Genomic DNA, 130,137 nt, shown 5'->3' on the forward strand with positions numbered 1-130,137 from the left:
AGCTTATGATTTGGTGTACCTAACTAAGAGGCTAAGCCTCCCTTTTATAGGCCATGGGGCCTCCTTCTCTTTTTTCTCCCACCGATGTGGGATTCACAAAGGAGCAAACCCATCAATCTCCACCTTGCGACTTTGGCTGATCCCACAGCCACGCTCCACCGCAATGAAGATCTTCATAGCTTCTGCTATCATGCTCCACCATAAAAGCATACACACTCAGAATAAACCAATTCCAAGCATTTCAATTTCGGCACATGTCGAAAATAACCTTGCTGAAAAATTATGGTGCAACTTCCACGTTTGGCTTTTCTGGAAGTTCATCAGCCATCGACATAAATTTCCACCACACACCCTACATTAATGCCAAACCAATGCTTGTGTGCAAATTTGTGGACCAGCTAACATTAACACATCCTCTATCATGACAACTTTGGGAATTAATGGCATGCCATGAGGATGTACATGTCCCTTTAACAGACATCGTCTTTCATGGAGAGGGACACAACGTTAGTTTCATTATCAGTATCTCCATTTACTGACTTGGAGCCACTTGCCGAACCTGCTCCACCTCTTGGACAATTTTTCTTGACGTGCCCAGATTGTCCACACCCCCAGCAGACTACTTTCATCTTCATGGAGTTCTTCTTCTTCCCATTACCAGCTACTACCACTGCTAAGTTCACAGGTGGACCATTTCTTCCACCACCTAGTCTTCTCTCTTCAGAAAAGAGTTTACTGGTAACCTCTGAAAAAATTATTTTCTCCTTCCCATGTATCAAAATAGGCTTCATATGTTCATAGGAAGATGGAAGAGACCAGATGAGTCTCAAGGCTTGATCCTCATCATCAATTTTAACTCCAATAGATTCTAGCTCAGAGACAATACCATTGAGAACACTTAAATGATCTGAAATAGTCGTACCTTCACTCATATGCAGTGTATGAAACTGCTCCTTTAGGTACACCCGATTTGAGACGCCTTTTGTCTGATACAACTCTTCTAGCTTTTCCCAGAGTTTCTTTGCCGTAGATATACCATGTATATTTGCAAGAACATTCTTGGCCAAGCACAGACGTATCGCACTTGCTGCTCTCAAATCCAGATCTTCCCAATCTTCATCGCTCATTACAGATCTGCTCTTTGTTTGATCAGTCACGCTAGTATCACTGCTGACTTCAGGGGTTGGTCTGCCTTTCAATGCCTTGTGTAATCCTGATTGAATCAAAACATCCTTGACTTGAACTTGCCACAAGCCAAAATTGATTCTCCCATCAAATTTCTCCACCTCATATCTGATAGAATTTGAAATCTTACTTCCTGACATTGCCTCGATGAATTTTACCGTAGAAATGAATAGTACTCACTAAGTAAGTTCCCAGGAAAGATTATAATCTTTCCTAGACAGAACTTCAAGGTTCCCAGGAAAGATTGGAGGGTCACACTGGACCACTTAAATACCAATCTCCTAGACAGAACCTCCTTAGACTGTACGTATCCACACTACCACACCAAAGCTCCACCCACCAAAAAAGAACCTAGTGGCTCTGATACCACTTGTTGGGAATTTAGACCTCCTAAATTCACCCCCTAGGATCCACCCTTTGGTGAAATATGAAGAAAAATAGAGAAATAATAACAACACAAGAATTTACGTGGAAACTCCCAAAATAGGAGAAAAAACCACCAGACCCAGAGAAGAAAATACACTATGTGAAAAATTATTACAATCACACAATTTTTCTCCTCACTCCAAATGACACCCACAAAGCTTCCCCACTAGTAAAACTTTAACTCTCACCTCTTTCCTTTTTACAAGAAAAATTAAAAGAGGAATTTTACTAGAGTCACAAGTTACTAAATAAGCTTATGATTTGGTGTACCTAACTAAGAGGCTAAGCCTCCCTTTTATAGGCCATGGGGCCTCCTTCTCTTTTTTCTCCCACCGATGTGGGATTCACAAAGGAGCAAACCCATCACTTTTGTCTTCCAAATACTCTTCCATAGGAATGAATTTGCATTATGCATACCCATGACTTGGTAGAATGAGCTCACAATGATCTTCCGTCTTAGAGCAGTGCCAATTTTCTTCAACTCCCCTCGCCCTTACAATTATAGTACACTAGATCATAGAACTTTGAAAAAGCATCAACTTCCCCAATATTGAGCATTTCTAAAGAATGTAACATTCCATTAGGGATTACCAATGGATCGAACTAAGAGGTCCACGATCGAGGGTTTTTTCATTCTTGCTATACCATAAAATTATGGATAAGCTTCTTAGAGTGCCTTATCGCCACACCATATGTCATGCCAAAATTTGATTTTAGATCCATTTACCCACCTCAAAGCGGGTATTCTAATATATCACATCCTCTTTTTATGTACTTTAAAAGCCCCACCTCATATGGCCACTCACCTCATTCGAACACTATCCTCCATGATTCACCATGCTTTGCTTCTATGACAATTCTCCATAAGGCTATCCATTCTTAGTGGTATCTGCAAAGCCTTTTACCCAACAAAGCATTGTTAAAAATATGTAAATTTCAAACCAATCCTCTTTATGAAATAGGGGAGCATAACATAGCCCATTTTACCAAGTAAAACTTTAACTCATCATTCATCCCCTCATAGGAAATTTGGTTGAAGTTTCTCCATGTGATGAGCCTTCGGGAGTCAGAATACTGATAGAAAGTAGGTCGGGACGTTTGAGAGGGTAATTTTAATTAAATTGGCCCTACCACCTTTGGATAAGTATATCCTATTCCAACTAGCCGATTTTCGCTCTATGTTTTCTAGCACATCATTCCAAATTGATTTCGATTTGAATGGAGCACCCTGATTGAAGGCCAAGATATTTCATTGGCAAGCGAGATGTATTGTGTCCCAAAATGGAAGCCATATTCTCCACGTGAGGAATCTCCACTAGAATTACTTCTAATTTGGCCAAAAGTTCACCCTCAATCTTGAAGCAGCTTCAAAGCATAAAAGAAGAACCTTCAAAGCTTGAATATGATCGTGTTTGGCCCCACAAAAGATTAGAGTGTCATCAGTGAATAAGAGGTGAAATATGTTGAGTGAGCCAATATTTGCCTCTCCCGTTGAGAATCCAGATAGGAAACCACCCTCAACAATACCTAATATCATCTTGCTAAAAGGTTTCATTACAAGAATAAATAGTAGTGGAGATAGATGATCACCTTGTTTCAAGCCTCACGAGCTTTTAAATAAGCCCAATGGTGCGTTATCATCCATGATAGAGATACAATAATTGATCCCTGAATACCATTCAATACCAAATCCACATATCTCTAGCATGTAATGCAAAAGTCTCCCATTGAATTGATCATAGGCCTTTTACGTATCAAGTTTACACAAAAGTCTTGACTCTCCTGACTTGAGTCTACTACTCAAGCAGTCATTGGAGATAAGCATCGAGTCAAGAACTTACCAACCTCTAACAAAGACATTTTTAAGCTTTGATATTAGCTATACCACCACGATCAATCTATGCACTAAAACTTTCGAGGGGATCTTGTACATCCCGCTCACTAAGATAATCGGTCGATAGTCTTTTACTTCTACCTTGCCAGATGGTTTTGAAATTAGAGCAATAAAGGTTGCAATGAGGCTTTTTTCAAACCTTCCAATTTCATGGAAAAGCCCCATTATATTGTCTTTGATCACTTCCCAACAAATTAAAAATAAAAAACTACAGAGAAGCTATCTAGACTTGAAGCTCTGTCACGCTCCATACTTTTGAACACTTTCCAGATCTTCATCCCTTTGAAAGACCTTTGGAGTTGTCCTAATCTAGTGAATTGAGATCATCAAAAGTAAGTCCATTGCAATTTGGTCTCTAAGAGAATTTTTTCAAAAGCAAATTCTCATGGTAGTTAACAATGTGATCCGTAATCTCATGTTAGTTTGTGGTAGCCACCCCATCCACCCTCAACGTCTCTATGACATTGTTTCTCCTATACGAATTAGCTACCCTGTAGAAGAACTTGGTGTGTTTATCACCCACCTTCAATCATAAGGCTCTTGATATTTTTTTTTCCAAGATATTTCCTCCAACAAAGAGACCTTTTCAAATTTGACGAAAACTTGAGTTTTACAAGTCCTCTTTGCTTCAGATAATTCGTTCTCTTACTCCACACCCTCCAATCCTTGAGTTCTTCAAAGAGTATTCTATTTGTCTTCCACATTCCCAAACATTGCTCATTCTTAGGGGTGTAAATTCAAACTGAAAAATCGAAAAACGGGTCCAGACTGGACCGGTTTTGAACCGGTTCGGTCCGAGACTGGTTCTTAGAATGTGAAAACCAGCCGGTTCCAGTCCGGTTCCGATTTTAAGATTCTTCAAACCAGACCGGTTGATAAAAAATATATATAAAAAATAATATTTGTATTATTGTATATATAAGTTTTATATAAAATATTTTATATATATATATATATTAATATATATATATAAGTTTATATATTATGTAATGCCCTAGGTCTCGAAGGTTCGGAGAGTTAGCTCTTAATACTTAATATCAACTTCAATAACACAACTATAAAATCCAGAAAACTTTATAAAATGTTAATCCATTTAATCAACCCAAATATCTATGTTCCTTCATGGGGACAACAAAGAAATTCTCAATAACATAAATTAAAAACTATCCAAAAACTCGAAAATATCCTTAACTCATCAAATCAAAGTACCCGAAAAATAAATCAGTTTACTATCTACAACTCTCAAATAAGCACTTGTACCCTTAGGCACGTATTCCACTACGATCATAACACCTTACTAAAACTTTCTACTCTTGTTCTCCAGCTAAACCATCAAAATTATCTGAAAAATATTTAGAGATAAGGGGTGAGTTATCAACAACTCAATAAGCAGAGAACATATACTAGTGTGTAAACATGAGCATTTACAGATATCAGAATGCAGAACAAAACATTTCCATTTTTTTTTAAAGTGCGGAAGCAGAACATGTTATCAAAACATCAGAGTGAAAGTTCAAAAATATTCATAATCAAAATCCCTTTGGCATAGCATAAACTGAAACATCACATCTTATCTTATCATATCAGAACAAATATCATATTTAACCCCTGTGGTAGGGTTGTACAAACCCCGGTAGCTAACCGAGCAAAATCAAAATGTGAATCTTCCCCTTATTCATTCTCGGAATCCCGAGTATGCACATAGGAAAGACCACTCAGAAAACCACTTTGTTTCCAAAGTGGTTGCACCAGAAACAGAAAAGTTGGTACCAACTCAAACAGAGACCACAGTTTTACATCTGTGGTAAGATTAGAACGAAACAGAAACAGAAACAGAATGTTATGCAGAGGTTTTCAGAAATCACATCATATCATATCAGAGTATAAAACATCTTCATAATAGAACATAATCATATCTCAAAAACATAATTTATGCACAAAATTACATAGTCGCTCTCTTTTGCACAGTTCAGAAACAGAATGTCAAAAATAAGCTCATGTCTACACCAGTAATGACAGAAAATACTTTCTTCTTAAACATAATCTCATGAGTAATGCAGAACAAATAACTGAGGTAGTTCAAATTTCTTTTCATAACCAAATATGTATATTTTCCAAAAAGTTAACCTTAGCTCATTTTATTTTAATGCAAAGTCTAGCATAGGAACCCTGCTTACTTGGACTTCTTAACTTTTTTTTTTCAGAATTTTCCTCAAAATGTCAAACAATAATTAAGCATCGCCTATAAAATAATCACGTAATTCTCGTAAATTTTAATTCGATTCTTAAACCTAAAATACTAAAATAACCTATTTGTTTCTAAATGTCTAAAATTCTCTTAATTCTAAAGTACCATCACTTCCTAAATTCCTCAATATCCACATACTTATTAAACTCAAAATATTTCTAAAATTGCATAATAATATTAATAATAAATACAATTATGTCATATAATACATTTTTGGTTTAAAGACTCATTAAAAAAAAACTGATTAGAGTAGGAGAACAAATATTTCATTTAATAAAAATAGACTAATTAGTTTCTTTTTATAAGGTTCAAAATAAAATCTTGCACTTACCATGTACTTCTAAAAATATATTATCACTAATAATATATCTCAAATCTTTCTCTATTTTCTTTATAAAATCTTGTATTTAAAACAAAACCTACTAATATATAGACCAAAACATGATAAACCTATAATTAGTTTGATGATAAGGGTATTTTAGGGATTAAACAAAACACATAAGGACCATTTTGGAATGACAGAGGTTCATATACATAACAGTATAAATTCGTATGGAGCCATACTCACCAAGCGAGGGAGGGCACAACGGCGGCGAGCTGGGTGGTTATTTACGGTGGTGGGGGTGGTGGCAGAACACTGGTTAGAGAGAGAGAGACCAACTAATGAGAGAGAGAGGAACCTCAAGTAGAAAAAGAGAGAGAAACGGAAAGAGACGGAAATGAGAGTGACTTACGCACAGGCAGTGTATGTATGCGACGTGCGTTGTGGGTTCGGCCATGAATCTTCGGTATGGTTGAGTGACGGTGGCTGTCTCGGTGGTAGAGCATGAGGGGGAAACCAGGAAGGGTGGAGGACCAGGCATGGTTGGCCCCATGTGCGGTGGCTTCTACGTGAAACCTCGTGGCCTGGGTTGTGTCCGGTGCAGTGCAGCGTGGAAGAGCAAGAACAATCGCTCTGCTTCGTTTCCTATAAACAAGGTCATGGTGGCTTCCGGTGGTGGTCCCAGGGGAGGTACTAGGTGGTGAAAGGAGCTTGTATCCCATGGTGTCACTTGGTGGTGCATGGTGACAGAGGGAGGAGGCGTTCAGGATCCTCTATTTTTGGTATAGAAAACAGAGTATTCCAAGGGGTTGGGGCTGATACACGGTTAGGCTACGGTGGCTTACAGTTTCACAAGGGGCTAGGCAATGGCTAGAGGCTTCTGTCGTGCAGGGGGAAACTCACACGGGGGTGGTTTCTGTTCGGTTGAGCGCACACGGGTGTGGGCTTTTGTGATGGTGAGGTTGTGCAACTAGGCTGCAGATGAGGTCTAACGCCATGGGTGTGGAGGTGTAAAGATAGCGACGGTAACTGCATGGAGGTTGTGGAGGGTGGCGGCTTGTGGTGGACGATGGTTTGTGGATGGAGCTGCTTCTGTGCGTGCGTGGGTGGAGATTGCCGTGGGAGTTTTGTGGCAGCTATAGGCTTGGTAAACTAACATGCAAGTACGTATATATATATATATATATATCTATTGGCGATGGAAAAACCCTAGATAAATGAGGGAGACGTGTGTGGGAGTGAAATCATGTGAGGCGGCGAAAATGATCATAAAACGGATAGTTGGTTTTCATGGTTTAAAAACAAACGGGTGAGGGCTGGGGTCTTGGGCTTTTTCTTGGGTCATGGATCTCGACTCAATTTCTAAAAATAATCCAACTTGTTCTAGAAATTTCTTGGCTCAAATCTCACCTTGGTCGTTTAGAAAAACAACTTAATTATCAAGCCGAAATAAAAATATAATCCGCCAAAACAAAGATTTTAGGACCGTAGTCTAAAAAAAATAACAAAAATGCTTTAAAAAAACAACTAAGCTCTTCATACGTATAAGTCCAAAAACAAAACTTTTATAGAACAGCTTATTGTTGGGCCCGGGTGTTACATATTATGTATAATTATAAATTTTTATGTGAAATTTTTATATATAATATATAATTATATATATTCATATATGAAATAATTTCTTATTATAAATTATAAATTATTACATAATATGTTAATACTAATATATAAGTTTATAACTCATACTAATATTAAATATATAGTTTATAACTAATACTAATATATAACTTATAACTATATCAATAGTCTAATATTAATACTATTATATAGTCTAATATATTATTTAGCTATACTAATATATAAATCTATAACTATTTAACTAATACTAATATTAAATATATATTTTATAACTAATAATAATATATAACTATACTAATAGTCTAATATTAATACTATTATATAGTCTAATATATTATTTAGCTATACTAATATATAAGTCTATAACTATTTAACTAATACTAATAGTCTAATATAGACTATACTTGTACTAATATAGCTATACTAAATCACTAAAAGTTTATAACTAATACTAATATATAGTTTATAACTAATACTAATATATAACTAGACTAATAGGCTAATATTAATACTATTATATAGTCTAATATATTATATAGCTATACAAATATACAAGTCTATAACTATTTAACTAATAGTCTAATACTAATAGTTTAATATAGACTATAGACTATAGTTATACTTATACTAATATAGTTATACTAAATCATTATAACTAATACTAATATATAACTATACTAATAGGCTAATATTAATACTATTAGACTATGGTATATTAAATGTATTACAAATATATATATATATAGTTATATTAAATCACTATAATCACTATAGTCTATTAAATGTATTACAAATATATATAAATTTTAATTATCATTTAAAAAAAACACATTGAAAAGAATCAAATATTAATTAAATAGTAAAGGCCAAATGGCACCGTTTTCGGCTACAACTAAACCCTAAATCGTGTCTCTTTTGTCTTTCCGCCTCTCGTCTCTCACAGACTTGAGACTACACTGCAGCACTGCTACTGCACTCTGCTCTCGCCTCTCACTCTCTCATGCCGTCATGCGCTCAGTGGCTCACTCACTCGTGACTCGTCAGTCATCGACTCGTCTGTGACTCTGCTCTCATCTCTCGCTCTCAGTCTCAACTCTCCCCGTCTCTCACTCTCAACTCTCTTGCCTCTCACTCTCTCGTCTCTCAACTCTCTCATCTCTCACTCTCAACTCTCCCATGTCTCACTCTCCCGTCTCCCAACTCTCTCGTCAAGTCATCTGTCGTCTCTCAATCTCTCGGCCCCGTGTCTCTCTGCCGATCTGCCCCCACAGTAAGTTTTTTTTTTTTTAAATTACATACTAGCCTACTATGATTTTTGTGATTGGGTTTTATGATATTAGGGTTTTTGTGATTGTGTTTTGTGATATTGAGATTTTGTGAATCTGTGATTGCCGATTGGGTTTTGTAATATTAGGGTTTTTGTGATTGTGTTTTGTGATATTGGGATTTTTGTGAATTTGTGATTTCCGATTGGGTTTTGTAATATTAGGGTTTTTGTGATTGTATTTTGTGATATTGGAATTTTTGTGAATCTGTGATTGCCGATTGGGTTGATTAGGTTTTGTAATATTAGGGTTTTTGAATCCGAAATTTAAGATTTTTTGTGATTGTGTTTATTATTGTGTTTGTAATATTAGAGTTTTGTAATTGAGTTTGTGAAATTGATTAGAATGTAGTATTATTATGCCCATGATAAACATGTCGTTTTACAGGTCAATGTCGTAATATTAGTAGTGATATTAGAGTTTTGTGATTGGATTTGTGAAATTGAGTTTTGTGATTGGGTTTGTGAAATTACATTGATAGAATTTTGTAATTTTTCTACTTGAATAACATCTGTGCAGTGTGGTCTGAAATTAGTGTTTATCAATTGGGGTTGAGGATTTGAATAAACTGTGAAGGCTCAACAATTAATGTTTATTTTTGTTACTACAAAATCACATATGGATCCTTCAAATGAAACAGAAACACACGGCAATATTCAACCTACAATGGAAAGGAGTCAAAGGACTATGAAATCAATGGCGACTAATGATCCAATTTCTCCCAAATCTAATGTAAGTAAGCCATCTATTGGTAGGAAAAGATCAATAGTTTGAGATTATTTTACAAAGATTCATACTGAAGATAAGTTGAAACCTAGGGCTTCATGTAACCTTTGTGGGATGACTTATGCTTGTGATCCTAATATAAATGGCACAAAATCAATGTTGGGGGCACTTGGAAAAAACATGTAAGAAGTCTCCACTTAGGAAAATATATAGAAACCAATCTATATTGGGTTTCCAGTCTGGATCAAGCAGTGGAGGGCTTGTACCTATTGCGTTTAGTGTTGAGGAGTGTAGAGAAGCTTTAGCAGAAATGTTGGTTGTTGATGAGCTTCCTTTAAACATGTGGAAGGAGAGAGGTTTAAGAAATTCATACTTGTTGTGCAACCTAGATGGAATGCGATTCCATCACGTGTAACGATTGCAAAATATATTTATAAATTTTATTTGAGAGAGAAAGACAAGCTGAAAAATGCTCTTAAGGGGCAGCGCATTTGTCTAACCATGGATACATGGACATCCGTGCAAAATTTTAACTATATGTGTCTCACTGCACATTTTATTGATAAAGATTGGAACATGCACAAAAAAAATATCAATTTTTGCAAGGTTGAAAACCATAAGGGTGAGGCACTAGGTAAACAAATTGAAATGTGTTTACTTGAATGGGGGAGGCCCAAAATATTTACAATTACACTTGATAATGCAAGTTCAAATAATGGGGCAATTTCGTATCTTAAAAGAAAGACAAGGAATAGAAGGGATACTATTTTGGAACATGAGTTCTTGCATATGAGATGTTGTGCTCCTATCTTGAACTTGATTGTTTGAGATGGGTTGAAAGAATATGATAATTCAATTGTAAGAATTAGAGGAGTTATGAAGTATGTAAAATCATCTCCATAAAGGTGGAACACATTTAAGCAATGTTATGACAGTGAAGACATTACTTGTAAAAGTGGTGTATGCTTAGATGTAGCAACCCGTTGGAACTCCACTTATATGATGTTGGATAGGGCTGAAAAGTTTCAAAAAGCATTTCAACGGTTAGAGGATGAAAATCCGGGATATGTTAAGAGTGTTGGAGAGGATGATAGTGATGATGATGATGGTGTTAGTGAGTTGGGTAAGGGAGGGACATCCAAGTTAAGGCCTTCAACCATGGATGATTGGGATAAGAGTAGGTTGTTTACAAAATTTTTGAGACTTTTTTACGATGCAACCTTGCGTTTCTCGAGAAAAAATTATGTCACTTGCAACAGTTTTGTATTTGAGCTATCAACAATTCAATGGGCAATTAATTTGGAGTGTGTGGAAGGGCCTCATAATTTGAGGACAATGGCATTTAGTATGAAATCTAAATGTGAGAAGTATTGGAAAAATATTGAAAAAATGAATCTTTTATTGTATGTTGGGTTGGTTCTTGATCATCGGTATAAAATGCATTGTCTAACATATATTTTTGAAGAAATATATGAGGATAATAGTTCAAAAGTTCTTATGTTGGTGGATCGGGTTCAAGATGCCTTAACTTGTTTATATGATAGTTATTGTGAAAATGATGGAAGTAATGTTGAGGCACAAGATCAAACTATGAGCCAATCAAGCGAGAGAAGGCTAGTAATACAAGTTCAACTACTGGGATAGGTCAAGGTGATTTTAGATCATTAATCCATGCACAAATTAAGAAGCGTTCGAAGTCGGAGAACTCTTTGGAGACTAAATCTGAATTAGAGAGATATTTATGTGAAAAATGTGAAGAAGATGATGTGAAATTTAACTTGTTGACTTGGTGGAAGGTCAACTCCATTAGATACCGCATGCTTTCAAGAGTTGCGTGGGATGTTCTTCCAGTTCTGATATTTACAGTGGCCTTTGAGTCAGCTTTTAGCACATCAGGTCAAGTACTTGATCCTTTCCGCAGTAGCCAATCTCCACTTATGATAGAAGCCCTTATTTGTACACAAAATTGGCTCTATTCTTCTGCCCCGATTAACATTCGCACTTTAATGGATGATGTTGAGGAGTTTGAGAAAATTGATACAGGTATGTAGCATCATTCACCTTTTCTTTAACTATATCTAAAGTGTAAATCATATTAGTAATTTTTTTTTAATTATTAAGCTTATTTTTTTTCCCTTTTGTGTAGAGCTCATGGAAGACTTAGGAAGTTCTTCAAGACCTACTTCTTTGGCTGAAGATAATTAAATTTAAGGTAGGTCCACTTGCATAACATCTTTCTTTAATTTTTTATTATTATTTAATGTAATTACTAACTTTTTATTAGAATTAATTGCTTGATTTATTTTCATACAATTGCAAGGATTGTTGAAGGGACTATTGGAGTTGGTGGCTTGGTGCATAGCTATTGAAATTTTTTGTTGGATGTTCTAAGTTATTGTAATTTAGACTTGTAATTTGTTGGACTTTTAGACTTGTAATTCAGACTTTTTAAGTATTTGGACTTGTAACTTTGACTTTTGGACTTGTAATTTGTTGGACTTTTGGACTTCTAATTTAGACTTTTGAACTTATTTTATTCTATAGGTTCATAGGCTTGTTGATATCCATTCTTGAACCATTAGTCATAGACTTATAGCAAATAAAGCAGTTTATTATTTTTTCTAATTTTTGTAATAATTATATTTATAAGTTTGTAGCAGATTTTTTTTAGTAAAGCAGTTTTTTGGAAAGCAATTTTTACTAAAACGGATTTTAGTTATTCAGATTTTTTGTAGTAAAACAGATTTTTTATTGAAGTAGTTTTTAGTAAAGCAGATTTTTTTAGTAAAAGTTAAAACTGATTTTTTTAATAAAAGTATAAAATCAATTTTTTTAAATCAATTTTTTTTCTTTTTTTTTTTATAAACAAATTTTTAATGACAAACTGTGAAACTTAAATTTTAAAAAAATTGAAAAATCGGATCGGATACCGGTAAAACCGGAAGTACCAGTTTAGGAGGGTAACTGATGCATAATCGGTTTTGGAAAATACAAAATCAATACATACCGATTCGATCTTAGATTTTGTCTAAAACCGGACCATGCCGGACCGGTTACACCCCTACTCATTCTAAACTTCAAATCTTTCTTTAAAGACTTCAATTTACAAGCCATGATATAACTTGGGTTTTCATGGAATAGGTAAGAAGATCATCATTGTCGAACTTTGTCAATGAATTCCTCTGATTTTAACCACATATTTTTTAGGTTAAAGTACCTTGGGCTTACATGAATACCTCCACAATCAATATGGATGGAAAAATAGTCTGAAGACAACATGGGAAGTATCTTTTGAATAATATATGGGTGTTGTGCTTCCCAATGGGAGGATACTAATACGAGAAATCTTTCAATCATTGACCAAGAAGGGTGTCTTCAGTTGCTCAACCAGGTGAAAGAGTCATCCGCAAGAGGAACATCAAGTAAATCTTGTTCAAAGATGAAGTTAGAAAAATCTACCATTGCCAAATTGAAATTGTAGCCACCCAATCTTTCATTCGGGAATCAAGTGACGTTTTAGTCACTACCAATACACTAAGGTAATTCTCAAATGCTACTTAGTCCTATCGACTCATCCCATTATAATCTTCTTGCATGATCTAGATTAAGAAAACACCTAGAAGGCCCATTGATATCCATCCACAACATTCTTTATCAAGCAAGCCACCATGAAATATCCCATTCACAATCTTCTAACTTTTCCACCACCCTCTTATCCAACATCACTAAGCTCACTTGATCGAGCAGGCTCCATTGGAAGGCAAGTAACGATAACCCACTTGATTACAAGACCACATGAAACTTCTAATAATATTTAAGGAAATAAGTTACAATCAATCTCTTTTATTATCCTCTCTACAAGGCACACCAATTGACCACCTTCCACCGAAAGTTCAAAACTTTTTTATTCAATGAAAATTAGTTTCAGATCACCATTCCTTATTAACTTATATCTCTTAATAAATGCTAAAAAAATTGCTATCACTAGCAAACATCAACAGGAGAAATAGAGTGGAAATCATAAGGAGAGAATTTTACTTGCTTACAAACATCATCTAATACTTAAAAATAATACCAAATAACAAAGTAAAGAATCTCTTAGACCCTTAACTCTTAGAGAGAGAAACTCCAACTTTTCTCTAAAAACCCTTCCAATCCGAAAACAGCTTGAGGGGGGGGTGGGAGTTTTGGCTTCTCCCCCCTCACCTCCCTCCTGCCCATATTTTCAATTTGTGTTTTGTTATTTTTTGTGTGTTTTATTTTCAAACCTAATAAAGGAGATCTATCCCTCTTCTACATTTTTGAGATCTATGTCTTAACATAGTCTGTCCTACACTTTCTAGCCGACCCTCTACTTTCATCCTCTTCTTCTGACATGAAAAGTGGTGATGAGCCATCTGGAATGGTATGCAAGTTGGGGCGAGAGCTGGGCGAGAGGGACGGTTGTTATGTGGGGTTTGGGTTGAAGGTTTTGTGGGATCTGCATTGAGGGATCGAAGGAGTAGTTGTTCAATAAGTAACGGTATTAACAGCTAGTTAATACTGTGCGTTGGGAATTAATAAAATGGTGTGCTACAAAGGTATTGGATTTTAATGAAACGTTTCGTTTTGAGTTGTGGTAGCTTATAGAAAATAAGCCTAGATGGCGTCGTTTTGCCTTCTTGATTAAATCGGGAAGTTTTTCCCTAGTCTGTCTGTTAGTTCTGTTATAGTTTCTATAAAAGGGGGGAATCGTGGAATGGAGGGTATTGAACTTCTTAGTGAAATGTCATTGTAACGAGCTTGGAGATTGCTAAAAAATCTCTCTTATTCAGTTCAGTCATTCTATGATTCATTCTGTGCATTACGTTAGGAATAATCTCTCTAGCATTCAGTGTCCATTGTTCTCTGTACTCTGTGTGGAAGTTTTGGAATCTGGTTCTTGAGTTCTAAGGAGGAAGAAGAAGAAGGTACATGACAATTGGTATCAGCAGTAGGCGATCCTTACAACCAAGGCTAAGATGGCAGAAGGAACGCGTGATGCAGTTAAAGGTCAGCAAGATGCATCTCAGAAACATTATGAAGCAGCACAATTACAGCTTCAACATCATCAGCACTTTATCACGGGGATAACAATAAGGTTAGATCAACTTTCCGATATGTTGAGATCTGTTGTGGAAACTGTGAATGTAACGTCTCGAAGTGATAGGGAGGTGTCTCGAGACAAAGATCAAGCCCCTAGGAATTATGAGGAAAGGGGTGGTTTTCAGAAAGGGTTTAGGTTGGATTTTCCTCGTTTTAGTGGTCTTGATTCTGCAGGATGGATCTTTAAAGCTAATCAATACTTTGATTGCTTTTAAGTACCTTTTCATCATAAAATAATGGTGGCATCACACCATATGGAAGGTGAGGCATTGGTATGGTACCAAAATGCCTTGGATTCTGGCCAATTTAATTATTGGGAGACCTTGGTGGTGGCTATGGAAGGTAGATTTGGACCATCAGCATTTGATGATCCAGTGGAGGAATTAATGAGATTAAAACAGACTAGTTCTGTTAGTTTGTATACCACACAATTTGAGGCATTGTCTAACAGGTTGAAAGGTTTATCTAATAGACATAAAATGAGCTGTTATATTAGTGGATTGAAAGATGACATTAGAATTCCTGTCAAAATGTTTAATCCAATGAACTTAAGGGCTACCCTTGGCTTGGCCAAGTTACAAGAAGAGTATGTTTTGTCTTCTAGGAAACCTTGGAGGCCAAGTGGCCATTTTGCTGATAAATGGCCAGTTAATCAAAGTGGCCTTAAAGATCTAAATGATGAAGGTAACAAGAGTGTTGTTCTCTGGAAGAGGGTGAATGCTTCTCAGATGGATGAGAAGAGAAGGAAGGGTTTGTGTTTTCATTGTGAGGGGAAATGGAATCCTAATCATGTTTGTAAAAAGACTTAGGTTTACTTTATTCAAGCTAGTCTGATGGTGAAGGACCTACGTGTGTTGAAGATACAAAACATGTTTCTACTGATGATGATGCCTTAGAAGTGTCTGTTAATGCTATTTCTGGTTCTATTGGTGCAAATGCTATGAGATTGCATGGGTGTGTAGGTTCTTGTGCTGCTAAAATCCTAGTAGACTCGGGAAGCACACATAATTTTGTGGTTCCTTTAGTGGTCCAAGATGCTAAATTGATGGTTCACCATGCCTCTAGTTTGCAAGTGAGAGTGGCCAATGGTGAAAAACTTTTGAGTCAAGGTTGTGGAATGGAGACCTTTAAGATTCAAGACTCAAGATTTTATGTGCCCTTCCATGTTTTGGCATTGGGAGGATGTGATGTTGTCCTCAGGGTTCAATGGTTGAAGACCTTGGGCTCTATTATTTGGAATTTTGTTGATATGTCCATGCAATTAGAGTGGGGTGGTCAAGTGGTGAGCTTACAAGGTTTAAATTGTGCCAATATACAGATGATGTCTGGTATGGCAGGATTTAAGTCCCATTTTGTGAATAAACAAGGTTGGTTGTTATAGTTGATGCCTGTTGAGCAGCTACATGAGGAAGTTGATGTTGAAGGACCAATGGCTGACATACTCAAGGACTTTAGTGATGTATTTGCTGAACCTAATGGTTTGGCTCCAAGAAGAGGTTTTGACCACCCAATCATCCTCAAGGAGGGTGTTTCTCCTATTTCAGTTCAACCATACAGGTATCCTCATTATCATAAATTTGAGATTGAGAAAATTGTCCATGACTTGCTGCAATCTGGTGTGGTTAGACCTAGCCAAAGTCTATTTTCTTCTCCTGTATTGTTGGTTAAGAAAGTTGATGGCACTTGGCGTATGTGCATAGATTATAGGGCCCTAAACCATGAAACTATCAAATATAAATTTCTAATTCCTGTGATAGATGAATTGCTTGATGAATTGCTTGGGCTAGATTTTTTTCAAAGCTGGATTTAAGAGCTGGGTACCACCAGATTCATGTAAGGGAAGGAGATATTCCAAAAACAGCCTTTATAACTCATGAGAGCCATTATAAGTTTTTAGTGATACCTTTTGGACTCACTAATGCCCCTGCCACATTTCAAGGTTTAATGAACCACATTTTCAAGCCTTTTTTGAGAAGGTTTGTCTTGATTTTTTTTTTATGATATCCTCATTTACAGTAAGGATATGCTGAGCATTTATTGCATGTGAAGATTGTTTTAAGTACATTAAGATAGCATACTCTTTATGCCAATATGTCTAAGTGCAAGTTAGGAGTGCAAGAGGTTGAATATTTGGGCCACATCATATCTGGGAATGGGGTACAAATAGATCCAGCAAAGACTGCAGCTATGGTTAATTGGCATGTTCCTACAACCCTGAAGTTTTTGAAAGGATTTTTAGGATTAACAGGCTACTACAGAAAATTTGTAAGAGCCTATGGATCTATAGCAGCCCCCTTAACAGATTTATTGAAGAAAATTTTTTTTGTTGGAATGACAAGGCTGCTGTTGCATTTGAATTGTTGAAAACAACTGTTAGCAATTCTCCTGTGTTGAGGTTGCCTGATTTCACAAAGGTCTTCACCATTGAGTGTGATGCTTCTGGTATAGGTCTTGGGGCAATCTTGATGCAAGAGTCTCAGCCCATAGCTTTTTATAGCAAAGCTTTGAAAGGGAAAGCTTTGCTATTATCCACTTATGAGAAAGAACTTTTGGCTCTGGTGTCTGCTGTTCAGAGATGGAGACCCTATCTGTTGGGCCATTCCTTTAAAATAAAGATTGATCAACAAGCTCTTAAGTTTTTGGTGGAATAAAAAATTAGTACTGAGGCACAACATAAATGGGTTTCCAAACTCATTGGCTATGATTTCACAATGGATTATAAGAAGGGCAAGGAGAATTTGGTTGCTGATGCCCTTTCAAGGAAAGATGAGGAAGAACAGCTGTGGTGGCTATGATCTCTTTTCCCACTCCCTTGTGGATTGAAGAACTCAAGCAGAGTTATTCTTTATGTCCTGGTTATGTTGATTTGGTTCCTAAATTGCAGCAAGGTCAACAAGGTCCAAAACATTTTTCTGCTTAACAAGGGTTGCTACTCAGAAAGGGGAAATTAGTAGTGGTTCCATCTTCATCTTTTTTGTCCAAGATATTGCAGTACATTCATGAAAACCCACAAGCTGGCCATGTGGGTTATCACAAGACTCTTCAAAGGGCATGAAGGGATTTTTGGTGGCCAGGTATGAGGAAAGATGTGAGGAAATTAGTCAATGAATGTGAAATTTGTCAAGTCAGTAAAAGTGAGAATGTGAAGTACCCTGACCTTTTACAACCCTTACATGTTCCTGACTCTCCATGGTTAGATATATCCATGGATTTCATTGAGGGTTTACCCATTTCTAATGGCCTTTCTGTAGTGCTATCTGTAGTGGATAGGTTGACTAAATTTGCTCATTTCTTCCCTCTCTCCCATCCTTACACAATTGTTAAGGTAGCTCATTTTTTTTTATGAGGTTTTCAAGTTGCATGGTCTACCTCGATCCATAGTTTCTGACAGAGATGATGTTTTCACAAGTTCTTTTTGGAAGCAACTGTTTCTTTTGCAATGTGTTTCTCTGGACTTTACATCTCCATACCATCCTTAATTTGATGGACAAACAGAAGCATTAAATAAATGCTTGGAGGGTTACTTGAGATGTTACTACAGTCAACAACCAAAAGTGTGGTCTTCATGGATGGCTATGGCTGAGTGGTGTTATAACACTACTCTACATTCTTCCATTCAAATGACTCCTTTCGAGGCTCTTTATGGTTATGGTCCACCTAAGCTCATTTCTTATGTGCCTGGCATTTCCTCTAATCATGTTGTGGATCAGCAGTTGAGAACAAGGGATGAACTGCTAAGTTTGTTGAGAGATAATATGGCAAAGGCCCAGCACAGGATGAAGTTTTTTGCTGATAAAGGGAGAACAGAAATATCTTTTCAGGTTGGTGATTGGGTTTTCTTAAGACTTCAGCCTTATAGGCAGAAGATTGTGGCTATGCATCACAACATGAAACTAGCTCCAAGGTTTTATGGGCCATTTCAAGTTCTGCAGAAGGTGGGGTCAGTAGCTTATAAACTTGATTTGCCACCATCTTCCAAAATCCACCCTTTTTTCCATGTTTCTTGTTTGAAAAAGAAGGTGGGGGCAGCATGTCATTCCTTTACCAACCTTGCCTCCAACTGATTCTAGTGGTCTCCTGCAACCTGAGCCACAAGAGATACTTGAGAGGAGAATGCAGAAGAGGGGTAACCATGCTATGACTAAAGTGTTAGTGAGTTGGGTGGGGGCTGCTCCTAAGGATTCTTCTTGGGAATGTTTGTGGAAATTGAGGCAACTTTATCCCCATTTGGTAGGTACTGTTTTATAAATGTTATGTGGGATCTAGGTTGAAGGCCTTGTGGGCAAGTCCTTTGAGAGGGGGAGAATGTTATGTGGGATTTGGGTTAAAGGTTTTGTGGGATCTGCATTGAGGAATCAAAGGAGTAGTTGTTCAGTAAGTAACGGTATTAACAGCTAGTCAATAATGTGCGTTGGGAATTAATAAAACGATACGCTACAAGGGTATTGGGTTTTAATGAAACGTTTCGTTTTGAGTTGTGGTAGCTTATAGAAAATAAGCCTACTCGGTGTCGTTTTGCCTTCTTGATTAAATCAGGAAGTTTTTCCCGAGTCTGTCTGTTAGTTCTATTATAATTTCTATAAAATGGGGGAATCGTGGAATGGAGGGTATTGAACTTCTTAGTGAAATGTCATTGTAAGGAGTTTGGAGATTGCTAAAAAATCTATCTTATTCAGTTCAGTAATTCTGTGATTCATTCTGTGCATTACGTTGGGAATAATCTCTCTAGCATTCAGTGTCCATTGTTCTCTATACTCAGTGTGGAAGTTTTGGAATCTGGTTCTTGACTTCTAAGGAGGAAGAAGAAGAAGGTACGTGACAACGATGCGATGGCTATGGCCAGTGGTCGTGCGGACGGTGCTCGTGCGTAGGTGGAGGGGCCGCCTACGCAATGGAGGTTGGTGCTCGTGTGAGAGCTGGATGCTCGTGCGTTCTGGGCTCATGAAGCCGATGCTCACGTCGATGCTCGTGGTGGGGGCTGTCGCAGAAAGGGGGCACGAGCAAAGGAGAAAGCAGCAGAAGGGGGGAGGGCGGCGAAAACGAAGGTGATGAAGGAAAGCTGTAGAAGAAGAAAGAAAAAGAATAAAAGAAAGAAGGGGGGGGGGGGAATAAGTGATGAAACTAAGCTCCCACTTGCAATTCTTTTATGTGTTTATGTTTTTTTATGTGTTTTATGTCTTTTTTTTTTTTTGTTTTTATGTATTTGCAGTTTTTGTTTGTTTTTAGTAAATAATAAAAAGAAATAGGCTATTAGATTTAGTGTCTATAGCAGTAGAGTCTCGTTCCTCTTTCAGGAGGCCGGCGGTGCGATAATTCTCTTCCTCCTTGGGAGGACGAAGGGTGTTAGTGTTTCTCTTCTTTGGAAGAGTGGTCATTTAGTTTTATTTTTACAGAACGCTCTTGTCTCACAAACCAAAAAGTTTGTTAGGAAAAAGTTTTACAGAAGTTAAGACAATATTCGTTACAAAAGAATTTGTGTATGGGTGCCCCAGAGTAAATGCGTAGTTTATTTCCATAAAAAAAAAAAATATTTAAAAAAAAGTTAACATGCTTTAACATGTTTTCTTGTTGAAACTTCAAATATGTTTGAAATAACTTCCAAAACTAGAAAATCATTGAAATCTAATAGTAAGGAAGACAAGCAGAAAGGAGGAAAAAAAAAACTAAGACAAAAACAAAATGAAACAAAGGGAAAGAGAAAGACAGTGATCCCATACGAAATTAGCGGATTAAAGTTGAGGATTGACAAATTTTATTATATAGGTAGAAGTAGAGTCAACTCTTATACAATCCAAACTTGACTTGATATGAGCCTAATTCAATACTAGCATGCATTAAGAGCTAGCAAATCATGTCACAACTTGCAAATCCAACATGAACACAATATAAAAGTATCAGATTAATTAGGGTTAAGAGATCTTGCCTATTCAATTGAATTAAGACTCACTCATACATTCTAAACTCGAATGGACACAATCCAGCAACAATACAAATCTTCAATAATAAGTTAAATAAGATATCTTGCCAATGTGAGCAATGCAAGCATGATCTTCTCTCTTCGTAGGAGAAGTATGAGTAGATGTGAGCTAATCATACGTACTGGAAGTTTGTGAGTTTTCAAGAGGGACGGTGCCCCAATTTAATTGATTACTCTTACTTACGGTCTATGAAAACCGTAGTTACAAAAAAAAAAAAAAAAATTGGGAGTAAAAAAATCTCAAAACCAAGCTTTAAAATGTAGTAAGAGAAATATATTGTATATATACAAACTAAAATTTCTATAACTACGAAGAAAACTACAAGTACCAATTAAAGCAATCAATTAAAAAAATAAGTAACAGAAACATCATCACCCCCTGTTTTAGCTAAACAATCAGAAACACAGTTACTTTGGGGCAAGTTCTAATAAATTGTCAAGCAAATTTACATAAATAGCACATCGAGACTATAGGAATACCACAACCTTTAACAACTGAATCCACTAGAATAGGTCCAAAATATAGTTTCCAACCAAAAATTGAGACTTTTGAAGGAATAATAGCATTCCAAATCATCTTTGCTAATTGATACTCAGGATGTTTCTTCTTATAGCCTGCAAGCAGATTTTAATGAAAAAGATCCATCGAGAGATGCTGCCAAACACTTTGATCCAAACCAGACTGCAATGAAATTGGATGACTTATATTTCCTGTACCATAGAATGACCTCCAAGCTGATTCAATATTGAGATATTTCAATGTGCACTCAGTCTAAAATACCTTAGTAAAGGGGAAGGTTGAACCACTGCCATTCCATTACTCAAACCAAAAATTAATAAATCCTTCTCTGATCTACCAGTAATTACCAGCAAGGATCAAAGGAAGTGATGATCCAATAATCGATTTCCTGAGAGAAAAATCACCCCCCGATCTATGTCTCGTTCGGTTACAAGATAAGATGAGAAGAGAAAAAAGTCGAAAGTTGAAAAAAAATATAATTTTTTAATATAATTTTTGTTTTAGGAATTGAAAAAGCTGAATTGCTTAATATATTTTGTGTGAGAGTTTAAAAATGTTGTAATAATTATATGAAATGAGTCTCATCTCATCTACCAAACCAAACAAGGTTAGTTGTGAAAAATCACTTTCTGATTTTATATATTTATGTTTCATGAATAAAGCCCATAAAAAGTTAGAATGAAGAATCTGCAATGCCCATTTGCAATGTAGTGCTTGAAGAAGATCATTGAAGTTTCTCAACCCCAATCCTTCCCTAGAACGACAAATCTAATCCCAAAAAATCCATTTCCTTTTACCATGCCCTTCATAGTCACCCCAGAAAAAGGATTAAAATATTTGTTGCATCTCTTGTCCAACCCTCTTGGGAGTATTAACACATGAGAGGATGTGAATAGTTATGGAGGATAAACCATGTTTTGGCAACACGTCTACCACCAGCTACCTTATTTTTCACCTTTGTCAATAAAGGTTCAAACATAGCCACATAAAGCATTTTGCACAAGAGCCTCCAAATACGTCATGGGAAAAAATCCCTCCCTGAATCAACTAATGGCAGAAATAATAGCTCTCCTTGATCTGGACAGCTTGGGATGAACCAAAAACTTACTTTTATGAGGGTTTATTAATTGGTCAGATCCTCTCTAGTAAGTTGATAGGAAATCAAAGAGGTTCTTCAAACTTCGATCTCTCTTATGTGAAAGTTAGAATTATGTCGTCTGCAAATAGCAGATGAGTGACAAGTAAGCATCCTTTGCAATCTTTATTTGGCAAAGTTTCTCCATCATTCAACAGATTTGAAATTCATCTGCTTAATGTTTCCTCACTTAAATAAAAAGTAGAGGAGAAAGTGGTTGAACTGAAGAAACCCTTTAGAATTCCATTTAATGAAACTAAGAATTTTGATTAGTGGTTTGGATTCAGAGATAAGTTGAGATGATTTGTGAATAGTAGAATAAAAATTGAATTGTTTATTATATTTTGTATGAAAATTTGAGAAAATTGTAATGATGAAATGAGATGAGATGAGTCGAGGCGGGTTCTGAATTCAAACGAGGATTGTACGAGAGTAATCCAATTCTATGAGAAGCCAAAAGCTTGAAGCACCCAAGATAAGTATTTCCAGTTCACCCTATCAAATAATTTAGCCATATCTATCTTTAGAAGCATATTTCCTCCCACAAGACTTTTTTAAAATACTTGAGGTCAATTCCTGTGCTAAAGCAACGTTTTCAGTAATATGTCTCACACTAACAAAGACCCCTTGGTTGATGGAGATGAGTTTAGGCAATAAAGCTGAAAGTCACTTGGCAATAATTTTCAAAAAGATTTTGTAAGAGACTTTACATAAGCTTGTAGGCCTAAACGAGGAAAAATCCTTATGATCATCAATCTTTGGAATAAGAGGGATAATGGATGCTTTCTAGTAATCTAATAGCTTTTCCCCATTGAAACACTCAGTAACAACTTCCAGAAGAACTTGGTGAATGATAAACTAGCAAGACATATAGAAAGCATATGAAAAGCCATCAGGTCCGGGTGCCAAATCTATGGGGATGGAAAATACTACTTCCTTAGGTTCTTCTAGAGGTGGCTTAGCCATCAACATTTTGTTAATCTTCAGAAGTAACTAGAGGGATATTGGCAAAGAAATCCTCAGAAGAATCAACCCCTTCGTCAGTTAGCTATTTTTTTTAAAAATCAACAGCTACCAAGTGGATTAAAGTTTTCATCAAAGTTTGATTTTTACAAGAGAACTACAATATCTTCCTTGTAACCAAGAAATTCTCTAAATTCTGCCTTCCAAAACACTTCTTCTTGTTGCAAAGTTTCCTTGTAATTATGTTGCAGCTCTCTCGAATTTAACTCAGCTGAGTGGGAAGGATCAGTTTCAAGAATGTATCCGCTTCTTGAATTTGCTAAAATTAAAAGTAGAGAAAGAGAAGAGAAAGATTGGCCAAAGTAACAACTACTATCTAGAATTTATTTCTCGCCAGTAAGGTTTATATCATGAAAAGGCCTTGGCTGGAGTATTTGGTAAATAATCCAGCATTGCACATCTTAACTGAGATGTCTCTTATTAATCATATTAGGAATTCAGAGAAGTTACACACAAAAGAAGAAAGTTTCCTAACTCTTGAGTGACTTCCACAAGAGCCCTCTAGGTTGGTTTCAAATTTCTAGAAACTTGAAAGTTGAGATATTAAAATGTATTTCATTTAAGTTTTGCCAAGTGGAGGGGCAACGAACCCATAATGATTATGTTTGTATTCTGTTGGCTTACAGCTTGCTAGTTGGAAGTGCCACTGGTTTCTCTCTAGACCTGCTTTCCACTGCTCGTGAAAGCTGCCTTACTGCTTCTTTTGGCAGATGCCGAGGCTTGGTCAGCCAAAGACCTCCATCAACAGGAATAGTGGTTCCATTGACGTATTTACCTGCAAAAATTACATGGATAAATAAGTATGTAATACAGTGAAAAATAAAAGATACATGCGGATAAGGATTGAAATTAGTACAAAGGTAATAAATGGTAAGATTTTAGTACATACAAGCATTGACGAGCAAGTAATATAACAGCACAGCATTGCTTTATGAGAAAGTGCTGGACACAGTTTACTCTCCAGTGCACTGAGTTTTAGTTTATTTCCCATGTTTCTGGGAATTTAAGACAACAACACAGATGCATATCGTACATGAGTTCCTTAACAGATTACCTCAGTCATGACTCAGCATTTTGCATGCTAAATATCATTTGCATGAGACATGTGCTAACTAGGATAGTCTATTTTCTAAAAACGGGTTTGCTCAGCTTGTTTTTTATCATATACAATAAAAAATAATAAACAAAGCTGTTCAGATTAAGGATATAATTGGCAAAGTAAATACATGCTTAGTAATTGTCATGCGATCCGTAAATCAGAACAAAGAGGTGGGAAAAAGAATAAAATGGAGGATCAATAGATATGTAAGACAGTCAAAGAATATAACTAGACTGGAATTTGCATTCAACAAAACCAATAGCCACTGAAACCAAAAACCTTGCAAAGCAGAAGGACAGACTCCCACTCTCTCAGAATCAGGACTGGAATCTATGGGGATAATATTATTTTTTGATAAGTATCTATGGGGATAATATATAAAGTACACATATATGCACACATAACATACCTACATATATGGATAAGTTCATTAAAACAAAATGGAGATGTTATCTATAGATAACTGCATGACTGAACAAGGTTGCAAACCTGCATCTGAAGCAAGGTAGAGAGCAGCCATAGCAATATCCCATTTCTCCCCTAGTTTATACAAAGGCATGTAGTCTCTAGCTTTGCTATTTATCTCCTCGGGTGCAAGTTTACTCATGCCAGGAGTATCACCAATGGGGCCTGGTGCAATGCCATTGACTCTAATATCATAGTCAGTTCCCCACTCTAGTGCCAAGTTTCTTGTAGTGGCATCCACAGCTGCCTGTTAGAAAGGAAGTGGTAAATATACCATATATATACATATGTTCGTGCATACGTGCATACATACATATATAGGTGCATAATCCTTGCTACAATTATATTTCATGTCATAAATATTATCATAGTCAAAATCCTATACCTAGTGAAGGAGACACCGAACTAGAAATATGCACTGTAATAAACTCTTGCAAAGAAATTAATACCGAAGTCAGATATTGGTAACATCTACAAAACAATGCAACGAACCTTGGCTGCAGATACATGGATTTGATACCAAGAAGCTGTGTAATGCAAAGTAGCACTAATGTTCAAAATTGTTCCACCACCAGATGAGCTCCTTCCCGGTCCACCTTTCTTGAGATACTTAAGTGCTTCATGGCACATTGTAAATGTACCAACAGAATCAATATCCATAACTGTAGGGGAATGGTTAAAACCAATCACACATTTGTTCAAAGCCACCAAAAGAGCACAAATTGATAAGCATGATTAATTACCATACAAGAAACAAACTCAAGCTTTCCAACTACCAAATGATTAGAGAAAAGCCCCATATATGTTGTGGATCATGATTTCTCTAATGAAATTAACTTATTCAATTAACATAATACATTTTTTCCATGCCACATATTATTTATCTTTGCTATGTTTCCTTGGTCTAAAAGAGCAAAATCATAGTATGGTTATTCTCAAGATTTCAGCAACTAGCTAGAATTTAGGGCACATCCACAAAATCCCGCTTTCATATGATTTCCCCTAATTGTTTATTTTCTTCTTTCATTACATTTCAGTTAACAACTTTGAAGTTTTCAAGAAGCCTCAATTTCAAGCCACATTGAGAAAATTTGAAAGCGCAAAATATTCCAAAAAGCAAAAAAACAGAATTCCCAAATATATCCCATGAGGTTTTAAGCACTTGTAAGATAAGGTGAAATTATCTCTAAATCATATCACATAATTTGTATAGGAGGAATTTTGATGACCATTCCTCTGGAGCACTCTCATTGGATTAGCTAAAAGCTAAATCCATTAAAAATTTAGCTATTAAACTGTAAAATGTGATCACATTTGAATAGCTAAATTCCAAATAATTGGAACAGTCACTTCTAAAATTATTTCCAAATTTGAATGGAACTATTCATTCATCAAATACATTTTATATTAATTATTTCTCTCTCTCTTTTATATCAATTATTTTTCTCTCCCTTTTAAATGACAATTGAAAAAATATAATTAGAATATGATTACTAATTAATATATAATATTATGAATAGTAAAATATGATAAAATAAAATAAATTCATAATTAAAAAAATTAAAATATTTTTGAAATTATTAATTACTCATTATGATATAATGAATAAATTGATAATCCAATGTAAAGATTTGATGTGAATAGTCAAAGTCAAATTAATCTTATATTATTTTATTGTCATATAATGAAAAAATAGTTATTCTGATGTTGAGACTTATGTGAATGAAACAGCTAAAAGCTAAATTCATCTTACATTCATCAAAAATGTACTTTAGTTTTAGCTAATCCAATAAGAGTGCTCTTAGCAAGTATAAAAAAGAAAATCCAACCAGATACCAGTTATTATTATAAATTTCAAGCTGCAACAGATAACCTGTTCGAAATCCATTAGGAGACAAATCCTCTGCAGACACAAGAAAATTTCCAGCTGCAGCATTCACGAGAATGTCTAGCCTGCCAAAATGTTTGAATGTTGAGTCCACAACTCTTTTTGCATCTTCCTGCTTGCGAACATCTCCCTCAAAGCCAACAGCCTCCAGAAAACAGAAAACAGAAAACTTTATAAGACTCTGGGGGATAATCAATCAAAATTTTCAAAAACAAATCACATAAAATGGCTGCCAATAAAAAATTATGATAAGTGCTACGGCCACAAAGATATCCCACAAAGAAAACCCACAAACTGACGTGACTTCATATGATATTTTAGATCTATTTTACAATAAAAGTAGTTTTACAATTTAACATACCACATAAAATCACGTCAGTTTGTAGATTTGCTTTTGTAGGATCCTTTTGTGGTTAAAGCATTTCTCAAAAATTATATCCACGTCTTGAAGATTGATTAAACACCTTCCAACCATAGGGTATCAACATTAAGCCATCAAAAAGAGTCTTTTTTCCCTCTGTCATACAACAAGCAGGGTAATGAGTGAGTTCTTCAGTCTTTTTTTTTTTTTTGGGGGGGGGGCTTTTTTTTCTGCATTTCATTACATAAAGTAGGCATACAACCAGATTTGTTTGTTAATTCTGATCTTTCCTCTTTTATCTGTTAAGTATATTTTCAAATCTTTCACGTTTCACGTCATATAAAAAAAAAAGGTTCAGATCTTTCATGAGCACTAATAATATATAAATTCTTTTAAATTATAATAATAAAAATATAATTGATGAGTAACTTTCAGAAACTGATTGTGATACGAGAATTCAATCGGTACAATCCTGGTTTATTCAAGCCTCAGAAAACTGACAGATGCTATGTTTAATGCACTTGATAATCCCATAATCCCATGGCAGCAAACCCAATAAAGTAAGACTATAACCACGTACATTTAATTGTCAAGTAACAAGAATGATGATAGGATTGCAAGTAAAGAATCATTTATCTAGAGGGTTTTATGTGTCTCGGAAACTGTAAACAATAAGGTTACCGCGCGCATCCCTTCTTATATCTCTTTAAGATGATATTTTAACATTTCCGTGAAGGAATCCAAGCATTCATATCCGTAATATAGAGGCGGATGTAGGCGGTACTATTAACTCAGAATTTATAATTTTAGGATTCCGATTCAGCTCTGGCAATTTCCTCGTAGACCAAGCAACCCTGATCAGTGCAATTGGGCATGGGCACTTTCCGCATAGAAGAAGCAAAATATTGCATGCAGCAAGCTAAAACCAAAATCCACATGAGGCCCCAATGTATCAAAGAAGCCAGAACCTCAGAAGAACAAATTCATCTAAACCCGTATGGGCATAAGCGTCAAAGGAATACAAACTCATTTTCTTTTTCGTTTCCCCAGGTATCTCATCAGCTAAACAGAGCTATAATTGAGAACCATACAAAAAATGAAACAAAAGGAGCCTAAATCCGAATCCGTATGCAATAGTGGGTAAAAGTCAACAACTACTCTTTCTTATTATTAGATCGGTTTTCTCAGGAGTCATAAAAAGCAATAAGTAGAGAAATAGAAATAAAAGAACGCAGATGCTGGGAATCGGAGAATAGAAGCGGGAAATCGCTAGAGAGAAAGTTAAAAACAAAAAGTGTACCGGAATTCCAAGAGAATGAAGAGCAGAGACAGCAGTGTCGAGGACTTGTTTTCGTCTACCCATGATGGCGATTGAAGCTCCATGTTTACCAAACTGTGTTGAAATCTCGAACCCAATACCGGAGCCACCACCGGTTAATAAAGCCACCTTTCCTTTTAGTAAATCGGCGTTGAACGGTGACTCCATTTCTCTCTCCTCTCGCGCTCTCCTTGTTGTCAGTGTCTGACACGCTCGTGTAATCTGTCATGCAAGGCACAAATACAAAACAGGTGCAAACAAACCTCACATTGTCACTTTTGGAGTTAAAATTGATGACCGGTAGGTTGTAATCCGAGATTCTCTGCCGTTTGATTTTATTTTGTTATACAATTTTTTTAAAATTGTTAAATATTTAAAAAACAATTTACAATATAATTAAAAAATATATATTTTTATAAACACTCAGAAAAAATAATTATTCGAAAAACTATCTTGGGACAACCTCTTAGTGGCCCAAGCATTTTCCTTAAATTTGAAAAGTAAAGAGATTATATAAAATTAAATTTATAAATTTATATAATTTTTTTATAATATGTTATATTTATTTTATAATAAAAATAATTTTTTAATTTAATATGTTACATCAAGCGAATCACTTATGAATTTACTTGTATGAAATCTTTTTATTGTTAAAACATTTAACTTTAAACTTTATACAATATTCATTTTTTGACTTAGGATTGTTGCCACCTAAATGAGTTATAGATCCACCACCCTTGCCTTCATTGCAGGCGGATCAGGCGGATCGTTAAGACAATATTCAAACTACTATCACAAAATAAAAATTAGATTTGAGTCTACGACTAGGGCAAATTAGGGGCGTGAGATGAAACATAAAATTATTATTTCATCTCATTTTATCTTATCTTATTTTATTTTCAAACATAAATTAAATACAAAATTTTCAAATTAATCATTACAACTTTTTCAAATTTTTAAATAAAAAATAGAAAAAAAAATCCAACTTTTTCAAATCTCTAAATAAAAATAATATTATAAAACTATATTATTACAGTATTTTAACTTTATAATATTTTTTATTCAACTTTTTCTCTCTTTTTTTCCAAAACTCAAAAGATATTCAACTCAAACTATCTCACTACCATTTACAAATTATCTTACTACTATTCACAAAATTTTCATATCATCTCACTCCTCAAATAAGCCCTAAAAATTATATTTTACACCCAATCAATAATAAAAATTGACCAAGAGCCTCAAACCTAGCCAAGCCAATCTAAGAGGATTTTAAATATGTGCCTTTGAGATTAGGGTCTGTTTGGAAACACAAATATTCTCATATATTCTCAAATTACTTCACTATTATTCACAAATTATTCAAGATTATTCTCACTACTATCATAGATCATCTGAGATATTCTTAGTATCTAAATGGAGCCTTGATTTGTGACTTCAAGACTAGATTGTGCCTTTAATCCAGGGTCATGCCCATGGGTTCGTGCTTTCAAGAGGACAGGACCCACTTCGGCATCTATGACCATGGTCACGGGTCTGTGCCTTCAAGATTGCAAGACCTATGGTCGCAACTTTGGGTTCATACTTTAGAATCACGACTATGGTCCATACTACACGGTATTTGTGAGGATGAGACCCGAAGTCGTGGTTCCGAATATGTGTTTTCGACACCAACAACCATGGTCATGGGTGTGTGCCTTCAAGATGATGGCACCCACAGCTCCAACCAAAGGTTTGTGCTCCAATGTCTTCGAGAGAATGGGACTTTTATGCACATGGACTATGGTAAGGAGATGAAGAAATTAAAGATGAGGACCATGAGTAGTAGAAAAAGGGAGTAGAAGGAGAAGTGTGATTATGCAAATACAAGATCTTTAGATCTGGATCCAACTACTACAAGTCCAAATCTTGGAGAAGGAGAATAAAATGGAGAAGAAGAAGAAGGAGAACATGGAGGAGGAGAAGGAGGAAAGTGATTATGAAAATACAAGCTCTTTAGATCCAAATCCAAATACAATCTTGTAGAATCCAAATCATCTTATCTGCTTTCAATAGTTCTTAAAAGAATGGAAGTTTAGACCTACTTTTCCTCACATAAATGAAAGTCGAGACAAATATACCATTATTGCAAGATCAAAATTTACTAGGTAATACACACACTTTGTAGTCCACTTTCTAGATTGTATGATAGATTGCACAAATAATATTCTTTGCACAAGTGGAATTTTTGTTGGAAATGAAGACCATCTTAAAACCAAGAAATTATGGGATTTGGAGTCATGGACTACTCCTCTAATTCCATTTCCTCTCCTTTTCACTTTCATTTTATTTTTATCTGTATTGTACTATTTTAATTGTGTTTGATATGGCTGCGGCTACTAGTGCTCTCACTCCTTATTCTAGAAAACTATGTGAATTGGCTCCAAATTTACTAAAATAGCCAACAAAGTTCAAGCTTTAAGCCATTTAAAAGTTGATTTTATGTTTCGACTTTTATCTTAGAGATCCATATGGTCCTCTCAGGTGAAAGCTATGCAAAATTATATTATATTCTAAAAAAATGAAAATATTTGAAGATAACTAAAAATTTAGAAGGGGAAAGAAAGGAGAATGAGAGTCCTTTTGCAAGGCAAAAGTTTTGAATGGAATATATTGGTCAATGTGCCCGATTTATGAAGCCCAACGCACAAAGAATAAATGTCCAAGCCCGCTTGTTGAAACAAAACGCTTGACCAAATGGCTACAAGCTTGCCACAAGGCAAGCATTTAAGAGTAAATAACTCATAAGAATCTCAATAAAAGCCATCACTTCACAAGAAATCATGTATCCAACACTAAGGCCTCTTTCTTCCCCATACTCTCTCCATTTGATCTCCATTTGATTTATCCCTAGAACATATTTAATGATAGGAGTGTTTCGCAATCATCTAGGATTGGTAGTCCCGTAATCGTTTTCTTCTCTTTTAGGATAAGGAACCCCTTCACTAGTCCGACTATTAACTAGATGATGGCTAAGCTATCAATACAATTGAGAATCAAATCATTATTTATACAAAATATTTAGAGTTAACTTGATTATATATTCATAATTAATATCTCAATTGAAATAAGATTAAACATGCGACAAATATCTAATTAGTTTGTAGTTTGTGAATGATAGTAAAGTAGTTTGTGAATGATATTAAAATAGTCTGAGAATATTTGAAAATAGTTGTGTTTCCAAACCGATCCTAAGAGTTGAATGCATATTATGTGACTTTCACCCAATGATATTGTTGCGACAAAGAAATTAGAGGTAAAAAGCTTCTAAAGCTACGAGGCTTTTGTAATAGCCCTACGAGGCTACGAAGTCATTTTTATCACACTCTTTATAGTTCACATAAGGGTTTCATCTTTCACCCATTACCATCCCTCATCCTTGTTGTTCATCCAACCTCTCTTGATTTATTTAATCATCTCTCAACACTTACATTATTATCATTAATTGTTGTATTCACCATAGCTTTCTCCCTTCATGAATTATGAAAAACCTATAGACATTAGAAACTTGTTAACTAACTAGGGGAAACCATCATACTAGAACCAAATCCTCAACTAACTCAAAGTGTTGAAGTCCTCACTCCGGTGGAGAAAATTATATAACTCAATTCATTGGTCAAATTAGTGGTTAGAGGCCAGCTTAATCAAACATAAGTTTATCAATGGATTTTCCCTTGAAGCACATGACTCATCCACTAACATTTTCACCTTTCTCAACCATACGGATCAACATAAAGCTTTAACCTCTGCTCCGTGGAATATAAATATGATGTATGATGTAAACATAGCCAACATTGTGAAAATTGGGTGGAAAATTGTTAATGGTTCTAATCTTATTTGGGTACAAGCCCTAAAGTACAATATTTAAGGAGAAACCCATACCAGGATACAAGGAAGATCACAACTATCTTATGGGTATGGAAAAACATAGTAGAATGTAGTGATCTTATTAGGTGTATGCTATAGCATAACATATGGGATTTAGGGAAAGCATGGTAAGATCCTTGGATCTCATGCCTATAGAACTTTGAATCTCGACCTACATCGAAAGATGCTACTGAAGGCAATACTGAAAGAGTAGTGAACTATATATTAACCTCTCTGAAAAGATAGAATGAGTCGAAAATTATTGTCCTATGTCTCTATAATATTATTTATAAATCTATCTTCAAGATCCTTGTCAACAGACTAAAACTAGTTATCCATAAACTAGTCTCTAGGCCCTTATACATGGGAGACACATGTAAGACAATTCCATCTTATACAAATTATTCTATACAATGAAGTAAAACAAGAGAAAAATGCAAACTCATGACAATTAAAGAGAATGTGGAAATGCTTAAGATAGAATGAAATGAACATTCATTTTGAATATGCTTAAAAAATTGGAACTAAGAACCTATGGATTAATTGGATTAAGCAAAGCTTCTCAACTCCCATGTATTAATGGTAGTGGTCCATTTGAGTGTATTAATCATTCAAGAGGACTAAGACAAGGCATTCACTGTCACCATTTCTTTTCATAATTGGTTTATAAGTATCGCCAAGGTTACTCCTTAAGGAAGAGTGCAATGGACAATTGTGATATCTAATTAGTTTTGAAAAATAAATTATTGCATCAAAATTCATAGTGAACATATGCCTATAATAATTAGTTTAGATAAGAAGTAAATGCTTTAGAATCCATTTTGTATCTTAGCAATAACATCATACTTCTAACCTGCAAAGCAGTATCATCCATTTTTAGTGTGAAAAGAATTTTAAACAACAAAAATTATTTAGGTCTCTCATTTTTTATAGGTAGATTAAAAGAAAGAAGCATTTACAAATATAATAAAGAGAACTCAAAATTGAATAGCAAGATAGAAAATCAAATCCTTATGCCAGGCAGGAAACATACTCTTATTTGGATTGTAGTTGTGGCTCTACCTTCTACAACATGAATACATTCCTTCTCCTAAAGACTTGCCTCCTTAATTCCATATTTAAAAGTTTTTGTTGGGCTTGACTAAAAAACTGAACTTCCTCAATAAATATTAGGACACTATTTTACATTCAAAAGTGGTATAAGAGCTAAAGAAATATTTAAAATCGAACTAAAAACAATAATAATATAGGCAATTTAAATGTGAAAAAAGTCTCCTCTCTAACTCTCTCTGGAGAATAAAGGTGGTGTCTCGAGTTACTATCATGGACAAACTTCATGAGATGTGGGAGAACTTTCAATTGAATGAAGAGGAAGGTGCGGCTATAGACATTGAAGAGGAGGGGATCCCTAAAGTCCTCCGTAAAGGTGATAGGAGTTTGATCAGTAAGATTTGGTCGGATCGGCAGATTGGAAAAAACATAGTTGAGACTACTATGGCAAAGGTGTGGAGGCTAAGCAAACCGGCCATCTTCACTAAGATGGGGAAAAACATATTTATCATCACTTTCGCAACACATGCGGATAAGAATCGTGTGATGAGTGGGAGGCCAAGGTTCTTTGATGGTCAAATGTTTGTGATGAAGGCTTTCGATGGGTATACCCCACTCAATAAAATGTCTTTTGATGATGTTGTTTTATGGGTCCAGTTCCATAATCTACCACTGTTTGGTATGTCACGGGAGTGTGGGGAGAGGTTAGGAAGTTCTTTAGGAGTGGTGGAAGAGGTTGAAGTGGATGGGGATGATGTGGGGTGGAGTAGGTTCCTACGAGTCAAAATTTTGTTAAATCTGAAAAAACCTTTGGCCAGAGGATGGACTATTACTTTGCAAGGTTTGAAAACCTGGATTCCTATCCAGTATGAGAAGTTGCTGCGTTTTTGTCTGCAGTGTGGAAGGATTGTTCATGAGGAAAAAGGATGTACAGTTCCTATTCTTATGGAGACGAGCAATAGGCAGTTTGGAAGCTGGCTTCGAGCAGAACCAGGAGGTCAGAGATTTCGTGGCTCTAGCCAAACATGGAACAGTTCGCTGACTAAGAGTAGTCCGAAGGAGAAAGGGAAGGCCACGATGGGGTGGTGAAGAGGCCGCAGTTAATGCCATGCAGAACAGAGAAGATTTTGCAGATCATTCAGTTATGGGCAGCGGATTGCACAACATGAATAAAGGAGGAGTTCAGCAGAATCAGACGCAAAATCAGGTTGCAGATTAGTGCAATCTAATTCAAAGATCAATCTAAATTGATTCAGAGCCTTTAATTCAGGAAGTTGATGAGCGTGAGCCCACAGTAATGGATATATTGGAGGGAAGCGGATTTACCGGTATTTTGAATAATATGAAAACTGTTAATTTCGGGGTGGGCCAGGAGGCGGAAAGGACTCACTTAGCCTAGGAGGATATGGTTGATGAGGCCCATCAGGTGACTAAAATGAAGCCAAGAAGATCCATTCGAAATACGTGGAAAAAACGTGCTCGACTATCAGGAGAATTAGTTGAAAAAAACCTTATGCATGGAGGGAAGAAACGTCCTCTTGAGGAAGGAAGCAGTGTCTCTTTATCAAATAAAGGGAGAAAGAAAAGTAGAGTGTTGGGGCTATCCAAAGGTGTTTCTGATACTATTGTCATTCCACATTTACAAAATGTTGATCAAGACTCTTTTATATCGGCAGAGTCGGTTGAACAACCCTGCCGAAACCAATGATTCTCCTTAGTTGGAACTCTCGTGGGCTTGGGAACCCACGAGGAGTTCGAGTTCTCGCTGACTTTGTCAGAGAGGAAGATCCCAAGGTCTTGTTCTTACAAGAGACCAGATTGCATGTAAGAGCAGCAGAAAAATTAAAGTTCAGATTGGACTTTGAGAATTGTTTGGCAGTAAGTAGTGAGGGGAGGAGTGGTGGTTTGGCCCTGTACTGGAAAAAAGAGGTTAAGGTGGTTATTAAGAATTATTCCAAAAGTCACATTCATGCTTCCATCCATGACACAATTGAGGAGGGGGAAACTTGGTTTCTCACTGGAATTTATGGATAACCTGAGGCTCATAGGAGACATGAAACTTGGGATCTTATTAGGTCATTGAAGTTACCACGAGATCAAGGTTGGCTTTGGATGGGAGACTTTAGTGAGGTTCTGAGCAATCATGAGAAAAGTGGAGGAAGAGAGAGTTCAGATAGACAGATGCAAGCTTTTCAAGCTATAGTTGATGAGTGTGAGTTAATGGATTTGGGCTTTCAGGGTAATCCTTTTACTTGGTGTAATAATAGAGAATCTGACCAATGCATTAGTGAGAGACTTAATAGATGTTTGGCTAATCTAAAATGGAAGGCCTTCTTCCCCATGGCTAAAGTTATTCATGGTATTGCAGCTTATTCAGACCATACCCCCATTAAGTTACATGTGCATTCTGCAGGTATACAGAGGAGGGGAAAAAGATCATTTCGTTTTGAGGTTATGTGGGTAGAGGAAAGTAGTTGTCAAGAGGTCATCAAGGGTGCTTGGCTAGATAGTGCTGGGGATAGAACAATGGAAGGGGTGATGAAACAGATTAGTAGATGTGGTGAAAAGTTAGAAAGGTGGAACAAGATCAGTTTTGGGCAAGTGCAGAAAAATCTAAAAAGGGCAAAACAGAAGCTCCAGAATGTTCAGGATGCAAATCCTAAGAATCTAAATCGTGAGGCAATTAATAATGCTAGATCAGAGGTGAATAAATGGTTGGCAAGGGGGGAAATCATGTGGAGACAAAGGTCGAGAGTGCAATGGCTAAGTGAAGGGGATAAAAATACTAGGTTCTTTCATCATAAGGCATCACAAAGAAAAGCAAAAAATATGATCAAGAGAGTGAGGGATTCGAATGGAAGCTGTCAAGTGGATGAAGCAAGAGATGAAGTAATCCTTAACTACTTTCAAGATTTGTTTACAGCATCTATAGAAAGTGGCAATGTTGACTTTTTGGAGAATCTAGTTGGAAGGGTTACTACTGATATGAAACAGAAACTTGACATGCCTTTTGTTGGAGCAGAAGTGGATGTGGCTTTGAAAGAAATGAATCCCACAAAGGCCCCTGATCCTGATGGTATGGCCCCTCTATTTTATCAAAAGTTTTGGCATATTGTGGGAAGAGATGTGACCTGTGCTGTCTTACATGTTTTAAATACTGGTAGCTTCCCCCCAATGTTGAACCATACTTATGTCACTTCGATTCCAAAGAAGAATAAGGCTGAACTAGTGTCTGATTTCAGGCCCATAAGCCTCTGCAATGTCATTTATAAGTTGGTGTCAAAAGTGATTGCAAACAGACTGAAGAAGATTTTACCAAACCTAATCTCACATTCACAGTGTGCTTTTGTACCAGGGAGATTAATCTCGGATAATGTCCTAGTAGCTTATGAGCTAGTCCATTTCATTCGAAGGAAGAGGCAAGAAAAGAAGGGCTTCATGTCTATTAAACTAGATATGAGCAAAGCATATGATCGAATAGAATGGAGGTTCCTTGAAACAGTAATGCAGAAAATGGGTTTTGGTGCTAAGTGGGTGGAGCTGGTTATGACTTGTGTGAGGACTGTTTCATTCTCCATTTTGGTAAATGAGGATCCAAAAGGTCCTATTTATCCTACTAGAGGAGTAAGGCAAGGGGATCCTATCCCCCCTTACTTATTTCTATTGTGCACTGAGGGACTTATTTCTTTACTACAACAAGCTGAGATGAATGGAGCAGTAGAGGGGATTCGGATATGCAAGAATGCTCCTATTGTAAATCACTTAATGTTTGCATATTATAGTGTCTTATTTTGCAGGGCCAATTTACAAACAAACTTGAATATAATGCAGCTACTAGAGATCTATGAAAAGACCTCTGGGCAGAAGGTGAACAAGGATAAGACTGCAATGGTTTTTAGCAAAAATGTCATAGCTACTCAATAGTCAGAGATCTTGCAGTTGTGGAGAGTGATGCAATGCCAAAATTATGATAAGTATTTGGGGCTCCCTTCTATGGTGGGCAGAGGAAAACATCAAGCTTTCTCTCAGCTTAAAAACAAGGTTTGACAGAAGCTTCAAGGGTGGAAGGAGAAGATCCTGTCTCAAGGAGGGAAAGAGGTGCTTATCAAGGCTGTGGCCATGTCAATCCCAACATACATGATGAGTTGTTTTAAACTTCCTATCTCTTTATGTTCTGAATTGGAAAGTTTAATTGCCAAGTTCTGGTGGGGACAGAAGGGAGAGGAGAATAAAATAAGGTGGGTGAGTTGGAGAAAGATGTGTGAATCAAAAGCTAATGGTGGGATGGGGTTTAAAGATCTAAAGACTTTCAATCTAGCACTCTTAGCTAAGCAGGGATGGAGAATTCTTAAAGAAGAGGATTCACTGCTTCACAGGATCTTCGAAGCAAAGTATTTCCCCTCATATGATTTTAAAGATTCTAAGCTAGGTGCAACCCCTTCTTATGTATGGAGTTTGGGAAGCAAAAAGTTGGCCATTAATAGGATGCAGATGGAGGATGGGAGATGGAAAGGCTATTAATATATGGTCTGACTATTGGCTGCCTAAACACAGACTAATCCCACTTTCAGACTCCATAACTCAGACACAACTAAACTGGACAGTTGCAGATTTGATTGATGAGCACACATGATGGTGGGATGTGGAGAAGATTAGAAGATTTTTACCTCAAAGTGAAGCCCACGAGGTCCTGAATATTATGTTACCTGCTGAGAGCCAATCTGACAGTTTGGTATGGGAGCATGAATCTAATTGTCAGTATAGTGTAAAGGGTGCTTACAGGTTGTTCATGTCTGTGTATGAAGATGGGCAGGTGCTTGAGGTTTCATATAGGGAGGAGCAAAGGAAATGGTGGAGGAAACTTTGGAAGATGAGAGTACCTAACAGGATAAATATTTTTGCTTGGAAGGTGTGTCAGAATGGGCTACCAACTCTGAAGAATCTCAAAACAAGAAAGGTGGTGGAAGATGCTAAATGCAGATGGTGCAAGGTGGAAGAAGAGGACATTAATCATGCTTTTCTATACTGCTCAAGTTTCAAAGAAGTTCTGCAGGTACAGCTCAGGTTTTTGCAAAATTTTCAAGCTCATCTTAATTTTTTTGCAAATTTTGGCTCACTTGGACAGAAGGAATAAACAAGGAGAAATTGAGAAACTATTCCTATGTGCTTGGGGGCTATGGTATAGAAGAAATCAGTTTCTCTATGAGGAGAAAAACTTAAATCCAGTAGAAGTCTTGGATAATGCTTTGTCAGGTTATAGTGAATATCAATCTGCACTAGAGAACCAACAGAAAGGATGCAAACCTCTTTGTGGTTGGTAGCCCCCACCTATAGGAGTAATGAAGTTAAATACAGATGGTGCTATTTTCCATGATTTTTGTAGATCAGGTGCAGGCATGGTTCTTTGAGATGAGGATGGCAAGGTGGTCTTCATAGCAAGCAAACCAGAAGCTGAGATTGATGATCCTATGGAGATTGAATTATTAGCTATGCTGAGGGGTCTTCAGATTTGTCTCCCGTTGGGTATTATTGATCTTCAAATTGAATGTGATGCCATGTTGGTTGTTCAAGAACTCAACAGAGAGTAGGTTTCTAAGTCTATTTGGGGCAATTTGATTCAAGAGATAAGGAGATTGATTCTTAGATTTCCAAAAGTTTCAATACATCATAAAGGCCGTTTGGCCAATTTTGTAGCCCATAGTTTGGCAAGATATTCATGGCATTTAGATGATCTAGTGATTTGGTGGGACTATTTTCCAGAGTTTGTTTCCCAAGTCATTTGGCATGATGCAATGATGTAATTCTTTTTCTGAGAAATAAAACAGTTTCAGCATTATTTATCACAAAAAAAAAAAAAAAGTGGCATAAGAGCTTGGACTACGAAGAATGTATGATGTAAACATAACCAACATTGTGAGAATCGGGTGGAAAATTCTTAATGGTCTTAATCTCATTTGGGTACAAGCGATGAAGTATAATATCTAAGGAGAAACTCATACCGGGATACAAGGAAGATCACAGCTATCTTATGGGTATGGAAAAACATAGTATAATGTAGTGATCTTATTAATAAAGGTGTATGCTATAGCATAATATTTGAGATTTAAGGAAAGCATGGTAAGACCCTTGGATCTCGTGCCTATAGAGCTTTAAACCTCGACCTACATCGAAAGATGCTACACAAAGGCACACTGAAAGAGTAGTGGACTATATATTAACCTTCCTGATAAGATGGAATGAGTCAAAAATTATTATCCTATGTCTCTACAATATTATTTATAAATCCATCTCCAAGATCCTTGTCAACAGACTAAAACTAGTTATCCATAAACTAGTCTCTCCAAATCAATAGGCCCTTATACATGGAAGACACATTGAAGACAATCTTATCTTAGTATACAAACTATTCTATGCAATGAAGCAAAACAAGAGAAAAATGCATACTTATGACAATTAAAGAGAATGTGAAAAACGCTTAAGATAGAATGAAATGAACATTCATTTCGAATATGCTTAAAATATTGGACTAATTAGATTAAACAATGCATCTCAACTCTCATGTATTAATGGTAATGGTCCATTTGGGTGTATTAATCACTCAAGAGGACTAAGACAAGGCACACATTGTCACTCCTTTTTATAATTAGTTTATAAGTATTGCTAATATTACTCCTTAAGGAAGAGTGCAATAGACAACTCTAAGGTCTAATTGGTTTTGAAAAATAAATTATTACATCAAAATTCATAGTGCACGTATGCCTATAATAATTGGTTTGGATAAGAAAATGCGCTAGAGTCCATTTTGCATCTTAGCAATAACGTCATACCTCTAACTTGCCAAGCAATATCATCCATTTTAAGTGGGAAAAGGACTTTGAGTAAAGCAAATTATTTAGGTTTCTCATTTTTCATAAGTAGATTAAAAGAAAGAAGCATTTACAAATATAGTAGAGATAACTCAAAATTAATTAGCAAGATGAAAAATCAAAGCCTTATCTCAGGCAGAAAACATACCTTAATCTCATTTGGGTACAAGCCCCTTAAATACAATATCTAAGGAGAAACTCATACATGGATACAAGAAAGATCACAACTATCTTATGGGTATGGAAAAATATAGAAGAATGTAGTGATCTTATTAGTAAAGGCGTATGATATAGTATAACATATAGGATTTAGGGAAAGCACGGTAAGATCCTTGGATCTTGTGCCTATAGAGCTTTGAACCTCGATCTACATCGAAAGATACTACACAAGGGCACACTGAAAGAGTAATGAACTATATATTAACCTTCCTGATAAGATGGAATGAGTCAAAAATTAAGCACATCTTCGACAGTGAATTGCAACACTATTCTCAAGACTCCACTTCCCTTAGGTCCTAGATGAACATGGACTAAAGTGGATGTCTAAAAACAGTAAAGGCTTTAGAATCATATCACTTAATTAAATGAATCATTTCTAGAATCATAACCCACTTGACTCCAAGGAGTGGACAACCATATGGCCAACTCACCTTCACGTGAGACTGAGATTACTTATTTGGAATATTAGTTAGGTTGCTCCCTCGATCAAAATGTCATTGGTAAGATTCATACATATATGGGAAGAAGAGACAGTACTTTACCCCCTCTGTAACTCAACTTAGAGATGCTTGAACGCGTATTCTTGGAACATCACTTTACACATAAGTGTTATGGAGAGAGTCATAATAACCAATAAACATTTAAATGTTTGCTACAAACCCTGTCATGGAGTGGATCATGATCATTCTAAATCTTACCAATCTACTTAGTTTGCATTGCAATGAATCTAATAATTATTATTGATTTGAGTTATCGCTATGGATATGGTGTGGCTCTTGAGGAAAAATGTGAAAGGCCAAGTAGGATGTCTTAGATCAATACAATGAAAAAAAGCCTATAGAGATCATAGAAGTTTGGCTACAAGGTGAACATATACAAAGGGGCACCACCTCCATGAGACCACTTTAAACTTAACTTTGAGTCTAATTATTATTATTATTATTGTTGTTATTATTGTTTGCAGTTATTGCTTGCAATTGCATGCCATGAGGACAAGAAACTCATTTTAGGCGTGGATTACATGTAGTTGCTTAAGCGAACCAAGTATGAGCGAAGACAAAGTTATTTTGATAATTAACAAAGCATAAAGACTTGGAATGGACAAACTGTTCTAGGAATGTGACTCACTAAATATTATCATGAAAATACAAAGTGAGCATCTCGCGTGGATTGAAAAGTTTTCCCCATAATTAAAGACGTAACCTAGATGCTTGGTGATAGAACTCAAAGAGAGTAAAAAAGGTCCATAGAAATATCAATTTTGTTGCATATAACATTACCAAATGGGCCACAACTAATGATTTTGTTGGAAGTATTTTCACTCACTTCGTCCCTACTCGACCCTTAGACTCAAATTTTATATTTTAATTACCTTGATCCATGCACCCATTTTTTCTATTTCAAATGTTTTGGTTTTTTTTTTTTAAAAAAGGCAAAACCTCAAATGAAGAACAATTTGATCTTATTATAATTAAAAACTTCTATAACTCTGAAACTCAAATAATTCCTACAATGTATTTAAGAAAAATATAGACAACCTGATAATCCCCATAACATTAATGTTGTTGTTGACAATGCAGAACACAATATTAATTATAGTGAAATCCACTCATTATATTTATGTTGCTTCTTCAATCATGTCATAGGCGCAACATGTTACTGGCCATCTTTGTCATATCATTTCCTGTTGTTTATACTTACCCTAATATGAGAGGATCGGTCCCTTGACTGCCTCTTTATCAATTAATCTAAACATTGACAATGAAGCCATCGACGATTACGACTCTTCTTTTTAACGAAAGTAATTTTGGGCTACAAGAATGTTGTGTTAAAATATCTCAATTCAAACTATCTCATTTTATCCACAGCATGTGAAAATAAAATGGTCGAAAAATTACTTCCATGACTTGAAGAAGACATCTCCATCGTGCACTCTAAAATAGTTGTTGGTAATGGTGATTATGAGAGAGTGGAAAAACTTTTCTCTAACCTTACCAAGCAAGATGATAAAATCTAATGGGCTAATTATCTTATATTTGGGTGAGATAAGTAGCTTCATCATGTGTTAAGTCTTTAGGCTTATCTCATCATGAGTCCAAGACTAATATAAGACTTATGATAGTCCACAATAAATACAACAACCTCCTACATAAATACCATAAATCATTCAATCACAAAGAAAAATGCAACCAAGCATATCCTAAATATAACAAGCCCAAAATGTACTTGCAAATATTTAACCATACATCGAGAGAATGTATAACGTGTAACAAGTACTCACAATCAAATGACTTAAATGAGTAAGATGCGAGTATAATGGATGAATTAATGAAATAGTAGTTAACACTAAATTTCATAAGAAGTGCATTAAAACTAAATTTGAATGTCTTTTGTTACAATTATGATAATTCCATAAGAAATGTGCACACAATAACACATGGCAAGATAATCCAAATTCACAATATGCACGTACATATAGAACTCTCACTAACTAAATACAACTGGCGATTCAAACAAACTCATCTTGGTCACATGCTTCTAAAATATTTTTAGGGCCAATTTTTTTATCAGTGGATTAGCTTACATGTATTCTGTGGATATGTGCTCGACACAAATATGACACTCAGCTACTTTCTCTCCAATAAATAAATATTTAATGTCTATATGTTTGGAGTGTGAATAACTCCTAGTATTTCAAGAAAAGAAAAATATTGTAGAATTATCATAAAATATCTTTAGCAGTCTCATAATGGTATTCACAATACCCAATCCTAAGATAAAGTCTCACAATTGTATAGCTTGACATGTAGTCTCTTAACAAGCAACATATTTACTTCAATAATTGAGGAAGTTGCAAGTGTCTATTTGACGCTTTTTCAAGAAATAACACCTCCTGCCATCATAAATACATTACTCGAAGTTGATCTTCTGTCTTTTTGACAACCTGTATAATTGGCATCGAAATGTCCAACCACATCTACATTGTCGGATTATTGATATGTAAGCACAAAATCTTTGGTGCCCTATATGTAACTCAATACTTTTTTAGCAGCAACTTTCTGATTACTCAACTCAGGATCATTCTAGTATTTCTCAAGTACACCAACAACATAAGCGATATTAGGACGTGTACACGCGCATACGTGAAGTTGCCAACAACAGATGCATATGGAATACTTTGCATCCGAGTTCTCACTATCATTTTGAGGGTATTGAGATTTAGACAATCTATCACTTTTTACAATAGGTTCTTTCCCTGGAGAACAATCCTGCATATTAAATTCATTCAAAATACGATCAATAGAGGTCTTTTAAGATAATCTGAAAGCGCCACGGGATCTCTCTAGGGTTGGCAGTTCATGTTTTTGGATCGTGTCAACTCATAAACATTTGACTATATATGTCAACCTAAACGCAACCCGTTAAGTTAAATGTATCAAATTTTCAAACCCTAACCCAACTCATTTAGATAACGGGTCGTGTCGTGTCGTGTCACCAATTTTGACCTATTTAATAATTAATTAGAAATAGCTCAACATGACACAACTCATTGAACTAACATACATAACTCATTTGACCTAATTAACATAATTTTACATAAAAGTTAAAATCTAGATTTATTAGTAGCCACAATATCTTTAAAAAAATAGAATTCCTACTAAAAACAAATATCAATATTTTTCAAATTTTAACATATAATAAAACTAATATTATAAACATAAACAAATATGAGCATAGTTTTAGAATTACAATTCTAACAATAAAAATATAAGCATTCTCGGAAATACCAATATTACAACTCATCAACAATAAATTTGTAATTTTGAAATAAAATCTAAACAGGTCAAAATGGGTTAGTTTTGGGTTAAGCGGGTTGACCCTTTATTGACCCGTTTATAAATATTGTATTAACGGGTCAATCCATTTTGACCCTAACCCATTAATATCAAATCCAAATCTACTAATTTCGTGGTGTGTTCTTGTTGGATTCATGAGTTCTGTTTCATATTACCTCCCCTAGATCTCTTACAAACAATCTGTATACGTTGTACATAAGAGACTCAACCATGATTCTTCATATCAAAATAAGAAGACAACATATGTTTTGTCTCAAACAAGAACTTTGTGTCAATTGCACAAGTAATATATCATCTACAAACAATAAATATATTTACTCCCACATACCTTTAAATATATATTGATCATCAATATTCTCTTTAACACCATAAGAGGTGACAATCTAGTCAAAATTTAAGTACCATTGTGAACTACTAATGTCATGATAATAAGAAACAAATTCTTGAGAAAATAGGTCTTTACAATCAATACCTTGTTTTTTGTTGAACCTGTTTGCCACAAATCTTGCCTTATACCTCTCTACCTGAACTTTGGAATCATGCATGATTTTGAAAACATATTTTCAATCTATTGCCTTTCAATCATTTGGTAATTCAGCCAAATCCCACACATTATTCTGACATATGGACTCATTTCATCATTCATGGAATCCAGCCAAGACAAAGATTGAGAACTATCCATAGCCTCTTGAAAATATGTTAGATGGAGAAATACTCCGACTCTAAACTTATGTTCCTGCAAGTAGACAATATAATTGTCTGAAATTGTTGATTTATGAGTCCTATGTTATCTCCTTAAATGAAAATCATCAGTTGTTTTCTCACCAACGTCAAGTCCAATTTCAATGTGTTATTGACTAGTGAGAATAGAATGCTCCATTAATAGTGATATAATAAATGATAGTGAAATAACTTGTACCAGTATGACAACACCTTCTTTTCCGAATGTGATTTCTTGCGGCACAGGACTCCCATTATAGATTTAAAAGATGGCACGATCATACTCAATGATTCTAGAAGTATGGGAAGGTCAATAGAATCTTGAGCCTCTTGAACCAGTACAATAACCAATAAATTATTCAATAATAATCTTAGCATCAAGTTTCTTCAATTCTGGATTGTAACGCCTTACTTCTACCTTACAACCCTAGACATGAAAATGGTGCAAACTATGACTCTTTCTCAACCATAGCTCATAGGAAGTTTTAGGAACTGATTTCCTTGGTACCTAGTTTAAGATTTATATTGCAGTCTTCAAGATTTCTCCCAACACAAATTCAAGCAAAGATGAGTGACTAAGCATACATTGAACCATGTTCATAAAGGTGTGGTTTCATGTTTCAGCAACAACATTTTGTTCAGGAGTCCCATGCATTGTATATTGAGCTTCAATGCAACATGCTTAAAGGTATCTTGCGAATGGTTGTGAATTTTACCTAGACTCATTATATCTCTCATAATATTCATTGCCCTTATCTGCTTTCATTGCTTTGATTTTCTCATTTTTTTTGAAGTTTCACAACTGCTTTAAAAATCTTAAAGGCTTCCAATGTGAATAATCATCAATGTAATTTTCTCAAGTAGCAAGAGTAATATGACCACATATATCAATATGTATTACGCTTAAAACACATTTACTTCTATAAAACTTCTCTTTTTTTTTTTTTTTTGGTAGTAAGCTTCCCTTTACTATAGTCAACACAAGTTTCAAAATTAGAAAAATTCAGTTCAACAAGAGTTCTATCTTTAATTAACTGTTCCATTCTATGTCTAGAGATGTGGCCCAATCATTTATGCCGCAACATCGAACACTTTTCATTGATTTTACCACGATTAGAACTAATTACAACATTTGCAACAGGAGCATTAGAAGTACAATGAGTTAAAGTAGGAAATAAATGAATTCTATACAATTCATCTAACATCATACCAGAACCAACCACAACAGAATCATAATATATATTAACCTTTCCAATTCCAAAAGAAAAAACGTATCCACATTTGACCAAAATAGATACATATACAAGATTTTTCGTAATGGAAGGTATATAATCAATGTCTACCAATTTCAAAGTATAATTAGATGTCCAAAAATGATAATTGCACCAATGTGTTCAGCTTTAACTTGTACTATATTACCCATGTTCGCCAATAATTCTCTCTCACTCGACTTTCTATTATTGCTCAAGTCCTACAAAGGATTTGTAATGTGAATAGCTGTACTAGTATCTAATCACAAAATATCAGAAAGCTTATCAACAAGATTAGACTCAAAGTACACTATAGAAAATGTGTATCTTTCTTATTTAGTTATGTCATAAACCTTTTACAATTTTCCTTCTTATGCCCAAACAAATTACAAAAGTTGCACTTTCTTTTGAAGGTTTCTACCTTAGGTCCAAGTGGAGTATTCTTTTAAGAAAACTTTTCAAAATTTCCCAACTAGAATAACTTCTTGTTCGAAGCGCCCTATTAGAACTTCTTTGAGTTTCCACCATCTCACGACACCATGAGAGCAACTTGAGACTTTCCCTTCTTCATCATCTCTTCCTCTTAAGTGACAATAGCAGTTATATCACTCAAGCTCTATTCTTCCTTCTAAGCATTATACATAGTGTTGATTTCATTAAATTAAGATGGTAAAGATTCAAGCACTTTTCACACAAAAAAACTGTCTGCCAACTCAACCTTCATTTTTTTTCTATTTATTAAAGAAATGAGTGAGCTTCATAACGTGCTCTCAAACTCCACCACACTCATCATAAGTCATAGTAATAGGCAACTTCATGTAGGTCCTATTTTTTGCCATATCAGACTTGGTGAATTTCTTCCAAGTAATTTATAAAAAATCCTTTGCATTTTCAGTGGGGCTATACTTTGTCTATTAGATTTGTCAAAGGTGTATCTCATGATCATAAGGCAATTTCAATTAGAATGTTCCCAATGCTTATACAAAGATTTTTTCTCAGTAAAACTTTTCTCAATGAATTGAGCAGGTGCATCCATCCTCAAAGCTAAATCCAAGTCCATGATAACTAAATTGATAGTGAGAAACTCGTACCAATCTCCATATTTAGTTCTAGTTATCGTTTTCATAACAGATAATTGTATAGAGATAGCAGGATAGCCAAAAGCTTAGGATAACAACAAATTATTATGCATACATAAGAAATATACATCTATAAATATCCTTATAACCAAAATAAGATTTTCATCTTAAACATATGCTAGAATCCAAAACACAAAATGAATTTTTACACATATCATTATCTTAAATTAGGTTAGAGCCCGTAAAACATAATGGAGGCAAAAAAAATTAAATACAATGACTTAAGATGACCAATTTATCAACAGGATATGAATGAGTCACCAAGAGCAAGGTATTTAATAGTTTTCTATATTGTTCTAAGCATCCTACCAAATAATTATTCACTAACAGGATGAAATAATTATTTGTATGGATCTTAGAATTTACAAGTTTTCTTTTACTCTATTAATATCCAATTATAATCAATAACAAAACCCAATTATTTATTGTCATTTGTTTCATGACAGGGGAGTACTTAACCAATCAAAATCGTTGTGTGCGCGCTTAAGATGACCAATTTGTCATTTGTTTCAATTATACTAGTAAAGTATAAATAGTGCTAACTTATTAATGAGATTAATAAACTTGAATAATAAGATTAAAATATTATAATTAGTGTCTAATTATACTAGTATAAGTAGTGTCCAACTTGCATAAGATGTTATATTAATTTTATATTATAAGATTAATAAACTTGAATAATAAGATTAGAATTTTATATTATATTAATTAGCAATTTAGTACATAATATAATATAAAAAATTATATAAAATTATAAAATTAAATATATATATATACCGGTTCGGTTCAAACCGATTTTCAAAATATGAAAATCGGTACCACATCGGTTTCAATTCTTAAGAATCGATACCAAACCGGACCGATTACAAACTGAATCAAAACCACCGGTCCAGTTCAACCAATTTTTTTTGTTTTCTTTACACCCTTAATTGAGGTGGAAAATATAACTTATAATAAGGCTTATAGCTTATAGTTGAAGTAATAAATTTTATTATTAAAAAATTAGTTATTGTTTGGTAAATATAAGTTTAAAACACTTTCAAACATGTTATATTGGTTTAAAAACAAATTTAAAAAGTGCTTTATAAAGTAAAAATGACAATTATTTGATTTTCTTAAAGATTATAACCATATCCTAGAAAATTTAAAAGTTGTAATTATTTAAAAGTTGTATGAGTATTTTTTTTCATTGACAATCTTTTTAAAATTTGAGTTACATTTCGGATTATTCAAAAAACACATTTGAGGATGATGTTTTTTCTAAAATGTATTTTTTAACTTATTTGAGATTAAAAAATATTTTAATATATAACACTTAAACAATCTAATTTTTTTCTTTTTAAAACTATTTAGGGGAGGTTTGGAGAGTAGTAAAGATGAGATAAGTTGAAATGAAAGTTGAATAAAATATTGTTATAATATTATTTCTTAATATTATTATTATTTTGAGATTTGAAAAAGTTGAAATTGTTATTATATTTTGTGTGAAAATTTTTAAAAAGTTTATAATGACTAGATGATATGAGATGAATTAAAAACATTTTTGGTTGAATTTGGGTAGTGAAGTGATCTCATACATTCTGTGAATAATAATAAAAAAATAAAGATAAAATATTGAATAATAATAAATAATAGTGAATAATAGTAAAATATAATAATAAAATCTATTACTATATATAAAAACAGAATTATATAATTCTGACGTAACATTCTACTCATAAAAGTAGGCATTCTACCATTTAAATTTGAATTGTTATGTTTATGAAGCGGTAGATATTTTAAAAACAATGTTTCATTATGAACTATTGTAACTTTTAAGTTTAATTTATTTTCTTATATATAAAGATATAAGCCTATTCAAGACTTCACCCAAAAGTACTAATTTAACATTTATATTATTTTGTATTTTAAGCGGAGTCATATGACTACGATATATCATTCTACCCATTAAACTTAAAATTTATGAAGCGATAATCATTTTAAAAGTAATGTTTCCTTATAAACTGTTATAACTTTTAAATTTTATTTCTTTTCTTACATATAAAAATATAAATCGGTTCGAAACTTCACTTAAAATATTATTTCAACTTTTATATTATTTTATAAAATAAACCAAACTGTTTCAAATTTCTCAATTATAAAATTTGGTCTCTCTAAATCTTTCTCCCTCGTATACAATATAGACAACAATCCAAATTATGGACTCAAAAATATTGAAATATTCTCCCATACTCAACCCAGCCCTACGTCTCTGTCTTTCACTCCGTATATTCTCTCTCTCGCCACTGCATCCTTCTCACCAGGCCGTACCGTCCAGACAAGGCCTCCCAGCTGGTAATCTCCTCCCTCTCTTACTCTTTCCGCTCCTCTCTCTCTCTCTTTCTCTCTCTCTCTCTCTCTCTTGCCGCCTCGCAGCGGCCACCTTCGCCACACAACTACCGCCGCACCGATCACTCATCCCTCTGCCACACCGCTCGCCACGCAACCATATCTCAGTCTCTCCGACGTCGTCCCCCCTCCGTCAGTCTGCCGCGCCTTTGTTAAATCGGTCCGCCGCACCTCGCCTCGCCGCGCCGGTAAGCCTCTCTGGTTCGTCTCGGTCTCTCTCTCTCTCTCTCTCTCTCTCTCTCTCTCACTTTACTCTCTATTTGTTGTAGGATAACCCGTGTGACCAGTGGAGGCCACCAGAGCTAGCCGCACAGGCTCATCTCTAGGCAGCGTCGCCTCGCTCTGAATCCGGCCGACCACCGCTCCAAGATTGCGTAAGGTACCCTCGGGCTCTAGCCTCGTAATCACCTTTTGATTTTTGTGACTCATGTGTTTTGGTGCCTGCTGGAAGTTTGGGTTATCTATGTTGGGTGCTGGAATTGTGGTTGAGCAATTTCATGGCTTGGTTTATGTTTGGAATGTTCCTTGATGGTAAAGTCATGGTTGGGGGAGGAAATGGTTGTAAGATGTGAGTTGGTGTTTCAATGTGTCGAGATTTTGAATATAAATGTTGTTATGATGTGTTTCTTGATGCTATCTGTAGACATGCACAACTCTGCCACGAGGTAAACATGACCATTGTTTTGAATGCAGTCACTTTGGTGACAAAGTAATTTATGCTCTGCTTGGCTAACTGCAGATATGCCTAACCCTGCTACGGGGGTAAACATGGCTCTTGTTTCTATTTCCGTTGTTTCAGTTACTTTTATGCCTAAGGTCTTTCACATATATCATTATATTATAATAAAATGCATCTAAAAGTACCATTACCAACCTTGAGGGGTAGCTTAGCTGGTCCGGCCTTGGGTTTGCTCCCCAATGGTCACTAGTTCGAGCCCCCTTAGGGCCACTGGAGGTTTACCTGGTCGTTAACTTCAGGGCTCCATGGGATTAGTCGAGGTGCGCGCAAGCTGGCCCGGACACCCACGGTTATAAAAAAAAAAAAAAGTACCATTACCATTTTTTTTAGAACTATATGTTTCTGCTTTCTATATCTGACTCATGTTTACACGCTAGTATAAGTTCGCTACTTATTGAGTCGATGGACTCACTCGTTTATCTCCACTATCTTTTTTTATCAGATGAATATGGATCAAGATGTTCTAGTAGATGGAGACTTCCCCCTCTTCTCCAAACCCTCCAAACGCTCCAAACTGACCCCCAAAACCCCCACCGCCACCCAAATCCATGAGGTGAATACCTCTCATATGGAAAAATCGTCTGACCTTGACCATGATACTGCCACCACCGCCACATTTGCTGATCTTGGCCTTGCTGAGTGGGCGGTGCAGACCTGCAAAGAGCTAGGAATGCACAAGCCCACCCCAGTGCAATCCCACTGTATACCGAAAATCTTTGAAGGTCGAGATGTGCTCGGCCTTGCTCAAACTGGGAGTGGCAAGACTGCTGCTTTTGCTTTACCTATCCTGCAAGGCCTTGCTGAGAACCCCTTTGGGGTCTTTGCACTGGTGGTGACGCCAACTAGGGAGCTCGCATACCAATTGGCGGAGCAGTTTAGGGCGCTTGGGTCGTGCTTGCATTTGCGTTGTGTAGTGGTGGTTGGAGGAATGGACATGTTGAATCAGGCGCAGAGTTTGATGGCGAGGCCACATGTGGTGATTGCAACTCCAGGGAGGATCAAAGTGTTGCTGGAAGAGAATCCTGACATTCCTCCTGTGTTCTCCAAGACCAGGGTAATCAATTCTCTCTTTCTTTTTTTTTAATTATATTTAATTTTTCTCTCTACTAGGCTCAACTTCAGCCTGCCTTAATCCCAGGTAAATTAGGGTCGATTCATGGATCATCTTGCAACTAATCAGGGGTCAGCTAAGTTAATTGGTTTTGATTAATCTGATTTCTCGTGGTGCAAAAGCACGTGTTATGATTCTAGTCAATAGCTGGACCTATCAAGAAAAATATTTGTTTATGCAAGCTTTCATTAGAAACAATGAATAGCTTCATTTATTCTTTCCCTCTAGGTTTAGATGCTCTGATTTCTGTATGGGTTTTAATGCACACTTAGGGTCAAGCATTAAGGCCCTGTTTTGATACAATAAGTGTCTCATCTCATCTCATTATTACAAATTTTCTAAATTTCCACACAAAATATAATAAACAATTCAACTCTTTCAAATCCCAAAATAATAATAATATTAAAAAATAATATTTTTAGAATATTTTATTCAACTTTCATCTTAACTCATCTCATCTCAGCTCACTATCCAAACGGCACCTAAGTATTCCTTTATACATTATTTCGTACTTTTTATATGTGGTTTACAATTTATTTCAGTTCCTAGTTTTGGATGAAGCAGATAGAGTTTTGGATGTTGGCTTTGAAGAGGAGTTGAGGGTTGTCTTTCAGCGTTTGCCAAAAAATCGCCAGACTCTATTGTTCTCTGCAACAATGACAAGTAACCTGGAAACACTGCTTGAGCTTTCTGCAAATAAGGCATACTTCTACGAGGCATATGAAGGCTTTAAGACAGTTGACACTCTTAAACAACAATATGTTTTTGTTCCAAAAAATGTGAAGGACGTTTATCTGATGCACATTCTGTCGAAACTGGAAGATATGGGTATTCGGTCAGCCATCATATTTGTCTCCACCTGCAGGTATTATTTCCCTGAGCAATCAATTCTGAATTTTGGAGACTGTTTTCTGATGTTTGTATTGCATAATGTTATTTTTCATATGTAACATCGCATATAGTGGTCCTGGCATGTGGAATATGCTATTCTTAGCTATTATTTGGATGATTTTTTTCTCTGTGACAAGGAACTAGTGACCCTGCAAATTCAACATGTTTTTTATCCTGTTAGAACTAGGGCAGGAATGCTGTTGCTGGTTTAATTGCTCTTATCTATTTAGAACGTCAGGCTTTGAAGTTGTCAATCTTTTTTATTGACACCACTGCTGATTGTGCTGATTACGTGAGTTGAGCTATGCATACTATATATTTGGCTTCTATATGATGTGGTTTCGTAGAAGTCCAGGCTTTCTCATGATTTTAGTTAGTTTGTATAGCAGGTATGATCTGATATTAGCAGTTCTTTCAAGTCATTTTGAACCTACCACTTTAAGGTTGCAAGTGGTGAGGTTTGTATTTGAAGCCAATTCTTTGGGAGGTACTTGTTAAAAAAAATAATGGGAGGCACCAGCTTTTACATTTCCTGGACATGCAGTGTCTGGCATTCTTTCTAGATGCAACAAAGCACGAATCATTTCCAAAACTGAAGCTATACTCTCACAAAGTTGGTGACCTTTATATCTTCTAGAGATGCAGTCTAGTCCAGTGACTTGCATCTGTAGTCTTTATAATGCAATGAAGTTAACGTTTCTAGAAGAAAATTAAACAACAATGAGTATATCACTGAAGTTTTATGTTTGTACTTGCTGTGCAATCCCCTTAAAAATCAGCTCCTGCTGTTTTTAGGTTGGAGAACCAGTTAAACATTAACACTTCTATTTTGAAGAATTTTGGTCTTTGTAATGTCATAGATAAGGCCTCCTTACTCCTTACCTCCCTTCCCCAAGGGAAACCAAATTTAAGAAGGAAGAACGAAAGGAACAGGGAAGAAAATAAGAATTGGAAAAAAAGGTCCTCCCATACCCTGAAACTTTGGTCAAGTATGTATATGGCCATAGATATTTTGCAAAATATTCCTGTGACATTCAATTTAAATAGCTTGCAATATGATCTCCTAACATGCATCTGTTTTTGTTGGAGGTATTAATTACCTTTTACACCTTGATATTGTCAGTGTAATTGGGTGGCGCATACCTCTGGGTTTCTAGTCATCCTATTTTTCTTCTTCAGCTCGCCTTGTCCTCTAATAGCTACATTGTTTCTGCAAACAATAACTCCATGCCTAATAATATATAAAAAAAAAAAAAAACAATAACTCCATGCCTGTTTGTTAGATAGAGAGTTGTTGACCAGTCAACTATTGCTTGAACTTCCAGTCAGGTCAAGTTTGTTTGCTAAAACATTGTGCCAACTGCCAAAATTAGAGGTCTGTCGCTGAAATATTACAAAAAAATTATGTGGCACATACCTCTGGGTTTTTAGTCATCCTGTTTTTCTTTCCCCTTGTCCGCTTGTAGCTACATTATTTCTGCAAAGAATAACTCCTTGCCTGTTTGTGAGATGGAGAAATGTTGTGCAGTCAACTGTTGCTTGAACTTCCTGTCGAGCCAAATTGATTGCTAAAACATTGTTTTGAATTTCGAGGTCTGCTGCTGATACATTACAACTTATGATTGGCAAGCCGCAAGACAATGTCTTAACAATTTTAGCTTTTGTGACATTTGCAATTTTATATACAACTTAATTTATTTCTTCTTTTCCTCGTTATAGTGTGCTCTTGATTTCATACTTTTTTAACCTGGAAATATTTCTAAGCACCGTACCAAATCTGCTGACTTCTGGGTATGATATGCGTGTTTTCTCAATCTGTTTTCATGGTGCAAAGTTGTTCAAAGCTACAGATGGTATGCATTTTTTTTCGGATCCAAAACAGCCTCCATTATCAAAGGGGTTCAGGGCATAATAAAAGTTTATTTAGTATATCCATTTTGAAATTCCTCGCACAAGATTGAATTTCATGAGTCATGTCATATTCTTAAGATCTTAGTTTTGGCTGTCATCTGTTTCTTTTTTCTACTTAAGAATTCAGTTACAGCATCTTTACTATCACCTACGATCAGGGAAGGACCCAAGTTAGCGACTGGGGGCTTTAGACGCTAAAAAAATGGGAAAAAAGTCTATGTTCCACCAAAATAAAATATTTTTATACATTTGTCCTCCATGCTGAAGATCCTGGTTACGCCCCCGCCTACGATGATATTAATACTTTCTAGATGATTCAAGGAGTTGGATGTTTTAAGCATGTTTTTATATTACTTTGAATTTTTTAATTAAATGATTTCACTTTAACTACATGCACACTCTTAACAGATTCATTTTTTTCCTCAATTATCTTTAAATATCATTCCCTTTTTCTATTCTTCTCCTTCACATATGGTCCTCTTCTCCATTTCTCTTTCTCACGAAGATTTCTTTTCCTTTTTTATTTATTTATTTATAAGTAATCGAAAATCTTATTGAAGAATAGACTTTGCAAAAAAAAGAATATAGTGTTTTAGAGAGAGAAAGAGAGACGAATAAAAAAAACAAGAGTTCTACGATGGCTCTTTAAAACAAAAGAGCCACTGTAAACTGCCTAGGGGTTGATTTAAGTGGTATTGTTCTTGATGGTATGCACCCTTTAGGTCTAAGGTCCGAATCTTTGGGTGAAAACAATTTTTATGGGTCACATCCTATCTGTGAAAAAGCCGATGTTTTACCTGATCTGTTTGATGGGGATGTGCTACATGGGTCCGGGTTTAACCTAGTAAAAGACATGTTGCATTTGCACGGTTTCTGGGATTTCCCTTTATTAAAAAAACAAAAGAGCACAGTAGCATTATGTTGGTTTAAAGAATTTGAAGTCTTTTGGATTGGCGTTTTGGAGTCTTAATAGCTAAAATATAAATCTTTTGGTCTTTTATCTACTCTTTTGGAGATGCTCTTAGACTACGTAATGCCAGAAAAGTAGTCATTTATTTTGGCAAAGAATATTATTCGAAAATATTGATCTCTCATCTATAACATCTAATTTATTGAAAAATCTATAATATGTAATTTACGGTTCATCCTAACATTATCTATGCAGAAGTTGTCATCTTTTGAATTTATTACTGGAAGAGCTTGATCAGGAAGCCGCAGCATTGTATTCTTTTAAATCACAATCTTTAAGGCTTGCTGCCCTACATCGATTCAAATCTGGACAAGCCCCTGTATTGCTTGCGACTGATGTTGCCAGTCGTGGTTTGGATATTCCCACAGTTGATCTTGTTATAAATTACGATATTCCAAGGTTACATCTCTTCACTAATTTTAGTTATGGTCAGTTTTTTTATGAGACATCTGCATGATGTATTTAACTGCCAGCTGCTACAGGTATGCGAGAGATTATATTCATCGTGTGGGGCGTACTGCAAGAGCAGGCAGAGGAGGGCTGGCTGTGAGCTTTGTTACCCAGGTAAGCAGTGAACATTGATATGGTATCTTGAAACAGCAAGATCAATGATTTCCATTGATGAATTGCTAGTCTCCTACATGCAATTTTACATTTAGGACGTGTTCTTGTCTGTATTACCAGATATGCCACTTGCACCGCACACATAAATATAGACATTAATGCCCCCAAGGAAGGCCGAAGCCACATCTAGGCCATACTCCAAAAGAACTAGTCAATAGTACAATTGGAGCCCATTGGAACTGTGTTATAGAAAGACTTGCCTCGTACACCCTTTTTGATGTTTTTTTTTTTTTAATAATTAATCAAAACATCTATTGGAGACTGTAAAGGCTTAGCCCAGGTACATAGGATACACCCCTTTCTTGGATAAACTGTTGCACATCTTGTCATCCCCACCCTATCTCAATCTGGAAGCACAGTCTCAATCATAAAAAGAGGTAAAGAGGTCCACTTTTCAATCTGTGCAGCACAGATAAATTTCACTCCCCATTAAGGGGATTTATTTGAAAATCAGGGAACATGCTCCTCAAATAGAGCTTGATTAAATGGAATTAGCCTTTTAATACTTATACTGCCCTAAAAAATTGGGGAAACACACCTGGGCTTGCTCACTTAGTGGAATTTCTTCTGCACTGCCAAAACATCCCATAAGAAATCCCTTTGTTCTCAATGTGGTTTGCAACGCATACTGGAAGGGGGAAGATAGACATAAAGTAGGTGGGTAGGTTTGAAAGGGTACTCTTGATCAAGGTTACCCCTTCTCCTTTAAGCAAATACATTCTAATCTAACCAGCCAAGCTACGTTCCAGTTTCCTCATAATGCACTCCCAAATTGTTCTTGGCTTAAAATGGGCATCACCCAAACATCATGGGCAGTCAAGACACCTGACACCCCATGATGCGACCAGATCATCAACATCATCCACCTACCAACCTGTAGTAGCTCAGTAGTAGCCAAATTGTCTTTTAACCCTGAGGCTACTTCAAAACACAAGAACAAGCAGCACAAATACCATAAATGCTCTTGGTTTACCTCACAAAAGAATAGTGTTTATAGCGTATCCTCTGGAAATAAAAACATGTGAGGCAAGCAATTCTGTGTCTTTGTGAGTCCACACTAGTCCTAAGATCATCCTACCCAGGGCCTCCGCAACAATAACAACAGGGGAGGCAGATGATGCCCTTGTTTTACTCCATGAGAGCTATAAAAGAAAAAAAAAACTTTGGTAGATCCATTCGCCAAAATTGAAAAGCGCACTGTGGAGATGCATTGAACTATAACAACAGGGGAGGCAGATGATGCCCTTGTTTTACTCCATGAGAGCTATAAAAGAAAAAAAAAAACTTTGGTAGATCCATTCGCCAAAATTGAAAAGCGCACTGTGGAGATGCATTGAACTATCCAACTGCACCACTTTTCCTTGAAGCCACATATCCTCTCAGGTTACATAGCAACAAGTCCGAATTCACATGGACATAGAAGTTCTGGCTCCCCTGATTAATCTGCCATCCAACCACTTGTTGACAATTAGAACTGAATTGATGATTTGCTTTGCCCCAATGAAAGCATTCTGAGGGTGGGAGATCACCTTTGCGAGCACTGGCTTCAATCTATTAGCAAGATCTTTAGCAATAATTTTGCACACAGCTTATAGGCCTGAAATCTTTGATGTTGGGGACCCTAGCTTCTTTGGGGATAAGGGCAATAAAACCTAGTGGACTGATAGTATAGTACTATAGCCCATCTTTAGAGAGATTAAAATTACATGTTTACCTCTGTGGAAACATTAGTTAAATCATTAAATACACATCTTCCTATTAGGTTAAGTTTTTAGGACGTGGTATTAAAGCAGTTGTTTTGAGTTCGAACCTTGAGTTTGCTTTTATTCCCATTTCTGTCCATGTGTTGGTCCCACTTATCAAGAACTCAGTCCACAAGAAGAGTATTGAATTAGTAATTAAATGATTAAATTCATTTCATTCAATCAATTTAAGTCTTTTTGGACAATTGGTGATCTAACAACCTCAATTCGTAGGATTAAATAAAAAATGACCAGAATTAAATTAGCATCTAGCTACCTTGAGGAAATACCTACACTTGTATGTATACAAACATCTATATACATGTTTTTAAACACGAGTTAGGAGGATTTATTTTCCTTCCACCCAAATTTGTCTTTGACTGAAGTCAGTTTCTTTAAATGATGTAGCGTGTGTACCATAATGTGATCCCATGATGCCAATTGTTTGGTTGTTGTAATAGCCCCGTTTGGATACAAGAAGTCTTTCATCTCATCTCATCTCATCATTACAACTTCCCAAATTTCCACACAAAATATAATAAGCAATTCAACATTTTCAAATCTCAAAACAATAATAATATTAAAAAACAATATTCTAGCAAGATTTTATTCAATTTTCAACTTTCATCTCAATTAATCTCATCTCAACTTACTATCCAAACCGCACCTTTCATTTTTCATATGAATGTTCTTTTGAGATTTTTTTTATCGGTTTTTTTTTTCTGAGAATTGGGGATGAAAATTTTAAAAGGTCCATTTAAAATGAAAGAAGATTGCCGAATGAACTGTCTCTCTCTCTCTCTCTGTGTGCAATCTTTATTGTAGAAATAGTGTTCTGTGGTTAATTGCGTACTACATGTTAGCCAATGAAGAACCTTTTAGTATACGAGATCGATACTTCTTCTAACTCTTCTTTTTTTTGAGTTTTTTTAATTCTTTGGCTTACCTTTGATGTTTGGGATTTTCAGAATGATGTTGATCTCCTTCATGAAATAGAAGCTACTGTCGGAAAACAGTTGGAAAAGTTCGAGTGTAAAGAGAATGAGGTGCTGTCTGATATTACAAAGGTAAGATTTCTCGGATCAATATTTGGCTTTACAAGACTCATGATCATTAGAAATAGACTGCTACTCTTTCTAATTGATAAGTGACATTTATATTTGATTTTTTTGTTTTCCCTACAACAAGATGTCTCATTGGCAATAAAAAGCTTTACAATCTGAAGAAGTGCTTATAAAAATTCAAATAAGCAGACATCATATTCCACTCTTTCCATTGCACAGGTTTTTAACGCCAGACGTGTGGCAGCGATGAAGATGATGGATGATGGCTTTGAGGAGAAAGCAAAAGAACGTAAGAAACAGAAATTGAACACTCTAGCAGATAAAGGATTATTGAAGAAAAGGAGTAAAAAGAAAAGAAAAAAGGTGATAAAATCTGCTAAATAGGTCCATAATATAGCGTTCTATTGGTTTCAAATCTTTGCGTTCTTGCATTATTAGTTACTGATCAATAACTATATATCATTTAAGTTAAATTACCGGATAAAAAATGTATGTAATTTAGTTACCAATTATTATTTAAAATTAGTAGAATTTTTGTTTTCATAATGTATGTATTTTTAATTAGTTTTATCAGCTTGCATATTGTGTAATTCTATAATATAATGATTCTTATATTTTATTGAAAATAGAAATTACGAAAAATGAGAGAGAACATAGAAACATTACTACATTGACTAGACTCACTAATTGATTAAATAGAAGAGAGTATAAACGTATTTACAAAGTTGGGCGTCTTTTTTATCCCAATGGCAGATGGTATATAGAATAAATCTCAAAAATTTTAAACATCTTTAAAACATATTTAAAAGTTTTTGAAAACAATAGGTTTTGATAAGGACATTAATAATCACAAAACATCACAACTACTATAATAATGGCAAATAACCATATTCAAGAATGACAACCAAAAAAAATAACGGTTTTACAGAAACTAAACAGTAACAAGAACAATGATGATAAAAATACTCTATTAAAAAGGTAGCAAATATTTAAAAAAAAAAAAAAAAAAAGAAAATGAAAGATTAAAAAAGCATATTTGAGTGGCGGGACAGTCTCACCACTCCAAGAATGGCCAACCCTAACCACCCACTTTTAGGTGGTGAGATCCACCTTGTGCCACCCGCATTGTGGGGTGGTGGCAATGCTCTTTTCAACTCTTTGTTTGGTGCCTTTGCCTATGGCTGCATTTGACTGTTAAATTGAGTTGAGTTAAATTTTTTATGAATAACAGTGAATTGAGATGATTGAATGAGTTTTGTGAGGTCCACTTGATATGAGTTTAGGTGTGTTTAGATGTTAAGATGAGTTTAGATATATTTATAAAAAGTTGTAAAAATGAATGGGTCCCACCATTAAAATCAACTATTCACATGACATTCATTCTCACCGTCGACACAAAAGATAAACTTTTTGTACAAACTGCATTGTGCCAGAATGCAAAAATAATAAACTACAGCCTAAAGTAATAAACAAGTATGCAGCAATATGATAGTATGACGCCAGCCATGTGGGCTAATGAGAGATGGAAAATCGTGTCAGATGCAATTAATATTTGTCAGTTACCGGGCCCCACGGTGAACTCAATTTTGAACTGAATTCAAATGGTATAAATTGTGTGTTTGGATGCTGAAAATCGTGTTAGATGCAATTAATATTTGTCAGTTACTGGGCCCCACGATAAACTCAAATTTGAACTGGATTCAAACGGTATAAACCGTGTATTTGGATGTTGAGAGTAATTTAAAGATGAACTGCATTGAATGCAGCTCAAGAACCAAACGGAGCCCAAGTGATCATAGATTTCATTGCAACCAAGGGTGGGAGAGTTGCGTCAAACTTGTGAAAGAATGAATACTTGCTGTGCACATGCTATTTCTATACCAATATACATACAACAAATTACAATAACAATGTAAGCCAATTAGCATACCTATAAAAGACCAACAAATTGTGTTTTTCCCGAGAGAGTTTTTTAGAAGAAATGCCCCTTCCTTGTTCCTATAACAACAACCTGATGCACTACGGTGCTCCTAACTTACTATCAAAGAACCTGCATAGGCTGCAGAGAGCAAGGAGGAGGAGGCTAAACTCCTCTACCTTTTGGGCAACGACTATGCCAGATTAAAAAATAATCTTGTCTCATGTGTATCTCGTTCCTTTTAGAACAATGCTACACAGCCCAGTTCATACTGTTGGGCTAACTGCTAATTCATTTTTTTTTAAAATAATTTTTAAATATTTGAAAAAAAAAATTAAATTAAAATGCATTAGCACCAATCTAGAGCTAACTAACATTTTAGAAGAAATGCCCCTTCCTTGTTCCTATAACAACAACCTGATGCACTACGGTGCTCCTAACTTACTATCTACTATTAATTATCTTAAATTCAAATTAAATAAAATTATAATAATTCCAAAATAAATTAATATTTTAATAAAAATATTGTAAAAGTCGTATATTAATTGTGTATTTATAATTCTCAAACAAATGAAAGGGTCGTGCTTTAGTAAGATCTCATGAGTCACGTCATAAAAAGGGAAATGCTTAGGGTCCCGAATTCGGGACAATTCGGGACCCAAAGTGTCTCGAATGTAATTTTTTTTTTTTTACTGAATGATTAAAAAAATATTTTTTAATAATATTATAATTTTTTTATTTTTTTAAAAAATATTTATGATGATTAAAAAAATACATAAATAAAAAAATAAAAGAAGAAGAAAAATAAAAAACCTATTCAGGACACAAAATGAGTCTCAAATTCGGGACTCATAGCAGTTCCCGTCATAAAAATATAGTGAATTATATTAAGGAAAAATATATTTAATGATTTTATTCCTTTAAAATTACTGTTTGGATAATTTATTTTTATTTTTTTAATATTAAAAAAAGTGATTATTAATAAAGTTATATATATTTTTATTGTTTTAATACAGCCATTCTCGTGCTAGCACGCCTCAATCCTAAATCCACGCGTAAGAAATCTTGGGAATTAAGCAACAGTTCATATAAAATCTACCATATATACCCATGCATCTCCCCTTCCCCTTAACCCCAAGTTTTCTTTCAATCGCTGTTTCTCTCTCTCTCAGCGCAATAGCAACGATAACAATGGCGGACAACGGAGTAAATACTAAGGTTGAAGCCGTATCGGAAGCAAGCACGGAGACGATTGAGTTGATAACGGAGGACGGCGGTGTCTTCGACGTGGACAAGCCCGTGGCGATGGAGTTCTTGATCCTCAAGTCGTTCTACGAAGACGAAGACCGCGTCTTTGACAAAACCTCCATTCGCCTACCGAATGTCAAGCAGTTGGAGCTCTCCAAGGTCATTGAATACTGCACTCGCGCCCTGGAGTTTGGCGCCAAGTCCGCGGCAGCGGCCGGTGACAAGGACGCCGAGAGGATGGTAAGGCAAGAGAGGGAGGGTTTCGAGGCGGAGTTCGTGGACAAGCTGAGCAACGAAATGCTCAAGGAGTTGATTCTTGCGGTGAATTTTCTGCACGTAAAGGAAATGCTGGATTTCCTGATCCGGAGCGTGGCGAATAGGATCCGGAACAGAAGCGTGGCGTACGTGCGCCAGTTCTTCGATATAGAGAATGATTTCACACCGCAAGAAGAGGATCAGATCCATCAGGAGAATGCATGGGCCTTCGAGGGCGTCGACGCCGATTGATCCATAAAGAATGAAAAACTCAAGAAGACGACGAAGAATAGGGTGTTAGAAAATTCGGAAACGATCAAAAGGAGCGCTTTCGTAAATCTTGAATAGGGTGTTTGATTTCACCATTGAATTTCATTGCAAGATTAAATTCCCATTGAATCCAAAATACAACTTTTACCCGTTGCTTTTCATCTTCTTGACAATGAATATTTATTCTTTAGGATACTGTGATGTGAAATTACTACGATGTTAGGATCCTACCCTGTTAATGTACTACAGTCTGTTTGTGATGTGAAATGGTAAAGAAATTAAACAAACGTTGGAAGCCACAAGAAGATGGAGGCACAGCAGGTGTTTGATAAAAATCCTCAGAGCCACACCATTGTATTGATAAGGGGTTCTACTTCGAGGGAGAACCAACCTGGCTGAATAAAGAAAACTAGGTAACACTCGGGAATTTCCAGAATAATCCCAACAAGACTGCCGTCCCCTACATATACTGGAAAAAATGCTCCTAAACGACAACCATCAACTAAGGCCATGGGCCACTAAACGACAAATTAGCAACTTACTAAATTAAAATATCACAACTAGGTTGGAGGCCATCATGCCCGGCCCAACTTAGTTGGGTTCATAACATACGATGGGGATTGAATATTAGTCGGTGTTGGGAAAATTCTAGCTGTGAGAGGGAAGCAACGGCCCTTTCATCATTCCTTGTTAGAGACCTACTTGCTGCATGGTTAGAGCAGCCAGAATATAAGCTTCAAGGGTAATGATACCCTTACGGCTATTATGCTTTACTACTCAACTAATTTTTTTTTTAATTTTTCGAAATAAAAAACTCAAAACATAACTTTTTTGTATAATTTAAAAGAAAATAAATTCAATCAACTAATATAATTATGTAATTTAACTAAAAATAAATTCAATTTTATAAAAATTGACATTCTTTTACTCTTTGAGTCATTTTTTATAAAATTAAATTTATTTTTAATTAAATTACAAGATTATGTTGATTGATTGAATTTATTTTCTTCTAGATTATGTAAGAAGGTTATGTCCTACGATTTTTAATCCAGATTAGAATAGCAAAACGGAAAAAAAAAATAAAAAAAGTGTAAGGATATCATTACCTTAGCTTTAAAATGAGAAGATCCACCATAATATTCAGTAGAATGAGATGGCAAACAACAATGAAACCAACATCAAAACCAATCATGCTCTGTAGATTTGATCTAAAATCAAATAACTCTTGGACATTGGCACTCAGCAGCATCGTTTGTTGTATCATGAGTAAAGATTTTTGGAGTTTCCAAATGATGGGGTCCTCTTTTGCTTGAGGTGAGGAGTGTCTTTGCACTGCAAAGGGTTGGATGTGATTCGAAGAGAGCTGCAATAATGGAGGAAGAATTACACAAGCATTGGGAAGCTTTCCCTTTAACAGACCAGGAGGCTGACTCAATGAACGTGGAGAATGATGCTTTAGAACACCTAATTGAGAAAGGAAAACGACGTCTACTATTGTTGATCAATGCGGACAGGGTGGTAAACCGACAAGCCTTCAAAACTACCATGTCTAAGATTTAGAGACCTGAAGGTTGGATCCAATATAAGGACGTGGGAGATAATAAGGTGCTGGTAGAGTTCTAGCATGAACGTGATAAAGCTAAGGTTTTGGCTAGAAGGCCATTATCTTTTGACAGGGCACTGATATGCTTAGAGGAGGTCAATGGACAAGTTCCATTGAAGGATATAAAGTTTACCAAGGAGCTATTTTGGGTGCAAGCTCATAACATGCCAATGGCATGCATGACCAAGGAAGTTGGAGTGAAGATGTTCTCGGGCATAAAAAAAGGTTCTTGAGGTGGAGACAGATGAAGGGGCTGTGGTTGGGGAAGTATCTTAATAGCCAAGGTGGAGGTGGACATCACCAAACCGTTGATTCGAGGAAGATTCTTAACAATTGATAAGTCTAAAAAATGGATCTCATTTAAGTATGAAAGACTTCTTTCTTTTTGCCTTGACTGTGGTTCCATTAAGCACTCTAAACATTGCCATGGTACCAGTCGCTATAACAGGATGGAAGCTAACAATTAGTATTGCCCTTGGCTCAGGGCTAACCCAACGAAGGGGAGTGGCCATGATACTCAACATTACGGTGGCAACATGAATCAACAACCTCAACATGGCCAGTAGACAGGTAGCTCAGGGATGGAGGCAACAATGGAAACTCAGGAGGCCAGCATGCTTCTAGAGATGGAGATCCTACAGTATTTTTACCAAAAAAGCAACAAAGTGTCTTGGAACAGCATAGTAGGGCAGATGCGTAGGGAGGAAACTCTACAGAAGTGAACCAAAATGAGCAAAAGCAAACATCCCCTTTTCCTGGCTTGATGAAGACTCACAAAAAGTTTTTACCAAAATAGGAAGGCTCCAGTCATAGAGTTGAGGATCAGAAAAAGCATGAGAATAGTAAGGCTACTATGTCAACCTCTAATATGGAAACAAACACCAATGTGGAACTCCCTACCTCTGGTAGCTCTTTGGCTGGTCAAATCAAGTCCCTAGACAATTTCTTCAACCAACAAATCCAGGTATTGTTTGAAGCTGGTCATAAAATGTCTTGGAAAAATAGGGCACATAGTAGGTCCCTTCACCTTGCCTCTCATCCTCCCTCAGGAGGAATGATCCATGGTGGCAACAAAAGGCAAGTAGAACCTGATCTACCATCAAAGCTCAATGGGACCCCTAATAAAAAATTCAAAGCTAATGCTTCAAGTGTCGAGGTACAAGCTGCAAGCAGGCAACACCACCAACCATGAATTGCCTTAGCTGGAACTGTCGAGAGCTTGGAAACCATCGAATAGTTAGCATCCTTAACCTTTTAGTTAAGGACAAGTCACCCAACATGGTGTTTCTCATGGAAACAAAATGTACAAAAAATAGAATTGAAGAACTTAGTAAACTGCCTCATTTCGCCTCCTAATTAGCTATGGAAAGTATAGGGAGTAGTGGAGGTTTAGCTTTAATGTGGAAGAGGAATATGGATGTATCGATCCTTAAATGGACCTGATTCTCCTTCATGGCTTTTTACTGGCTTTTATGGCCATCCTGAGACAACTAAAAGGGACATGAGCTAGGAATTATTGATGTCCCTAAAACCTATGAACCCAATGGCCTGGCTATGTTGTGGGGATTTTAATGAGATACTCTGCCAAGATAAAAAAGCAGGAGGCGGTGCCTTATAGACAAATGGAGAGGTTTAGAATGGCCATTATGGAATGCTCTTTGAAACCCATCCTGACTCGAGGCTCTAAGTTCACTTGGGCTAATAACAGGAGAGGTGGGGACTTTATAAAAGAGAAAAATGACATAGCTTTGGCTAATTGTAATTGACTCAATAGGTTTAATGACTCATGCTGCCAAGTTCTTCCTGCTATGAAGTCTGACCATTCTCCACTCCTTATTCAAGTAGCCAGTAAAGACAAACAAAACCATGGAAAGTCCCACCTTTTCAAATTTAAAGTTGCGTGGAATTTGAAGGAAGACTGCTCATCCACTATTAAAGAGGCTTAGGCTGTTATGGCAATGGGGTATGAGGTGCCTCTGGTATGAATAGGAGGCTACATAATTGCAGCCATGCTCTAAGGAAGTGGAATGTAACTAAGAACAAAAGGGCTATAGATGACATCAGGCTGAAATTGAAAAGGTTAAGGGAACTACAGGATTCAAACCAAAGCAACCAAGTGGAGGCAGTTCAACAACTTCAAAAGGAGATAGAAATAGCTCTTGTGGAGGATGATCTCAAATGGAAACAAAGGGCCAAGCAGCACTGGCTACAGAATGGGGGACAAAACACTAAATTTTATCACCTGCATGCCACCCACAGAAGGAAGACTAATAAGATTTCCCAAGTGTTGGATCACAACTGTTTAATCACTGAGAAACAAGAGATTGGAGAAGTCTTTACTAGTTTCTTCTCTAATCTGTTCACCTGCTCTAACCCATTTGATATTGAAGTGTGCCTTGAGAATGTGCCCCCCAAGGTTACCCCTACGATGATTGAGATGCTACTACAGAAATTCACAGAGGAGGAGGTTACTGCTGCAGTGTTTCAGATGAAAGGCATGGGCTCTCCAGGCCCTAATGGCTTCCCAGCCTTGTTCTATCAATGACATTGGGACATTCTTGGCAAGGAAGTGTGCAGGTTTGCTCTTAATATATTAAATTGTGGTGGTTCTTTGGAGGGGGTTAATGAAACTTTCATTACCCTCATTCCTAAAATTAAAGAGCCTAAAAGAGTCCATGACTTTAAACCCATAAGCTTATGTAATATTATCTACAAAATTGTAGCTAACATGGTCTCAAACAGATTAAAGCTTGTATTACATGACATTATTTCTTTAAATCAAAGTGCCTTTGTACCAAATAGAGCAATTTTTTATAACATTTTGGTGGCCTATGAGACTCTTCACTCCATGACTACAAGAATGCAAGGCAAGACAGGTTTCATGACTCTCAAGTTAGACATGAGCAAGACCTATGATCGTGTAGAGTGGAGCTTCCTTACTTATGTAATGAGCAGGTTGGGGTTTGATCAGACTTGGATCTCCCTTGTACTGAATTGTATCTCCTAAATGTCCTACTCAATTTTGCTTAATGGTGAGGCTCAAGTCCCTTTCAAACCAACTAGGGGTTTAAGACAAGGGGATTCCCTATCCCCTACCTCTTTATCCTATGTGGAGGAGCCTTATCATCTATTTTGCAACAGGTAGAATCCATTGGAAGTATTTCGAGTGTTCCCATGGGTAAAGGTCTCCAAAGAGTTAGCTATCTTTTCTTTACTGATGACATCTTAGTTTTTTGTAAATCAAACTCACCTGAATGGAGCAACCTAATGAAGATTCTTGGCATCTATGAAAGTGCATCTGGACAGGTACTAAACAAGGAAAAAACCTCTATATTCTTTAACAAAAACACCCTACTTGAAAACCAGAAAACAATCTTGAGAATTGTTGGGGTCAAGACTTCAGGCTCCTTTGAAAAATACTTGGGGCTCCCTACCATGGTTGGCAGAGCCAAAACTGCAGCTTTTCACAGCCTTATTGAAAGGACTTGGGCAAAGATCACAAATTGGAAGACAACATGCCTCTCAGCAGCAGGCAAAGAGGCTTTACTCAAGTTAGTTTTGCAAGTTATCCCTACTTATACCATGGGCATCTTCCTCCTCCCTCAATCCATCACAAAGAGGCTAGACCAACTCTTGAGGAAGTTTTGGTGGAGATCCAATGAGGGTCACTCCAAAATTCAGTGGGTTAAATGGAGTTATTTGAATAAAGGGAAAGATCAGGGTGGGTTGTTCAAAACTTTAACAGCTTCAACCTTGCTCTCCTGACTAAGCAAGGGAGGAACATTCTCAATAACCCAAACTTCCTCTCTGCCCAAGTTCTTAAATAGAAATATTTCCCTTCGAAAAACTTTTTAGAGGCCAAAGTGGGGAGTAGACCATCCCTAGTCTAGAGAAGTGTGCTGGCAGGACTAGAATTGCTTAAAGAGGGCCTCATATGGAGAATAGGAAATGGACATAAAGTTAAGATATGGGAGTCTAGATGGTTACCTAAGCCAAACTCATTGACACAAGCTAACAGGATCAATAGTGTTATTGATGTGGAATGGGTGCAGACCTTATGAATCCTGGCCAAAAGAGTTGGAATGAAACTTTACTCCACAACCTATTTTCCCAGCAGGAGGTGGAGCTCATCAAAACCATCCCTATCAGCTTGGCCAACAGAGAAGATAGATTAACATGGGAAGGGACCAACAATGGTTTTTTTTTTCAGTCAAAAGTGCCTATCACCTACATAGGGAGATTCTAACAAGGCAAGCAGCAGGGCCCTCGAAAGTCCATGCACAAAGCAGCACCTGGAAATCCTTGTGGAAACTGCAGGTTCCCAATGCAGTTAGAATGTTCGTTTGGAGGGCTTGTAATGAGGCTATCCCTACCTTCTCAAACTTGCAGTAGAGAAAATTGAGAGAGAGCAACTTATGCCCAATCTGTCTTCTTGAAAAGGAATCAACAAGCCATGTGTTATGGGGATGTAGTGCTGCTCAAGATGTATGGGGCCAAGCAAGTATCAAGATTATGAAGATGTCCTTGCAACATGATCTGTTTCGAGACATATGGGACCAATTAACTGCAAAACTACCAAAAGCTGAATTAGAGTTGGTAGGATCAATAGCAAGGCTCATATGGAATAGAAGAAATGAAGTAGTGCATGGCAAGGAACTAAGACATCCCAACTCTATATTCCATAAGGCCAATGAGGATGTAAGGCTGTTCAAAGCTACAAAGGTCCAAGTTAGTGCTCTTGCTACTGCAACCTATCCTGAAGATAAGCTTACATGGAAAAAACCTACTGAAGGGAAATACAAACTTAATTGGGATGCTGCTTTAAATGTGTCATTGGGAGTGTTAGGCATAGGAGCCATTCTCAAAGACTGCCAAGGTATGGTATTAGGAACAGTCAGATCAATAAGAAGCTTAAGACTTTCACCATTTACTGCCGAAGCCTATGCTATGTTGATGGCAATTCTTTTCTGTAAGGACTCTGGGGTTACAAACTTCATTCTTGAAGGGGACTCGCTGCAGGTGGTTCAACAAATGCAGAACTTAATCATGGACTGGAGCCAAGGTGGTCTAATTCTTGAAAATGCTAAATCTATTCTGAAGTCTTTACTTGGTTAGAACATTGGACACATAAGGAGGGATGCTAATATGGCTACTCACTTGCTAGCCAAGGATGCCCTCAATTGAGTAGAAGATTCATATTCTCTTGAATGTATCCCAAGATATATTGAGCATGTTTTTTGTAAGGAATCTATGTAAACAGTTTGCTTGAGGAATATAATTGATCTCTGATTTAAAAAAAAAAAAATGAGTAAAGATTTTTGGTCATTTTTTAAAACAATTTAAGCTTTTTGTATCCTCTCCTCCTCAAGCCAACCAATCACCATTCACCCGTACTCATCAAAACATCCAAGGATGCACACTGAGAAAAACTTTTAAATAAGAGGCGACTACAAGAGCCAAGGTGGTCTAATTCTTGAAAATGCTAAATCTATTCTGAAGTCTTTTCCTGGTTGGCACATTGGACACATAAGGAGGGATGCTAATATGGCTGCTCACTTGCTAACCAAGGATGCCCTCAATTGAGTAGAAGATTCATATTCTCTTGAATGAGAATATGAGTAAAGATTTTTGGTCATTTTTGAAAACTATTTAAGCTTTCCGTATCCTCTCCTCCTCAAGCCAACCAATCACCATTCACCCGTACTCTTCAAAACATCCAAGGATGCACATTGAGAAAAACTTTTAAATAAGAGGCGACTACAAAGCCCATACATAGTACCAAATCACAAGCTCATCATCCACTCAGCATTAAAGCTACCAACTTAGGAAGAAAAAAAGAACACTCTACTTGCTAAAAGACACTACCAGCAATTCATCTCTAACAGTCAAAAGGGTGCCTGAAAACATCTGTTACATTACCTAGACCACAGTGACCAAGATTCAAGAGTCTGTTTGTTGCTGCTGTGGTGGCTGCTGCTGCTGAGTTTGACTCTGTGGCCATGGCATGAAAGCCATAGGTGCTCGAGGCTGCTGCGAAGCGTACATTGCTGCTTGGTCAACTGGCTTTCCCATGATCATTCCTGTAGGTCCCACAGGATGCTGTGATGGAACATAGTAGTATGGGATATCAGCCGGTGAACCCACTACTGGAATAGTAGCCTTGGTCACCCCAAGTCCCTCCTCTTTCAATTCATCTCTTGGAATGATATCAACCAAGAAATCAAAGACATCAGTCCTCGAAATGGCAGCTGCAATATCATTCTTTTGTAATGTCCTCCTTTTGTTTTCTTCTGTGTGGATCCAAGAGCGCAAAGTCAGCTCCAAGATGAACATTTCACATGCCTTTGCAAATATGACAGGAGCCTCTGCCGAAATCATCCGGACATCCTCATCAGCTTTCATTATTTTCTTAATCCGAGCAAGAGGAAGGCTGTGATTCTTGAAGTCAGTTGTTTGCTCAATTTCTTGCATTTGGTTGGCCCAGAACATCTGAAGTTGCTGTTGCTGTTGCTGCTGCTGCTGGTTGTGGAAGTGTTGGGCCTGCTGGTATGCAAGCTGGTGTGAGGGATTAGCGAATGTGGTGGGGGGCTGGGTCGGGGAATGCACTGCTCCTGTAGGAGTTCCAGAAGCCACCATAGGAGCAGTTTGATAAGGAGTAGCATAGGCCATTTGGTTGGCACCTGCTGCAACTCCCACCACTGCCTGCTGGTGTTGTTGCTGCTGCTGTTTTTGTGTTTGTTCTGACTGATCCATAGACAACTAGTGTAGTATGTTTCACCACTTGTAATTATGCCCTTATCTGCACAGATATATGTCATCCAAAACAAATGGTAAATGAATGTGTGAGACGAAAAATATAACAGCATGGCCAAAGATAAGACCACTGAATACAATCTTGCTTCACTTTGAAAGGTGCATCTTCATCGGTAAGTAATTATTCAGATTGGGGGAGGGGAGGAGGGGGGTGGGAGAGATTGCAGACTTGGATATCTTTTGCAGCCATCTTATTCATCTCATTACACGTTATACCCTGATTTTGATAATTCAAATTCCAACTTCCTTTTTGCCTTCTTGCAGGGATCAACAGTTACGAATGTGATAAAGTTTTCTATAATACATAAAGATATGAACTGAGGCTGTCACATTAGCATTTCCATAACTAAACCATGATCTGCAATCCATTGAAACCCAACTATTTTATTCAACTCCAGTTTCTAAATGAACTACATGGAAGAAGGCAATCAAAGAAGAGATTGGCAGAGATTTTCAGCAATCAAAACTTCTATTTCATTAAGTTGGTGGTGGTTCTTTTTATTTAGTGAGAAGTATCCCTAATGTTAATTTCCATAGCCGCTGAAAAGTTATGTATTGACTCTTTCTACAAGGAACAAATATGAAGGAACAAAAGTAACTTTCTAATGCAATGAACACAATTACTTTAACTAAATAAATGACATATTTATAACTACTGATATGCATGGGAAGAGAAAAAAGTGAGATCCCTATAAACAACCCCAAAAAAACAAAAAGAACTGTGTACCCCCCGCCCCTCACCAGAAGAATAAGGTAGAAAACAGCAGTATATCGCAAACCTTTATAAGACATCAGACATCTGAGTGGGAGAGATTGTAGTACCCAATTAGATTACGAATGGGTTGCACGCACATGTACTATGTTCCAAGTTTGATCTCTACTACGCCAACTAGACCTTCGTCCAACCCCCATAAACAACCCAAAAAAGAAAAAGAAGCCACCATCCACGCCCCGCCCCCCACCGGAAGGAAAGGGGAAGAAACAGCAGTAAAACACAAGCCTTTATAAGACATCAGAAATTTGAGTGGATGAAATCGTAGCACCAAATTAGATATTGAATGGGTTGCATGCGCATATAGTAAAGTTCCAAATTTGATATTCTACTACACCAACCTAGACCACATAATTTAGCAAAAGGCACTGCCCAAGTACACACGGAGTACACAGCACCTTGGGAGATAGAGTAAAAAGGTCAAAAATATCCAAAAAGCTAAAAGCTAGAATAACTAAAGTTTGCTGCCACCCAATCTAAAGAAGAAATCCTTTAGCTCCTTGATTTTCTTCTCACAATCCTTGACACTTGTATCATTCCTCTCTCTCCAAATACCACCCAGTCAAATCAGAATCATCTTCCACAAATTCCACTGTGTAAGCTGCCAAACTAACCATTCCAACATAGAAAAAGATCCACCACCTGTTGATGCATGATCCAAATCAACTTGAACCAGTTTAAAACAATTTTCCGCAGGGCACTAGCTACTTCAGAATGTGGTAACGAGTGATCCACTGTTTCCCCATCCCTCTTACACATAAAGCACCATGTTATCGCATTCAATATTAGAGATATCGATAATTACAAGAATCCTTAGTGTGACTTGTCTTTTTGAGCTAACTGGCAGATATGACTAGTGTGTCCCCAAGTAGAGCCAACCTTTCCAACATAAAGGAGTTATATTTAGAATTGTCTAGCTACAAGTGTCAATGGATGACACTATATAGGAAACCAACTTACTTGCTCATGGTCAAGTCAAAGAAACGACATGAGATCTCTCTACTCAAAACATAAAACTACATACTTCATGCATAAATGAATTGATTTGTTCTATAAATTCTCAGAATGGGGGAGCACGTTTAGGATTATGAAGACCAAGCCCACTTGAATCCCCACTAACAAGTAACAACCATATATCACCACATTCAGGATTTGAATAGATGGTACTGCTTATAATCTTCCCAGCATCAAAACCTCCAAAAGAAGAGAGTTTTTTCTAGTCGTTTAAAAAAAACTTGGGGGGTCCAGCCGAGCAGCCTAGCCATGTTATGTGTTGAGTGCAACTCTTTCCAAGTAGGAATGTGCAAATATTACTTATATATATATATATATATATTAAAAAAAAAAAAGTAGGAATGTGCAAATATACAACATAGCATTCATAAAAAAAAATAAAAAATAAAAAAAGTAGGAATGTGCAAATATACAACATAGCATTCATCTCTATATTATCTTTAAACTGTGAGTATTCAGTCTTGGCCGACTCTTCAAGTAAATACAAAATCTCAATATTTTTAGGTTTTGCATTATTCTTCATTTCCCATGGTGCATATTTTTCTCACAAACTGAGGAAAGTGAAAATTTCCCTAAGGGGCCTACATTTTTGTTATGCACTTCATTTTTTCTATTCTCCTTCCTTTCATTCATGTTATCTTGTTAATTTTCCTATGTGGCATCCATCTCCTATTACTAAGTGGTACTTGTTGATTACAAGTGCCATCTCTCAGGTATGTGCTTTTTTTCCTTTTTTCTTGGGTCTTAAACACTTCCTGATGTTTTAAAATCATTTTAAAACTATCATTATTTTCTTGACTTGACCATAGTATACAACCAGCAGAGAACTCCCCTGCAATCAAGTGACTAACCTCCCTCCACCTAATAATCAAGTAGACAATGACTCAATATGATTGGCAAAAGTTTAAATGTATTTACTTATAAAAAAAAAAAAAAATTAGTTTAAACGTATTCATATCCAAAAGAAAACCCACCCCTCCCTAATACCCAAAAAAAGGGGTGAACTAAGCCACCAACTTATCCATATTCCGTGGGTTTCTCTTCATAGTTCTTTGAATTCAGTTTTCATGAAAGTGCTAGCACATTCAGGGAATGGGGAAATCCATGATCCTACCTGAAGATGCAATAAAATGGAGAAAGAAAAGAAGAAAAATTCAGGTGTTCATTTGGTTGCCTAAACTATGAATCTGCACTCAACACTAAAGTGGTTATCCCAGACTCGGCTGGAAACAGATTTTAGTCCTCCTAGGTCCCAAAATAAGAAACAAATCAAAGAATTTTTCTGGTTCTCTTCACGTAAACATCTCAAAACCTTAGGGAATTGTGACTTCCCAAACCTAGATATTCAGATATCATCCAGATTCCCTATATTTTACCCATGTAGACCAACCATCCAGGTATAACTAGTTGCACCAAGCCAAGCTAATAGATCATGAATTTTATCTCCAGTCAAACCAGGTCCCGTGCACACTCACAAAATGGTGAGACCAGCTTATCCAGTACGGATAAGATCCACCAAGATCAAGGCTTAGTTAAACATGCATGGGCGTACAATCACATCACAAACTTATAGCCGGGGAAGAGTATAAAGTACAGACTTGATAAAGGGTCCTATGGAAAATAATAATAAAATTAAAAGTAGAAACACAGGAAAAAAAAAAAAAAACCTCCCTTCCCTTTAACATGTTCTCATGATTATAATCAATAAAGGTAAAATAGAAGTAAAACTGAAGAGCACCTAAAGATGTCCAGAGCTTTCAGAGATTATGAGAAAACAGGAATAAGTACAAACAGTACCAAAAAAATCACACGCAAATAAAATTTAACCATCTCTCTTCAGATCTTAAGAAGAGCCAATCGCTTTAAAATGAAGCAAAACGAAATAAAAACATGAAATTCAAAAAATTTCTTTACTTTTCCCTTATATCCTTTACTTTTACTTATCAAGAGAAATCCCCTTTGCTTTTTCTCCGCGACCAACCAACCAACCAACCAACCGAAGTCCGATACTTAAAAAACACAATTTAACAACCCAAAAAAGAAAATAAAAAAGAGAAGAGAAAAAGGAAAAGAGAAGAAAACAAGGGTTACCTTCGGAATCTCAGCTGAATCCTCAACTGAGATGTTCCATTTCGTAAACCCTAAGAGGTACACAGCAGAAGTACGGGGACTGGGGAGAGCCTTCCAGAGAGAGAGAGAGTGAGAACTTAAAAGCGAGGGACAGAGAGTTTGAAAATGGTGCTTCGCAGGAAGAGAGAGAGATATGGGGCAGCATCGGTACCATGACACGTGTCGATCATTACGAGTTCTGACTATTAGAAGGTCTAGAAGAGAGAGAACCTCACGTAAACGACAGTGACGTGTTAGAAAAAAACGACAGCGCATGTGGGTGGGGGTTATTTTCGGGATAAGTTGGTGGGGGGTTTGTACTGGGAGACTTGATGAGAATGCCTGTCTGGAGTGAGCGGGACACGTGTTATAAAACTGTAAAGAGAAGAGGAATTGTGAGGTCACGTGAGTCGCCATAAAAACGCATGTGACCAACCAATCTGCGAGTGTAATCATGTGAACAGCTGTTGGCCTTCAGTTTCAGTGCCTAAAATCATTTATTCATTTATTTATTTATTTATTTATTAGACTAATCATTTAATGCCACAATCAAATTTGTTTAGAAAATATAATTCTTCTTCTAAAAAAAGACCCTTCATCCGAAAAAGGAGACATTCTCCACGTCAGCTCCCTATTTGTGTTAGAAAATAAAGAGAAATGATACTTGCAGTCGTGAGCGTGCAGTCGTCGTGCAGTCGCTTTGAAAAAAGTGAATAAATAAGGGACCCACCTGAAAAGAAATTAATTATTTAATAGTAGACCCCACTCTTTTTCAAAGCGACTGCACGGCATTTGTGCATTCCACGACTGTATGTAGCATTACTCAGAAAAAGCAATGATAGCCTTATCAATAAAATAATATTTAAGAGCAATGCTTGTGTCCTGCTGTGTTCTCCCGATGATAGGTCTCGATGGATTTTTAATAATGTTATGAATTTTTTTAAAAATTATACTTAAATATATTTAAAAGATATGTGATAAAATAAAATAAATAAATAAATATATAAAATACACTAATGAGAGAATCCAATAGGAGCCTACAGCGGTTACCTCTTAAAAATGAAAAATAATTTGTAAAAGCATCAAATAGACATGCCTATACAAATCTTTATAAAAAAAATAGATCATATTATAAAGATATGTAAAATAAATTATTTTTTATTACTAGAACTATTTTTTTATAAATGACTTGCAAGAGACTTGTATGTTTGAGATTTCTAGCATTACTCCTTAAAATATCTTTTAAAACAGTTCTTAGTGCATTTTTTATTTTTTTAAAGAAAATGATATTATATCGCTTAAGTTTGTTTTTTAAATTTGACGGCTTATATATTTTTTTAAATTTTTTTAATTTAATATTTAAAAAAATAATTATTAATATATTGATTTTTTTTTTTACAATTTAAAATTGTTTAAAAAATATTTTAAAAAAAATACGACTTGTACAAGAGACACGCCAAGCCGTCAAAGATAGGTAGCATAACAGCAGCATCCTTTTTAAAATGTTTTAAAAAATTACTATTAATAAATTTGTATATTTTTTATTTAACATTTAAAAACACAAAATACCCAGGGAGCACTTTTGAAAGCAACCTAACATAAAGAAAGAAACGCATTCGTATTTCGTATATAAAATAAGCAATTGTAAAAATAAAAAACAGCCTTTTTTCATCTATGTTAGCAATTTGCTATATATATATCATGTCATGGTGAAAAGAAAATTATTGGAAAGAATTATTTATATAATTATATTTTAAATAAGAAGAATTTTTATAAAATAATTTATAAAAATAATATTATTTTATATAAGTATCTTTTATTTTAAAATATAATTATATAAGAAATTATAAAAGTGGTTGTACATATATTATTACTCTTAAGATAATTCAAAGCATACACTTCAAACTCCCATAGCACGGTTTAAGTAGTAGGACCTAGAATTTCCTTTCAAGAAATGGAATTCAGGTGGTTAGACTGAAAATTTGAATTGTATTTGAGAGAGAGAAGCGTGTTATCTAAAAAAAGCAAACCAAAAAAAAGGAGAGAGAGAAGCATGCAATGGAAGCCAATGAAGCAATTGGGATTTGGTATGTAAGGCTTTTCTATATTTGAAATTAGCAAGAATTGTGTGCACCTTAAATTAACATTAGGGTAAAATTGGTTAGGTTTGGTCCGGTTTTGAACAAATTTTGAAACAAAACCGGTATACACCGGTTTTGAAAATTTAAAAATCGATACGGACCGATTTATCTCCGAAACCAGAACTTTCAGTTTTTTCGATTTCAGTCCGATCTGATTCAATTTTTCCAGTTTATTGTTTACTTGTGTGATACTATATAAATTTAGTATTATAATTTTTTTAACACTAAACTTAATCGTTAGAATTTAGTATTTGTTATTGAAAATTATAAATTCATTAGTGTCTAATGATACTAGTATAGTATAAGTAATGTCTAACTTATTTAGACTTGAATAATAAGATTAAAATAATAATGTAATTAATGCTTAATTGTACTAGTATAATATATGTAGTGTCTAACTTATATCAAATGTTATATTAGTTTTTTATGGAGAAAGACTTCTAATTCTCTCTAGAAACTATCCAGATCAGAAATGGTGCTCCCTCATGTCTCCTTGCTCTCATCCCTAGTTTTCTTCATTTCTTTTTCATTTTTGGGTGTTTTTCATGGCTAAGTATGGAGGAAGGTCAATCTACTACTCTTCGACGTCGAGTGACCACCACGTGCCCTATCATAGGCTTCCCAAGGCGCGCATCCTTCAGATGGGCGAAGAATTTCGTCAAACGGAACGGCGTGTGAGTCACACGCACGGCCCAAAGGGAGCGCGTGTATTCCACGCGCCACCACTCAAGGTGCCCTTCTGCCGCCACACGTGGCTTCTCTGGGTCCAGGACCACCAGCTACTCCAGACCTGACCGTCTGCTATACCACTAGGGTGATGCGTGGCTCTCACGCGCCATCACAACCGCTATTTGTGTTTCTTTTCCTCCAATATTGAAAATGCGGATCTATATCTTTCCAATATGTAATTCGTTATCTTCTCATATATTTTTAATTTCTGTAATATCTTTTATTTTAGAAAGATAAAAATAGAAAAACACATAGTCTCTTGGACTTTCGTCTGTAGAGTGTGTCATCAACTCTGTCTTAAACGGAGTGTGGGGCTTGGTTAACCCTATTCTGTCGTAGACGGAGTATAGGGTTTGGTTAACTCTGTCTTAGACAGAATAGTGTTGTCGCTTAGACTTTAGGTCTGTAGAGATTTGCAGCTTGGACTAGACCATGTTAGTCACGAGTGTGTACTGGAGAGCTATTAATGTTGCAGTTGGCTTGTAATGTATGTTTCAGGTCAAGTTTGTAATGTCCGTTATTAATAAATGCAATATGCTTTTATAAAAAAAATATTATATTAGTTTTGTATTATAAAATTAATATACTTGAATAATAAGATTAAAATTTTATATTATATTAATTAGCAATTTAATATATAATATAATATAATATAAAAAAATTAAAATATATATACTGGTCTAGTTCGATTCAAACTAGTTTTCAAAATATGAGAATCAGTACCGAACCGGTTTATGACCGATTTTTATTCTAAAGAACCGGTACCACCCTGGACCAATTACAAACCGAATTAAACCCACCGGTCCGATTTGGTTCAACCGGTTTTCCGGTTTCTTTTTTTTACACCCCTAATTAGGAGGAAGGTATACCATTTAAGAAAAGCTGCCGTGTTCTTTCTTTAAAAAGTTAGAGTGCAAACAATACTTGTTAAAAGTAATACTAGATATAATTTTAGGGTGTCTAAATTTTGCACACTATTTTGAAAGAAAGTAGCACCCGCCTTTAAAAAGTAGATTTTTTATTTTTAAATGTGAATCTCAAATTTGTCCATATTTTTCAAAAGAAGGGCATGAGTCTTGCATAACATAGGACTATATAAATCATTTACAACAAAAATTATTAATATTATGTAAATAAATGAGAACAATGTACTTGTGAATAGTTAAAAGATAGAGTTGATAAATTCTTTAACTACTACATTCAAATTAAGGTAAAATCTACCCTACTACAACATAAAACCCTTTAGACAATAGAAAAACCTACCGTACACTCCATAGATTGCTACACAAATCACGCATATGATATTCTCTATTGTTAGATAAGTTTAATTCCAATTATCTCAAGCGGAGTGAAATTCCTACAAGTTTGTATTTTTGCTCATCTTACCACCCACGTCAACTTGTTGTGATTGCATCTCTACATCATTTAAGAGGTTATTAGAGTCTTTTAAAATAGTTCTACACTTCAAGATTAAGAATTTAAGATGGTTGCTCTAAAAAACTATAGAGAGAGAGGAGGGGCCTTTGTTTGTACATTTACTCACTTTTTCCACACATTTTCCAAACTAACATACGTAAAATTTTTATTTAAAGAGTCTCATGATGGGGTGGTTAATAGGGAAGTTAATTGACTTCCAATGGTGGATAGTCAATTAACTGCTTGTGGTAGATAGTTAATTAACTACTTGTAACGAGAGGTGTCAAATCGTATTAATTGGTCGTCTTCGTGTCGTGTCAAGGTATGTACATTACACTTAATGGGTCAACACGGACACGACCCGTTAAGGATTTCGTGTTAAAATTTCAAACCCGAACACGACACGGTAAGATAACGGATTAACACGACATGACCCGTTCTGTTTCAACCCGTTTACGTTAATGGGTTGAACAAACACGATACGACACAACCCGTTTGACCTGGTTGATTTTATATAAATATTTAAATATAAATAATATCTATAAAAAAATAAAAAGAAATAACTACAAGTCTAAAATTACAATCCAAATAAATATGATCCACACAATTTGTAATAATATTCATTATTAAAATTACATCACAAATATAATAAACAAAACATACATTGTAAATATATTAATGTTACAATCTCAAATATAATAAAAAATTAAAAACACAGATCTAAATAAATTTAGAACTTGAAGAAGGAAGTGGAGCGTCCTCCTTGCCCTTGTTCTCCAATTCCATTACATATTCGGTTAACTCATCCAATTTAATTTCTTCTTGTGTTTCTATTAAAAAAAAAGACATCAATAAAGTTTTATATCAAATAATATTATTGTATTGAAAGTACAAATAACAGAAAAGGAAACAACCTTATAAGACCAGAGGTCCAAAAGTTAAAACTGTAGTTCACAAGCAAAGGAAACAGCTTGTAGTTCACAAGCAGCTTAAAAAAGACTTCGAAAAAAAAACGAAAGGGAAGGTGTTGGAAAGTTCTTTTCCTCACATTAAATAACTAGCATGGTTTTCTAGAATATTTTTGGCAGAAGCAACATGAGCACTCTGCTCCTTGATTGAATTCCCTTCCAGATCTCAACAAGAACCTCACCTAAAAATGTAATTAAAAAGTTACTATACTCTGTTTGAAATACATCAATCATAGAAGCATATCATCATGTCTTGCTCATACCAGCTCACCAGCAAGTTCATATAATGATTCATCAAGTGTTGCCTGCAGGAGTTTAACAATCATTGTCAAAAATAAATCTTAAGGAAAAAGAATGAATAAAAGAGGAAAACAAAGGTTGAAAATAAAACCGAAATAAAATTGAACCAGATACTAGTCTCTACCTGTAATAAGCGTAAAGCACAGTACTGACTAACAGCAAAGCCTTCAAGTTTAGCAATTACATGCAACGTTCAAGACAAAATGAATTGATAAAATGACAGTGATAGGTGGAAACTTTCAGATATACATTTAGTAGATCCACTCACTAGATTCTTTTTATAAGTAAGATAATATCAAAAAAGCCAAAAGTCTCATGAAAGTACGTTGGGCACAAGATACTTTTATAGTTCCTCTAACCAGATTATGTAATGCATTACATTGGGAACTTATATTTTTACATCGTATGCATAGCCTTCTAACCACAGCAGAAGTAAGAAGTTTTAAAATACCTCTTAAAAGGCTTTCCTTTCCTTTACAACTGCTCACAAAAGCATCTTCCAGAGGTATCTAAAAAAAATATCAATAATAAATCAATTCCATTACAATTATTGTTAGAAGAGCTTCCCCACTTGACACATCAAAATTTCAAATGAAAAAAAATACTTGGAACGAAAGAAATTTCAAAATTTCCTTCAATAGAGACTCATAGCTCCTCTCCACAATATATTACTGATATCAGAACAAAAGGCCTACCTCAGAAACTAAATATCCAGTAAATCAACATAATAACTCTCAATCAAACAAAGCAACTAAAAATTGTGGAGAGGAGGTGCCAATTCAGGCGTATTTGTTGGTTATCCACCATGTATTTTCTATCATTATATTCTTTCACCTAATGTAACACCTCTGAAAAAGCAAGATTTTGTGGAAACCAAATGCTACGCTTACAGTTTAATTGATAGATTCTTCAAATCCTAATGATTGATTGTCATGCGTACTTTCATCTTGTATCACTTAGGTAGAAGCATGTAAAAGACTAAGAAATAAATTGAACCAATCAAGATTAAATAGCAGATAGAGAAACCCAACAGAAAATGAACCAAGAAAAAGTAAACCCAAAAAAAAAACATAAGAAATGATTTCTGGGTTGAAGAGGGTAGCATCATCGTGAGAAGAGATTCTGATTTCTGAGTGGATTTGAGAAGAAAAATGCCCAGTGAAGTATCTTCAAGGTCTGTTTGGATCAATAAACTAGTAAACTCCAAAGCTCCCTATCCCTCTTTCAAAATTTAAAATCTCAGAAACTAAAAACAAGAAAAGAAGAGAAGAGAAAGAAATTCGATCACATTTGGGCGTGGTGGAGTCGTGGGTGACGAGGTACTAAGTTAAAGTCGATGACGAGCAGTGTTAGGGCTGAGCACCGACCGTTTCGGAGTCGGAGGGAATCCGACCTCCGACTCCGAGATGTAGAGAATTCGCTCTGCCTCCGACTTCGACTTGTCGGAGTGGAGTCGGATTTTTGGACTTTTTTTTTTATTTTTTTTAACTTCATATTTGACCCACTTTTAAAAAAAAAAATTGTGGGTTTTCAATTTTCAATTTTCTCAAAATTACAATCCAAACTTATTAAACTTTTGATTATAATAAAAAATACAAGTAAATAAAACAAGTAACATACTAACATACATTCAAAAATTAAAAATAAAAAGAAAGTCTTATTTTTACATGTACTCCCATCATCCATGATTCCATATCCACATCCAACTAATCACTACAATAAACAAAGGCACCGTATACAAAATGAAGATTAAAAAAAAAAGACACCGTATAGTTACTATAGTATACTATTATAATTACTATGAATCTATTTTCAATTATATTATATATATATATGAAGATTGAAGAAATAGTATTACTATTTTATATATAATATAGTATTACTATATTATACTATTAGTTTATTACTGTATCTTATAGTATAATTACTAATACTATAGTATCATATTATTAGTATGTTAGTGATTTAATATTATATATATTAAATCTCTAATCTCTTATACTTTATATATATATATTTATATATATATATATATAAATATTAGTAATACACTAATAGTATTAGTATATTAGTATTAGTATTAGTTATACTAGTAGTGATATTAGTTATACTAATAGTTATATTAGTATTAGTTATTATTAATACTATATATTATACTAATAGTGATATTAATACTATATATAGTTATAATGATTAGTATAACTACATTAGTATTAGTTATAGTGATTTAGCATAACTATATTAGTATAAGTTATAGTGATTTAGTATAGGTATAATACTATAAGTTATAACTATAGTCTATAATAGTATTAGTATAAATAGTAGTATTAGTTATAGTGATTTAGTATAACTATATTAGTATAAGTTATAGTGATTTAGTATAGTTATAATACTATAAGTTATAATTATAGTCTATATAAGTATTAGTATTAGTTATAGTGATTAGAATAAATATATATTAGTATTTGCTATAGTGATTTTAATTTAGTATAACTATATAATACTATTAGTATAAATCACTATACTAACTATATCACTGATAGTATTAGTATACTAATATTAGTATATCACTATAGTTAATAGTATCATATAGTAATATAGTATTAGTAATTAATATTATAGTGATTTATATAGTAATTTATATATAGACTTAAAAGTGGATTACTAATAGTATTAGTATTAGACCATAAATCTAATTAATTTACTAATATATATTAGTATTACTAATATATTTATTAAAAGGAATATGTTGAAAATTTATTAAGTCAAAAAATATAATTAATACAAGATATTGTTATATAAAATTTATATGAATAATACTTTAGTTATTATACATTAGTATTATATGTTATTCTAAATTTATAGATTAGTGTTTATCCATTAGTATTACATGTTGATGTTATTATGCATCTTAGTGTTTATAGTATATTATATATACATTAGTATTATATGTTATTATATTTATACATTAGTAATTTAGTGTTACAACTTACATGTAACATGGTAGTAATATTGTAAATTTGTAATAGTATGATATTTACATATAGTCATATACTAAACTATTATTATTTATTAGTCAATTTAGTCTATATATTTTAGTATAAATATATTATTTAACTAGTATATTATTGAGTTTAACTAACTATATAAGATATAGTTGTATAAAATTTAAATGATTAATATATGGAAAAACACATATATTTTTATAAAATATGTATAAAATCGGAGGCGGAGTCGGAGGGCCAAATCGAAGGTAGAGGCGAAGTGTCGGAGGTGGATCGGAGCAGAGTCGGAGTCGGTTCTTCAATGACTTCGACTCCAACTCTGAAGAGGACCCGGAGCAGAGCTGGAGCGGAGTCGGATTGTCGAATTTTTGCTCAACCTTAAGCAGCGTGAAGGGGGGCAACATGAGCTGAGAACTGAGGGGAGATGGAGTTGCTGCAGGGCCATGGGTTGAAGATGAAGAGATGAGGCCTGAGGGGGGCGCGGCGTGAATGTGAGGAAAACAAAAGTTGGAAAAAGAAAAGTTAGAAAATAGAGGGGGGCAGCGTGGGTTAGGTAGTTTAGGGTTTTTTGAATTTTAGGTCTAAGGGTATAAAGGTAAATTCAATTTTCTTAACGGGTCATAACAAGTTGACCCGTTAGTGACCCGTTAAGCAATCGTGTCTTAACGGGTCAACCTATTTTGAACCGAACCCATTAAGGCTAAACCCTAATCCGCTTTTATCGTGTCGTGTTCGTATTGGATTAATGGATCGTGTCACATATTGCCATCCCTACTTGTAACTTTCTGATCCATGTGGATACTACATGGATGATGGAGTAAACATTTACTAAAATCTCTCACTTGTTCATAGTCCACAATGGGTGTCATGCCCATTAACAATATTCTATGAATTTCTTAATTAATTATCCCTCATATAGAAAACAAAGTACGACCTGACAATAAGGTAAAAAGTATGAGTATTATATTAAGTCATCATCTTATTAATATAGTAAATCACTCATAACATCTCGTTTATGCCCTAGATTTCTTGATCTCATTAGGTCAAGGGTCCTTGATCCCTCATGAGTTTATAATTCAAAGCAATTCTTGACTTTACATTATATAACATACTCATGATTATATTTAGTTAAAACGACATAATCGTCTAGTCTATGTGCCATAAAATAACATGTAAGATTTCAAATAATTTTCTCTAGACACTCGTATCAATTCAATTAGACTTGAATGTTTTTTTATATATGCTTCGCGAGATCGTATTATTCGTGGTCCTAAAATAACATACTAAAATAGGGACTTCAAGCTTTTTTCTCATGACATTGTTCTAGGATCAATGGCATAAGATTAGATCAATTATTGATCCATTAGGTCTCACATAGTGACGAAGTAAGGACCCATCCAATCAATCCTTATATGGTCGTCTATGACACATAGTAGAAAATGTATGTTACAACAGAACTCCCACTCAGTCTGGCATAGGAATCTTAGTATAGCACTCCTACTCATCTAGCACTTACCTAAGATCTCACATTCCACTTTAATCAGGATTCATAAAGTTGTGTTAATATTTTATGTACGACTCTTGTAAGTCTTATCTTAGTTAAGCTAAGACGACATTCTTTAAATTATCTTGAATGCTTTCAAAGCATCAAGATTTTTATTTGCTCGCTTTCAAGTGCCAAAGTAATCAATTTGTATCATCTTTCTTGTTATTCGAGCGCCAAGGTGATCATCTATATAAGTGGACTGATCTTTGCCTGGTAATATTTTTATAATGTGTGCTTTTCATTTAGTATTAATTAACTTATAGTATGAAATAAACACAATAATCTCACTAATGCAACAATATCTAAGATATTCTTAACATATATCAAATTCGATTAAGTTCCAAACTCCTAACATGATTTTGAAAAATACTTCTACTAGTAGTCTTAGTAAGAGGATTAACTACTATCTTGTTAGTAGAGATATATTGTAGGATCACCTCATCCCATGCAACAACATCCCAAATTTAGTGAAACTGAATATCAATGTGTTTGGTTTTGTCATGGTATTTGGGATCCTAAGCATATGACAAAGTTGTGATACTATCACTGTATATCTTAACGGCTTCATCTACAAGAGTAGTAACATCTAGGCACTGAAGAAATATCCTCAACCTAACAACCTTTTGTACAATTGCTAAACAAGCAAGTACTCCGACTCCATCATGGACAAAGCAATGCATGATTATTTCTTGTTTTACCAAGAAATAGCTCCCCCGCTAGGCATAAATGTGTAACTTATCGTGGATTTATGCTCATCTTTATCATTTGCCTAATCAATATCGCTATAACTCTTCAATCTTATGTCTCCACTTTGATAACAAAGAACAAAGTCTGTTATCCCATGAAGGTATCGAAAAATCTTCTTAATTGCGAATTACTCTGATAATGACTAACCAAACCAACTACAAAGTAAATGTTAGATCATGTACATAACATAACGGACATTAGACTTCCAAATCTACTTCCATAAAAAATTTCGATAATTTCTTTCTTTTCCTGATAACTCTTGGGACAATGTTCTAGGTTCAATGTTGTAACATACTAATCATATATTTGGAGCATATAAATAAAGCATTTAGTTATTATTATTATTTTTTATTATTTTTATTTTTATTATTATTAAGGTTTTATTTATTGAATATTATTATAAATTTTTTAACTCAAAATCTATATTAATTTTTATCGAATGTAAACACAGGACTGAGTCTCTACTGAATTACCGAATCCTATCTAAATGTGAAAAAGTGCCTAAGTCAGTTTTAACTACACTGAATTTCATTGCAAATAAATCACTCCTCACTTCACGTCACCCTTTCGTCATCCCTTTATTTTCGATGTGATCACTAAATATTTCTCCTGTAAACTCCTTGAAGCACTTTGAATGGGACATGTACAAGACGGTTTCCATCTATTTATCCCTTCCCCCATCTGTAAATTCAATCACAGAAAAGTATCAAGCAACCACACAACTACTCCCGCAATCTGATTTGTTCTCCATCTTACTCAGAACCAACATTCATCCTTTTACCTTCAAAGCCGTCTTTGAGAGGCCTCCCTCAGTGCTCCACCGCTGTCAATTTTCACCTACTAGCCACCAGCCTCGTCTCTTCCACCTCGTGCCAACTTGCAAGGCGAAAACCAACATAAAAGGACCCATACCCGTAAACTGATACACCCACCAAGCATCTCCCTAGAAACCACTTAGACAACCACGAAAACTGCCGTCCGAGAGCTCTCCCTCAACCCAGATCTGCCGCATGCCCTCCCTGTAAGTTCTCCGTAGCAAACTCCATCCCTCTTCTCCTCGGTTCTTGTTTGACAGCATCTAATGGTTTCTCTCTCTCACACACACACACACACACTCTCTCTCTCTCTCTCTCTCTCTCTCTCTCTCTCTCTCTCTCAGGGCCCTTTAGCCGCACCACTCACTATTGATCCAGCCCAGCTCCATCGCACCGTGCCTTCATTCAAACGGTGCCTCGTTTTTGCTTGGTAAGTTGTGCCGCACTGGTTTTAGAATCAATAGTTGAAATTTTGATGCTTAAAGTTGCTTTTTAGGTCTTAGTTTTCATAAAAGTAACCTATGTTGCTATAATTACAAGATGCTTTATAGGTATTCAGTTTTCAAAAAAAGTACAAGCCTATGTTGTTATAATTACAAGATTGCCATTTAAAGCCTCTGCCGCACACATTAGTTTTCTCTCATCTGCGTGTTGCTCTCAAGTCAAATAAAAGGAGTCGTGTTTATTCTGTATCCCTAGTATTACATAAGGGTAGACCTTTAATTTTAATTACTTGCATATCCTCTAATAGGCTGCTAGCGTTGGGCTTAAAATTTATCCTCTGTCATAGTATTTTGGACTTTATTTTATATATGGTTGGTCTATCTATTTCAGAGAAGCTTTTCTAATATTTTTTAAGTTGGGTTGAGTTGATATTTTAAATTGGATTGGGTTAATATTAAGTGGGCTGGTCTTATTTGAATAATTATGTTAACCCAAAAACCTATGATTTACAAAAATATGAGAAAAATATATATGTTATTAATTATTAAATTTTATAGTGAAAGTTCATTAGTAACTAATATAGAGTTTAAATTTATTTTGAATGCTTTAAATTGAGTAAGTCTATTTTTATGAAATGAGTTTCCACTGTTATTTAATATATTTAAATACAATACGATTCCCTACTTAATTAAAATATGTTATTAGTATTTAAATAATTTAATATATAAGCATTCATTGATTTTTATGTTAAACAAAATATTTATTCATTATTTTCTACAGTATGAATTTAATTAAGTGGGATATTAGGATATGTATTCCTAGACAAATTTAGTGATGTTTAATAATTAATTCAGGTGACGATCTAAGAAGTGAGATTCAGGAAGTAGCGCTACGAGGTAAGTAATTTGATCACAGATTAGGATCATCACATGTTAGCTTAGACAAATTATTATTAAAGCCAATTCTTGAAAGCCAATGTTTATGTATCTCACATGTCATAATTATGCAAATATGTCATTCCGCATCATGTTCAGTTTCAGAAAATTATAATTATGTATGTATTATGTCATGCATCTCACGTTGCATAAGACACGTAAGATATCTTAAGTTCAAGTGCAAAATAAGATCAGATCAGTTTAATCAAATGATCATTCAAATGCATGGTACTAATGCAATTTCAGGGTGGATGTGCAAGCCACGAACTCAAGCATGGTCCACCATAGTATGACAGAATACTATCAGCGACTCCCCTTGCAGCCGCAGGACGTGGGGTCGATGCACAACCTCGCACACAGGATTAAGTGTGTTGGCTAGTTAGATTAGTCAGTTAATTCAGATAAATCTGTCATGCATAGCACAAGTATCAGCATGAACAGTCATAAATTTTAAGCTCTTAACATGAAATTTTTATGAAAAATCCTATATTTCTTACGTTTACGTTGTGATGGATTTTTTTCTGAGTCTTCGACTCATTTTAGTTTATTTCATACTTTTAACCACCTAGGTGAGGATGATGAACACGAGCAGGTAGGCTAGGATTAGAAAGAGCAGTTGCTTTAATTTCAAACTTCCTAGAATAAAATTTGCTTTTATGATAAAGATTTTATTCAGTTTATCCATTTAAAATTTTTTGGAAGACATTTTATTAGACAAATCTTGTTATGAAATAAATGTTAATTTCATATTATTAAATATGAGATCTTGCCGGGTTTATTTTATGAAAAAATCACGTGACACTCCTAGCCTACGGGAAGGGGGTATTATAATTTGGTATCAAAGCCAATTTATTTAGTTTATTTGCTTCAAGGAGTTTGCAGGAGAAAGACTCGGTGATCACACTGAAAATAAAGGGATAACGAAAGGGTGACGTTGAAGTGAGGAGTGATTTATTTGCAATGAAATTCAGTGTAGTTAAAACTGACTTAGTTATATTTCCACATTTAGAGAGGATTTGGTAATTCACTCATGACTCAGTCCAGTGTTTACATCCGATAAAAATTAATGCAGATTGTGGGTTAAAAAATTTATAATAATATTCAATAAATAAAACCTTAATAATAATAATAATAATAATAACTAAATGATTTATTTATGTGCTCCAAATATATGATTAGTATGTTACAAATCTCTCCCCTAAAAGAAAATCTCGTCTTCGAGATGGAACGTACCTTGATTAAAATAAGTAGGAGTATTTTTCTCTTATGTCTTCCTCGTGTTCCCAAGTGGCTTCTCTCTTGCTGTGGTGACTCCAAAGTACTTTAACCAATTGAATAGTTCTGTTTCGTAGCACTTGAGCCTTCTATGCTAATATTCTCACTGGAACTTCTTCCTAGCTGAGGTCATCTTGAGTCTGAAGAGTCTCGTACTCTAAATACATGTGTGGGATCTGGGACATACTTTCGTAACATAGAGACATAAAACACATTGTGCATTGACGACAAGTGAGGTGGAAGTGCTAGTCTGTAAGCTGTAACACCTATTCTTTCTAAGATCTCGAAAGGACCTATGTACCTCGGGCTTAACTTTGCCTTTTTACCAAATCGCATTATTCCTTTCATTGGTGCAACCTTCAAAAGTATTTTGTCTTCTACCTCAAATTCTAATTCTTGTCAGTATTGGTTTGTATATTTCTTCTGTCACTCTTATGCTATTGAGAGCTTCTTTCTGATAACTGACATTTTCTCACACGTCTTGTATAATTTCTTGTCCCAGTATCCGCCGCTCTCCTACTTCATCTCAGTAGAGGGGCGACCTACATTTACATCGGTAGAGAACTTCATACGGCGCTACCTGAGTACTTTCCTGGTAACTATTATTAAATATGAGATATTTTGTCGGATTTATTTTCTAAAAAACACATGACACTCCTAGTCTAGGAAAATGAGTGTTACAAATGTATAACTCTTCTCAACTAGAGTGTTTATGGATTTCGAGTTGTACATACGAAATCGTTTTAGAATCTTCTTAATGCAAGTCTCTTAGACAAACTAAGGAGTTTCTTAGACCCATCCCTGGATTTCTCCCTCTACATGCAACTTAACTTCACCAAATTTAAGGGACATGTTTATGATATTATAAGGAATGTTTTCATGTAGAGAATTTAATCTTAAACATGTTATAGCATAGTCTTTAATAAAAAAAAGTCCGAAACTCAAAAAGTATAATCAATTACATGTTTTTAAAATCATTCCAAAGCATCAAACAACATATAATCATATTCATGGGGGCGAAAACAAGCAGCATAGGCTCTAATATCAATGTTAGATAAGGTTAATTGGAATTAATTCAAGTGAAGTGGAATTCATACAAGCCCTTATATTTGCTCGTCTTACAACTCTAGTCAAATTTTTGTAATTGCACATCTGTGTCACTTAAGAGGCTACTAGAGTCTTTTAAAATAATTCTATTTTAAAATCATGAGTTTAAGATTGTTGTTATAGGAAATTGTATAGAGAGAGAGGAGATGCTTTTGTTTGTATGTTTACTCACTTTTCCACAAACTTACCATACTAACATACGTAAAATTCTCATTTAAAGAGACTTTTGTTTGGGTGGTTAATTAGAAGTTAATTAACTGCTTGTAATTTCTCCACCCATATGAACACTACATGAATCATGGGGTACCCATTTATTAACAGCCATGATAGCTTTATTCTTTGCAACAAATAAATTCTCACTCCTAAAAACCACAATGGTGATAGAGGCATCTCAGTATGAAAGTGAATAATTAAAATGTAGTTTTAATTTAAAATTAATATATTATATTTAAATATAATATCTTGAGATTTTTATTAAAAATACACTTGATTTTTGAGATGCAAAAGCACTACTCAGACTTTTATATTCAAGTTTTTCTAATACTTTTTTTTAATTGATAATATTGCCAAGTTATTTAAGTCTTACTTGTGAGTTGTGACATATGCCTGATTTGGATAATGAAAGCCACTCATCTCATCTCATTCATCTCATTTCCATATCTAAATACCACAAACATAAATAATTTTTAATTTTAAATATTCAATTTTTTCATCTAATCATTACAAATTTTCCAAACTTTCAAACAAAATACAAAAAAACAATTCAACTTCTTCAAATATCAAAACAAAACTAATATTAAAAACTATATTCTAACAATATTTTAATTTTATAATATTTTTATTTTAACTTTTTTCTCTCATTTTTGAAAACCCCTTAAAATATTTTAACTCAAACCATTTCTAACTCATCTCATCTAAACTCACTATCCAAATCAGCCCATAGTGGGTCATAAATAAGTTTTTATTAATTTTACTTTGAAGAACCTTTTTCTATAAATAATATAATGAAAAAAATATTTATAAACAAATAAATGATATCAATATCTTAATATACATCATATTTAAGAGAGAATAAAAAGTTCTGTTTACAAGCCAATGTGGATAACGCAACTAACAAAACGCTTACATGCATAATTTGATTTAGATGGTATTTCTACATACCAGCTTGCAAATAGAAAGAACTCAAATATTGAAGGTCAAGTTATCATATCTCCAAATCATGATCATTGACAACTTCTAATATATTAAAATTAAATAAAATCCAAATATCTCTTGCAAATTGTTCAAATCTCCTCTTAATTGAAGAAATCCTTGATCTAGTATAGATGTGAGATCTAGTATTGATGTGAAAGAATCAATCCTAAATATTCTTCAACTTATTTCACTATCTTATCATCAACATTTGATCAATTGTGTCATTTTTAACAACTTCATTTCTAAATCAACCCAATTAGTCATATTAATTATATATTCATTAGATATTTCATTTGTGATGCCTTGTTCCTCAGTAAAAGACTTGGTGAGGATCCATGGTGCCAAGCGTGCTGACCAATCATTAACTCCCGAGGTTCAAATCAGGTCAGGCGTGCAATATTCAGATAGAAGTGCATGTGTAAGAACGTAGATATTGAATCACAAAGAGAAAGAAAAATAGAGGTTAAATCTGAAGGCTAAATATTGTAGTACCAAAAGTCTAATCCATTATAATTTTCACCCAACATTCATTGGTTACTACATTTATGAAAATAAATACACATGTCCAAATATTAGGTTCACAAACCCATAATGATGCACACCAAACACATATGGTCGTTTGATTGGTAAATATGTACAACTCCCAAAAAAAGGGTAAACAAATTACAAGACGGAAGTAGTTTTTCACGCCCATTCCTTGGGTGGGGTTGGCTCTTCCTTCTTCGATGTCACTCATGGATTTATCTATGCATCAAAATCTATGGTTTTGATATTGAAACCATAAGTAGGTCAGAAAGTTATGATAAAACCGTTAATGAGAGACAATGCTTGTCCAATGTATAGTTTTATGTAACATAATGAATGAATGCATATATTAATGCATGGCGAGGAATCACTTTCTTAGGTAAAAACACATGTATTTGTAAAACATGACGAGAAATCACGCTCTCAGTAAAACACAAGTATATAAGCATGGCAAGGAATCACCCTCTATGCAAAACTTAGTACATATATATATATATATATATATATATATATATATTTGAGGAGAGGGATCACCCTCTTCTCAAGCACGTAAAATGAATTGCATTCATCACATAGATGTTCGTCACACAAACATTTGTCACCTAAAATAGAGACTGGGGAATCCACTTCATCATTCAAAATCAGGGAATCACTCATACCTGACCGAAGTACAAGCCGACTTGCCTGATCTATACAGGTCGACACTTACACAAAGTTACTTACACAAAGATATACATGTTGCACTAGGGAAATGTCTACTTGGCTAACGAACTCAAATACAACACACGTGATCTGTTCGGGGTACTCCCCTTCCCATCTATCAGGTGAGGCCAATACGATTCCGTTCTTCCCTAATCATCGCAGGGACTCTCTCTATCCATATGAAACTTGTGGGAACGCACCGCATGAATGGTTTGGGGACTCTCTCTACCTGTCTGTAAGGATTGACACACGATAAGGTTACACCTATCCATATATCACACATAATCAACCATTGCAGTTATATTCAAGATCACAGAAAACACGAAGTAAACATATTCATAAACATAATGGCAAAATCATTTATTTATTCATTCTCAGACAGGGAGCATTACAGAAATTCATATGCCACTTTCATACATTCTCACAACACTCACCCACATTCCTCAGCCTTGTCTTAAAAGGTAACCTACCTCACTACCTTAGAATTGCAGCGGTGGCTCTGTGCTACTCCTCTCTTTGTCTCCTTTGAAGTCCCTTGCTTTCTTCGAAGAATCTGACTCCAAGGGCACTCAAGTGTTTAAGATCTCAAAAGTGAGATTTGAGCTTTTGCCTTAAGCCTTTTATAGCACAAGTTTGTCAAGTCTCATTCTAAATCCATACGTGCTTAGGTGGAAGTTTTTTAGTCTCGATCATCTTAGTGCAAGATGACAGAGATAGACTAGCAAGACATGGTTTGCACGTCCTTACGGCCTACCTTACCTCCAGTCCTCAGTCTCTCCTTGAGTGAGGGTCTCCCACGAGGCATTGGACTATATTTCTGGGTATAGATGGTATGGCCCTACAATATTCATTTTCCCTATAGGAAACCTCAATTATTGTTGTCTTTTAAAAAATTTATAAATTATCCTTTATAAGACATTTTCTACTAAAAGATCTCTTAATTTTGCATCAATATTTTTCCCTCGATTTGGATAATAAATATTAGTATACTAGAATTAGATATTTCATCATCAATATTGTTTTCCTTATCTAATATTTTTCTACCAAACATTATTTTATAAACAGGCGCACTAAAAAAATACATTTAAATAAAAAAGTAATTGCATATTTTCTACCAAAAACTCATTTTTTTTAAACCTTTTTTTTATGACTATTTTAATTAGAAAATTACTATTGTCTTGGAAAATATCTTTGCCATTTTGATGTCTTTTAACCATTTGATTGAATGTTTTCATGTAGTCCGAATCTGTTCTAGCATAATTATATTATGTAAATACATTTCCTTGCACTTGGTTTAGGTAGCGAGACTTTCAACAACTTACAAGGGTACGTTTGGTAAATTAGATGAAATTAGAAATTTTCAAAACTCTCACAATTTATTCTTTCTCAAACATCACTTAAACACAAAATACTTTTCAATTTTAAATTTTTAACTTTTTCATCTAATCATTACAACTTTTACAAACTTCAAAACAAAACATAAAAATCAACACAAGTTTTTTAAACTTCAAAACAAAAATAATATTAAAAATCATATTCAAATAATTTTTAACTTTATTATCCCTCATTTTCTAAAACTCATACAACAACTTAAATTAAATCATTTCACTATTATTTACATATTATTTTACTAATATTCACACAATTTTGAGATATTCCAAGTGTCCAAACAAGTCCTAAAACTTTACATGATATCAACCTAGTAAGTGACTAACGTCTCTCCTTCAATCCTATGGCCTCTTCCTCCACTGTTGACTCTGCTCTCCTCCACACTGTCGCACCCACCATCACTCTTCACCCTTGGAAAGGTCAAATTTGTTCGATCTCTACTTGAAAGGTACTCACCTATATGGTTTGGCTGATGACTAGATCCATTCCTTCTCCTACCCAACCCATCCCGTCCTCCCAGCCTTCTCAATCCAATCCTCATCCTAATCCACCTTCTATTCATGGCACTTATAGTATAAGCTTATCCTCAGTGTCCTAACCTCTTCATTCTCTGAAAATAATTTATTTCCATGATGATTTCCTAATTTTGTGGTTCCTCCACAGTACATTGTCCAAGGCTATTTCTAAGAAATCAAACGCAAGATTATAAGCTAAGCTTTTTGAGCAATATGATGTATCGAAGTTCGCCTTAAGTGATTAATACATCATGCTACTACTGCATTAAAAATCATCCACCATTATAAAAATTCCGTCATCGAGATTATCCAAATATTTTCTAAAGTCTATCAAGAGTTGTGATTCTTGTAACAGATTTAAGCTTTTAGTTCCCATGATTATTTCCTAATTTTGATGTTTCTCCACAATACATTGTCTAAGGTTGTCTTTTAAGAAATAAATTATAGCAAGATTATCAGTCAAACTTTTTCGAGCAATAAGACTTATCAAAGTAAGGATTAAGTAATTAATACATCACACACTATGTTACTTTGATATTCTTTTTGAAAAGGAACCTATAGTTATAACATCCTCAAACAATCTTTGAATTAGATCTCAAAACATCCATTGTGATCTGTAAATATTCTAATAAAAAAATTCCAATTACTAACTGTAACCTTGAAATATGATTTAAACATTAAGGTATTGATCGTACCTAGGGGCGGGATCAGACAATCTAGTTTGGGGGGCTAAGTTAAGAGAAAATAATTTTGGAGGGACTAAATACTAATTTTTTATATAGTCTACTTTATAAAAACACCTTCTAGAACCTAATTTTCATCAAATTTTAAAAATTTGGGGGGAAGGGAGGTAGTTCTACCCCTGACCGTACCCTCGAAATATTACAATCATAAATATCAGCTATAACCTCAAATTGTTTCATTATATATCAGTTCAATAACTCAAGATGTTTCCTTTGATCTGAAAATAACACTCTATCGTTCTTTCTAAGATAGTATATAAATCCTAATTCCAATAGAATATACCATCATTGCCAACACTCAAACACCCAGTAACACTCAAATATTCCAAAACTCATTTGATATAGTAGCCTTGATTTGACATGCTAAAACTCTAACTACACAATGAATATTGTTCAGGTTTATTCTTGATCTATAAAGTTTTCTTAAAGCATAGAAAAATATGAGCAAGTTGAGAACAATTGATTTTTTTTTTTTTTAAAAAAAGGCGTGGATAATTCGAAAATTAAGATACGTTTAGATAGTTGCTTCTGTCATTGATGAGCGACCCTCTAAAATTTCAAGAATCCAACCTGAAGATATGGATGCTACCTTTTTAGAACGTGATCTAGGATTACGTCCACAAATATGAAAATTTTCTACTAACCTACAAGATGAGATCCAATGTGTCTATCTTAAAGTAGGTCTATGTCAACTTAAACTTTTAGAATATCCATTTTCAGGAACAGGTAAACAGCGTCGCCGACTTTAATTTTCTTGGTTTTAAAGATATTCAAATTAATTGGAATACTCACCATCGAAGAATGCTGTAAGACGACCGCCCCTTTGGGCAACCCTTGGGTGGCCATTGTAATACTCGAGTAGGAGAAAGAAAATAATAGTGCACATGTCTGAACAAAAAATACAGATAAATGTAAACGTGATCGAAGTGAAATGGTTGTTAGAAAACACTTTAGTATCATAATTTAACAACAACAACAACAACAACAAAAATAACAATAATAATAATTTGGTGTGGGAGCCATGTTGGGGGCGAGTTGGGATTCCACTAACAGCATAGTGGAATTTGCCCAAAGGGATCCCATGTCCTTTGTCTTCCATTTTGGTCACAGTCCTCTTCTCTTTCTTCTCCTTCTTTAGTTCACCTATATCTATTATTCCACTATTCTGAGGACCCCATATGTGACATTGTAGGGAGGAAATGTGGATCTCCTTTGTATTGGAATAAAGCTGGGAAAACATACGGGTTGGACTAGAAATTATCCAAGATCTTGGAAACAAGGTGAAACTCCAAAGGGAGTACGTGGTTGGTGAACAGAGCCAACAAAAATAAATTATGCAGATAACCACCTATGAGAACTATCTTTTGATGAGGGCGCGATTGGTTTACCTGAAGATATCACCAATTAAGGGAGTAGCACAGTTTGGGAAGAAAAGAAAACTCGTTTGTTTTCAGAAAACATCTCATCTCATCTTATCTCATCTAATCATTACAACTTTATCAACTTCCAATACAAAATAAAATACACAATTCAACTTTTTCAAATCTCAAAATAAAAATAATATTAAAAAATATATTCTAACAATACTTTATTCAAATTTTTAACTTTAATCTCAACTCATCTCAGCTACGAAAACAAACGAGCCTTTAAGTTGAAGGTACATTGGACCCTTGATGGTAGTAGAGTAAGTAGGACTAGTCACCTATCGATTAGCACTTTCGTAAGGCCTGTTTGGAATCCATGATATACTGTTCTATGTGTCTTCCTCGAATAAAATAATGATGGATCATCACCATATCATCATCTCAAGTGTAGTATAACTCCAACTAAACCTATCTCATGAGGATGTACTTGATAAAATAGAACAAAAAATGACGACAAAAATTCCCTTGGTGAAAGTGTTGTGGCAAATTACAATGTACAAGAGAACACATAAGAAAGAGAATTGGAGGTGAGAGAGATATCCTCACCTATTCTAGGACAAGCATTAGGAACTTCTAATACTAGCCGTATGAAACTCGATCGAATGATGTAAAAGTGATATATGAGTAACAAAAAAGATTTATTTTTTGCACAATTTTTTATGTTTTCTTGTTCCTATTTTCTTGGTAATGATGATTCGTAATGTGTATGCGTTTTATGTGAGATGGTATGGACACCACACCATTGGTAATCAATAATATTTGTTATTGTCTTGGATTCTAGTGTAGAATGGCAAGAACTTGGATGACTGGATGAACACCATGTATTCAAGCGATAGTACAAGCAAAGAGATAGCGCGAGATGTAGGAGACAGGCTAAAGCTCAACATTGGGAAATGAAACCTAAGTTCAAGCAACACAATAATACCATCATGGTGGCTCACATGAGAAAGGGCTACCTTGGCATGCTTGGCCCTAGCAAGTAAGATTAACATGTCAAGAAAAGGCCTTCAATAAAGAAGCGAAATCTAGTATATCTAGTGGCTAAAGATCAAAGAGATCAGGCCACAAAGGAAGGAGTAGCCTCGGACACATCCTTGCTCACGAATCATGGAGAAAGGAGCTTGAGAAGAAGGGACCACATAGGTGTACGAGCCTCAACTCTTTTGTGTTTTTGTAGTGTCTAAGCTTGAATCTTGATGTATGAATGTTGAATTTTAAGAAATGAAACTAGGATCTTAAATTCTTGCACATATGACATATGCGATTTGATCACCCCATGTATGTGAAGCTAGGATACTAAAAACCAAAATGCATGTACTAGGTAGGCCTGCACACCGTCCAACCCGTACTGGGTTTGGCCCCGACCCAATCTGTTCACATACTATGCCCACAAAAAACCGACCTGTAATAGTCGGGTCGGGTCGAAAACGAATCTGCTCAGCATTCGCACAACATCACTACACTCTTGACTAATTAGAGCTCAGACAAACAAAGAAGGACTGAAAATATATCTAAATCACTCTGTTTGTTGCTAGTCACTTGAGTTTTTTGGGGGAGAGAGGAGATTTGGAACGTGGGAAATGGCGAGCGGAGGAGGGAGGTGGTGAAGAACTCTGCCCTAACTACAGACACAGCAGCCATGGAAGGTTGGCTTATGCTCACTGTTTTCAGCCTCGGTCTTGATTCCCTAATCACTGATAGCGCAGAAACCCAGCAACATTGATCTTGTCGTCGAGGATTTGTTGCCGGTGAAAGCAAATTGAGACCATCCATTCTCGATGGCATCGTTAACCAGCGATGGATGATCAGCCCAACTAAACAAATGTTTCACCGAAACCCCTGGTGCGAAAACGTACAGATTCCCTCTTTTTCTGACATCTGAGTATCGAGGTTGATGATGAAAACTCGTTGTTTGTTGAACTCTTGCAGAACTCCCAACTGTTGCTCGAAAGCTTGGAGCTTTTGGTGCGAAATCTTATGCTCTCTGAAACAAAAACACCGCCAAACCAGAAGAATCAAAAGAAACGTAACAACTCCAACGGACGAGGCTGCCACTATAACCAGCGTCAACAAAAAGCTTGTTTTCATTTTCAGAAATGGATTGTTGCGCTAGGGATTTTCGTCTGAACACTTAAGAAAGTTAAGAGTCGGTCTGCCCCGTCATTTATCGGGTTCAACCCGACACCGAAGCAAAACCGTATTTTGTCGGACGGATCTGATCGGGTCAGACGGGTTGCTCAGTCTAACGGGTTTTTTGCACAACCCTAGTACTATGGGATGCTTGAGGAATGAGATGAGATGAGAATTTTGTGAATAATAGTAAGACGATTTGTGAATAGTAGTGAGATAGTTTGAATTAAGTATTTATTGGGTTTTGGAAATTGAGAAAGAAAAAGTTGAATAAAAACCATCATAAAGTTAAAATATTGTTAGAATATAATTTTTTAATATAATTTTTATTTTGAGATTTAAAAAAGTGAATTTTTTTTTTTATTGTTTGAAAGTTTGAGAAAGTTATAATAATTAGTTTGAAAAAATTATAATGATTAGTTTGAAAGTGAATGTATTTGACTAATGTTTGAAAAGGAAATAATATGAGATAAGATGGGATGAGATGAAAATTGTTTCCAAAGATCCCCTAAGTCTCTATCGAAAATAATGCATACACAACATTGAGTGAGGTGATATATGGGCACCAACAGGGGAAAATGTAAGCCATCTTTGATCATGATTAATCTTTATTTATAAATATTAGAAAATATTTTATTTTCTATAATAACCCAATTGCATATAGAGCTAGCTTTTTCATGGATAAATGACTTCTACATATTATCCCATGTCACTTGAAATGACATTTTTAATAACTTTCATGAATAATGAATGGAAATCCTAACCCTGCTACTAGAAGGGGAAAATCCAAATGGATACTCTTTGGCCAAATCAAGAGTGAAAAAGATTACTTTTGCAACCATCCAACTAAATGAAAATCGTCCAACAACTCGAATGATAGATTAAGAGGATAAAGAAACTTTAACTAAATGAGGGATGTTTGAATAATAAGATGAGATGAGAATTCTGTGAATAGTAATGAAATAGTTTGAGTTAAAATATTGTTCGAATATAACTTTTTAATATAATTTTTGTTTTAAATTTTGAAAAAAATGTATTATTTTTGTATTTTATTTAGAAATTTAAAAAAGTTATAATGATTACATGAAAAAATTAAAAATTTAAAATTAGAAATGAGTGATATTTAAAAAGAAAATTATAAAAAATTTCTAGGGATGAGACGAGATCATCTCACTTTCTAACAAGCCCTTAGAGCCCCAAAGTATAAGAAGGTGTCCATGTACTCACCAGAGGAAATAAAATAAAATGAAAAAAAGGCAAACGGAAAAAGTTTAGATTTTTATTACTATTTTAACTTCTTCGGCATTTATCTTATTTTAATTTTATTATGAATGCTCCTTAGATACTTATTAGGCCCTGTTTGGTTTCATAGATGGTCTCAAGACTCTCAGCCCATCTCGTCTTATCTCATCTTATCTTAACATCTAAATACAATTTAAATACAAATATTTTTCAATTTTAAATTTTTAACTTTTTTATCTAATTATTATCTAATTATTACAACTTTTCCAAACTTCCAAACAAACACAAAAAATAATTCAAATTTTCAAATATCAAAATAAAGTTATATTAAAAAAATTATATTCTAACTATATTTTAATTTTATAATATTTTTATTCAACCTTTTCTCTCTCATTTCTTAAGACCCCATAAAACATCTTAATTTATACTATTTCACTACTATTCATAGATTTTTCATCTCATATCATCTGTGTAATCAAAAGAGGCCTTAGTCAAAACTCGGGGATATAAAATTATAATGCAATCACTTAATCCTATTAGGGGTAGACTTTTGGGCATGCTTGCTCTCGCCAACGATGTAGCTGAAGTCTCTTGGCTTCCCACTTGCCTTTCAAAACTTAGTCTCTCCCTTACTCAGCCACCAACTCTATGATGGGACAACATCGACGCCACTTATTTCTCTTCCAACTCCGTCTTCCATTCACGCATGAAACATATTGAAATTGACTTTCATTTATTGTGTCACACACAATGGTTCAAATGCTTTATTCGGTTCATCTCTAGCAAAGATTAGATCACTGACGTGTTCACCAAACCATTATCTCTGTACTAGATCCAATTAGTCGTTTATCTATTCTCTCATTGGTATTATTAAGGAGACTCATGCCACCCATATCTTATACCATATCATAACACCCTTTTATAGGTTGAACCTTGTATAACTTCTTTCAACCACGATTTATACAAAAAGAAGGGGCTTGCAATGCATGTCACAACTTAAAAAGTATTTTAACTAAAATTCTTAAGCACAACGCTTAGATAGAAAAAAAAAAAAAAAAACAAAGAAAAAAAAATCTTAAACATAATAAAAATACGAAATAAAGTGAAAATATAACAACACAAGCAACCATGCAAATCCAATAATAATAGTTTCCATGATAAAAAGCACAAGATGAGGCATCATGTGAGGTGCTTAGGGAGCCTTCTTTCTAGGCTTGAAAACCGAACCTTTCTAGGTTTTCGGCCAATAGTTTGGGCTTATAAAGACCCAATTTTGTGGACTTTCAAGAATCTGATGCTTTTTGCAAACCTATTTACCCATTAAATTAGACCCAAAACTAATGATTAAATAGATAAAAAAAATACAAAATAAAACAAAATATGAAAAAAAGTAGTTCTTTTTACGTCTTTACTTATATTTTTACGTACAAAACTCATTTTATCAATTTTATTTTAAAATTTAAAATTTAAAATTCTTAATTTTTAACATATTAATAGCTAACATGCGAAAAATTAATTTTTAATAAGTTTTTCTTAAGATCAATTAGCATTTCTTATTTGAAAAACACGAAAATTCCCATTGGCAAAATTGGTCATTGATCAAGACAATCCTATCGTAGATTTCATCAAGTCGTTCTTTTGAGTTGATGAAGAAGACCGTTGTGACTTTTAGCATTTGGGTAACGATACACTTACAATTCTCTTACGGCTCAATTCACAGTTAATTAATACAATCATATCATTTTATTGAAAATTAATTTTAATTTTATTAAATTATCATTAATTCAATATAGAGTTGTAAAAAAATTGTAGAAGAGGGGTGAGTTAATCAATTTTCTTAACCTTTAGCCTTTAGGTTTTCATTTTACTTACGTTTATTACTTAGCAGAAGTGATTGTGATGAGCATGAATTTATTTATTTTTAATCTTTTTGCTTAATATTTAGTAGATGTAATGTTGACGTTAGAAGTTTATTGTTTTTTTAAGTTTTGTTTTAGCACTTATTAGTTGTTGCATTCGATACAATCTTACTCATCAAATTGAAAATAAATAAATAAATCTTCTTTCTTTTTAACTTTTCTTCAAATAAAATTTGGGTTTTACAATTACAACATGTACTTTATAACAATTGCACTATGCATGTGGCAATTTAAACCAATCTCTTTTTTTTTTTCTTATTGATTTAAAATTAAAATTGGGTTAAAAGAGACCGATATTAAAATTGGACATTAGAATTAGAATTTATTTCAAAATGGAATTTTCTTTTCTGAAAAATGATATTAGAATTAGAACTTATTTCAAAATGGCCTTTTCTTTTCTGAGAAATGATATTTACAGTCATAGAATGTGTAAGCGTCGAGTAATTTTTTTGAAAAAAATGAATAAATACGAGACTCACATGATAAAAAAAATTAATTTTTTTCAATGATAATTTTTTTCAAAATAATTGTACGATATTTATATACTCTATAATTATATGTAGCATTACTTGTTTTTCTTAAATCTTGAATTAGAAAAAATCGATATATATCTACCTATACTTAAAAGAGCGTATAACGTTACTATTCATTACTGTTCATCGTGAACAATAAATTTAAATCGGCCGTTTTTTTTTTTTTTTTCAAATCTTATTAGTATTCATCGACAATATGATGAACGATGAACAGTAAAGATTTTTTTTTTTTTTTTTATCCGTGTGAATGCCAATATGCGACGTAATACCGCAATCTTGCATAGGGAATAAGAGAGAGGAAGAAAGAAAAAGTCAAAAAAATATTGATTTTTGAGTTTTAAATGATCAATAAAGAAGTTTTTTTTTTCTTCGCATGTTTTTTTCGCATATCCTATTATTGTTTATTATATCATACACTAAAAATCAACTTTAATTTATAAAATACTAATTTTTTATCATTAAATAAATGATGAAATTTTACTGTACATTTTTAAGAGAAAAAAACTATCTAATTAATTTGAATTTTTAATATAATTTAAATTTCATAATAAATGATGAACATAAATAAATAATAATTTTATTCTTATACATTAGACTATTTTAATATTTGAAATTACACTTTATTTTTTTCTTCAATTTGACAGATGTGGCAAACGTGCTTTTTTTTATCAATTAGAAAATCTTACGCCATACAGGATTTTATACAAGTACCACTAATTTCAAAATAACTAAGCCATTTATAAAATACTAATATTTCATCATTAAATAAATAATGAAATTTTGTTAAATATTTTTAAAAAAGTATAACTATATAAATAATTAGAGTTTTAACATAATTTAAATATGATAATATTCTTAATTAACTAAAGAGAACTGCTACAACTAATAAAAAAGTAACCTGAAAATATGTCATGAATATGTATTTCATTTTTTTTATTTTTCTTTTCTTTTTTTCATGTATTTTTTTAATTATCATAAACATTTTTAAAAAAATAAAAAATTTACAACATCATTAGGTCAGGAGGGAATTGACAATCTATCTCTTCCCAAACAAAATTATTGAGTTCGATGAAGAGATTAATAGATTTTTAGATTTTCAGAAACTTTTATATATTTTTTAAAATATTATTTAAATATAAAATATTATTTAATTTGTTAATCTAATCATTACAATTTTCTTAAATATAAATTTTTAAATTTTAAAACAAAAACTACATTAAAAAATTATATTCCAATAATATTTTAACTTTTATAATATTTTTAGTTTAACTTTTTTTCTCTCATTTTCTAAAATCAAATAAAACATCTTAATCCAAATAATTTTATATATTACTATTCACAAACCATGTCACTACTATTAATACATCGATCTAAATCATATCTAAGGATATGATGTCTACGTGTGTTGTTTTTTGAAAGACGAGACTTCTGCTGGTACATTAAAATTTTTAAGATTTAAATCCAACCCTTCATTTTACCACTTCTCATTTTTTTTTTCTTCGGTTGGATTGCTTCGATTTATATAATGAAGTACTATCACTATCACAAAAATTCTCTACATCTCTTTTCACTTGTTAGGTACAGAAATTGAGTTCATAAAAAATTCTCTATATACTATTTATTTTACTTATGATTACGTTTTTTTTTTTTTTAATCCAAAACATATTTATATTTTACAAAATAAGTTATTTTTCAACCGGGCAAATGTGCCTCGCACACTGCCCAACCGCTAGTATATATATATATATATATATATATATATATATATATATATATATAACTATTTCATTTAAATCAACAAACCCAGTCCAAAAGAAAGCCCAAAAAGAAATTGAGGGCCTAAGAGGCTAAGCCATCATTGGTTTGGTTAGGGGATTTGTGGGATATTATTTTTGTCGGTAAGTTCATTTATTTGGAACCATAAGGTCAATCTTTCAATCCTATACCAATCTGTTATTATTCTTTAAATATCAAAAGAAAATTATTTGTGCAATCTTGATGAAAACAAATCCGCTTTAAGAGATGAAACGTTACCAGATCAGATATGCAACTAAGCATTTTTAATATATATATATATATATATATATATATAATTCTTGTCTTATAATCTATGTATATTCTTCATCGTTCCCTTCAATGTCTCTTCAATTTATCTGTTTTATTAATATATTTTCCTTTATTAATACTTCTCTCTTATGGGAATTATTCCCTTATTTCACGAATTCAGAACCCAAAAACTGTGCATATATTGTGTTTCATGTTCTCAAAGTGGTGCGTGCATGCAGAGGATTTTCATGTGAATGAAGAACTCAGGACCACATGATCCATGGAAGAAAAGTGCCCAAGCTCCATTATAGCTATATCATCGATGGAAGTTTACTTTATGCAGTGCCTGAAAACTTGGTTGTAAGGAGTGGTTAGATACATTTCATTGACAGTAACTTGAAAATGAAGCCCATAAAGGGTTTTAGTCTTTGGCATCACTTTCTTGGACGGTTTTGCTCTTAAATAGGGGAGCAAGATCATTGAAGGAGGATGTCTTCATCTAATTGTTGGGGTTTTGAATCTGAGCGTTTCAAGTGAAAGAGAGATATATACATAAATTGGGTATGCTGTAGGACCTATTTCGTGTGTATATCTTTCTCTTACTCGAGGTTCCCAAAATAAGAATTTGAAGGAATCTTGATCCTCATTATAGTAGGATGAGTTTTACAGCCACAAAAGAATTACACAAAAGTAATCTCACAAATTAACGTAGTTTTATATGATTCGTCAGATTTATTATGCAATAAAAGTAATTTTACAATCAGACAAACCGCATCAAGCCATATCAGTTTGTGAGATTACTTTTGTGTAATCACTTTGTAACTAGAGTATTTCTCTTATTGTAGTGTTCAATTTATATGTTTATCTTTCTCTCACTTAAAGCTCTCAGATAAGAACTTCAAGGGACCGGATCTTAATCTTCAAATACATATATAACGTAATAAATTTGGTGAACATGAGAAGGAACTACTACAAAAAGGTTAATATCTGTTTAATTAAATCATGAGGACATGATGATTAGAGTCAAGTGGAAGGAACTTAACAGGAATTTGTTCATCATGATCAAGCTTCCTTCCTTTTCTTTTTTCTTTTTTTTTTCCCTCTCTCTCTTTCTTTGTGCATGGTCTTGGCCACCTACAACGTCTCATTACTTGTTGGCCGACCATAGGGAGAAAAAGTTTAGACAAACACATGAAAACAATAAAGAAGTTGTACAAACATGCAGGTTGAGGTAACCGACGGGAGCCTTTTTGTCTTTAAGGCCGGCAATTTTGCACCAAAAGTCCTCTTGAATCTTTCCACATAGAATAGTAAACATAACAACAACTTCTAACGCTTATTAAAACCACTTCCAATATGTTCCTTTCACTCACCTTCATCTCATTTCATATTTTTCTTTCAATATTTTTGTCATGAAGCACCAATACAAAGGGCAAATATATACCCCTCGATTAAGGGAATAAATTATTTATATATATATGTGGCTAGTTTTGTGTGACGAAAATTATTATAATTATTATTTCAAGTTGAGATTTCATTGACATAAATAGGGGTGTAAACTCAAATCGAAAAACCGGAAAATCGGTCCAAACCGGACCGGTTTTAATGGTTTTGAACCGGTCCGGTCCGGAACCAGTTTTTAAAATGTAAAAGCCGACCGGTTTTGGTCTGGTTCCGGTTTTAGAATTTTTTGGACCGGACCGAACCGGATTGGACCGGTTGATTAAAAAAAATAAAAAATAATATTTTTATATATAAATTTTATACAAAATATTTTAAATATATATTAAATATTAATATAAATAAGTTTTATATATAATGTATAATTATAAATTTATACATTAAATGTTAATTTATAATTTCATATATATATATACATATATATGAAATAATTTCATATTATAATTTATAAATTATTACGTTAAATGTTAATACTAATATATAAGTTTATAAATAATACTAATAGTCTAATATAGATCTATAGATTATAGTTTACTTATAATTAATACTAAAAGTTTTTACTAAAAGATTATAACTAATACTAATACTTATAATTAATACTAAAAGTTTTTTTTTTTTTTTTATAAACAAATTTTTAATGACAAATTGTGAAATTTACATTTAAAAAAAATCAAAAAACCGGACAGGACTGGACCGGAAACCGGTAAAACCGGAAGTACCAGTTTAGGAGGGTAACCGGTGCATAATCGATTTTGAAAAATACAAAACCGGTACATACCGGTTCGGTTTTAGATTTTATCCAAAACTAGACCGGACCGGACCGGTTACACCCCTAGACATAAACATGTAATAGAGGAGTAATGCTACTCATTATCCATTTTCTCATCATTCTCTCATCATCTCATGATGTGGCATTAGATGATTTGAATAGTAAATAGTCTCCAATCATCTAATGTCACATCATGAGATGATGAGTAGAATTTTTCAATAGAGAGGGAGTCCCGGACACAACCAACACCTAAAACAGATCAAATAGTTCCAACAAAAACCAAAAGAAAATGGACAAGAAGTTTGCCCAGTTCAATGCATGGCTTTAGGTTCTCATGATGTCAAGAAAATGGCTGATAGAAATGGTGGTTTTCAATGCTGTTGTATAGTCAAGTTGTTATAAAAGGGATACCCATTGAGGGAAACAACAATGGATCTTGGTTAACGTTATAGAAAATATTAATATAATGGACAGTACTTCATCAGTTACTTTAACAGAGGGTCCGTACGTAGGTACTTCAGTTACGCAACATATTTCAAAACAACATGTTAAATGAGGGGTAATTTTATAAAATATTTTATAAAAGTAACATTACTTTACAAAAAAATACCCTTATCTTACAATATTATTGTGAAAATATTTTATGTGTGTATCAATACTCTTTATAGATTTACATACCCTAAAATTGAAACATAAATAATTGTGCATGTATAGATTTACATGATCACAGAACTCTTTACTTGATTTAATAGAAACTCAAGAATATTTATTAATTTATAGGTATGAAATTCTTACAAAATGATGGTTATTAATTTAGAGTAAACACTGTAAATTACCCATTTGCCACTAATAAAACCCTAGGTTGGGTTTTAGACACCTATAAAATATCATTAAGTCCCATAGTCAACCAAAAGATCAAGAGGTAGATGACATTTGTGGGAGAGGATCATCAGAAGCTGTGTGGTCCATCAGATCTTGGGAGGTTCAACCAATTAAAAACTGTGGGAATATATAGAGATCTGTTGATTGATGCTGCATCATCATCATCTGGCACATATATAAGTCCAACACTAGTTGGTATCTTTCTATGTTTAACAATGTCAATATGCCCTACCAAACATTACAACCACTGGTCCCTAACTAGATTTTCTTCATAAATTGTGTGGCCCCCCCCACAACAACTCTCCTACCCAATTCTAAATTAATTACCCCCTCTGCATGCAATTAGTTTTGGAGCACCATTGCCAATTCAATATGGTCAACAATGGTTTCATGGAAAACTGAGTATGACATTTTTATCAGTATAAATGCACCAAGATTGAGCTATATATGAACACATCTTTGATGATAATCAACTATTAAGTGTAGTAAATTTCAAAGCTGCAAGTTTCAACCTCTTTGTTTTTGCCGACAAAAGAAGAGAAGAAGGAAAATAAGGCAACCTCTTTGTTTTTTAGTCATAGATGTCCCAAGGACATGGTTCCAATCGAATATGGTAACTTTTATCCAGTAAAAAGGTAACACATTTCCACTTAGAAAATCTTTTTTTTTTTTTTTCATCTGCAGGAGAATATTCCTATTCAACATAGTAAATAAAGGATGCACCATATTGATCACCACATGAGACCAAGGCGCTTTAGTCTCTTCATTCTTAAAGCCAGTTGTTCCTGCTTTCCCCACAACTTCTTCAAATAGCAATGGCAGCCATGAATGGTTGGCTCTCCTTCCCCTTGGATGATAGTTTCAACCATGATCTTGCCATTCGAAGGTTTTGTCCTGAGAGAGTTGAGCAAGAACAAGGAGCGTGGGAGTTGGAGTGGGAGGAGAAACTGATGAATGATGAGTTTGAAATGTGTTCTCCTTCTGATACTACTACTACACCATGCTTGGCTGCTTCAGAGGTAGATGACTTTGTCGATAGCTTCATTAACATGGATCATTGCGACAAAGATTGTAACAACTTGCTGGATGAGCATCAAAATTTCGATCACTTCCATTATGAGATTGAAACATTTCCAGGGGTGGATGATGTTTATGGTGATGTTTCAATGATGATAGGAGATGAATTGGAAATGAGCGACTCAATTGAGGACTTAGGAGTTGTTCCTGATGAAATAATGCTGGGTGTGGAGGATAGCAATGGAGTGGACCAAGGGCTGCACTTGGTGCACATGTTGTTGTCTTGTGCCGAGGCTGTGGGCTGCAGGGACACCCAACTTGCAGAGTCAATACTCAGCCAAGTTTGGGCTTCTGCCAATCCTTTAGGCACTTCACTGCAACGAGTCTCCTACTGCGTTGCAACAGGATTGAAGTCTAGGCTATCAAATCTTCACAATGCCAATGCAAATGGAACATTCACAAATGGTGCTATGGGTAAGTCCTTGATCACAAGGGAGGAGAAAGCAGAATCTTTTCAACTCCTTCATCAAGCTACTCCTTATCTTGCTTTTGGTTTCATGGCTGCAAATGAAGCTATATGTCAAGCAGCACAAGGGAAGGACTCCTTGCACATCATTGATCTAGGGATGGAGACTACCCTTCAATGGCCTTCTTTGATAAGGTCCCTTTCATCAAGACCTGAGGGCCCTCCGAAGCTCAGAATCACAGGATTAATCAGTGATCAAAATCAACTAGGGCTTGAGGCCAGCATAAAAGCCCTTATGGAGGATGCTAGCTCAGTAGGCATTATACTAGAAATCACCATGAAAACAGATCCAGTGACACCCTCACTTTTAACCAGAGAGAACCTTAACTTGAGAGAAGGGGAAGCACTTTTTGTGAATTGCATCATGCACTTGCACGAGTATGTCAAAGAGAGCAGAGGGTCCCTAAAAGCCATACTTCAAGCAATCAAGAAGTTAGCCCCGACTGCAGTTACAGTTGTGGAGCAAGATGCAAACCACAACGGTCCCTTCTTTCTTGGGAGATTCCTTGAATCTCTGCATTATTATTCTGCCATTTTCGATTCCCTCGAGGCCACCCTCCCACGCCATAGTGCACAGAGGATGAAGATAGAGATGCTTCACTTTGCAGAGGAAATCCGCAACATTGTTGCATTCGAAGGCTCAGATAGGATCGCGAGGCACGAGAGAGTAGATCAATGGCGACGACAATTAGGCCGAGCGGGGTTTAAAGTCATGGGATTGACGTGCATGAGTCAAGCTAGAATGATGTTATCAGTGTATGGTTGTGATGGCTACACCCTTGCTACTGACAAGGGTTGCCTTCTCCTTGGATGGAAAGGGAAGCCCATAATGCTGGCATCTGCATGGCAAGTGCACAATGTTTTGTCCTCCTAGCTAGCATTGTCCTGGCTAGGCCAGTGGCAAGATCAATTAGGAAACAATAAGGTGGAGTATCTTGCTATCAATCTAGTTCTCAATGTTCCCATCGATATTAGAAATTCTTGTTGTCTTAGGATGTTGAAAGAAAGAAAAATGCTATTCATCATAGAATAATTACTAAAGGATGACGAATAGCACTTTTCTAAGAGAAAATGTTGTCCCGTGAACTCCATTTTTGTTTTCATTCTATTCAAACTATAGCTTGGATTTTGCTGTGAAATTCACGAGGATAAATCCTGTGTGAAAAGTTTTGTACAATCTTAAAAATCCAGATCGATCCAAGAAAATATAACTTCAGTTGTCCAGGTTTTGGCTTATAAATGAGACCAATCGAGGCAAAGATAGGCTCTAATTAGGTACATAAAAAAGGTGAGGTTAACATTTATTGTAGTAAGTGGTTTATAATGTAGGGAGTGGAGTGAGGGGAGTACGATTAATAGGTTGGGGGTGTGGAGGCATTGTACGGTACATGGGGGGTATTATTGAAATTTTCTAATTCCTTTGTACGGCTAGAGTTAGTATAAATATATATGATGTAACTCTACTTTAGATAGTTAGTGAAAATTCAGCCATCGCTCCTGTGGATGTAAGTATACTGCGGAATCACGTTAAATCTGTGTATTTTCTTGTTTTTTTTTTTTTTACTATTTATAACGGCCGCACGTAACACAACATCATTACTAATGATTGTTTTTCGAATCTTTTTATGTCATAGTACTCTATTAGAAATTAAACATTAGTTTGTCCAGGTTTTGGCTTTGAGTTGGGTGTGGGTATTTTTGAAAGATTACCTTACGTATAGCCCCAAGAGTTACATGACATGGAGCCTGACAGTTTGATGTCATCGTCGGATTATTCGAGGAAGTAATAGTCTTTCTTCCTGCAAAGATGTATCTTTGATGTTTTCGAGCCTGGCATGTCAATTAGTTCCAGAGGTATTAACTATTATTTCTTAGGCGAATAAGGGCATATCAATTTGGAAATCTATGGCAAAACAATTTGGAAAAACAAGAAGCTGACGGCAAGGAACAATTATAATATGTATAGGGAAATGATATTTGCAATTGTGAATTGCACAAGTGCTGCTTAATTCTTTTGAAAAAAAGTAAGTAAATACGAGATCCACATGAAAAAACTAATTTTTTAATAATAAATCTAACTTTTTTTCAAAACGATTACACAACGCTTGCACTCTCCATGACTGTATATAACATCTGAAGCAGGAGCTCGTGATGAGCAAGTTTTTCAAATGACTGTTGAATGTTGGTGCTAATAATCTTACTGGGGAGATAGATTAACATTTGATGAGACATAAAATGCGATGAAATGAGTTGAGATCTCTCAATCCAAACCGGCTCATAATCTTATCTAGATGCGACTTTTCATCATCTCGAAAAGTTGTAAAAGCTGAGATGATTGTTCTGAACGAGCAAAAAGTTCATCCTCTCAATTCACAAAATTTCAAGGAGTTTTTGGGGAAAGTGATGAGTACCTATAGCACTAAACAAATGACGTGTACATCAGTAAAGCTTGATGTTAGCGATCATCATCTCCCAAATATTTATAATCCAGCACATCTTCATGAATCACCCTGTTGGCTAAATGTCTCTTCCAATCATGAAGTTAGATTTAAGAGATGGAAAACACAACCAACTCACTGAACTCAAAAAAAATTTGCATAGAGCAGAGCAACCAAACTATGGAGAAGGCAATATGTACAAATCCAGAAACATCAGCAGTTAGTTAAAATTGCATGACCAGGAACATCAAAAGGAATGGAACTTTTGTGTTTCTATCATGAAATAACTCAAATCCATTGAACTATGTGAGGAAAAATAAAATGTTGAGAGAGATTTACTTGAGATAAGAAGCTATTCCATTTTGAGGGGAAAAATTATGGGAGCTAATTAATCCTTCAAAGGCTGCAACTAATATAGTACAAGATGACAATGGGACAATCAAATTAAACAATACATTATTTAGATGGCTTATGACCATGTGCTTTGGTTTGGCTAGCTGCGGCAGACATGACACGTAAACAACTCGCAATTTCTGTGAAGGATGGCCTGATTGCTGGATTAGGGGCCCAACACTGCTCCATTAGTCTTCTCCATTCAGGGTCACAATAACTTGGGATGATTGGCCTCAATGTGTTGTTCACGATACCTCCTGCATGCATAGAGAAGTTATCAAAATTAATTAAGCTTTTAGCATTTGGAATACCTTTTTAGAAGCAGGGAGAAAAAACAGAGGTCAAAGTTATCATAATCAAGGGGAATGATCAATAACAAATGAACAACACTTTTGATGGAAGAACCTCATGGCTGATATACCATGATAAATTTAAGAAGTTCCTAGAGGTCAAAGTTATCTGCAAGCAATACGAACACATTGCTTTTGTAGTAATCTGCATCTTAAAACCTATTGTTCTCAATACCATACCTTATGTTTTTTTAGCCCAGTCCAGTTCTATATTCCCAATCAACAAAATCTTAATAGAATGATGAGGTAAACCCAGGGTCACCATAAGTGAGAGAGATATAACCCTTTGTACAACCATTTCGACATGCCCCCAGATGAAAGTATATAAATCTTCACTTGTAATGAGACAACATCTATAACTTATGAAAAAAAATAAGACAACATCTATAAGCTGTACATAAGTTTACTCCCATTGTTCAACGTGACAGGGTACCAGTGCAGTACCCATTCTGCTTATCACAATAACAAATGAACTACCCCTTCAGTAATGCCACAGTCTGGACGCACAGCTGGCTGGTAAATATTGGAGGTTTCCACACCATATAGCTCATATGATGCCAAGCCAAAGTGGCTGTAGATATTCTACACCCTTGCACTTGTACACTAGGTTGATGGAACAATCAATAGACTAAGGATTACGGATACAAAAGGACCTAGCAGAACCATATTTCTGACAGTTGAGCATAGCCCATTCAGAAAGGCAATGCTGCTGAAGTATGACTCAAGCCTGTACTAGCTTGAGCAGAGCTGGTGGCACCATAGTTTTGAATTACAATCTGTCCTGGCTGGAATTTTCAGTTCCAGTGTAGTACCTGGTACACTATACATCCTTATTCTGTTTCGTTCCAAATTCCGGCCCATTCTGGCCAATTTCGGACAACATTCCAGTCCGAAATTTTGTAATTTTCTTGAGTTTGAATGGTATCTTTGTGAATTTCAAATCTAAATGGCATTCATGTAATTTTAAAATCTAATAGTCATTTATATAATTTTGATTTTTTTGTAACTTTAAATGTCCCCCCAGTCTTTCTTTTTTTTTTCATCTCATTATTTTTAATAATCTCTCGGTTCTTTTATTTTCTTTTTGTATGTCTCAATTCAAGTTTGTGATTTTTTTAATATTATCTTTTAACACCATAACTCTACCGTTTTTTATGTTTTCAACGTATATTCATTTTTATAAATCTCCAATTCTTCCATACACACACACACACACACAAATACATACATGATACACACTTACATATACATGTATTCATTTGATTAATTATCAGTTTATATGTTTAAATAAATAAATATACATATTGCTAATCCTGAAATGGTATACCGGAACACTACGGTACTGAAATATTCCGTTTCAGTGCTTAAACCAGAACGGAATTTAAAACATCGAGTGGCACTCCGTAAGCTCAAAGAGCAGTTCGTGAGCAAACCCAACCTCAATAGAGTACTCCACAAGGGTACTCGGTTCTTAAATTTTTTTTTCTTGACTGCAGGGCATCGGTATATAGGGGCTCCCATTATATAAAATTTTAACTTACATTTAAAGAAAAATGAAGTCAAACAACCAACTAGCATGTTTGCTCAAATCCAAAGAGAAGCAACTGCCAATGATTTACCTGTTAGGGTACACACAGGGGTCCCATCCACTGGGGCAGACCTCCGCTCATTTTTAAAGCACAATTTACAACCATTCTTCCAATGTTTTCAATGTAATTATTGACTATCATATTATTGGTGAACGCTAATTGCTCAATAGAAAAATGATCCTTAGAAATAGTTAAGCTTTTAATGGTCTTCATAAATCTCTTCCCTCATTTAAGAATCAAAGTAATTTATCAACCCTTACCAAGCGGGCTCAAAGTCCAATGACAATTACTCATGTATGTGCTGGCTTGTTAATTTACTTAATGACACCTCAAACAGGTCGGTTCATTTACAGATCTAAATCTGACTCATACCAAACCATAGACCAACACTATTCTGTTTGGACAAACTATAATGGAATAGTTAGTGACAATTTATCATTACCCTTTTAGAATGCAAGGTAACATGGCCAAACAGGTACAGGCACAGGCAGAACCATGAAGAGGGTACAGAACAGAGAAGTTGAATAATGTACCTATGATTTCACCATAATGCATGTTTGCATATGGCTCCTCCCCAGTGAGAATCTCCCACAAGACAATACCAAAGGAAAACACATCAACCTGTGGCAACAAAATTAATGCACATTGCAGAGGGAAAAAGTATAAGAGTTAGTGAATAGGGTTGATGTAATACACCAAGTTATGCTGCTTATTGCTGCTGCCTACCTTTTCAGAGACCTTATTGCTGCTACCATTCAACAGCTCCGGGGCCATCCATGGTAGGGTTCCACGTACACCGCCCGAAACCAGGGTATTTCTCTTGATTTTTGACAGGCCAAAATCACCAACCTGGGAAAGAATATATTTCATAGAAAACTTTGCAGTAAACACAAAATAATCGATAATGGGAAGAACTTTTCCCCCGAATACACAAAGCCAGAATACCAACCTTGCAAATTGGTCGTAAAGGATCTTTCAAGTTCACAAGCAAGTTGTCACATTTCAAATCAAAATGCACAATATTCTTTGAGTGTAAATATTCCATTCCAAATGCTGCATCCATGGCAATTATCAGTCTCTTGCGGCGATCAAGATGCCTGCAAAGTAAGATGATGTTACAAAGGATGCAGGATTATTAAAGAAGTAACTGCTTCAAATTTAGAACAGCATAGTCAAATAAGGCTTAGATTTTTAATTAAAAAATAACTCGAATCTTTTAGAGTAATGACCATAAGGATTTAACATTCAATTCTGTTTATCCAGTTTAGCTACAATGACATTGAAATAATTTTAATACACAGTTTGCAATAGTGACATGCCTCAGAAAGTACCAAACTCAACTCAAGAACCACATGAGTGTATGCATTACCTATCCTTGCGAACTAAAACATGTCTAAGAGAACCATCCACCATGTACTCCGTCACAGTTGCTAATGTTCCCCCTGGCCCATCTTGCACTACACCATAAAATGCCACCACATTTGGATGGTGAAGCTTGGAGAGAATATCAGCTTCCCGCCAGAACTCTAAAGTCTGAGAACAGCAACAAGCATATGACATCATGAAAGAGCGCGTATAAATGAAAGAGTGCTTATCTTACTCCCATGATTTGTGATTTGCTTTTATGACATATGAAGGGTAGGTAATAATATAGAGAGAAAATAAATGGCTAACACATCAATAAGATAATATGAACCGGGATTCATTTGGCATGTTGAGGGCTAGTTACCAATCTCTCTTGCTCTGATGATCGACTCGTGAAGCAGCTCTTCTTTATTCTCTTAATGGCAACATCCGTTCCTCTCCATTTTCCATGATACACAGTCCCAAAGGTACCAGAACCCAGTTCCTTCAGCTCTTCAAGATCTTCATTCATTATAATCTAGAATGTGTATCCAGAAGAAAGAATCAAACCATTGCAGGACAGGACAAAAACTATCTCAGACTAACAAAACCGCAATAAGTTCCGTGTACCCAAGATAAATAAAAAAAATCTAAACGATTGAGGAAGCAAATGTATTAAAGTATGATCAATTAACAACAAACATATCAATAGTTTCAGTGCTATATATTACTTTCAGAGAGCCATTTTCCTATTAAAAAGATTAGGCCATGCTTGGGAAGTGAGATGAGTTGAGAACATCTCATCTCAAAACTTCTCATAATTTCCTTCCCAAACATCACTCAAAACACAAAACACTTATTCAATTTCAAATCTTCAACTCTTTCATCTAATCATTACAACTTTCCCAAACTTCCAAACAAAACACAAAAAACAATACAACTTTTTCAAATTTCAACACAAAATAATATTAAAAATTTATTTTCATATAATTTTTTAACTTTATAATATTTTTATTCAACTTTTTCTTTCTCCTTTCCCAAAATCCAATAAAACATCTTAACTCAAACCATTTTACTACTATTCACAGAATTCTCATCTCATCTCATTACCCAAACATGCCCTCCAGTCTTAATTTTGTCTAAAGAACTTAGTAGCGCAGATTCAGAACCGTAGCCAGATGAAGCAAAATAATAGAAAAGAAGTAGCTTTGTCAATGATTTAGACTCCTTCACTGAAACCTTAACTTACAGCTCGTTCTCGATGGCTCATTTAGTCATTTAAGTTTCTACCACAACCTATTTATTTTGTCAATTAAATATGATACTGGAGAGGGGAAGACCACCAAAAATAGATTGTTCCTACGACTTAGAAGTATATACTGCAAAGGATCTTCAAAATTGGGTCTTGCATACACCAATAAACAAGTATCTAAGCAGTTTGGGAGCTGATTCCTCCACAACAAGCAGTACATTTATACTTTCTCGATTCTCCAACACTACTCATGCAAGGTGAAACTCAGAAAGTAAGATGTATTATCTCCCTTTCTATCTCAAACAAATAGTTTTCTCTCTCTCTCTCTCTCTCTCTCTCTCTCTCTCTCTCTTTTAATATCTAGAGAAATTTGTCCCTAAAACCTACTTTGACACCACTCTACCTCACCCTTTCTAATACCTAGCTTTTGATGGGACAACCTTTATTTAATGAACTTCAAATTCAAAACAGTCATGGAATGTATAATGACATATATTATAAGAAAAATTTCATTTCAAGTTGCACATGCTATTATTGATGTATATGCTGGCAGTTATTTGATCTAGGAAGGGCTGGTTTACAAATAATGGAGAATTCAACACAAAAATCCATAATTAATCCCATCAATGGCTTCTTATCTTTTATACCAAAAGGAAGAGAGGTGTCGACTTTGATGTCCAGAAATGTTTATTCCAAAGATTTGTTTTTTCAAATTTATGAAATACTCACAAAAAATATAAATTCCCAGTATAAAGTATAATAAACAAAAAACTACTTGGTGCCAAAAAGGAGGGAAATGGTGCCAAATCACAAATTATTCAGCTATGAAGCACTCCTATTGAATTATATGCATCCATACACAAGCAAAAATAAACATATAACTTCAATGGATAGACTCACCTGCAATGCCATGATGAGAGAACACCAAATTAAGAGCAAATAAGTTCACTAATTTGACCAAAAAAAAAAAAAAAGTGAAATAAGGCAGATGGAGACAATAGTCCATGTCTCATTAGAAACCCTAAATTGTATTAAGCACACTACAAACTTTTTGTAGACATCTCAGACTTACTCGCTCTTCATCAAAATTTTTGAATTCCAGACTCCAAACTGATGTACTCACTTTTGTTTCATTGCATTCATTTGCCATGAAGATATACACAAATAAATAAGGTGTACAAATCTACTGCCCCTGTCCCAATATAAGCGTCTTGGTTCTATATGACACTATTACTAAAAAGTAGAAAGTTAATTGACTTCCTAAAACGCCCCTCACTATATTAGATGTGGGCAAGATTTTTAAGGAAAATTCTGTTTGATTGGTTTTTTGAAAGGATGAAGGTATCTCAGAAAATGTCAAAATACATGTTTCTACTCGTGGAAAATAGACTTTTTCTATAAATAAATGGAAATTCCTTTTAAAATGTTCTAAAAATGAAAACAAAGGCATTCGAATTGACATGGAGGGATTGCTGTTTAAATTTTCCACGATTAACAATACTGGATTTACAACAGAAGCTCCGTTTTATAACAGAATCAAGGAATGACTATGTTATCAATTGAGCTGCTTATATCATGAAGGCATTGCAGGACCTCTGTACTTGTAATAAGATGCATGTGGATACCTGCAAAGTACTGATATCAAAATCTTCCAGGGAAGGATTTAGAGGAGGTAGACCAATATTTCTGGATTCAAGCTTCCCCTCCTACATCAAAGTGATAAGAAGTTACAAAAGAAAATTCTTTTAGAAGTGTTTCTCAAATCAAATAACCATTCAAAAGAAAACCTATAACCATTCAAGAGAATACCTCATACTCTGACTCTGGCATTCTTAGATTTTCCATCATCCTATCAAAATGCATACTTTCAGTGCCCTTCACTTGGGAATGACCATAATTTGAATGCAGAACTTCACTGTCTCCAAGCATTCCAGGTTCTTTCTGATTAGCTTCATCAAAATTGAGTTGGGAATCCACATGGCTATGAGGAACTCCATCTGTTGTTGAAGGCTTAAGAGGATGTGACACATGATCTCCTTCTTCAACTTTTCTGACCGCAGGTGAAAAACCAAAATGATCCTGGTCAATAAGAGATACATCTTTTTGAACAAGTCCTTCTTGTGCCAATTTCTGGAAATATGACCAATGCTTAGGTTCATGATTCTCCAAGTTTATGCTCAAGCCAGCTCCATCTTTATGCAGTGGACTAACGCCAGAGGAGTCTTCAGAAAGTACTGCTCTTGAGAACATATCAGAAAAAAAATTACGAGAGAATCTGTCCTCAATATCAATAAGGATGTCTCCCTGTACAGGTTTGGATTCACCTCCTGAGGGAATGTCTTGAGAAACATCTTCATTTGTGCTTCCCATCCAATAGAAAGGCTGTGCATGTCCCTTTGTGTCGTCCGGTAGATCAGATGTTATATTCTTATGGTGCTTGAAGGGAGCTACCTGACTCAAAGCAGGAAGTTCTGATCCAGCTTCTCCTGGTTCCTCAGCCAGGGGTTTCTCATCTCGATCCTTACTGCAGTTTGTCGCATAGTCAGACTTAAGAACAGTATTCTCATTTACAGCATCTTCATTATTCACATGGTTTACAAATTCATGGTTCAAATCATAATCTTCATCCTGTGAAAGCTTTGAGTTCATCTGAAAAATTGCATCAGTGAACTCTTTGTACTTTTGAAGTGGGGCAAGTCCATCATCAATGGTATGAGTATCTGTAAACAACGGCTTTGCTGTTGAGGTGGACTGTTCAGTCTGGGGAGGCAGATCACTGTCATGCAATTTGTCAATGCATTCTGTAATTGAATCCTGCTCAACGATATTAGAACGTGAGTGAGGTATGAGAAACTGAGAACCATGTGAATCATCCGACTTTGACAATCGATTCAGCAACTCTGCCTGCTCCCTGGGAATTCTTTCCGAATAGTAGAATCTCTGAGGATGTACTTGTGTTTCAAGGTAACTCAAATCAATCGCACTGGACTCAGACTCAGCATAACCAGGAGCAAATGCAATACCAGACATGGAATAATGGTCATCATCGCTAGATTTAGGAACTTGCACAGGATTTCCAGCATCAACAGATGAAGAGGTTTTTTCAGCTTCCTTGTGCTGCACCTCAGTTCTTGAAGCCAATAAAGGTATATCTCCTTCAGGTGCAGTAATCAAGACCCCTGCTTCTTCAACAGTAAGATTATCTATCAAGTTAACATCATGTGACGGTAAATGAACATTGTAATCTTTCTCCGAGGAGAAGACTTTTTTGGTGGCACTCTTTTGCTGAATGGATGCATCATGTTTTGGTCTCAGCTGCTTTCCAGATATCTCCAAATTCTGTACCTGTAGGCCGGTAAATGGTTGCCCTTCAGTCAAGCCTCCCTGTTGATTCATAAGCCCATGAGAAGGAACTGATGTAGTAATTCCCCCAAAAGGGGAGTTATGAGAAGCCTGGTCATGGTGCAAAGGATACTGCTGAGACTCTCCATAATACGTCATCTGCCCTTGGTAAAACTGTTGATGGGGTTCATAAATATCTGAGGAACTTGGTAGAATTGCTTGTGAAGACTGAACAGTCGATGATGAGACAATTGTGCCAGTCAATGGGAGAGTGAAGACCCCTATTGAGTCTACAACAGGCCTACTTTCCCTCTCAACATCGTGTCCATCTAACACATCTAAAATATTTGCTGAAGAGCTCGCCAGGCCATGCAGGGTTGAGTTTTTTCTTGATCCAATGTCCATGCCATTGACAGCAACCACATACTGAACCTCAGAATCGCCATCCACATTGCCCAGACCCAACTGAACATCAACCAAATCACACATGGAGAACAGAAACATCCTAAGTTTCTGTGATCCTTCCCCATCCTCTAGTTCATTACACTCCTCCATCATATTCTGCAGATCCTCATCACATGAAACAGAAACCAAGGCATCAAGATCCTCTCCAGGAAGCTGATACTTAATAACATGAACTTGGTCATAAATCGATAGCATTTTCTGCATCAGCTCTTGCCAAGAAATTTCCTTCCTTATGGAGATAATGCGTGTTTCACCTCCAACATACCTCAGCTTTCCATCACCTGGCCGAGGTAGGATTTTTCCACCAAAGCTGCAGAGAACCTTCATTTTTATCAAGGAGTTATCGGAGGCTCCAGAAGAGGTATAGCCACGAACAACTCCTCTACTACTGTCATAACCTGACAAAGTTCGTGGCACTGACTGAAGTGAACCATAGTTACTTCTATCTTCATGTAAAGAAGAGTTATTTCTCACAAACTCTTTTTCTTTTGGCCCTTTTTCAACTGTGGTCAGCATTGAAATATCTGATCCACTTTCAGAGCCTGTATGACTGATGCCTAAAATGCCTTTTATTTCTGTATAACCAGTTGCATAATTGGGATCATTATTTGGAAGCAAAGGCTTCCTTAGATTCACCCGATCGAGCATGAATTCAAGAGCAAACTCCTCACCTGTCTGTATGGAGTAATTAACTGGTTTAAATTTAGATACATTAAGGTCGGGAGGTCTAATATTAGAATGCATCCCATTCGGAGGGTCCTGCATAAATGACTCAGAGGCAGGCTGGGATTCCTCATTTCGAGGATCCATGTAATAGTAAGGAAACTGCTTCTGTATACTTTATTGTTCCATCAAACCATTGTCTGCTTTTCACTCCATTTAACAGAAACTTCACTATGATTCCCCAAGTGAACAACACAGTACATGCATGTACAAACAACGCATCTAAAACATACCAAATTACAGCCTTGCTGTAAGATTAAAGCCTGATAGAGATACCCAGAGGTTTCAGCAATCCTAAAACAGGTGAAAGCAACCTCCAATAATTTGAGAATCTTCAAGACATAGTACACTGCACGCAAGAAAATGCAGGAACGAAAGATGAGTAGCAATTCAAAAGTACAAAAATTTATAAGAACCTGAAAGTAAATCTATGCCAAGCCTAAGAGAAATGCTAGAATGAAAACTACAAAGAAAAGTTAAATTCAATGAAAACTATAAAGAAAATTTAAATTCAATAAAAATCAGAAATGAAGGTACAACTCCATACAGCCATTTTATATCAAAAAAATAATATTAGCAGGGGACATTTAACCTTCTTGAAAAGGATAAAACAACTTCCTTTAATGGTCACATTTATCCAAGTTCACGTAAATTAATAATTTTTGTTAGACATTTCAGGCTGAGCAATTAGTGCTTTTATTTTCCTCTTTGGTCTGATCAATTTCAAAAAATGAAGAGCCAATCAAAAGCAAAAGGAACCTGCCAAGGGAAATTACTCCAGATACAGTCAGTGGTGGAGCAATTCTCTGCTCAGTGGGTTCTAGAGCTTTGAGACATTTGTTAGTTATATATAATTTGTTAAAAGATTTTTTTTTTTAAATTATTTCATCCACTAGAAAAATTATAGGGTCACTTTTGAGAATATTTTTTAATTGCACCAAGAAAGATTGCGAGGTTAATATTATGAGGATCCGCTTGTGATTTAGAGACAATAGAATATAAAGGAGTTTATTTAGCCTTCTAAAAACAATACAAAACAGTCTATCAAAGAAAACAACATAACATAAGGGAAAATTCTAAAAACTGAAAAAAGTAAAGACAAAAAACAAGAGTGCCCATCCATCTAGGCTTCACATGATTCTAATCCAAGCCTATCAAAAGTGCAAAAATGTGTTTAAAAGAATAAGAAGCAAATCATTGATGACTTCAATCATGCATTATGTTTATATTGATAAAGGCGAAGCATCTCTCATTGCAAGAGTCAATTTCTTTGATTATCTTTTGGTCATTCTCAATATTATATAGTATTGCTTTTTCCATTTTTTCATATGTACTCATTTAATCTCATAGAGAACAATCATAATGATTTTTTTATTAAACAGTAAAATTTTCTACAAAAAAAAGTATCATATTGATTCTTTTAACTATTTTAGTTAGATTTTTTTTTATAAGTAAAAAGAAATTTATTAATCCACATAATTAGGCATAGCCCAAGTACATAGAGAGAATACAAGAGAAAACAACTAATTAGTTGGATTTTTGCAACCACTAAAGCAAAATCTTGTGTACACTACGGACTATAAGTGGATTGAAAGTTTTCTATGGATTACATATTACCCAATATTCGATTGATCATTCTAAGGTTATTGAAAAAACAGATTGGGAGTCACTTCCTTTCTGTCCAAGTTACTTTTGTTTGTCAACGTTTCTTCTCTATATGTCTAACTCACTCTCTTTTTACTTTCTGAGTTTCGGGAATGTTCGCTATCAGATATCAAAACCATTATCAGATGTTTCATTATCTCCCACAAGAAAAGCATAGAAATTAATGCAATAGCAAGGTTGGTTAATCATATTTGTATTAGATTCTTAGAAATAAAGTATTTTGAGGCAGTGCTTGTATCTGATCATCGAATAAGTTTACCAAATGCTAAACTAAATGATGGTATGGTCCATGTAATTGTTCACCTCTTCCGGTCTCTGTTCTTTTATCTCTTTTGACGGAACATATTATCGAGCAACAAAGGTCTGCCAGATGATGTGGTTCTTCTACACTATAACTCTCTTTTTGAAGAAGTGGAACAATTAATTTAATGTAACTTAACTTTTATACAGGCCTAATCTTAGTAATTTTCCTTGCTGAAACCCAGCACGGACCAATCACTTCAAAGGATTTAATACAAAAATGCATACTAAATCTGTCAGCCCAAAGTTCCTCAATTTCTGCTTTTGTGCCACACTTATAGATCATCTTATTTCTTGTTTTCTTTGGGTCTTGACTTTACCAATATTTGACGCATGACGTGCCAAAGCCAGTGAATTGGCTAGTGCAATGGAACTTGACCAGTGAAATGAAATGCTACAACAGCAGCCAGAAAATGATATAACTAAATTTTAGCTGTGTAGAACTGAAGCGGTTCAAACAATTAGGAGCGTATGTAAATTACCTTTGGATGGGCGTCATCAGTAGACATATGGGAAATCTAACCTTTATGATAACTTACACAAGTAGAAACAGCTCGTCCCAAATTCTCCTTGGGATAAAAACAAATTTTGAAGACCCATTCGCAAGGAAATTGAATTTCAGGAAATAAAAATTACCAAATCTCGCTTGTGTTATTTGATCAATTTCTTTTAGCATTTCCTCTTATTCCCAAAATCACATTATCAACAACGACCATATACATCTCAGCAAACCATCAAACAAAAGCACCTCTAACATGCATACATATCACATGCCCCCTAACTTGGTAAGAAAGAAATCAGTCACAGATCAAAATCCGTCGAACATAAATCATATCCACAAACTTATTTAGATTGAAATTAAAAGAAAATAATAAGAATCTAAATACCTGTTAAGAGAGAGCAATGCTTTTTAACTAGTTCTCAGTTCTGGTTATAGTTCAAGAGGGATTGAGAGAACAGGTCATTACTGTACATGAACAAGAGTCTCCGTCAAAGCTCAAAGAACCCGTATCTTTAAACTTTCCCTCACTTTCCATATCTAACCTGAAATATGTTTTCTTTGAACGTTTTTCTTCTTTTATATACGCCAAAACGGTCCTTCGAAGGTATTAAAACGACGACTCAGAAGCCTCGCACAATATTCTCAAGCTGAGAGTCAAACAAGTATGCGACAGACAGGGTTCCCATTTTGCCCTTCGTAGGTATTCTTTCTACTGAAATGCCATTGGAAATAGTATTTGACTTGAATTCCTTTTTTATTACGCGTCAAAAGTTTAAGGATAATGCTACGTGACCGACATTTCCAACTGAATTTGCACTTTTTTTTATTTTTACTTCAACCATTTTTATATATTTTAAAATATTTTAAAAAAATTTTAAAAAATATCAATTCACTAATAATTATTTTCTTAACTATTAAATTAAAAAAATAAAAATTACAATTAATAAATTTTATCGGTCTAAATAGCATTTTACACTCTCCTATTTAGTTTATTAGAAAAAGAGGAAGGAATTTTAGCATGAGCCTGCATTCCCTTGCCTTCCCATGAGCCCACCCTTTGAAAAAAAAAATTAAAATTTTTGAGAAAAAAATATTTTATTTAAATAGGGTCTAATTATGAAAGAAAAAGAAAATCTAATTTTCAAAAATTAGATTTTGAAAATGTGTACAAAATATAAAAAATTATTTAGATAAAAGTTCTTTTGCAATATTTTTTTTATACGAGCGATGCTGCAAATTATACTCACATTTTACTCTCATTCCACTATATAAAATATGGCAATCTCATCACCTTTGGATCATCTTTTACTTATTTTATAAAAGAAAATCTAAAAATTAATGAAAAATATTAACCCATCATAATGGGATGAGAGTATAATATATAGAATTTTCCGTTTTATAATGGTAGATAGATATGAAAAGTTGTTTAGATAAAATTTTTCTGAATTTTTTGTTTAATTTTTGCGGAAGTTATTTTGGTTTTAAATTTTTTTCCACATAACCCTAGACAAATGATTAGTTGATTTTATTTTTTTTAGAAATAAAGGTTTTCTAGGATTAAATAGATATTTGTATTGAAGTTTAATTTAATATTATATATATATATATATATATAAACCATACATGGCAGATTCAGGGGGGAAAAAAAAAAAAGAGAGAGAGAGAGTTTTGAATCTTTGATTTTTGACCAGTCCATTACCAGCCCTTTCATATCTTTCTTGCATCCTTAATTCAATGATATGAGTTATGGTAACCTAGAAATTAAGTAATATTAATTATGTTTCTTCTTTAATAATTTATATGATCAGGTCAATTATTAGGTGGGTAAATAAATGCATATTATTTTTTTGGTGGCATCAACTGCATATGATTTATTTTCCATATTATTACAACATGGAATGGGTTTTTTTTTTTTTTTTTTTTTATCATTAAATCTATATGTAGTTGGGTAAATCATGGATCCATTAATTTCTAAATATTTACGAACGAGAAATTCTTCTCATCACCTGCTTTATCTAATTTATACTCCACACCTGATGTGTTAAACTAGATTCATTAACAAATGAACCGGCTCTTCTCTCTCGTCCCAACATCTTCAATTTCACGTCTTCCTCCCCGATGGGGTTTGTCTCATCTTCTCTATGAATCTCTCATGCCTTCGTCCCTAGCCCGCTTGAAACTTGATGATCCGCGAGTACTAATCTCCTCAACCGCTTCTCTCTATGGTACCCAAAGTGAGCCAAAATCCCAAAATCAGTCAAATGTGTGTAGCTCCTTCATCTCCTCGTGCCTTCTTCCCCACAATGTTGGCCTCTCATGCTATACTTAATATTGGGTTGTGAAAATAAATATGAAAAAATAATTCAGGCAATAGAAAACGGAAAACTCTAATGGATGTTGAAGTGAAGTGAGTTGAGTTGAGTTGAGATGATAAAATATTGTTAGAATATTATTTTTTAATATTATTATTATTTTAGAATTTGAAAAAGTTGAATTGTTTATTATATTTTGTGTTAGAATTTGAAAAAATTGTAATAATGAATTGAGATGAGTTGAGAGTATTTTATGACTTAAACGCAGCCTAAAACTAGGCGTTTTCGCGCACCCTTGTGCACCGAAATGATGTGACAAGCCACGGTAACAAATGAAACGACACGTTGAGGGAGAAAAATCTTAACTTATGAAGTGGTGCGTTTCGTCTCGGACTTAACCAAAACGAGATCCTCCTCTACCAAGACGCATTCTGCCATTCTCTTCTCTATCGTTCTCCTCGTCTCCAACTGTAAAAAAAAAAGAAATCGGGCAGACAAGTAGAGACCTTCTGCACTTGGAGCGCCAAAACCCCTCCACCACACCATTGGGTATCAATCTCGCTCTCTCTAGTGTTTTACGAGAATTGTGATATTGAAGTGTTCACTGGAAATGAATCTGCAGTTATTGAAATGGTAAATGGGTCTCCCTCCCCCACCCCCTCATTTCTCTCCTATTCCTGCTATTACGGAATCCATTACTGATTTTGTTAAGTGCATCTCTATTATAGGATTTGATGCTTAGTGTTGCTGATCTTCATACCTCAGAGGTTGTTGATGCTGCTGAATCTGCAATTGCTGGTTTTCAGCCTATGATTCCATTAGCTCTGTTCATGGCTTTAGAGTTTTCCAAAAACGAAATGGGACGTTTTGGCGTGCAGCATGGGTATTGGAGACGAGCAGGAGACGAAACAAAATGAAAGGGAAAATATCATCTGAATATTATTTTGTTTCTTTTGGGTATTTTCTTTTTCGAAGCTATGTCCTACCCCTTAAATCCCATGAAGTGCAATAGAATCGGGTGATAAGAGTTTGTTCCAAATGGAAGAAATAGTGAATAAATACTTGAAGATTTCTAAAACCCAAAACGCACGTTTCATTTCATTCAGGCAAGGAGGAAAAAAAAAGTATCACATCAAGTATATGGTGTTAGTAAAAAGTAACTGATGTATAGAAGAAACCTTTATGAATTGGACCACTAAGAGCACTACAATGTATCTTCAAAATTTGAAAGAATATAGATAAAATGAAGTAGTCAAATAGTGGAAACTTCAAATATGAGCTACAATATTTCTAAAGCTTTCTTCATATTTGGAGATGCACTGATGATCTTCAAAAGTAATATTTTATTCCAAAATATCATACCCAACTACTCCATAACATTTCTCACATTTTTCATCTTCAAAATTGATATATTCAAAAGTGATATTTATTTCAAAATATCATACCCACGTTTCCCATAATAATTTAAGTAAAAATTAAATTATTAATTAATATAAAATTAGTGTAATTGTAAAATATGAAAAAAAAAAAATTTAAAAATTATTATTAAAAAATAATATTATATTATTATTTTGATTAATCCAATATTAGATTATGGCTTGAATGATTTTGGATTTATGAAAAACATGAACTTTTAGCAAAATTTTGAAGATGGATTTGATAAAATCAATGTCAATACTCTGTTAGCTATGGCTTGAAAATGTTAGGAGGAATAGAATAATCTCCTACTCTTTCATTAAATGATATATTATTTTGCATCTAATAATAAGAGATATGATCTTTAATAGATTTTCTATATTTCAAATAAAATGAAGAATATTCATTGAATACAAAATATGTAGTATTTTGATCATTTCCCTTGTTAATAAAATCATTTTTAAAAACACAAAATAAAATATCTTATTTTTTGTTTTTTGAGAGTGTCAATTCAACAAGGAAATAGATTGGGTTATTGGGTGATCACATACCTTGTACCCAACTCACATCTCACATCACATTTTGCCATTGACTGAAGATAAAGACATCATGGGTTTGACCCAATTAATTTATTAATTTCTTTCATAAAAAGAATTCTTCCTAATAGTTATCTTATCTATTAAGAAACATCGTCAAATTCCCAAAAAAAAAAGGTCGGTCATGCGTGGAAAATTATGTAATATAAAGGTCGGCTGTGGAAAAATGGTGCCTTTCTTAAAACAGCAGAAATGCTAAACTCACCCAAAGTTGGATCTCGAAACTGTCTCAAAATCCCTTTCTTTTTTTTTTTTTTTTTTTTTTTTTATGATTAAGAAAGTATTTTTTAATGATGTTATAGATTTTTTTTTATTTTTTTAAAAAAATATTTATGATAGAGTAATGTTAGAGAGAAGCCACTATAGTAATACATATTTTACACTCACTGCGTGACTACTTCTAGTTGATTATTCCTAATACTCATTTGGGAAGATGTGTGGTCTATATGATACCACATCATATGTGTAAAATAGATACTTTTAATAGTAATTTCTATCTATATTTATTCTTTATGATAATCAAAAAAATAAAATAGAAAATGTATTGTTCGGGACACATCTTCAAAAAATTTCTTCGATCACTGTAGAGTGACTCTTCTTAAAAACTGTTACAGATGCGCTAAAAAATTAGCTTTCCAACAGCTTCCTTCTAATTCATCTTAATATGATAAAGATAAAGAGACATTTTAACTTTTGAAGAATAATAAAAATTACATTAAAAAAGGATAAAATTATAAAATTGTAAATGATTTCATGTCAATAGAGTGACATGATGATGTAGTTTTATCATTATATAAAGAGTAAAGCTACTCTCACCGCTCCCGCTCGGAGCTCCCGCTCGGAGCTTCCATTGCATTTTTTTAATTTTTTTTACCTAGCGATTAAGTATTTTTTAATGATGTTGTGATTTTTTTATTTTTTTTTTAAATATTTAAAAGTTTTAAAAAATACATATAAGAAAAAGAAAAATAAATACCAATTACAACTAACGGTGGCTCCCAGCGGTAGTTGGGAGCGGTGGGCGTAGAAGCATCCTTATATAAACAATTCTCTCTCTCTCTCTCTCTCTTTCTTTCTTTATTTATTTTTTATTTTTTCTTTTTTTTAAAAAATTTCTTCTTATCAACTATTATTCAACACTCTACACCACCAAGGCATCTTGAAAGTCACTCATATTCTATGAATATGGTATCTATCTAGTGTGATGTATGGAATAAATAATAAAGGTGGAGTGTTAGAATATTTCTATTGATTGGTCAAATTAGATGGTCCAGATTAATATCACAAAAATGGCAAAATAGAGTCAATCAATATCAATGTCGTATGGTGCGCCATAAATTGAGAGAATTTGTACCTACTCTAAAATTTTGAGGACACACGAAAAATGATAATAGATATCGTCGTTAAAAGTCATTAATAATTAATAACAACCCTATGAAAAACACTTCACATTTTATGAAAAAACAAAAAATTTCAACGTTATGTGTGGGATGTGTGATGTGTACAGTTGCTAATTTGTTGCAAAACTCTTTTTCTAAACTCTCTTACTTTCTCTAGTACCTTCTCTATTTTGTTTTTGGTTCATTTTCTTTTCTAGTCTTGTTTTTTGGTTTTTTATTTAGATTTTAGGATTGAATTTTAATCATGTTAAAATTTAAATATGTAAAAGTTTAATCAAAGTAAAATTTAAATCTATTTTAATCACATTCTATAAAATACACTCAAAAAAGGGAATTAAGCTTTATTCAGGTTAAAATATATAATCAAAAGTTTATATTAATGGATTATCACTGATATGGTCTTAAGATAGAGAAGTTTCTTTTAAAAAAAAAAAAAAAATTGCTCAAACGAAAGAATGTTGTTGAAGATATATAGTCTCGTGGTC

General features: G+C 34.7%; 7 protein-coding genes across 8 annotated transcripts; 4 read left to right on the top strand and 3 right to left on the bottom strand.

Annotated features, from left to right (window-relative positions):
* Nucleotides 1–23,846: 23,846 nt before the first annotated feature.
* Nucleotides 23,847–28,983, bottom strand: LOC109011254 (peroxisomal 2,4-dienoyl-CoA reductase). Its single transcript, XM_018992372.2, has 5 exons — nt 28,657–28,983; nt 26,981–27,140; nt 25,600–25,769; nt 25,132–25,354; nt 23,847–24,318 (listed from the first exon to the last, which is right to left on the bottom strand). The coding sequence occupies exons 1-5, from the start codon at nt 28,840–28,842 to the stop codon at nt 24,164–24,166; spliced, it is 894 nt and encodes a 297-aa protein (XP_018847917.1). The 5' UTR covers nt 28,843–28,983; the 3' UTR covers nt 23,847–24,163.
* Nucleotides 28,984–33,900: 4,917 nt separating this feature from the next.
* LOC118347656 lies at nt 33,901–34,716 on the top strand. The gene has a single exon (XM_035687670.1). The coding sequence runs from the start codon at nt 33,901–33,903 to the stop codon at nt 34,714–34,716; it is 816 nt and encodes a 271-aa protein (XP_035543563.1).
* A 15,177-nt stretch (nt 34,717–49,893) lies between these two features.
* LOC109020485 (DEAD-box ATP-dependent RNA helicase 36) lies at nt 49,894–59,783 on the top strand. 2 transcript variants are annotated; one of them, XM_019002950.2, is made up of 8 exons: nt 49,894–50,254; nt 50,336–50,445; nt 51,248–51,859; nt 52,459–52,781; nt 55,884–56,087; nt 56,171–56,252; nt 59,023–59,121; nt 59,338–59,783. In XM_019002950.2, the coding sequence occupies exons 3-8, from the start codon at nt 51,248–51,250 to the stop codon at nt 59,500–59,502; spliced, it is 1,485 nt and encodes a 494-aa protein (XP_018858495.1). In that variant the 5' UTR covers nt 49,894–50,254; nt 50,336–50,445; the 3' UTR covers nt 59,503–59,783. The 2 variants fall into 2 exon arrangements, with proteins under 2 accessions (XP_018858495.1, XP_018858496.1); XM_019002951.2 differs by having other exon boundaries at nt 49,901–50,254; nt 50,336–50,440; nt 59,338–59,680.
* A 2,444-nt stretch (nt 59,784–62,227) lies between these two features.
* LOC108980377 (SKP1-like protein 20) lies at nt 62,228–62,791 on the top strand. Its single transcript, XM_018951279.2, has one exon. The coding sequence runs from the start codon at nt 62,228–62,230 to the stop codon at nt 62,789–62,791; it is 564 nt and encodes a 187-aa protein (XP_018806824.2).
* A 7,327-nt stretch (nt 62,792–70,118) lies between these two features.
* On the bottom strand, nt 70,119–75,297 carry LOC109011255 (nuclear transcription factor Y subunit C-2). The gene is made up of 2 exons (XM_035687548.1): nt 75,103–75,297; nt 70,119–71,211 (listed from the first exon to the last, which is right to left on the bottom strand). The coding sequence occupies exon 2, from the start codon at nt 71,163–71,165 to the stop codon at nt 70,353–70,355; it is 813 nt and encodes a 270-aa protein (XP_035543441.1). The 5' UTR covers nt 71,166–71,211; nt 75,103–75,297; the 3' UTR covers nt 70,119–70,352.
* Nucleotides 75,298–108,780: 33,483 nt separating this feature from the next.
* LOC109011259 (GRAS family protein RAD1-like) lies at nt 108,781–110,643 on the top strand. The gene has a single exon (XM_035687828.1). The coding sequence runs from the start codon at nt 108,838–108,840 to the stop codon at nt 110,437–110,439; it is 1,602 nt and encodes a 533-aa protein (XP_035543721.1). The 5' UTR covers nt 108,781–108,837; the 3' UTR covers nt 110,440–110,643.
* A 1,614-nt stretch (nt 110,644–112,257) lies between these two features.
* Nucleotides 112,258–124,456, bottom strand: LOC109011256. The gene is made up of 9 exons (XM_018992374.2): nt 124,314–124,456; nt 118,741–121,810; nt 118,557–118,637; nt 116,065–116,217; nt 115,705–115,868; nt 115,285–115,432; nt 115,062–115,184; nt 114,869–114,956; nt 112,258–112,653 (listed from the first exon to the last, which is right to left on the bottom strand). The coding sequence occupies exons 2-9, from the start codon at nt 121,546–121,548 to the stop codon at nt 112,460–112,462; spliced, it is 3,759 nt and encodes a 1,252-aa protein (XP_018847919.1). The 5' UTR covers nt 121,549–121,810; nt 124,314–124,456; the 3' UTR covers nt 112,258–112,459.
* Between the last annotated feature and the right edge of the window lie 5,681 nt (nt 124,457–130,137).

Source organism: Juglans regia, chromosome 2, assembly GCF_001411555.2.
Source record: "Juglans regia cultivar Chandler chromosome 2, Walnut 2.0, whole genome shotgun sequence".
NCBI lineage: Eukaryota > Viridiplantae > Streptophyta > Magnoliopsida > Fagales > Juglandaceae > Juglans > Juglans regia.

Coding starts and splice junctions, on each gene's coding strand:
- LOC109011259 (XM_035687828.1), top strand. CDS start 108,838: ATGGCAGCCATGAATGGTTGGCTCTCCTTCCCCTTGGATGATAGTTTC.
- LOC109011254 (XM_018992372.2), bottom strand. CDS start 28,842: ATGGAGTCACCGTTCAACGCCGATTTACTAAAAGGAAAGGTGGCTTTA. Junction 25,770..26,980: donor TCCTAATGGATTTCGAACAG/GTTATCTGTTGC, acceptor ATTCCCCTACAG/TTATGGATATTGATTCTGTT. Junction 25,355..25,599: donor TCCATGTATCTGCAGCCAAG/GTTCGTTGCATT, acceptor CCTTTCTAACAG/GCAGCTGTGGATGCCACTAC.
- LOC108980377 (XM_018951279.2), top strand. CDS start 62,228: ATGGCGGACAACGGAGTAAATACTAAGGTTGAAGCCGTATCGGAAGCA.
- LOC118347656 (XM_035687670.1), top strand. CDS start 33,901: ATGGACAAACTTCATGAGATGTGGGAGAACTTTCAATTGAATGAAGAG.
- LOC109011255 (XM_035687548.1), bottom strand. CDS start 71,165: ATGGATCAGTCAGAACAAACACAAAAACAGCAGCAGCAACAACACCAG.
- LOC109011256 (XM_018992374.2), bottom strand. CDS start 121,548: ATGGATCCTCGAAATGAGGAATCCCAGCCTGCCTCTGAGTCATTTATG. Junction 118,638..118,740: donor TGCCAGAGTCAGAGTATGAG/GTATTCTCTTGA, acceptor ACTTTGATGTAG/GAGGGGAAGCTTGAATCCAG. Junction 115,185..115,284: donor CTTTACGACCAATTTGCAAG/GTTGGTATTCTG, acceptor ATTCTTTCCCAG/GTTGGTGATTTTGGCCTGTC.
- LOC109020485 (XM_019002950.2), top strand. CDS start 51,248: ATGAATATGGATCAAGATGTTCTAGTAGATGGAGACTTCCCCCTCTTC. Junction 52,782..55,883: donor ATATTTGTCTCCACCTGCAG/GTATTATTTCCC, acceptor TTATCTATGCAG/AAGTTGTCATCTTTTGAATT. Junction 56,088..56,170: donor ATAAATTACGATATTCCAAG/GTTACATCTCTT, acceptor CAGCTGCTACAG/GTATGCGAGAGATTATATTC.